The sequence below is a fragment of the Cottoperca gobio genome, chromosome 21 (genome assembly GCF_900634415.1).
Source record: "Cottoperca gobio chromosome 21, fCotGob3.1, whole genome shotgun sequence".
NCBI classification, from domain to species: domain Eukaryota; kingdom Metazoa; phylum Chordata; class Actinopteri; order Perciformes; family Bovichtidae; genus Cottoperca; species Cottoperca gobio.
The window spans coordinates 12,814,362-12,931,548 of record NC_041375.1 but is presented as its reverse complement, the minus strand read 5'-3'; the positions used below and the strand labels follow the sequence as shown (position 1 = coordinate 12,931,548).

Below are 117,187 nucleotides of genomic sequence, written 5' to 3'. Positions count from 1 at the left end.
ATGGTTCAAACTGGTTGTCATTTAAATCGGTGTTTTCTGAAAGTTTCCACACAGCTGTGCTGAATTGGTGAACCCAATACCCCCTGGCATCATTTGCATCTTCCTTTGACGCCTTCCTCTGTCAAGGCTGACATCTACTGGTGGGATTTTGAATTGGGATTTGTATATTTCCATTTTCTCGCAGAGCAAAATTACTGTATTGTTTGATTTCTTATTTTTGGCAACTTTGGAATAAATAATGACCCCTAAATATTTGTGAAATGCCTATAATTGATTCAGTTTGCAGAATCTCAAGTGTAAATTAAATACTTTCCACACTGAATGATTATCAATTAGTTACAACAGGAAATAGTGTACTACCCATCCTAGTAACCCTAGATGTTTGCTTAAACAAGTTGCCAGATGCCCTTTAAAATAAAGATGTTGATGGTTTAGTCATATCAAAAAGTATTGGATATTACACCACACATTTAAGAAATGACTCAAATTCAAAATGTTCTGACTTTTTTATCATTGTTTCGTGCTGTTTGAAAACAACATTCTGAAAAAGGTGCCATACGTGATGAATTTCCTCACTGCGGTAATATCATTTGGTCCCTCTCTCATTGGTCGTAGATGGTTGTGGGCCCAGATGTGAATGAGAGGGATGCGGTATGCCTCAGGCCAGTAAACAGCACAGAAACACGGCCTTTTAGTTCCTGTGGTCACGCTGTTGTGCAGCGTCTAATGTTTAAAGAGAAGGGTGGAGCAGCATTTAGTAAGGAAGCATTTTATATAGATGCCACTGGGCATGGAGTGGGGTGTTGGGGTGTTGTGGGATGTGGGGTGGATGAAAAAGAGATACAAAGAAATACAAACAGAAGAGAAAAATGATTACAATGAGATTAATTAACATAATGCTTAATTGTAAAATTATCAATGACACAGATGCAGCAGGTATGGGCGGATGGATGGAGTGATGGTGGGATGCGGTTTCAGGGTGCAGCGTGTCAGGAAACTCAAAGCTCTGTGCTGTGACCAGCCGTAGTCACAGCAACAGCATAGTTACCATTCTTTCCTGCCACTGACCTCAAACCAGCCACCACCACTTCCTGTCCGCACATACGGGCACGCAGACACGCAGACACACATATATACACACACCTCTTGCCTTATTTGGCTGACTATAAGCGGCCTTTTGACAACTTTTTAGAACCCTCTGACCAACGTTCTTGAACACTTAGCTACAATAAGCTTTGTACAGTGTGTGTGTGTGTGTGTGCGTGTGTGTGTGTGTGTGTGTGTATGTGTATGTGTGTGTGTGTGGGTGTGTGTGTGTGTGTGTGTGTGGGTGTGTGTGTGTGTGGGTTAGGGTTAGGGTTAGGGTTTCTTCCTGTCTTGTGTATATTTGGAATTTCTGACCTAGAAGCTGCTGGGTGACTATAATTCAGATGGGTCATGATATTCATGTCAAACTTCCTGGAAACAAACAACAATATTAACTAATGTTGATAATACTGATCAGCTGAATATTGTACATGCCAAAAGGCAAAACAAATTGTTTTAATTGGAAATGATTGTCAAACATGTGACTGTGACTTGCTATTTTCGTTTTTTCAGGTACGTTGTCTAGAAACATCTTTCAGTTCACTGGTTTATTGGACTATTTTCTGATCAAATGAATCACTTCCTTCCTTTGTCTGTTCAATGGTTAAGAGAAAATTATTAATATGTCTGTTGTAGTTTGACTGTTGAACAACAGAGGGCAGCAAAAATCCAATAATGTCAATGAACAACAACCTGTTCAGAACCAGTAGCAGGACACGGTGAGGTTGGGCATACGTTATAATTCATATGGATAAAGTATAATAGATCTCTTTCACAGCGCACATTTAGTCTTGAAACACACAGGTGTTACTAATAACCTTAATAATGGCCCCGTTCTTTTCCGGTAAGACATGACACCAAGCCAGCATTTACAATACCCTAAAAACTGAAGCGGCTAAATGGAATTCAGCCATCATTAATTTTATTATTTACACCTGTGCTTCTTCTACTTCCTGTCAAAATGCCTTCCATGAAAAAGACCTATTGCTACAATTTGTTATTATATATTATTATATCCTTGATACAAGAGCCATTGCACTAGGTTATCAACTTGTTTAACATGAGTATTACTTATATCCAGTCTATGGTAATACTAGATACAAATTAATATTACTGTGTATAAATATGAATATAGTGTATACATAACCCAAATACTCATCCCATGGCAGGGTTCACTGTTCATATGCTTTGCAGTAAATTGCAGTATCAGTGGGTATTACTGGGTATAACTACCCCTGAAGTGAGTACAGCCTACTGATTGGCACCTTTCTGTGTTTGCATGTCTAAGGGCCAATTTTCGAGGGCCACTATCGAAAGCCAGACGACTTTATTCTAATCCTCCTCCTTCCACATAAAGTTATTTTGGTTGTTTTGTTTTCGGTATTTTAGATCTGAATGTTTTGTACCATTTTAAATCATCATTGCTTTAGAAACATTGATATATGTGTTTTTTTATCTGATGTCTGATTTATAGGAAGCTTTAGAAAGTTGCACTTTATGTGCATGTTTATGTGTGCATACAAGGCTGCTCACGAAGGTCATAAAGAGGAAGTCCTTGCGGTCAGTAGAAAGGAACACATGTTTTGCTTCATGTCATAGTCCGCGTCCTTTATTTTCCTTTCCTTCATCCATCTATTCTTGCCTTTGACCGTGATGGAAAACTCATGCAGTGTGTCCAGTGTTCCTGGATTTGTGTGGGTGAGCCTGTATAGTATATGCATGTGTATGAAATGCCAAAATGAAGTGAAGCCTCGTCCATACTTTTTTTTTTACCACTATCCAGGCTTGCTGTATAGACCTTATGGGACTACCTTCAATTTAAGAAAACATTTGTATCTTTTCCAAAGGTGTTGTTCAAATAAGCTATATTTGAACAGTTCTTATAAAGTTTGTGTCCCTTGTTAATTTTAAGAATTTCCTCATACTAACCTCCACCAACATTAAAATCAATTAGCAAATTATGTTTATGTTTTTAGTATTTCATATTTCTACACTTATGGATCTGTGATATGTACATTAGAAGACTAAGTCAACACTGTGCTCAAAGTTAACCATTTCAAACTGAGACACAAGAAGGCATATCATATATCTTTTTACAAAATGTACTTCTGTTTAAATACTTATAATACTTGTGCCAAATCAACATTGCCTTGAAAAGTATTTTCTTCACTTGTGTCTCTTCTTTCCCATTTCGCCTACACAATGAAAAATGTTCCTCCGGTTTTCTGTCTTCCATCCATCATCAGTGTCTTGACAAATTAAGACATGCAAGTCTCATTGAACGCTTCTCTGCATGAGTGATGTTGCTCTCCAACAAGCTTACACATGCACACTTGCATGTGTACTCATTTACTGTATATGTGCACTAAGTCTCACAGACTCATGCAAACACACATGCAGAGTGTGAGCAATGCAGCATAATAAGCAGCGTGGCACCGATGTGGTCAGCATTGCCCCATGTGCAATCGTTGAGAAGCCACATGAAGGCTTCTGGGTATTAAAGGACAAGCCTTGGTTGGCTGGGAGGGAATCTGTCATGCAACATGAAAACTGTGTTTTTCACCCTTTTTTCCCTCTTTCATTTCTTCTCGATGCCTTTTTTTTCTTTACCCCTCTTCCCAAGTTCTGTCTTTCACCAAATTCCCTCTCTGGCCATTTTTTCCTCCTTCTTCATTTCTTTCATTCTGTGGCATATTAGACTCAGTTGTAATACTCTCCAGCTTAAAATGCTTAGACCACTGGAATGTTCCGTCAAAGAGGTGGGCGGACCCAGGGGGCGGGACAGACCAACATGACCAATTAAGGAGGAGATTGAGGTAAGACGGACAGCTTCTAAATGGTGTAATAACAACCTACTAAAATGTAATTACAATGCAATAGCAATAGACACTTCTAATGACAGGATGTATATGCCAATGTGATTTCCTAATTATGGCCTTGGCATAATGGCTGACTGTTAACATGGCGTGGAGATTATAGAGAGGTGTCTGAATGCAGAAATTCAACCACAGGGACTTGTAACAGTGTCGAATGGTCACTCAGATGTCCTGCCAAGTATTGATCACAACAGGTAGGTTAACGGGTTTGAGAGAGAGCCTGAGAGTGAATGAGTTAGTCAGTGTGAGCTTGAGTGAGTGATTTAATTAGGTATTTTATCCACTGAGCCAACTATCCAGTTGTCCATTCATCTGTCCATCGATTCAATGTTTTTATTTGTCTATCAAGACTCAATCTGGATATTAATTCAGGTTTTTGCTTTTTGTTTGATCTATTGCTCTGTTGGTCCAATTGCCTTCCTCTTAAAGCACTAATATCCGTCCAGTGTCCGTCTGTCTTTCAGTCTGTCCATATGTGATGCTGCCATCCATCTGTCCATCCATCTCCATCCATCCTTCCATCTCTAACAAGAGGAGTGGATGGTGGCGTCCATTATTACAGAGCATCCCAGAATAGAGTCTCGTTTTATTACAAGTCCCTCTGGTCGCCGTGGCTACCCAAATTACAGGCCAGGCTTCTCACACATAAAAAAGGTTGCGCTGCCGAAAACCAGCCACCTCAATAAAGGATGGATTAGAAAATCCTTTGCTTTTTTCCCTTCCCTTCCTTTTTGAAAGGTTTTCTGTACATTTTTTTTCCCTCTGGTGTTTTGTTTTATGTTGGGGTGCAGCGGTCTTCTTCAGTGGTTTTGCTCCCCGACCCTGCGGCGGGAAAATACGCTCACTTGTGGGTTTCTGGGAAGGCAGCGGTGGACGAAACATCTGCTGGGAGCAAGATGTATGTAAGCGCGTGTGTGTGTGTGCGTGTGTGTATGTGTGTGCGTGTGTGTATGTGTGTGTGTGTGTATATGAGTATGTGCATGTAGGGACACTGCCCTGGCATCCTGTTTAAGTTTACAGATCTGTTTGAATGATTGCAAAATAGAAGGAGATAGTAAGAAAAATATCCAATACAAGCATTGCTTTGTAGTTTTGAAAGACAATCTTAAATGTGTAATGTAAAGTGTGGTTCTTTAGTAATCTAGTGAAAAGTATAGAAAAAGGGACAATTTTAAAACCAGGACTTAAATAATATCCATAAATCTTAGTCCACCCAACATTACAAAATTGTATGGTCAGTGTTCACATCTTCAATGAGTAGCGCTCTATTCAGATGAGGTCGCCCCAATGTTTGCGATAGCAGTGAAAGCTAAAGTTAGCATACCTTACCATTAGAGCTTCATCGTTCATATGGTAGATATATGGTTGACAAGAAAAGGTGGAATTTGATTACATTTGTGTTACTTAAATGTTAAAATGTGCTCATGTGGTAATCTGACATTGGTTATGTTGCATCAACAATTACTAGTTGGCATACATCCAATCCAATACATAGACTACTCTGCATCAATATTGAAGTTTTTCATTGTGTAAAGCTTCATCCACAACTTAAATGCTGCACTCAGTTCAGAGCACATGGTGGGTATTTCATAAGATCTGGGAATGTGGGGGGAAGCGTTATCTGTTTAGAAAGCTTCCAAATCTGTGATGAATAAGCCGGTTAAATAGGACTGGTTATTATTTTTGGTCGGAGTACTTATTAAAGTATTGGTAAAATGTGAGAGGATATTATACATTAAAACAAAATACTTGATTTCAACCTCAATTCATCACAAACGCATTATATTCCATTTTACGTGCTCTTCAAGATACCTGAATCTTTAACAATATGAAATTGCTCCAGGACAGGAACAAAGATTATCTGTTAAGTAAGATATTCTTTTGTTTTTTTTACAAAAAGTGACTTCAGACTCAACTGTGTGGGCTACTGACAGGTGTAGTAAGGAATGATTTATGCTGAAATGTATGCCATGTGGATAAGTCTTCCCTTTCTATAAGTGTATACCTATATTAGGATAATTTCTTTTGTTCTCATATTCCTATTTACAAATACAAATCTCACACATTTCACTATGGTGCAGTATTCCATTCAGTTTTTGTTCTGTTTGACTGTATTGTTGGTCTACTGCTGTGTTGAGATCTGTTTCATCTACTTATCAAGTGCGGTTTGTGACGGCCTGAGTCAATTTCCCCCAGTGATTCAGATGCAGTGTTTCTTTGATTGAAAATGTTACCAGCTGAGATATGATTCCTCTTGGTTTACCAAAAAATGTCTGATGACGAATTAAACCTCGAACAAAACTGAAAATTGTGGAGTTCCGTGTACTGTAATAAAACTGTTTATAGTACAGTAACACCCTACCAGGTGTAATGGACATTGATGTAGTCGTCTCCATGGTATCGGGTTGTGGTCATATCTCGGGAGAGACAGATTACAGAGATTCAAAGGCAGAAATTACTGCTGGAGACTAGAACTTTTTGATGGATAGAGGAAAGGAAAGGAAAAGGAGAGATCTATCACCAAAAGAGGATGTTTATGGCAGTTTCTTTCACATCCTCTGCCTTTAAAGCCAAAAGGAGAAATATAGCCTGGGATGCAGCCTCATTAAACAATATGAGTGCTCCTTATCATGTGGCAACCCACCAGAAGTAGGGCTGCGACCCATCTAGGGTTCTGTCCCTTCGTTTAAGAAGCCAGGGTTTTACGGGAAGTGTGAATGTGGTTTGCGATGAAAGGATGGGATGAGGTGTGTGTGTGGATGTGTGGATGTCTGTTTGTGTGTGTGTCTGAAGTGCACGCTATTATTATGTTGCTGCGGTCGTAATGATGTAAGATGCTCGTGAGGGCGTAAACACGAGCAGCACGCTATCTACAAACAACATATGAAAACATCAAGTTTCTGTGGGTCTCAAATAGATGATGAAAATATGCGGATTTTGTCGACCTCATTTGTACCAGAAAAAGTACGCTCAAATTCAATTTACTTTGGGGATTTTGGGGATTTAGGAGACCTAATTGTTATGCTGTAGACATTTAACGGAAGCCTTTAGTCTGTTTCCCTGTTCAATAAAAACGATTTTTAACCTGATTCCAAATTGCAACTCCAAACAAACATGGCAGCTGGTTGGTTAGGAAGCAGAGTTTAAAAACAACTTGCTTTTTATAATGCAGTGGATGGAAAAGTGTTTCATCTCGATGGTCAGAAGAGTCTTTGAGGAATCTGGAAATACCTTCAGAACAGGGGTATGTGTTGTTAAACGACCATACAGATTTATTTCAAAGATTGAGAGGTAATTATATTTCTTAAAAACAGATGGTTAGGGGTGCCCAGGTAGCTCACCTGGTAGAAGGCCCTTTGCTCCATGTCCTCCCCTCTCTCTCCCATTTCTAGTCTACCTGTCTCTCTAATAAAGGAAAATGGCCCAAAGAATCTTCATGAAAACGGATAAAAACACATTCACCTTCACATCTTCGCGGGGTTTATTATTAACAGTTAAAGGTACCCTGAGGTTTTACAAAAAAAAACATTGTGTAACTGTAGGGTTTAGAAGAAATGTTGAATGCGTTCCTATTCCCAAAAATGCTTAAAATATTTTGAAACCTGCATTCCTTTTCTTCTCCACTTTGATTGGAACATTACTCTTTTATGGCACATTGCGCTAGTGGTGTGGCACTAGGGAGGGCACCACTTTGGTCCAGACTGAAATATCTCTACAACTATTTGATCTATTGCCATGACATTTTATACAAACATCCATGGTCCCCAGAGGATGAAGCCTACTGACTTTAGTGATCAATATGAGGTTAACACTTTCAGTAATTGTCATGTCATTTGGTATGTATACCCCCTGTACCCAGAGGATGAATCCTCAGTACTTTGATGATCCCATGACTTTTCATCTTGCGCCACTAGCAGGTATCTCAACATTAGATGGATTGGTACAGATTTGAATAGTTCATTAACAATATCTCCAAATTACTTTTTCTCTAGTGTCACCATGAGGTTGACATGTGTGGTTCTGAGTGAAAGGTCTGAACAACTACTGCAGGATCAGGTCATTAAATGTGGCACAGACATTCAAATTCCCCTTAAGATGAATTGTAATAACGTTGGTGACCTTCTGAATTTTCATCTAACATCCATCAACGCATACATTTTTTATTCGTTTTTGCTAATTTGTAACCAAATACCTGAAAAGAACATGAAATTCCATCAGCCTCAGCTTTACTTTGTGTTTGGTGCTAATTAGCAGATTTGAGCATGCTATGCTAAGATGTTGAACATGATAACACTATATGTGGTAACCACCAGGATGTTCACACGGTCACTGTGAGCATGTTAGCATGCTGAGGTTAGTATGTAGCTCAGCCTCACAGAGCTGCTAGACTCTTAGTCCTGCTTAAATGTTTTGTTTTGTTCAACCTGACAAACTATTTGTCCCTTTATGAACCTGCCAGTCAACTGTCAATAATGTTAACTCAAAAGTTGATTGGTTAATTTTCTAGCTTTTAAAAAATGTTGTCAAGCTTTCAACCACATCTTCATCATATCGTAACAAATAGTAGCATTTGCATGTAATGTATCTCCGAATACCTACACACCACACTGTATATTGCATTATGTCGGTGTACAATTTGAAAAAAGAATTCAACTCAATTCATAACAAAATCTTTGAATTCCTCTCTGGCAGGTTGATCGATCGCATCAAAAAAAATCGAGGAACATTCCCTTTCTGCTAAAATGAAACACTGACGCTGATGCTCTTTCTCTGTTATTGCCGTATTCACCCCCCACCTCCCTCCACCCTTCTGCCTTGTCAATCAGTAGAAGGAGGAAAAAGTCATTAAATCTCTCTGTTGGCCATATATGTAATTACAGTCTGCCTGTATGTTGCTAAATACGCCCCGGCGCTAGTCTGGTCTCCCTGGTCATGTTTTTTCCTCCCACCGGTTGTGTTTAAGAGCCCTTATAATTGGCAGAGGCAGTGTGTCAGGATTAGAAGCTGCTGGTTTGAAATCCCGACCCCCCACCCCCTTTTCCCCTCCCCTCACCTCGCCTCCCCCCATATATAGTATCACATGTGTTGAGATTAAAAAGGCAATATCATTAAAGTCTAATCAATGCAGCATTTTAGTCCTATAGTCTCCATGAGTTTCTTAATAACACATTTTATTATTTACCTTCAATTTTGTTGACTCGTCATCACCAAATTCTCAGAATCTATCAATCATAATTACTTGCCTGTAGAATCGTTGAAATACTCCCCCTCTGTAGTATTACCTAACTTGCTTCAATAACTAGCAGAAAAAACATGTAGCTGTACATAGACCCATGCATCCATACACCTTCCCATGAAGTGTTACATTATATATAAAACCTATCATGCATCACATTGTTAGCCTTGTTAAGGGTTTTCACAAGTGTTAATTAAGTCGGTGTATATTTGACTGGTGCCTGCAGGACGCCTGTGGTCAGTTGTCTACCTCTCTCATCTCACACTACAGTCCTCTTATTCAGAACACCACTTTCCAAGTAGGCAGTCACTGCAAAAAAGAAGAAAAAAAAGACACATTTAGCATTTTATTTGCATCTTTTAGCGATACCAAACTCATCATCTAAGTTGCTCACTATGAATTTTGCAGTGCAGTGAAATTATTTGACTTAAAAACCTTAAATGTGTTTGGATGCAGCATAAACCTGCTTTGGCACTTTTTTTTACAGGGCTACAGGGCTACCCCTGTCTCACTGGCAGTAGTAAAACCCTTGTGGGTTGAGACAAATGAAGGTTGTTTGGGCCATCAAAGCATTTAAAGTTGAAATGATGGAGCTGATGGTCAGTGATGTCAGCAAAGATGTTGACTTTGTCTGAGTCAGAGCAGTTTCTGGTCAGTAGAGCCCCTAATTTCTCGGTCTGTCCGTCGCTGTCTCTCTGTTTCTGTCTCTCTTTTAACCTCTCTTACTCTCACATCATCTCACTCTGTTTCTCTCACACATCTAAAAACTGCTGCCCTCTCAACCAGGTCTTTGTGCTCTCCTGAGCCAAAAGTGTGTGTATTCATAAATCTTAAATGTGAATACATAAATCTATGCACTAAATGATATCCAGTATATTTATATTATTGCATGATTTGTGTCCACTACAGGCTCCATCAGTATCAAGGGGCCACTTTCTTTTTTTTTTTTTTTTCTTTAATCTCTCATAAATTGAAATTTGAATTTGTTGAGATTTGAAAGTAATGGGTTACACTCTTGTTTCTTGACAATCTCAATTATTGTTTTATAGGCTACATCAAGAGGATATTTCTTTTTATATTGAAACTGGGAAATGTAAAAAGTTCATGTGACCGACCATGCACTAGAAGGCATATCGGTTTACTGCAGCAGCTATGCTAATTTCTTTTTCCCTTTTTGGCCACTGCCGTGTTTGGCTGCGCACATTATACTGCTCTAACTGTACTTTGTCTGATCAGACTGGATGTGTTTGCCCAAGGTTTCTTAGAACTATGCTATATTTATGCTGCAATAAAGTCAGTTTTCTTTGCTATTTAAAGTAACACAAAAAACTAGGAAATCTATCATTTTCAGGTGTTAACACGATAGAAATCTAACATGATATAAATGTCTTAATTTATTCCAAGTTAGACATTTTGTTCATTGACAATGTAATCTTAATGCTGGACTGCTTGATGAAAGTGCACATGTTGTTGTTAGGGGAATGGAGGCTGGTTGAGGTATAATTATGTTAAGGTAGAACGAGGCTGTTGATGGTGAATGGAGTCAAATGAAGACGTTGTTGACTTGGGTGTTATTTTCAGTGAGGCCTCTATGAGTGTGTGACACAGACATGTTTTTGAACAGAAGCAGGGGGAGTGGTACATGTATGAACTCTACACGGACATGAGCACACACATTTCACACATTCATTTATAAATGCACATGTACACTGAGACAGAAGATGATGAGTGACCCGGGCAAAATATTTAAAGTTCACGAGGTGTCCTTGCTAAAGCACATGGGACTACGGAAACCAGAGGATAACACTGTACTCTACACATACACATGCATATATGAGGGAAATCCATCAGATGTTTTCAGCACCTCTACACACACACTTGCAAATACACACACACACAGGTCATGTATGTTCCACTGTTTATACCGCTGGCTCACTGAGTAAACATGCAGCATGCGCACAGTTAACAAGCCAACACATCCAGCTAACAATCTCCCATCAGTAAATTCATTCATAAGTCAGCTACAGCTTCCTCTCTAACTGAAGAGTTTGGTTAAAGTGACAGCTTTAGTGGAGCCATCCTTTAAGAAAGTGCCCTGGGTTAGTATAGCAACAACAAGTCATGATCACTTTCCATATGTTAAGTCTGCATAATAAGCTTTGCTTGGATCAGGGACATTTCACACTCAGGTTGTATCCTTCTTACTTCATTTACCTCCTTGTAGTGAAATACTTGCAGTCTGACTTTATGATAAAACTAATCTGTAACGTGTAGAAAATGCTAGTCTGTTGTTGTCAAGTTTTTAGTTGAAGGTGAAATGAGGTAAGCGTGAAGGGAGTTATATATATGTAAATTACATAAAAGCACAAGGGACTTTCTAAGCTTGACTGAAGAAAGAATTCCTTCATTTTTAAAAATACATATATTACCTTGAAATAAAGAGCGTTACCTCTTCGACTCAATCAGTGTCAGGAATTCAGTCCTAACTTACTGTATGGTACTTTTTGCTACTCTGGGCTACTGACACAGTTTAGTAAATCTTAAAAAAAGTACTAATATTTGATAATGAGACCTCCATATGGGATCAACAACCAGAGAGCACTCTGAAGAACTTGAACTGTGGATAAAACCTGGAAGGGTTTTTTGCATATAAAAGTGTATTGTTAGAAAAAAACACCCATGTGTTTACATACTACCCCAACAAGAATCTATGTGGTTATGTAAACAGCACAATAATGTTTAATACGGAGTTCTCCTTTAACAAATGCCCCGTGCCAACACCAGCTCAGTGGGTCTTCATTCACTTATTTTTCAGCTTTATGTGAAGAAGCCTTTCTAATGCCTCTGTGGCCTTTTCACCCTGGTTGCCACGTTCTAGATCTCACGTAGTCTCTCGCTACTGTTTTGAATGGTCTTTATAAAAACCATTGTAACCGTACGAACAATAGCGATGTATCTCAAAGGGCCTCTGAATGGGAAAGTCTTCATTCGATAAACAGCTGAACAATAAAACACCATGTAATTTCCCTAGTTTCTTTTTTCTACAGAATAAATATTTCTGTCTTTGCACAAGTGAGAAGTTTTTTTTCTCCCTGTTTTCACTGTGTTGTAGTAGCGCCAATATGGATTGTTATCAGCTTGTTTTTAATTTTTTGTTATTTAATTTTTCATTGAAATCGCTCACTAATTCTTACTTTCCCATTTACTTGCTGTGTGCCGCCCTTTCTGCTCTCAACCATTTGTTTCTCATCTTTCTCTCAGTGCATCAACTGGATTTCCTCTTCCTTCATCTATACGTCTCTGTTAAATGCCTGTCCCTCAATCTTTCCACTTGTTCTCTGTTACTCTGCATAACCCCCCCCTCCACCCTGCCCAAGGGCCAACGCCCCCCCACCCCCACCCCAGACAGCTGTCTCACCGCAGCACCGTGCTACGATGTGACACCGTGCTATAAATATGAGTACACATACACACACACACACACACACACACACACACACACACACACACACACACACACACACACACACACACACACACACACACACACACACACAAACTATAAATACCATCTCTGTGCAAAACACACTGCTGCAGTATAAATATTTAAGTATAAATGTGTAATGAATTTATTGATATGTTGCCCATGCCAGCAGGCACTGTTTTGAGCCGCAGAGTGGTGAACCAGTGTGGTGGGATTGAAGTGGCGCTGAGGGATTGTGGGAACGCATGTTCCGAGTTAGGCAGCTGACCAATCGGTGGGCTGGAAGCTGGAAGCCGCATCACAGAAAGAGCTACTGATCAGTACCAGTCTTCATAGCCATCCATCTCTCTTTTGCTCCTTCTTGCCCTCTTACTTTTTCACTTTCTTCCTTTCTTTATCTCTTCTTTCTTTCTTGCTCTTTTTTCCACCGGTATCAACTCTGATTCTTCCGGTGTCTTTTGTATCTCCTTCTTTCTTTTCCCTTTCTTCTTTTGATTCCTTCCATTCTGCCACATTGTCTTTTTAGTGCTTCTGTCTTCGTCACAGAGTTGTTCTTTTATTGACAGCCTCTCTTTGTCGTTTTCTTCACACTTCTGCAAGTTTAAATTTAGTAATTGATAGTTGCACACAAGCATCGGTCTGATTTATGAATGAGGATGAGAACATTTTTGCAAAATGAGGGGAAAATCGTCTTCCCCACAGCTCCACCCAGACTTACATAAATAAACAGGTTTTCTGGTAAGTGAGCAACTAATGACTGAAGATTTTAGTCTGTAAAGACATCAAGTGATTCTTATGTAGCTTAATTGATACTGAAAACTTATTTCATAGTTGCACGATAAATGTTATTTTATGCCTTACAGTTCAGGTGAATTTATCAACCAGATGAACTCAAATAACAAAGAAGGGTCTTATGATTGATGAGCATGTAGCCATTTGTTTTGTGTTGTACAGATGTGGATACATTTCTTTGATGAATGAGTGTGTAACAATGCGCTACTGAAAAAAGACAGGTACAAAAAAAACGTACCAAAACCCGCTCTCACTCTAGACACTGCGACTATTGTGGTCTTAGTTTTATTGGGAGTAGCCAGTATCACTTCCTTTTGATAACAATCTCAATTAACTCTGCTGTTTGTTCAATAAAATTGTTCCAATGTCCTAAGTTCCTTCCTCAGTAGTAGCTGTTCCACTCTGGTTACTATTTGCCTCATGGGAAAGAGAATCTCATTTCTATAAATACCTTTCTGTGCAACAAGTGCTGTGGAAAGATTTAGTTTTAGTGCTATTGCGAAATTAGAAAAAGAACCATAGTTCTGAATGTGCTGGATTTAAATAAGACGAGTCTTATTTATTCATAAACCTTGATTTAGCTAAGTAGAGCTTGCAATATCTTTTTCAGTTGCAGACAGAACAAAATGTTATGTCACTTCAAAGGAAACCACGGCAGATGTGTTTTCTCCCCAGAATAACATGTTGATGGCAACAGATGTTAGAATATTCTATCCGGAGGGTTTGTGAGATTGTTATCCATTGGATGGCCTTTGACCATAACATTTAAATCAGCAAAGATACATTTACAGATAGTGTCACTGACAAATCTTAGATTGTATACAGATTGGATGTAAGTGTAAGCTATGGTTGTTGATGGTTGTTATGACCATCAGCACTCTGATTCTGGGTTCTTGATGCAGGTGGATTTGGCACTAGCACCAACAGCTAAAGGCTGTGTGCCACAGGACTCCATACAGAAACATGGTACTTCACCCTGATGGGTGTGGTTTTGCAGGACGTAGCAGTGCATGTTTCGGCATGTTCCGGGATAATTTAGTGCCAGTTTATTTGCTGCATAAAGAGAAACAGAATATACCATTCGTGCTTGTGTACACCTATGTACATTCAAATTGGGCTTCTCCCCCTTCTGAGTAGATTGTTGTTGGACATAATTTAGTCCATCCAAGTGTCAGTGTTTATTTTAGCACTATTTAGTTGTGCATATTTTTTCAGTTCAACGTTATGATAGTCAATTTTAGAATTCATCAGCAGTCAGGTGAAAGCCATTTAAAAATCTGCATGGAAGTCTAGTTGCAGCTGTGCCAGCAGTACAAAGAGCAACGAGTGTATCTTTGTAAATCAATGATTACAAAAAACTCCTCCTTGTGTGAAGTTACAATTAGGCAGGGGGTCTACTGTAGGAAGGTTTAATCTTGGGGTTAAGACAAATATTAGGTTAATAAACACATATAGGTATAGGTTTGATAGCTTATCCAAAAAGGGATGAGACGACTCAATGCGAGCCGACGAGAATGTGCATCAGGCAAACAGCACAACACGTTAGACACGTCCACATACCAAGTTTTTAGGGAGTCCAGTGTGCTACAGGGGCTAATGGGGTTGCTGATTAGTTTCTGGTTCCTATGTGGGTAGATGAGAAGTGTCGGAGCAAAATCTTAATTGATTGTTTTTATTTGGATAAACTCATTCTCTTCTTCTCTTCTGATGACACCCAGCTATTCTTGTCGTTCCACCGTATGAAAAAGGCATGCATTACTTCTTGCTTTGCAAATATGTTAAGACTGAGTATGTGTTTGTTCAAGGGAATACAGAGACCTGTCCATCGCATCACCATAATATCACCATACTAGGGCCAAGCCTCAAAGATTTGTGATTTGTGAAGATGTCTACCAAAGACCATACAATCAACCTTGTCTCCTACACAATTATGTTCCCATACAACTTAACTGGTTTCAAATGGGACACAAATAGCAGTCACTTGAGTGATTGTCCTGTGTTTATTTGACACATCTATCCACCCCAGCCGCCTTCTTCCGCAGACTTTTGTATTTGAGATCCATCCATTTCTTTGTGCTCGAGAAAGTAACTTTTAGGAGACCAGGTTGCTATAGTGCTCATCTAGATCAAGGTTCTTCTTTGTACAGGCCCCAGAGTGTTGAAATACACTTCACACTGTAGTCAGGACAGTCAAGTTACTGCATCATTTCTTATGAAATAAAATTTAAATAAAACCTTATTGCTAGAATTTCTACTGTAGCGCTGAACAAAGTCTTGACTCTTGGTCCTATGGAAGCTAAATGCAATTGTTTAAAGTTGATTTGGACACAAGTATCAGCCACATTAATATAATGTAATGTAATATAGTGAAAACATATAAATGGACAGCATACTGAAGTAGGGGAGAAACAGAAACACATCTCCAATTATATGTACCTTTCTCATTTCCCCTCTTAACTTTGTACTCTCTCTCACTTTCTTCACACCTTCCCGTTGTGTTTACATCTCCTCACTCCACTCAACCAAATCTTCCTGTCATCCCACTTACCCTCCCCTGACCTCCTCTCTCCTCATCCGTGGACTTTCTCCCTTCCTCATCTGTCATCAACTCTCCCTCTCTGTGTCCCTCCCTTTGTTCTTTCAAAGCCACGTCCCTCTGTCCTTTCTCCAGCTCCACTCATCAGAGGTCACTGTTGTTTTTCTCTGATTCCAGTTATCATGTATGCGCGTGCATGTGTGTGCATGTTATTGTGCATGTGTGTAAGAGGAAATTGACTCAACACTGTTTTCATATCCTTCCATCTCTTCGTTAGCCCATTTCTCTGTTTACCTTTGAGCACCCAGGGTAATCATATTGTCACAGCCTATTTCAGGATGCCCACTCAACCTCTCTGTATCCACTTCTCTGCCTCACTTGTGCTTTTCCACCCCTCTCATAAGCACTACTCAACTTTATTTTGTTTCACCCCTTTCTGAATTTACCTGTCTGTCTTTCTCTATCCTCTTTTCAGTTCTGCTTGTTTTCCTCTCTCTCTCTCTCTCTCTCTCTCTCTCTCTCTCTCTCTCTCTCTCTCTCTCTCTCTCTCTCTCTCTCTCTCTCACTTGCCCTCCTCCCTATTCGCTTTCTCTCCCTCTTTCTGCCCAAAGTTCTTCAGCCCAGCTGGCATGGTTTTCTAGTGGTGTAGTAAAATATAAATATAATAAGGACGTTTTTGAGCTGGTGAATCCATTCTGAGCAGAGAAACATCACCACAGAGCCCACAGATGTGGCACATATTCAGGAGAGAGAGAGAGAGAGAGAGAGAGAGAGAGAGAGAGAGAGAGAGAGAGAGAGAGAGAGAGAGAGAGAGAGAGAGAGAGAAAGAGAGAGAGGAGGGAGGAGAAAGGATCCCTCATTTGACATGGAGAGAGTGGAGCAGGAGCACTGACTGCATTATTGTTGGCATTACCCAGCTACTGGACTTGTTATTAGGACACTTCATACAAATTTGACTCAAGTCTTTGTCAACAATCTTCAAGAAAGTCTCCAATCTTTTGAACATGAGTCTCACTCAGCCCTCAAGTCTTATTTTAAGGCTAGTCTTTTAAAGGAACTATCCACATGTAATTAATAAATATGCCAAAAAAGTGCAATTATGAGGAAGTTCAATGACTCTCTGGGATAGAAATTTCAGTTGCAGCTGCATTTCGACTGTGACATTTGTGTCAGTACCCGATCATGGTTAGCAAAATTCATTTATCTTTTTTTCTTTTTCACAATGACCGTACTAGGAAGACAACTAATAGAAACTGTTTCATTATATTGTATTTCATTATTTTCTATTCTAACAGAAATATTAGATACAAAGCACTGTGTCTGCGGAAGTGTGTGTCTAGGCTGTTTGCTTGTAATAATGCAATTTTTAATTTAACTAAATGTTGGATGTGTTACTGTATAGGCCTACTGCATTTGTGTGTGTGTGTTTGACAACTTATGGCTGTTGCTACCTGCGTGCTTGTGTATTTTTATGTGTATGTGCGTCCATTTCTCCATATGTGTTTAGTGTCAGAGCACAGCTTACTTCAGTCCCCAGGGCTGCTCTTTGTTTGCTTTAGCCATGCGGTGGCTAGCCTAGCCCGCTAACTCCGAGACACATTTAGCCTGTGCTCTACTTTTATATCACCCTGCTTTTATTTTCCTTCTGTCTGCTCTCCGACCAAACATGCCGTACTAAACTGGCCTTTAGTAAGACCAGTATCGGTGCCACTCTCAACCATTGATAGACAGTTTTGGTCATTGTGGTTTTCACTGGCTGCCATGTTACCTCCGGCTTAGCTTCTAAACTGCTCTCACTGGCCAAGTGGCATTCCCTGCCAAAAATGTATGTTGAAATGTGTGAAGGCTATAGTTAAGTGCAGCACATCCAGGAAGTTTTATCTCCTTGACTTGGAAGATTAAAGCTTACAAGGTTTCAGACAGAATTACTCTGATGCCTAGAAGCTTAGTGTATAAAAAACATAGTGTTAGGTGTTTATTGTGGTCTGGGGTTGGACACTGGAGTGTGTGGAGGGACAGAATGAGCAGGAGAAGAAGGAAGAGGGATGGTGGTTTAAGCCACCAGCTGTTGTTACCTTGAGTATAACATCCTTTAACCCCCATTGCAGTGAATCACCACAAGCCACAAACACGCTAGCTTCCACTGACTGCAAAACAACCCAAACTTACTTGTTTACCAGCTAATGTGCCATGTACTTACTCTCTCTGACTCATTCAACCCCTCTCCCATATTTCTCTTTCTTTTATCAACTCCTCAATTCACATCTTGCACCCTCATTTCCCAATATGTTCTCCTCAACCCCTTTGTACATTTTTCCCACCCTCTCTCATTATCTCTCTGTCTGTCTGTATCATCCTTTTTCACATGCTTTTTTCTCTTCATCTCCTTCTTAGAATTTCCTTTCATCTGTGCTTCCTCTTTTTGCCCCACTCAGGGCGTTTGTTGGTTAGGGCCCCGGGTATGCGTGGGTAACCCCGATGCCCATGTGAAGTCCCTTAGCTGTGGACTCATAGAGCCCCGGTGCCAGCAGATGAAAGCTGAGAGAGATTCTGGTGCAGGCACCCATCTCCTTCTATCCTACCACCGTGGCCTCTTATTTCACAGAGAAAATTAATAACTTTAACAAACATCAATGAACCCTGATGCTCGGTTGGCTTGTCGGCTGGCCTGGTGTATGTGTGTGTGTATCTGTTAGCATGTGAGTGTGTACTGCACACACATGTGTGAGCTCATACCTTATAGTATGTGAACCAGTGCAGTAGTGCAGAAATGGGCTTAGAGAAATAGACAGAACTTGACAGGTTGATTAATACGAACAGAGAAAGAAGAAGTTATTTGGGGTGTGTGGGGTGTCAGGCTCCACTCTGGTTTGGTCTGACTAGATTGTTGTCTGCTTGAAAGGCCATGGTGTCCTTTCTTGAGGCAAAGAGGAACTGAAAGACGGATGGATGAAGGGAGGGATGGATGGATGGATGGATGGGAGAATGTGACCACTTCTGAAGCATTGTCGACAGCCACGCTGAATAGGCAGTGACCACGCCCGTATTTATGATCTTCAAAGGAAGGATGACACACACACACACACACACACACACACACACACACTCACAAACAGCCACAAAATGTTGATAGTTACAGGAAAACATATGCTTGTGCAAACGTGGGCACAAACATTTGCATATTGATTTCTGCTCACGCATGCACACAGACAGACTTTTGTACACATATAGAAGTATCAGCACGAACATGCTGTACTGTATGTGATGGGTCACATCAGCTCTGCAGTTGGGTCTCTACACTGGATACCATCTGCATGGCGGTAAAATAGAGTTATTGCTCAAATACCTGGACTTAAGCAGCACCTTACAGAAAATCAATGCCACTCTCATGTCTGTACAGTAAATATGAAGCTACCAGTAACTTGTTAGCTTAGCTTAGCACAAAGACTGGAGACAGGGAAACTGCAACACTAGCTCTGTCTGAAGGAAACAAAATCCACCTACAAGCGCCTCTAAAGTTCACTAATTTACAACGATATCAAGTTTGTAAGTGTAAAAAAGTCACTTCATTTTTTTACTGGGGTTTATGTGCTGGACTATTTCTTGGGCAGGTGCAGTGGCTTCCTACAGTCTTGTCATCACCATAAGGTTGGCAGACGATCATCGGAAACTCTGAGAGGTTACTGATCCCGTCTTGGAAAAATCACCCAGCCCCATGAAAAATATTAACTCGGCCTTTATACAAATCAGTGATTGTACGGATTAAACAACCGTGATATAATGCGTTAATTAATAACCTTTAAAGGTGCTGGTAGGCAGATTCTGTTAGCTCTGGACAGAGCCAGGCTAGCTGTTTCCCCCTGCTTCCAGTCTTTGTGCTAAGCTAAGCTAACCAGCTGCTTGCTGTAGCCTTATACTTACTGGTTATATGAGAGATGTACTGATCTTCTCATCTAACTCTCAGCAAGAAACCGAATATGCATACTGTACCACCTGAGGCACTGCCACCCATTGATCTGCTATAATGCAATATTTGAGTTGTAAGATTTTACAAAAGGTGTTTGATGAGCATATCCTCCACACTCTTCCAATATTGAAGTGGGACTTCTGTGACACTTCTCTACAAGAAGTTTCCCTTCTAACAGAAATTCCCCTTCTTCAATGAGGTGATACTTCATTATCAGAGCATTTCCACCTTACAAAGTTGGAAACAAAATGTAGTAAAACACTGCCACCTCTATATCACAAATGTTGATTTCTTTTAACTGCCTCGTATGTTCCATACCAGGAAAGTTCTAATGAATTTACACAAGTCTCAGTTGATGTTCTATTTCAGCTAAAATGCAAACACAGCTATAGATGGCTGTTTACTGTGTGTGAATCCCTCTCTTTGCTTTTCTCTGTTCCATCAGGAGACATGAAAAGCGGTGGTACAGCAGAAATACTTTATGGTGTTTACGCTCACAAATAATAAAACATAAATTGTGGAAACCCTCAGCCTTTCACAGTTCAGTTCATTCAAAGGAGCCTTCCCTGAGAAACAGGGGTGAGACCACTGATTTTCTGCTGGCAAATATTTGAAGAGCTAATTTGGAGGGGTTGGGTTTGCTTGTATGTGTATGTGTTTGTGTGCGTGCGTGTGCGTGTGTGTGTGTGTGTGTGTGTGTGTGTGTGTGTGTGTGTGTGTGTGTGTGTGTGTGTGTGTGTGTGTGTGTGTGTCTCAGTCAGCCACACGCAGCGAGCCGGGGAGTCAGACAGCCAAAAGTGATTACATTAAAGATGTAATTTGACAATTTTCCGAAACTGGCATACAGTTATTAAATCTTATCGATTATTCAGGACAATTGTCTAGAGACTAAAGGCACTGCTGTAAATCAGCAGTCATTCAGCCAGCCAGCAAATCATAGATTCAGTGAGTCAGTCAGTAAGTCAAACAATCTGTGTGAATGTCAGTCAGTCAGTTATTCAGCAAAGCGACAATTCAGCTAGTCCACCTGCCAAACATCCAGGAAATCAGTTTGTCTCACAGCTAGTAAATTATCCCATTAATAGTCAGTCAACCAAACACTAGCCAGCTAGTCAACCAATGACGCTTGATCTTATTTGATATTGGAATGCAGCCGGGGAAAACACACATTGGTGGCTGCATACTCCAGGAAATTGATTGGTTTAATTGATTGTGATTGTCTGTTGTTTACAGTCTAAAACAAAAACAAAAACGAGGTCGTCCACATTCAGAGCTGTCAAGGGCACAGACAGACAAAGACAAAAACTGGAAATGTGAAGTGGCATAAATAAAGGGCTAAACTTATGTTTGCTGCTTGCCTGCCTGCCTGCCTGCCAGCAGAGTGTGGACAGGACTCTTCAGTGCGCCCTGTGCCCAGGAGGGGCGGGGTGGGTGGCAGAGTAGGGACCGAGGGAGAGAGGGAGAGAGGGAGAGGAGAGAGGAGGGCAGGACTGGCAGGGTGCGGTCTGAAGTGGCAACAGATCGTTTTGGATCACTCAAATCCTTTCAATTCAACTGCAAAGCTGCAGCTTGTTGCACGCCGGTCGCATATGCAGAGGAGAAGAGGGCACCAACCAAACAGCTGGCGAAAGTGGCCGATGTTGAGACAGTTTCACAGAGCAAAAGATATAGAGGGAGAGAAACCACAACACTGCAACTTGGATATCAGTAACCGCTCTCTCTCTCTTTAACTCTCTCACCCACCAAATCGACTTTGAACCTGTTTGTTTAAATACACGGACTTTACAGCCTGCACACTTACTGTTGATTCTGTAAGGCGGAGGGAGCGAAGTTTCTCAATTTGGGTCCATTTTTTGGAGCTGCTAAAAACTTTTTGGTGTCCTCATGGTGCCTGGAGCTGCTGAGGTGAGCTTCTCTTATCCGAGTTTTTCGGACGTGATGTTGCGACTGTCACGGACGATGGAGTCGGGAACCGAGCCGGGGAGGTACTGAAGACATCTCTCTCCCCCGGGAGAGTCCTCCCTCCCCCCGGGGCGATGCGGATCTCCTTCCTCCTTCTCACCGCCTCTCTGTGTGCCTTGGTCCTCCTCCTCGCACCTGCCTCGGAGGGCTGCGGGCCGGGGAGGGGGTACGGCAAGAGGCGCCTCCCGAAGAAGCTTATCCCGCTTGCCTACAAGCAATTTAGCCCCAACGTCGCTGAGAAGACCCTGGGAGCCAGCGGAAGACCCGAGGGCAAAATAACGCGCAACTCCGAGCGCTTTAAAGAGCTGACGCCGAATTACAATACAGATATTATCTTCAAAGATGAGGAGGACACGGGCGCCGACAGGCTCATGACCCAGGTAAGGAGGACACATGAATGGGAAAGCATGGGCGCAAAACATCTTGCACAGATGCCCAATTGGGGCCATTGTTCCTAACTGCCACTGCTTTATAGGCTACTTGGCATTGTGCTGTTTAATGGCAAAATTAATTTAAAAAAAACCCCCACTGAATTTACAATATCTTATTTGGTTAATCCTGAACTGACTTCAGCAGACATATGCCATGTAGTGAACGATCGGAATGACTTCAGACTAGATTAGCCACACTGTTGCATCCAATTGTCTCCTGAATGTTTGCTGTCACTTGAATGTTTAAACCAAAATGATTGATTTCATTGACTGACGGCCCTTCGTTTCACCTCTGGATTTTGCTACCTGACATTCTTAGCTACTGATATTGCCTTGAAATATTGCTTTTACTCGCAAACTAAGCCTTATTTTGTTGAATCAACGTAGCATTTGTTATCAGGCTAGACATATGGCGGTGTGTAAAACTCATTGTAGGGTTGAACCAAAGTCTATGCATGACACATTTAACAACATATACAGTAACCTAAATATTAGTTTCATATCATCGTCTTGATGGGTGTTTGGCCCACAAAGAAGTCACCCATATATAATTGTAAGAAATAGAGCAGTGTGGCCCTTTTACACAGCCCAGCCTTTTTTTGTAAATTTGGTGTGATATGCAAAACCAATATCTTAATTAAATAATTCACGAATTACTTCAATGATGGACAATATGTTTCTTCAAATCAGATTAATTACATTTGAGAAAATAGATCTCCAGATCTGCTGAGCGGCATCTTGACCTCAAGACTAGAAAACTGCTAAATCATCCCAAGCAAGCACACATGGATATTTGTATGTACTTTGACCATTCACCGAACAAAATTCACCTCACACAATTGTGATAGGTTTATTGTCTACATTTTTTTGTAGTGTTTGAGTGTGTGATAGTGAAGATATGCCCTCGTCACTTCTGATGGGCATGCCATTTGCTTTTGAGTCACTCTCATGCCCTCCTTCTCTGCTCTTCCTCTTTCTGTCGTCCTTCTCCGGTTCCACCTTCCCTATCCCCGCCTTAATGCGACGACTTTGATGTCTCTGACTATCTGCTCCACCAGACACACACCCAGACACACACCCAGACATACACATACTGTCCACATATGTATATATGTTTTTTCTCTGAACTTGGGCATCTTTTTGTTGACCACATGGCTGTAACCATGCCTCATACTCTTCCCACCCAACTGTTCTCACAACATCTGTCTTTTCTTCTCTTCAGTTGCTCTTCAGCATTTTTAGGACAACTTAATTTTGTATTTGTAGTGTTTGTTTTTAACTCCTGCCTTCCTTTTCTGTCCTTGTACCTCTCTCTTAGCGTTGTAAAGACAAGTTAAACTCTCTGGCCATCTCTGTGATGAACATGTGGCCAGGTGTTAAGCTGAGAGTGACAGAGGGCTGGGATGAGGATGGTCATCATTCAGAGGACTCGCTGCATTATGAGGGACGTTCTGTGGATATCACCACCTCAGACAGGTAGGCATGCAAGATGCTGTGTAAAAAGGCCAGACATACGCCAGACATCCTTTAAACTGCTTATAAATCACTCAGTCAGTCAATTCATCAGTAATGTCAACCAATAAGTCAAATTTGGATTAAAAATGTTCAAATCCAAGTTTGAGTTTGTGGCCAAATTCCTCCTGAAATTACAATAAAATAAATGTATTGATGTCAAGTGAAACATGTTGAAAAAAGGTATGCTGTCAAACTGATTGAATCACATTTGGTGTTTATAATATCTTTTTATTCTTTTTTTTAAAGGGACAGAAATAAGTATGCCATGTTGGCCCGGCTGGCCGTAGAAGCTGGATTTGACTGGGTCTACTACGAGTCCAAAGCTCACATTCACTGTAGCGTCAAGTCAGGTAAGAGATGGATATGAGCTACATTTTGTGTGTGTGTGTGTGTGTGTGTGTGTGTGTGTGTGTGTGTGTGTGTGTGTGTGTGTGTGTGTGTGTATTTGTATTTCTTTTGTGTTTGTGGCCAGCTGTCATTACCGCTAATGAGGTTGATGCTTTTGTTTTGTGATTATCACCAACAAACCACTAATGGTTTACCTTGCCTTTCAGTGCTACTATCATCAGTCGGTGTGGTGTGTAAGTGTGTGAGTGTGTGTGTTTGTGTGTATGGCCTATTGGGAGGCAATCAAAGCAGGGTGGTGCACCTGTGCTCTCTTCTTGATCTCATCATGAAGTGATCATTCTTTGTGATCGTAGAATATTTAGCCGTATGATGTGCAGATAGAGCCAGCGTAAAACTAGCATTTTTGATATGGATGTAGGATATGCTATGTTTAGCGATGGGACAGAGCAATCACTACAATTACATGCAATAAATAACATCTATTTTATATAAAAAAAATATAGCTGGCTCTCTTTTCTGCAATCCTATGATAGAGCGCTTTTATTTTTCCAATTGTATTTCAAATCAGATACAGTACTTACGCAAACAATACATGACCGCATTCCACCTCAAGCCATTCTAACTTTTGAGACATTTTAGAAACCCATTTACCCATGTCTGGTACCACCAGTTATTTGATGCCAAACTACATTCTAGCAGTCCATTGAGGTTAGAAGTTGTGAGATGATTAACTCTCCCTTTGTTTTGCTGTTGCTTTTCCTTCAGTAGGTTTCTCTCAGATCTCTTATCTAAGTCTTATCACCTCCCAGTCACAGCCCTCCTTCTCTGCAACCCTCTGGTTTACAGACACACACACCTTGGACAAATATTTGGCTGCCTTAAGACTGCTTTAACACAACCCTCCTACACACACACACACACACACACACACACACACACACACACACACACACACACACACACACACACACTTATTCTGATTTGGCCTTTAGTCGTCCGAGTAAATACTCTATTCTGTTCTTGTTTCCATTGTTTCCCAGCTTCTTTAAGTCGCACATTTGCTCTTTTCCAAATTAACAAACTTCAATGTTAGAAATCTAGCTCATGACAATGTGCCAATGCTTTGTGAAGAACCATTGAGAGTGGGCATGTGACTCAGTTTGAAACACAAACTCTGCTGTAATCCAAACAATATCTCGACCCAGGTCTGAGTCTGTGTACTTTCCTGTTTCTCTGACCCCAGGCCGTGCTCTTACTGTGGTGATACAATCAGCTGGTTATCCATTAGCTCTTGCTGACTACCTCTTCTTGCCACCTTGTCTCACTGTGTCTTAAAGGGCCACCTTATTCAAAAGTACTCCGACAAGATCACATTTACATACTGTGGTGGCCTTAATGAATGACAATATCCCAACAGAGCAGAAGCAGACATGCTTTTCTAATTATGCATTGTGTTACTCGTGTCCTTCTGATGTCCCTCTGCTGAATTGGATTTGACAAATTGAGTAGCAAAATATACATACATGGCATAGAAAAGTGCAAACTTTACAATAACACCATTATATGAACGATAGCAGGAGGAGGGCTACTCTTTTTTTTTTGACCCCATCTGCCACACAAACCTTGAAAGTGTAAAACAAATCAAACAATCAATTGTGGATGTGGTTTGGAAATCTTCATCTGCTTGAAAAAAAATAAAGGAAATAAGGACAGAGGCAGACAGAAAAGACAAAGTTTGAACATGAGTCACATTATATACATATGTTAACAATCTCCCGCTGATCCACTGAGATAAAGTTGTCCTTGAGTCAGTGTCAAAGTCTCGCCTGTTTTATAGATCACTCAGTGACCTAGAACTGTTAGAACAATCTGCAGATACAGCCACTGTCGAAATGCTGCTGTGCTTCTCCTGAGAGACTTTCAAACTGTATTCTTCTCTCTTTATGTTTTAAATAATCTTATTTCTCTTTCTCTCATCTCTCCAGAACACTCTGTAGCAGCCAAAACCGGTGGCTGTTTCCCTGGCGATGCTCAGGTTATCCTCGAGGGCGGGGCTACTAAACAGATGCGTGACCTTCACCCTGGCGACCGCGTCTTGGCTTCTTCAACGACAGATGGTCACGGCTCCCTTCTCTACAGTCCGGTCTTATCCTTTCTGGATCACCAGCCCAACGTCACAAAGATCTTCTACATCATTGGCACCAACAGAGGACTTAATATTACTCTCACAGCCGCTCACCTGATCTTTGTCACAGACTGCACTGGTGGGCTGAGCGAGCCAAAGTGGAAAGAGACAGCTGAAGAGCCACTTTTGGGCTCGGTAAAGGAGGGCAAGCCTTGCTGGGAAGCAGGTTTGAGGACAGTTTTTGCCAGTGAGGTCCGGCCAGGACAGTGCGTACTAACGTCACAAGGGAAATTCGGCTCACAGGCAACACTTTCAGTCGTGACCATTGTAGAAGAACAGAGGGGCACCGGGCTGTATGCCCCACTAACCCAGCATGGGTCCATAGTGGTGAACGGTGTGCTGGCATCTTGCTATGCTGCTGTGGACAATCACCATTTGGCTCACTGGGTGCTGGCCCCACTGAGGTTCTTCTACAGCCTGATGGGACCCTCAGAACCTCAGACCGACGGCCTGCACTGGTACCCTTGGCTTCTACAGAGGCTGGGGCAAATGCTGTTGGACGCTGGACACTTCCACCCCTGGGGGATCGAGCAAGAACATAGATAGAAGACTCAGAGACATGTTTCACACTGATGACTTCATTCACTTATTCAGGAGCACCAAAGCACAGATTGAGGGACCCCCAAAAACGTGCCTGTATTTGCTGTACTTCAACAAACTCATTTTTGTAGGTCATGCAATTGTGCAAAAGACAAAGAAAAGAGACTGGGAAGATTTGTTTTGGCCATTTCAATTTTCAATTCCAAATATTTAGAGGACTGAGAAACAACCAAAGACAGTTCTGGAAGTGTTTGATAAAAATATAAAAGTTGAATACCAACAGAAATGGAAACATAAGTATCTCCCATGTTCAATTTAAGAGGTGAATATCTGTCAATATATTAAAGTTCCACTCAGAGCACCTCAGAGATGAAGCACAGGGACTTCAGTGAACACATGAAGGAAACATTTTAGGAGGAAACTAATGACTGAACAAGGTGTGATTTGAAGCTCTTTATGTACATAGGTATTTATTCAGTTAAGGATTGTTAAAAAGGAAAGAAAGACAACAAATTAACTTTACTGTCAGAATCATCACTGCAGTAAACCCACTGATTCTGTACTCTTCTTTATAGAGCCTGTATTGTATATTGAAGTTAATTTACGAAATAATATTAAGATAGACACATTGGGCCATGCTGTCAATCTGTTTTTCAAAGTGTGTCAACTACTTTCAGTCAACTTAATTGTCCCAAACTGATTCATATGGTTCATATATACATCTTCATGTTTTGATCAGTTATTTTATTTAAAAGGTGTTTTTTGTTTGTTAACATGTTTTCATTGTTTCAGGTTTTCAATTTTCAGGTCAGTAGTATCTAGTTAAGGTATACACAACACTCAGGCTGTAATCAACTACTGTATTAAGCAACAGCTATGCATCATATTGAATAACAGATAACAAATCTCTTTTATAGTTACTTGATGGCTCTCCTTTGCATTGTCTTTTTTTGTATTCCATCTATCATCCTAGATTTAAGACCTGGATTGGCACGTGCAGCAATTTTGGTTGTTAACACTATGGGAAGCAGATGTGATAGGTGGCTGAATAAATATGGATAAACATGTCGTTCATGTTGCCTAAAGTGTTCTTCCAGTCGTCATTTATTGAGTATGAAAACTTGTCACATATGTATATTAAGCTATTGTTGGAGAGACTATTTAAAGATCTATTTTTAGAAAATAATGTAAACTATTATTATTTTCGGCAACTCTGTGCATACAATTTGTATTTGAAACATAAAGTTGTTGTTTTTAAACCCACTACAAACTACTCTGTGCTTTATTTGGTAGCAACACAGTTATGAAAGATCATATGCCATACATTACAAATCACTAAAGTACTAATATATACTGTTTACTTTACGTAATAAAGTCACTTTTTAATTTATATCATTCTTGTTCTGATAGAGAGGCCCTGGCTTCATTGGTTCAGAAACACCATTGAGGGCTAGCAGCTGGGTTTCGGACATGTGCTGATAATCATCTGTTACATGTTGATACATAATCCGTCATAAAAGCGAGTGATCGCTGTAAATGGTGATAAGCTGGGACAATGTGAATTCAGCATGAATAACTGTGGTTACAGGGTGGGCTGCTGGTTGGTTTCAGTACCACGGACAGCAGCACACAGCAAAGGCTCCTCTTTCCTCCTCATGATGCCTGAATTCTTTTTTTATTCCAGGAGGGAGAGTTAGTCCTTGAACACAGCACACCCTGCTGGGTGCTTCAGTACTTGCGGAGAAGTTGTCAAGAGAGCAAAATCTGCAGATTAACAGAATTCAGCACAGAGAAAAAGACAATAATGAACAGAAGGAGATTCTATGTAATCTTTATTATTATTGGTCAGTTAGGTACAGGAAAAACATTTTTGTCGTATCCCATAGCTCATCACAGGAGACATCTTCATCTTTATATAGACAAATAGAGAACCAGACTCAGGTGGAGCGCTCACCAAGTTACATATGTTTAAAAATAAAAATATGAAAGTGATCAGTTTACCTAAATGTGCAGGTGATGTTCTCACATGTGAGGCTTCTTTAAATACATATGAAAAAATCATGCACATCTCAAGTTGTTAAAATACTGAAAACCATTACAAAAATGTGTCCACCTGAGTCTGGTGGTTTGAAGAATTTCTCTATGCGTCCTGTCTTCATGTAATCATGTTTAAGTCTGTTTGGACCACGATAGCCCGGCAACATTTTGAGGCAAGGCTGATAACCAGCAATTATAATCAGATCTGATTTGAGAGGGAATGGTGGAAAAACACACATTATATAACCGCCATCCCTCTTTCTAAGAATAACAAAATAAAAAAAATTGCCTGTTTCAGCTGCCTCAAAAGTGTCCCAAGTATCATTGTCTTAAATTAAGGGTGTTCACACAACAACACATGGGTAGTCAGCATGCTCACAGTAACTTACATACAGATATGAATGTCTTTATAGAATATGTATCTGTCATCACAGCTTGGCAAAATTACACTTATACACAACAAATGCACAATAACACCTGGAACCATAATACCAGCCTGTGGAAAAAGACCCAAATACGTTTGAGTTGTCTTTGTCCATTCAGAAAAAACTTCCTGTAGAACGAACGACCTCGTCCCTTGTTAGGTGGTGCTGATATTGTCCAATAACAATAGCCTATAGATAAAGAATTTATGTTTCAAACCAACCCGTAAACACACACACACACACACACAATCGCACACAACCGTTTTCTCGCACAGTTATTACGTGTTAATAACATTATGAACAATGTGAATCTCTTCTGAGTCAGTGACTGAATGAATGTGAGATAGTTTTGATTACCTACAGTAAGCGGCTATGTTGAGAGCAGTAAACCTGACAGAAGTACAAAACACTCCATAACATCCTACAGTAAGTTGGCAATTATGTTGACATATACATTAGGCTATATGTAATCATTGCTTGGCAGCATACAAAAATAAAAGAAGTTGCTCTGGTGCATATTCTGAATCATCTGCATTGGAGTCAAGTCGTCTCAATGCAAACGGAAGGATTTGTTTTCGGCACATTTCTCAAAAACGAATGAGGCTGGCTCAGTAATTATATATTTGATTAGTATTTAGGTGAACCATTTCTACCTTACTATTATACTACCAGTAGCAGCTTATTATTGTAGTTTGGTGGCCAGCTTTTTAGCGAGCCAGGCTAATGCATATTTGGAATCCCTTTTGAAAAAAAAGAAATCCTTGAAAATATTATTTTACATGCCCACTCCACACAACTTCACACAAATTTAAACAACAACGAATAAAAAACATGACCGTCAAAGATGAAAACAGTTTTGTTTTTCTAGTCTATAGGACACTGTCAAAAAATGTTCTGTTTGGAATTTTAAAGCATTTATATATTGAATTCCTGCTGTCTTTAAGTAAGTTGGTGCCAGTTAAATGCATTGATTTGGATTTTATCAAGAGGTTTATACTACTCATACCACTATTGAATCTAAACTAATACAACAACCAGGGGCCCATGTTTCAATGTTTCACAAGTAAATAATTAGAGTAGGAGTTAAAGATGGGCTGAAAGTGTCCAACAGGCATTGTGACAGCAGCAGAAGCCCAGGACTAATTAGAGGGATTGTGGATCAGTAAATAGCAAATACTGGCACCAAATCTGCAATGCTTTATTTTTACTAACACGCCCCTTGATATGCTCCACTTATGTATGCTCAGAATTGCAGCCAGCCACCAAATATAAGCAAATGGACAGAGGTGAGGGAAATAAAAAGACAATTGATGGCTACACTTGTGGCTAAAATAGGCTATTGCCAAAAATAGAGATTTGTTTCAACAACCCACTCAAAGTCGTGAGTGGCTAAAGTCAAGCCCTGTGGTTGATGAGATTGCTAATATTGTTTAAAGTCCTCACTGTTTTTAAGTGTATGGGCTGGTTAGGTGCTGAATCTGTACCTCATCTGTTCAAAGGTATTTTCACAATTTGACTTTGGGGAAGTTGCCTGAGCAGGAGTTGTTTCTACTTTTTCCAGTGTGTTACTCTGCTGGGTGAATGTTTCTAAACAGGAATCTACTCAGTTTGTGTTTACCTTCCTGTTAGCATAGCTTTAATAACTACACCCCATTATAAAACAGATGTTGGGGCTTGTGTATAGGGATACTCTGCTACACTTGGCATTGACTTTATCATTTTACACTGTTCCCAATCTTTCAGTATCAGATGAACAAAAGCACCGATCAAAAGACATTTTCTCTGTTATGGTGGTGGAATATGTCTAGGAGAGTTTATGTGGAGACATGACTAAGAATGAAACATTATAATGCAATTGCAGCAGTAGCCATTGCAGAGGCACCCATCCCCGCATCTATCCTGCATGATCAGGATTCTCAAATCAATTCTTCCGGCATGGAGTAGCAGCAATAGTGCAGCGAGAAAATTAAGAGTGGCACCTGTGAAATGGTTACCTCTGTAATTGTAAATGTTGGCAGAAATCCACAGAAATGCCAAGATCCACTTTTAGCACAGTGTAGCAGACCTTAGAAATGCAGGATTTCAGCCCGGGCTGTGACAGCTCTGCTTCTATGGCCAAAGTCCTAGTAAAGATACAGTATCAGAGAGGGAAGGAAGGATTGAGGCAATAGGAAGAGAGACATGAAGAAGAAAGCTGGAATGACGTCCTGTCCTCCTCTTTCACAGCCTCTGGGTGAAGTTTTCAGGGAATACTCCTTTAGCGGCATTTTCTTTGTTTTGCTTCCAGTCGTCCTCTTTCATTCCCATCAGCCAGCCATCATCCTAAAAACACAAATAAATACATATTCACCTCACTGACACGGTTCATTACTGTGTGTGTGTGTGTGTGTGTATGTGTGTGTGTGTGTGTGTGTGTGTGTGTGTGTGTGTGTGTGTGTGTGTGTGTGTGTGTGTGTGTGTGTGTGTGTACCTGCTCGTCCGGGTTGTCAAAGGTGATTACCAGCACCACATCACCAGTCTTCATCTCCAGTTCGTCTGTGTCGTTGGCAGCATAATCATGCATCACCTGGAGCTATATCACATAAATAATAACATGAACGATCTCCATATGTACACACACAAGCTATATTTGGGTTAAGTAGATTCTCTTTTTTAAATACTTTATCCTGTTTTACCTTGAACAAGAAGCCAGGTGGCATTTCTGGAGGCTGTGATGCTACTTTTGTTGATTCTGCCGCTACTTCAGGCGTCTAGGAAAACAGAGGTTCCATTTATTGACTTGTAGTGCACACTGAAAAATGTTTTCATCTTCCAAAAACATGACATAACTCATTTACAGTATGCCAGCAGAATGTTCTATAAGAGTAACTTGAAACAAGACACATTTCTTTACCAACGAAAAAGGTTTCAGAAAATTCTTGAAGTCCAACTGTTCTGGAAACAGCATACATTCATTTATGTTTAAGATTAAATGTAACGTAATGTCAAAACATTTCCATGTAAATAAAATATGTTTTTAAAAAAATATATATTATAGACACAAATGATGTAATGAGATTTGTTTTAGTAAATGAGAAGAGGCATGATGCCATATAGTGACATAGAGGGGTTGTGTATACATTTAAATAACATTGTGAAATATTAAAATATATAATATTACAATATTATATACATACAATATAACATTCTATTCTATTGATATCTGTAATTTTGCAATAAAAACACATTAAAACAGATCCTCTTGCACGTACCTCCTCTGCTGGTGCTTCTTCCTCCAGTGCTGCTTCCTCCGGAGCGGCTTCCTCCGGCGCTGTTTCCTCCCGTGCTGCAGCAGCTGCCGCAGTCTCACCCTGGGAGCGGAGAGACATAGAAGAATAACAGAGAGGTCAAAAATGAGACAGGTGAAAGATTGAAATAAGGAGGAGGAAAAATGAAAGAAAGAAGAACAGACAGACAAGACAAAGACAGACAAAAAGACAAGCCGCACATCCTAAACAGCAAAGTTAATGCTAATAAAAGCAAGTCTGTTGAATAGACAGTAAGCTTGGATACTAATGCACAGTTGCAATATAGTTAAAGTGTTTTGCACAGCATACTATGTGCATGGATTTGTGATAAACATTGACTGGGATTAGTTGTGTGTATTGAGAAGCAGATGTCTATACTCTTCTCTTTACCTCAGCAATTAATTTCCAACGTGCCCTCTGTCACAGTTAATGCATCCATGCAGCTGGTCCAGATGCATTCTAAATATTTCCATTTCAAGATTTCTCCATATCCACCTTTAATTCACAATGTATCATCTATTATCTGTTTCTTTCCAGTACCACATGCTCAAACCACCTCCTCAAAAATCGATGCATCCACCATTTTCGTCCAGATGCATCTTTCCATTTTTTTCTCTCCTCGGTTACCTGACCCTCTTCATCATCCAACGTAGCGGCCGCCGGTGTGGCTTCTTCCTCAACAGCATCAGCTGGAGCCTCAGCTGCAGGTGTTTCATCCTCCGGGGTGGGCACCTCCTCTGTGACTGGCTGGCCCCCGACATCGTCCCAGTCCTCCTGGGCTTCAGCCACAGAATCGTTATTAACCTGCTGGCTCTCATCATCCCCCCCTACCTCGTGAGCCGGAACCACAGCGTCATAGCGAACTGGTATGGTTCCGTCATCCCCCCAGCCGTCTGTGGCAGCTGCTATGGGGTCATAGTGGATAGGCTGCGAACCATCATCCCCCCAGGCATCTGCAGCAGCAGTCACAGCGTCATAGTGCTGCTCGGTGTACTCTTCCTGGGCAGCACTGTCCTCATGCTGAGGGGCAAGGGTCAGGTTTCAAGGAGTTAAAGGTCAAAAGAGATATTTAACCTTATGGGTATTATAAGGAGTTCATAAATCAAATGGTTGAGGAAATCTTAAGGGAAAGAAAGGCAGGGTATACGGGATACTTAAGACCAGATTTAAGGGTAAAGCATTGCAATGGACAAAGGGTTTGTAAATTAGCAGTACCAGGAGGATACATTTTTTTTGTAGGGCTTTTTGGGGTAAAGCGAACAAAACAGTTGGCTAAGGAACAAAGTAAAATATTTTTGATGGACAAGGGATTAGGACATTTCTAGAGATATTAAATGGGCACTAAAAGGGGTGCATAAGCGTGAGTGTCCATAGGGTTCTTTTCTTGGCGTAAGAATCTTTTGTCAATTGTTCCCATTGAGGAGAGAGCGTATGCAGTAACCTAGAGTGCAAGCGTTGCACCAAGCGCACCAATTATTTGTGCAGCCGATCTGAAAGCTTGTAATCCAAAACTTTTTAGAAAGGGTAGGGTGTCATCACTCCTCCTTTTCAGGCAACCAATTATATATTAAATCCGGTTGATGCTCGTGGTGAAAAAACAATGTCAAACAAATCATGTGGGCCAATTAGATAATGCAAAGAAAAGGGGCGATGCAGGTCTATCATTCAACGGCGGTTACAGAGGTGATTTATTGTCAAGTTATTATTGTAGAAACAAAACCAACGTGCAACGCTTCATCGAAAAAGCAATCAAAGCGCTTCTACCAGAGAAAAACGCTATATGGACACGCGCCCTAAGGGTTGTATAATCAGAATGGCGGGTAATAAAGGTAATAAACTATTAAGGGAGTTTAAACTTTAAAGGACCATACAGGTGTTTTTTGTGTAATTGTGTTTGCTATATCTTATTCTAACCATATGACATGATGCCACACTTTATGCTTAGCAAGTGGCACAACTCTAGGGATTGCAATGTCGGTCAGTTGGTTACTTTGGTTGGCGACTAAAGTATCTTAACAACTATTGGATGGATTGCCATGCAATTTTGTAAAGACATTCATCGTGCACAGATAATTATTCCTGATGATTTTGCGGATCCCCTGACTTTTCCTTTAGTGCCACCAGAAGGTTTTGTCCTAAAAGGGAAATGTCCCAACAACTATTTGATTGTCCCGCTTTGTTGTTAATCTGACTCTTCATCTTCTTAAGGTCAAATTTTGTTTTGGTTTATGACTGAAAATCTGCAAAGTTACATTTGCATCAGACTCAAATCTAGTTTGTGTTTAGTGCTAAATTATCAAATGTTATTATGCCAACACGCTAAACCAAGACAGTGATCATGGTAACCATAAATCATAATGCTAATCATCAGCATGTTAGCATTGTCATTATAAGCATGTTAGCATGTCAGCATGGCATTAGCATTTCACTCAGTGGAACAGCTATTTGAAAATGGTTGGCAGTGTTGTAAAAGAAATCCTCATTAAAAAGGCTAAAACCACACAAATGGCCTTTTAAGAGATTGGAACACAGAGGAGGACTGTGGGAGTTGACATTAAGCATTAAACTTCTACATTGAACTTATTTAGAATATTTAGGGGAACATGGCACCGTTTTGCAACATATGAGCAGAAACGGGGCCATGAAAGATGCTATGGACATCAATGGAGGAGTTCAGCAGCAAGTCATCATCATCACCATCATCATAATCATAATCATAAGACCCGAGAAGATTGATGTAGAAGGATAAAGCTTTACAGAGAAGGTTCAGGTTAAATTAAAAGACAGATGGAGATAAGGAAGGGTGGCAGCAGAAGGCAGAAACGCAAAAACTGTCAGCCTTTTCCCATCAGAAAATAGATGTTGGATCTTCTGCGTGTAGTTTGCAGGTTTGTATTCCCACGGCTATGTTCAGATGGAGAAAGAGGAAGGAAGCTTTGTAAGAGTAGAAGTGTCGTTCCTTTCTGAGCTATCACTGCTTTGCCTCAAGCTCTAATACAGCAGAATTGTATGATGGTTGAGACACATCTCTCTTACAGTGATAGGGATGAACAAAAGGTTAGTTAATGGTCGGAATGCCGCAAGGCTTTGTGAAGTTGCCCACTGGCTCTGGTGAGTTCACCAGTCTCATTTCCATGAAACAATCCATTGGAAACATGAGCAACTTCATTCAACTTTCAGAACAAAACTGTTCCCTGTGTGTCACATGGAGCATGGAGCTAACATGTAAAGGCTGTACATGTTCTGTCAGTTCAACATGTGAACATACAGGAATACGAGGGGAAGCAGTAGGAAAGGAGGTTGATTCAGTTACAAATCCTTTCACAGAGATGGGATTTTGAATTTATATTTGCGATTAAATTCATGCTAAAAGAGTGTGTCAGTTTGGTATCTCTTATGGATGTCAGAGGTGTCAATCAATCCTTTATAGCTTTCAGGTCTACAGTATGCTGTATACTGTGCATAACACACCTATACAGTAGAAGAGAGAGAGAGGATTGCACCTCAGACACCATTTGTATTCAATTCATGTATTCAATATATATAACTTTGTAAAATACCAATTTGAAACTGAATTGACCCACGCTCATTCCAAAGTTCTATTTGTGTTGTACGATCTCTTCAGTGTTTAGTGTTATCACATCAAGCACTGCAGACACAAAGACAACGCACAAACAGATTTGGGACAGACAAATGAGAGAGATCCATTTATGCAAAAGCTTGTGTATATAGAGTAATATATAAGAGCCATTATAGAAGTCCCTCCCAAGCGTGTCCTGCATTTGCAGTGTAACAACAGGCACAATGACATGGGGCTTATATAATGGCTACAAATGAATTGATGGTTACTAAGAACACAAATAAGAATATGCTGATGAGGATGATGGTCATAATGATAATGATATATGTTTGCACATTAAAACATTTATTAAGATGAGGATGATATGCTTACCCATGAGTCCCAGTTTGCGGGCTGTTGAAAACAGAGGATGCAACAGAATGAGAAGATAAAACTAAAGTCTTTATCTTGCTTTTGCTCGTTTCATTATATAAGACATTTCTAGTGCAGGTCACATGCTCTAAACCTACAAGGCCATAGCAGAAGATCTCCAGCAGAACAAGAGTACAGGCAACACCAAGTGAAGTGGGACGTTCTAAATGATGTTAGTCTTAAGAGGTGGTCACTGTCATATGTTTATTGCACAGGTCATCCGCTGAGTGGAATATAGGAGAAAGGTGCATTGCAAAACAATTTTTATTTGAATGTCTAATTTAATCTTGAAATGAGCTGTCTCACATGATAATTTCATTTATTTTAAATCAGAATCCACACAATCCCCCCTAATAATGTACAATTTCACTTGCATCAGACACGAATTATGTAGCGAAAAGATTTAACTTTACAGTAGGTTCAAAATCCTTGCATTCAGGCGAGGGATAATTGCTGGTAGATATATAAAAAGCAGGAAAAAATGACTTTGTCACTTAAAGTTTTTTTTTTTTTAAGTTTTCCATCCACCTGGACCCCAGAGCTTCAGATGACATAAGATTGAATCTGTGACAAGACTGCAGTAAATTATCTGCATTTTAGTTAGTGGGTACTAACTCAACTCTTTGATCTTTGTTTCCCCTCTCCTTTCTTTTGCTAGAACTGAATCATACAGTAAATGTGCATTCCTTTAAAACAAGCCAATTATATGTAAGAGGCAAAATAGCTAAATATTGAGCTGCAGAGTGGGGAGTTTATTCTCTACAGGTTTGTCCGTGTGAGCGCACCCTTTCACATGTAGTCATTAAATTAATAGTTTAGAAAAAGAAACAGTATTTTTGTACAATAACAATTGCTGTAACAATAGACACCATTACTTAAAGTGTTGCAATTTTCTAGATCTATGACCATGAACACCTGACATGTATAGTTTATGATTTGACATCCATTAAGGAATTTTGAAGTGTAGTGTTTTTGGCTTACATACCACTAATCCCATAGGCCTCCTGGCTGCTTCTAAGAAAACTTGAAGGCTTGAGGTATACTGTAAGCTACATGCCATTCATCTATCAGTTATAAGAATGCAGTACTGAGTAACAGACTGTAATCAGGCAACAGCTGAATATATTTTGAATGAGTGAAATTACATGAGGTGTACTTATTTTATATCACCTTCAAAGTAATGTGAGGTTACGCAGCTGTACGCTCAGATACAGTAAGTACAACTCATGTTATTCCAGTATCTAAAACTACATTTTGTTGTACAGTTCTGAAGAGAAAGAAGTAAGACCAGAGCAGGGTTTTAGTCTTCATGCCATGAGTGATCTGTGGATAGTGCTGAAGCAGGAAGAAGTGGTCACTAAAAGCAGATTTCTACAGATCATCATGCCATCATCCACCTCTCGTTTGGTAAACTAGAAAGCAGGTAACACTTCAAACTATGCCAACTTTACCAAGTGATTTTAATTTTGTATCTAGACTTATCAAGCTTGTTTCAATGTGTTTAGAGTCAAACAAACTGCACTGGCAACTGGAAATGTTGCTGGCAAAAGAAAACATGAATTTAAAACATTTCTGAATAAAATATAAAATCTCTTGTGAAGCTTGGCATTTCTTGCAGAGGAGCATCTCTACGATATATATGTTCATGCTGTGACTCATCCACCTGTGTGACTGTGGAGGCTTTGGTTGGTGCACTGAAAGAGTCCAGGTCCATGTCCAACAGGTTGCTCACTGTAGGACTGTCAAACTGATAACAACAGGAACAGGGGGGCTCATTGGCTAACTGGGTGCAATAGAGGGTCAAGGAACAGGACAGAAGAGACAGTAAAGCAAGATAGAATAGAATAGAATAGAATAGAATAGAATAGAATAAAATGAAATAAAATAAAATAAAATAAAATAAAATAAAATAAAATAAATAAATAAAATAAAATAAAATAAAATAAATAAAAGAATAGAATAGAAAATAATAATAATAAAATACAATAGAATAGAAAGGGAGAAGTTGGAGGATGGAAAGGCCAGACTGACCTGTGCAGGAGAGCAGGAAGTTAAAGGGCTATGGCAGTTTGTTGTCAGCATCTGCTCACTAACCTCTGTAGGGGAGGTGACGCTGATATCAGGAGTAGCTGCAGCATCAAACAGGCTGATGATGTTCTCTGCTTTCATCTCCTTAGATGGGGTCACCTTGGGTGGAGGAGGCATTGCAGGCCTCAGCTAGAACAAAGAAAGAAACATGGCAATGAGGTTGTGCCACAAGACAAGTGAATATAAAAGTCAAGGTTTAAATTATTATTATAATAATAATTTATTTGCAAAAGCTGGGTTTTTCAAAATTAGATTCAAAGGTTAATAAATGAAAAACTCAAAAGTCAGATAATAAAACAAACTTATATTTCAAGCAGATATTTTGACTTGTCATTGCAGGATGAGCGCAGATGTAATTGATTACATTAACGATGGCTTCTACATGAAAGGCAGCTAGCATTTTTGTTTTTAGTCATACCTCATAATTCAGACAAGACTCAAGAACAAAGAGACAGCCTTAGTGTGTGTGTGTGTGTGTGTGTGTGTGTGTGTGTGTGTGTGTGTGTGTGTGTGTGTGTGTGTGTGTGTGTGTGTGTGTGTGTGTGTGTGCACACGTGTGTACGTGTGTTTACCTTGGATGGAGATTTGGGGATTGGCGGTGGTCCTCCTGGCCTGAGACTGTGGTTAGATGCTTCTCTTCCACTTGTTGCACTGAGTAAATGAGAGAGAGATGGAGGGCAAAGACAGACAGGTTACAGAGAAAGAAACAAGTATGACAAACAATGTGAGAGAAAGTTCAAGCAAAAGTTAAAAAGTGCAGCTAAAAGCTAGAAAGCATGCTCTACAAGAGTCCAAACGGAAGATGTTGTTGCAAGAGCTGTCATGCAAGAAAAGTGAGCCTCCCTTCATCCCATGCAAGTAGGCTTTATCGGTGCCTCCAGTAAATCCTCACAAGCAGTGTTCGAGGCATTCATTGCCATAGAGAAGATATTCTAAAGTGTTGGAAAACCTGAAATGTATTGCTGGACCAGGCAATTCTGTACATTGGTGGTTACAAAAAGCAGGTTAGCAGGTTTTTGTTAATATAAAAATTACATAGAGAAGGGGTCATGTGGTCCACTGGTGGATTCATCCAGCCATGTACATTACCCCACTACGTCCCTTGCGTTTTAGGGTGGTATAGTTATGTAACAGTCTTGCCTGGTGGAGCGTTAAACATGCAGTTTTGCTCAACTCTTATGTATCTGCAGCTCTGGGAGCACAGCTCTCTCATCAGTGTGTCTGTGAATTCACTTGCACAACTAAGCAATACTTCTCCTTCAAATCTCCCAAACCTGCAGACTGACTGACAGACAGACAGCTGGACAGACAGGTCAGCTGGACAGACAGACAAGAGTTGTTTCACTATGGTTACCACAGTTGCTGCCGGTTACCTCCTATTTGTTCCTGACGATGAGGCGCCGCGGGTATCTGTCTTTCTGAAAGGGGGTTCAGGGATGGCTCCAGGTTAATGTCTGTTTGTTTGTCTATTCCTGTAGCCTAACATGTTTTGATGAGTAGTGTTTTAATCCATGAGTTTCATGTTTTTATAAGTTTTTACCTCGTGGCTTACCCCAAACTCACAGGGGGAAAAATGAGTTTGTTGAAAATAACCTCACCACTTAATTTTCTGCGAGCACGATGAATTATGTGCTCTCAAGAAGTTCAAATATTTGCAAACATTTCTGAAAAGACTTATTTTTGCACAAGTCTAGAAGGTGCCATAGATATACAACCTAGCAAATATTTTCTTTGCTGGTTAAGATGCCCTCTTAGCTATGCGTGCCAAGCTCAGTGATTGATTGACGAGGCTCAGCGCGTCACACAAACAGATGTTTTCAGTTAGACTAGAGGATTTTTTAGGATCGTGAAAACCTCAGGTTACTGGGTTTTCATGTGAGTGGAATATTCACAAAATATCTCAGTACTTTTTAGTACTGAATAGTGTCACTGTCACCTGTTGGTGTTTATCTTTATTGATTATATAAACAATATACACATATACTGAAAATATATCTTGGCACTTAATTCTGTGAATCTATTCAGAATAAAAATCTTTGATGTTTAAAGAACTTGCAATGAAACTAACCTGCTTGGTTGCTGCGTGTCTGTTCTCTCCAATTTCTCTAAAGTGTTGTACAAATCCTGATCCAACTGCAGAGGGGGAAATATGGGGGGTTAGATATTATAGTTAGCACCAACTGCATTACATCATCCTACACTTGTGTGGCACAATTGGTTCTCATTCTATGACAAATATCACTACATTGGGTTTTGTGTTTCTTCCTCTCTGTACTATCATCCAAATGCTGCCAAATGTGTCCGTCTGAAACAGCTTGTTTGGATCAAATTTAGATTCAGACATTATTTAATGCTTTGAATTTAAGGCAATAATTCAGAGGATAATCTCTCCGCAGTCAGTTAAAACCCAAGATGCTGAAGTAGTCAAAACTTTTTCTCCATTAATTCTCCATTAACTGTTATCTGGCACACCGTGTCAATTTGCTTGGTCTGGTCTTTATCTAAATTCAGCATTAATGAAGACACAAGACTCACCCGGCCAATTTCCTTGTGAAACTTCTCCTCAAAACCAGACAAACTCTGGAAGGTGCTGACATAAAACCCAACACGACTAGAATGGGGAGAGAGAGAGAGAGAGAGAGAGAGAGAGAGAGAGAGAGAGAGAGAGAGAGAGAGAGAGTATTGACTGCATTACTGGCTTGACTTAGTTTAACATCCTGTAACAGTAAGCAATGCAACACAGATGTAAGTGAAGCGTAATTACAGCGTCCATCCATCCGCAGGAACATCGGTTTTCACAGACACTCACGCACATGTACACACCTGTTCCAGAGTGAAGGTAATTCCTCCTGCAAGTCAATATTAATCTCCTCAAACACCTTCTGGGCTCTGTCCAACTCTTCCTCAGCCTGAAAATCACACACACACACACACACACACACACACACACACACACACACACACACACACACACACACACAGTGTGCGTTTGATGATCTGTTGATAAATGTAACATCCCCTGACACTTTTGATTATGGTTCAACATGGTTCGTCTGCAGTTGTTCTGTCAGTTTCCTTTTGCCTTTTTTTAGATATTCAACAGCAGCAAGAGAAAGGGAACACAGACAGAAAAAGAAAGCGGTGAAATGTAACAAGTTTAAAGTGTGGAAAGATTATTGTGTACCTGGCTCCTGGACAGACTGCTCTGGGCAACATTGTGTGCAGACAAGATACCCTGAGCCCAACCCGGAGTGGCCCTCTCCAACAAAGACGAGGGCTTGAGGAAAGAGCAAGAATACAACATATAAAACATAATGTTTATTTTAATGTAAATGTCATGATATCAGTGTGCCAGGTTTTAATTACCTTGGTAATTTTAATACTCCCGTCTTTTTTCTTGGTCTTGTGTGTGGTGGCATAGCTGTGCCTGGCGCTGTCATAATCAACCAGCTTCCTGTCCCTCTTAGCTATACGTGCCTGAACACAAAAGAGGAGTATTTGTGTTATTCAGTGAAGAACTCAGTTTTCATCTTCCACACGTAACCTTGTTTTTCGGCAGAGTGTGATTATTAAAACTTCAGTAAGCTCACAATATACAATATGATGTGGAGGAAAGCTTGGCTGCCATTGCCTGAAAACTAGATGTTAGTAATTGTGGGTCTCTATGACCACACAGCTTACCTTGATATCAGGGAACTGGCCCAGGTAAGTATCCATGGAGATGAGAGCATGATCGACCAACTTTTGGTGGTAGTCAGTCCACAGTACATCACAGTCCTGCAGCATCGATGAGCAAAACAGTACCATACACAATCACAATCACAATCACAGATTAAAGAAGACACATTGGGTAGCCCTTTCATTTACAGGCTGCTAATGCTTTATTGCAATAGTATGCCACCCATGCAATCACATTTGAGCTCATTCCAGTATCTCTGTTGCTATGTCTTGGCTCGTGGTCTGATAAATTAGGAATACATTGAAACCCCATTAATTGATTGCAGTATATTCTGGCACCTATCTTGTAAGAGTTTTGCCGCATAACAACCATTAATCCAAAAGTAATTTCAAGAGTAATGTACTTAATGGAGTCAGAGAAAAATATAAAGAGCTACTCAACATCTCTCACAATGTATAATTTTTGCCAATTCTGCCAAGAAGACACAATAACACACAGAGGAAAAATAGCTGCTATGATGCTTAAACTAACCAGGATCCAAGCACTCGATCAACTAATACTCTTTAATAAGAAAAGTGGTTCTGACCTCTATATGGAATTCAGCTTGTCCTCACACTCACACACATGCAGGCAATCTCTGTGTAATAAACACATTCATGAAAAGTGTTTCTGACCTCCACAACGGAATCGACTTCGTTCTTGCCGTACCACTCCGGCTCGTACATGTCAGCCAAACACGCCTGCACGTTATTGGAGGACTCGTGCATGGCTGAGGGCAAACACATACATTAGTGGAACATGGGTGGATATTTGCAGGTTTTGGTGTGTATTTGTACATCCACTATTGTGTGTCAACAAGTACAGTGTGAAGTGTGAACCTGTACATGCTTGTGCATGTCACCTTTCACTGCATCCAGGTATGCCCGTAGGTCCCTTTGCAGTTTGCTGCCTTCAGTCTGGGGGTGAAACACAAAACATGGGGCTTAGAACACACAGCAAACCAGAGGGAGGGGATCAAATAAACAGGAAACTCAGATACAATCAGGATATGTTTTCCCATAAAAGTATGTTTTTAGAAGAGACCTAAAAGAAGACACTGACTCGGACAGCCTTGTCTCCTTCTCTGGACAAATTTAAATGATGACTGAAATTACGACCATTCAGTGGACTGTACTCACATATTGTTTGTTAAAGTTGATCACTCCCTCCTCAAAAGCAACATCTTTGGTTTCATCGGCTTTGCCAAGCTTCTGAAGAACCTGTCAGTCAAACACATGATAACATTAATAACGACACTGAGGGTAAGGTTAGCATTTGATTCTGTTCAGTTTTAAGACAGGACATGTTCCCTAAAAGATACGGCACATGTGAACATTCACCTGCTTTCCTATCTTGACCTCTCGCTTTCTTTTGTGTTTAAGATCAAATATCGTGGGTAAAGTAAATGAGTTGCAAAAGCAGTATATGAAACAACATGTATAAGCATTGTTAAAAAGAGCAATGGGAACACATATTCAACAAATACTGTTGAATCAACATGAAAAAACGCACATTGGGTTCAAAGAGGCACCATTATCTGTTTGCTCTCTGCCTGTCTATCTTTAACCCTACAGGACATGATGTTTTATGATGGACAAATAGCGCCCCCTGCCATATATTCAGACCACAACGCGCAGGTGCATGAACGCATAGACTAGGCCTCATATCTGTCACCTACTCTGTACATATTGCAGCATGGGTAATACCCATCATCATAGAGTTAGCAAAATGTAAGATAGTCCTTTTTGCTGTCACCATCTGTGTGACAAGCACTCAATGAGACCCAAATAGGGATTTCAAATGTTAAAAAAACATCAGTCTTGGGCTAAATTCTGAGCAGGCTTACATTATATCTCACTGCTATATGCACGTGCCCGCTGCATGACATTGACTACAGGAACGATGTGTTTGAAGTGGACATCCCCATCCCCAAATACAGCATCCCTGCCCTTATTATAAGGATGTCGTGATGCGACACTGCGCCTTGGTGGAGGATGCGGCACTGCTGCTTCGCGGCTTGTAGGCCTGCATATATTGACATGTTAGTGAGCGCCTCTTACCTTTTCTTGGGCTCTTGTTAGTTTTTTCTGGACGTTGCTGGCCACTTTCCCTGCGGTCAGCCCCTTCCCCAAATTCAACTCAGCCATCTTGTAGCGTAGATCAGTCTTTAGATGCGGGAAGGAAGGAAGGATATAAGAGCAATAACGATCGGATGGACCGCTACGGCGACCGGTCAGGCAAATTCATCAATTTCCAGTGGAGAAAAATGTCGTTAATTGTAATTATGTGATGTTTTGATTGTAGCTTTAGGATGATGTATGTGCAGATAGTTAAGCTCTATTCTCAAATGTTGAGCTGCTGTGTGCGCGTCCGTGACAGAAGAGGATGCTGTCAGAGATGCTCTTAAAGGCACAGATGCTGCTGCGCGTCCACACAGGAATCTCTACATGTATGAGACTACAGGATACATTACGCAATGTGCTGTATTTGAATACAATTATGCACTTATGATCAAAATAAATGCTCTTTGCTGATGTTTGTAATTGCATTTTTTATTTAATCTTAAAATGATCTTAAGACCTTATGATCATGTAGTCAGGTCCTAAAATGATCAATGTTTCAAATATATGGTACACCTGACCAGGCCTGCTTCTCAGCATGCATCTATTAACGCTTGAAAGACCCACCTGTCTTAATCTGACATAATATCGTTGAAGTGACATTAATGAAAGAGTAGGATATCACTGAAGACCAGATCAGAAGTCAAGTGACTCAAATAATAAATGCTTTCTAGTCACTGAAGACACTAGTGAAGATAACACGTATTGATACTTTTCTGCAGTGTTCCTTGGTTTGGAAATATAATAGATCATAATATCCTAAATAAAGGTTCTGTATCAGTAAACGAGCCATCAATTGTAAAATGTGTATATGATGGAGTAGGCTACTTAGATCTGATACACTGATAGTGTGTCTTTCTGGGATGGTCAACATCTCTCAATATACACCGAACCATACTGTATCAGCCACATAGAGTACAACAGGTTTTATCTGGTGCAAAACAATAATGTGTTTAGGTACCACACATCACCACAAACTCTCCATGAGATGGCGCCATATGTCAACATCTTGTCCACATACAAACAGTATAAACAAAGCTCGGAGTAAGTTCTTTCATTTTTGAACATATGTTTACTTTTGCTCAACGGCAGCAGCAGTCTGAGAGAGGGCTGAGGCTCTGCAGATGTATAGAGTATGCCAACACCACACAGGCTCAGGCTGTTTCGAGTAATGTTATAGTGAATTCATAGCGTCCTGGTACATTTGTTAATGTCGTTCTCCTGGTGAACAACAACTCATAAAATATTCTTAAAATAAATCTGTTTTCATATGTTATGATAGAAATAAACTACAGCTCGTTATTGACACAGGTGGCTGGTGTTGGCTGGTAGCTCTCCAGGGTCCTGAACTAACACTCTGCTGGTGCTGAGGGAAGTAACAGACAGCAGAGAAACAGCTATATAAAGACTCGGCCGGTACTTATGTTTTTTCTCCCTAACATTATACTAGATGTAATTATATCTCTGTTGCATAATCTAGCATGAGAGAGTATATGCCAGAAATCCTACTTGCATGTGAGAAACAAAATGGTTTAGTGTGTGGAGGGTGTGATTACACAGTTTTGTCATAATCTGCCAACAAAACAACCTAACTCCTTTCAATACTGAAAATGTCAAATTTGAAATCCTGTTTTGTTAATACCACTTATTTGTTAAAAAAAATAAATATATAATACATTTTCACATTTGCAATATATTTTGATTACAGTATTCGTATCTTTACCCCCCCCCCTTTTTGTCTCGACTACTTTCTCCCTCTCCTCCCTTTCCCTCTTATTTCCTTTCCCTCAGCTCTTCCTCCCCGTCTCTTTATCCCCGACAATAACAACATTTGGCCACGAGTCACCAAGCCCATTCGTTCTCCCTTATCCACATGAATAGCCCCCCACCTCCCCCTCTCGTGCTGCGGGAATGGTTTAACCCGTTACCCACACAGTGAACGAGACAGAGAGCACAAAGGAAGCGCATACACGGGTCGATTTATGAGGGATTTAATAGGAAAGCATGATGTAAACACGGACTAAAAACCGCAAGGCAGCATTTCCATTTCCCGTCGCACCGCTCCATTATCGGTGTTCAATATTACATGAGGTCCCGGCTAACAACAGCGCGTCTGTCTGGACACAGAAAGACAGGCAGTACGCGAGAAACCGAAGCCAAGAGGAGTTGAGCATTGTTTCATCTTCGCTTCGGGCTTGGAGTTGCTCGGTGTGTTTTTTCTTTTGGACTGAGGCTATGATGTTGGGTTTTTCAAGCAGACAAGTGGAGATTCTCTTCTTCTTTCCTTAAAAAGAAAATCTGTTTTTCTCGTTTGAACTCGGGGATGACAAAGGAAACACACGCTAATATGTTGCATTTCTGAGGTGAGTTTTCTTTGTTCACGTCAAAATTACAGTTATGTTATACTAGCATAGCGCGTAGGTGTTGCTTGCATGGAGTCTGTTGCGTGCCACAAATAACAAGACTCAAAGTGTAACGTGTTGTCCTGTTATCTCCACCCAGCAGCCTGGACGAACGAAATGTTCCCATATTAAAACGCTCCCCCATAGCTTATTATGTGTCCCACAGCCTTGTGCCCATCACTGTAATTGCCTTTGTAAATGAGACACATGGAGGACTGACTATCTCCGCTCCTCTATTGTTTCCCCTCTATTGTTTTCAAACCGTTGCTTAACGCAGCATCTGGTGCTCCAACACACGGCACAGGTACTTCCAGACCTCTCAACGGTCGCATATCAATGACAGCCAGATGAATCCTTCATGATGTGTGGGAATTAATAATTGAAAAGACTAAACTCAGAATTTGATAGCAGTGTGCATAATTGGGTTGGACAGCGTGTAAACAGTGGGAGCCAAATTAATTTGCACTAGCAGAAAGTCACTTGCCCCCACATCCCATCCACATCTATCTATCTATCTATCTATCTATCTATCTATCTATCTATCTATCTATCTATCTATCTATCTATCTATCTATCTATCTATCTATCTATCTATCTAGTAATCAACCATTGTCAACTAACACAACATGTACATCTAAATCTAATAGGAGTGTATCCAAAAACAAAACATTGACAGAGAAAGAGGGGAAACATTTCCTTTATCTCTCCACCTCCTCTCTTCTTCAGGGTACAGTAATAGCACATGAAACATCTTCATAGTTAACAGCTTGCTGTAGCAAAAAAAGTAATTATCGGCAGCAAGCCTGCCAAGTGTGCAGGCATTTTCCTTTGTATTTCCTTTGTTAAACATGCAAATGCCTTTGTACCACATACTAGTTCTGTTCTGAAAATGGCACAGCTTGAACTTGTGTGTTCTCTCTCCCATTACTGCAGTTTAAGATCACATTTATCATAAATGGATTAAAACTAAACAACTCACCATACATAGAGTGTATGTGCAGCTCCATATTTTGTTGGTGTTAATAATGTGTGTGTATATGTTTGGTACTGTATGTGAAGGCATTTGTGCTTTAGGTGCTCTCCCCTCTTAGTCAACTAAATTGTCCTTTTGGTCTTAGTCAACAAATATTTCTTTGGCCGATTAGTTATTTTTTATGCTTTTTTCATGCTGAATGACTTATTTCTAAGGAAGTTATGAGCACATCTCTGGTAAACACAATATTTAAAGTGGTGCCTTTGCATGATTCTTTGTGGAGAAACTCAGTTTTACGGATCCGTCAATTCAATTATTAATTGATTAGTCGATTAAATCGTGTGAGTGTTATTCAACGAATCATTTCTTTAGTCGAGCACAGCCCTAGTGTGCAGAGCCGTACATGTGGTGCAATGAGGTGAAATACAAACCAACAAAAGGAAAGATGCGTTACATACTGTACATACCTACTTTGATATTAAAGGATATAAAATGAGTGAAAAATGTAGAAATTAAAGAACGGGGGATGCAAAGAGCATAAAATAGAGAGTATGATTATTGTCTTGGTTGGCTATTATGAGCACCGGGTCTCCTTTAGAATTACAGATTATAAGCGACACTTGGCCTTCATAGTATGAAAAATGATCAGGCACAGTCTGTTAGAAATGAAAAAATGACATCCCTGAGCTGGTGGTCTCTTGAGATATAATGATGGATTTGAAGGTTGTGCTGTATTATATTAAAGGATGCAGATGAAAAGATGCTATGGGGAGAAGCATGAATGAGATGGAGTTCATAATAGTGTTTAGAAACCACTGTGCAGCCAGTTACTGACTGTGCCTTTGTTCCACTAAATGACGCATTGGAGAGTTTCAATGTGTAAAATATGCCAGACTTTAAACCTAAAACATTAAAGCAATGAAGTAACATTATCAACAGAATATGAAGAGTTAACAGTGGTGACGTCATGTCAAAGACGTCTGTGTGTTGTGTTGCAGAGAAATCTACTGAAGTTAGCATGCTAACTGACGAGCTGCGCTCCGTCCAGTCTGTAATACCACTTGTTCCTCTAGAGGCGATAGTGAGACACTGTAGCTCCAGTCTGCCCTCAGTACAGAGGGAGAAGAAGAACAGCTGCGTGACTCTCTTGTTATAATAATAATATTACAGCCATGTTCTGTGTCTGTTTTATAGTTTGTTTATTGGACTACATTCAAAGTGGCAGAAATGAGAAAACGACCCGCACCACCTCGCTTCGTCCTCACAGCTACCAGGACGTTGTTTCTCTGAGTGTATAGCTGTCGGCAGCCCCGGGAAACAGGGTAGCTTCAGTTAGCAGTTAGCTTGAGTTCAGCCACAGCACCAGGGGAACTGCAGACTCCCTGTTGCTGCTGTTACACAGGTCCAGCAGCCCACTTGTTCTGGCTGAGCTCAAGTCTGACCTCTCTCCTCCCCCGGCGGGCTGCTCTCCTGGCTGCACCGCCACCGGGAAGACGAGACGAATATGCAGGTGGTTTTCTGGTTTATGCCACTTTAGATTTAGTCCAACAAACAAACTAGCCTAACGTTACACAGACTACAGCCCCCGTTAACATTAGTGCCCCAGTAAACACAGATGGATAAGTGTGAAGATTATAAGACAGCAGTGTTTTCTGACCGGCTCTCACAGTTTCAGCAGTTTGGTATAGTTTTGGTATTCTTGCCCACTGACTGACTGACAGGCATTACACAGGAGTAAATGCAATACACACTATAAATAATAAATCAGAATACAATAAATATGCCAAACTACTACAACTAAAATATGAACATTAGAAATTGTATGGACCCAGTTTAGAGGTGAAAAACTGCCCTCTATTTCTCTGAAGCCGCTGGCTCGGAATTACACATGGAACCTTTAAATCTTTTAATAAGGCTCTCCCTCAGTTCATTTCCTGGCCTGAACTTGGTTTTGGGAAATTAATAACTCAAAGAAGCTTTTCAGGAAATAACATCGATTTTTTTAAATCATATTTATTAACACCATTTATCAGATAAAACGTGGCTGAGCATGAATGTTGTTTTTTTGGAACATATTTACATTCGACTCAGTGTGCACCAAGCTTTCTACTGCTGGCATCTGTGCTGCTTCACTGGAGCAGTTCTGGGTCACCAAACAGGGAAATGTTACAGAAGGTATTGAGCAAAATGGAAGTGTTTAACATTTACTTTAATTTCAGATGATGTCCAAATTTACACCCCTTCTAACAGACCCAATGTTATGAACACGGTAGTATCTTGCACAGTGCCCTTCCCACACTGATCTCTCCATGTTTGACTAATGACAGCTCTTTATATCACATTTTAATCTCAGTATCATGTAATTATTAGGTGGGTCTGTATTTTAGATAAGATAATGAGGAGATAGTGAGGGGATTGAAATGTGAAAACATACTAGGATTTTGTCCCACGTCTTTTTAAAAGCCAATTAAAAATAGTTTAAATGAGCCCCCCCCCCGTATGGTGCTTTGCTGATAGTTATATAACTATAACTGAGAGCCAAGCAGTCCTCAGCTTTAGGACTTCGGCCAATGTGAGCGGCTCAGAGTTGATGAGAAGTCTTGACAGAAGTCACAAATTCTGTGTCCTTTATAGTATTTTACCTTTCTCCTTAGCTGACAAACATGTGACAAATCTGGTGAGGTTCAGTATGAGAAGTATTCAACAACAATATCTTCATTTTTAACCTCGTCAAAATATCTTTACGCTACACTTAAAGGAGATTTGGTGTGCAGAAGAAAACTTTCAACCTCGCAATTATTATCTCAAGTTATTGAAAAAAAATGGCCTTGCCGCCCGGTATTTTAATCAGTATTAAGATAGATCTCAAATAGAAACAATTTAATAGATCTCAGTGTTGAAGTGAGACTGGGTACCAGAGAGACTACCATTCACACAAGTCATGGATTGCCTGTGTTGCTACGCACTGTGCCGGGCTTTGATGACAAGTTATGTAAGTACAGGGAACATAAGCCAAAAAGACTCAGACTCAAGGCCGAGCACAAAACGTCTACAGGGGCTTCTCTGTCCGACAGAACGAGTCTGCAACAGGCCTCAGTGTTTTTGTTGTAAGTGAAGTTAGGAAGAAAAGGTATAGTGTTATGATGAGAGGAATACAAAAAAAAAAAAAAGAATTACCATACAATGAGAGAAATGGAGGGAAGAATGGTGGTGAAGAAAGGGTGGAGAAAGGGGGGGGTAGAAGAGAAAAGGATGAGGGCGGGAGAAAGGGTAAAGTCGATCCTAATCCCATTAATACACACCAGATCTGTCCTCCCCACTGGCAAATTTACATGCACACACACACATATGCTGGTCCAAATTACAGGTCAGATATCGCTGCTTTTTGTGCAGCTCACCAATATGCTGACTGGACTCCATTTAACGATAAGAACACTTTATACGCAAAATGTGTGTTGGTCAGGATGCGGTCAGTGTAACGAGGACAGCGTCAGGTCGGCAGACGCTAGTTTCAGCCAGATCTGACTCACAGCATGTAAGAGCCCTCCGGCAGTGTGTGTGTGTGTGTGTGTGTGTGTGTGTGTTGTGTGTGTGTGTGTGTGTGTGTGTGTGTGTGTGTTTGTGTGTGTGTGTGTGTGTGTGTGTGTGTGTGTGTGTGTGTGTGTGTGTGTTTGGCTGTCATGTTGGATTGTAGCTGAAAAGTCTCCATACCATCTAAATAGACACATCTGCTGCATCTGCCGCAAACAATATCCGTGTGTGTGTGTGTGGTGGGCTTGTGTGTGCAGATGCAGAACTTTGTGTACAGTATGTATGAACTTTAAGTGTTGACTGCAAAGATTCAGGACAACCCCTTTTTGGAATATGAAAAATATGAAAGTTCATAATCTTCTGGTTGAATGAAAATTGTGGCCGTGAAAGATGGAAGGCAAGGATTTATACAGTGTGTGTGTGTGTGTGTGTGTTTGGCTGTCATGTTGAAAAGTCTCCATACCATCTAAACAGACACATCTGCTGCATCTGCCGCAAACAATATCCGTGTGTGTGTGTGGGCTTGTGTCTTCTGGTTCAATGAAAATTGTGGCTGTGAAAGATGGAAGGCAAGGATTTATACAGTGTGTGTCTGTGCGTGCGTGTGTGTGTGTTTGTGTGAGCCTCTTGTCCTGTTTTTACACCATCACAGACATAATGTACTTTGTGTATGTACACAGACATGTGTGTTTGCCACTGGTGGAAAGGATCCAAGTATTTTTGCTCAAGTCCTTAACGTAGAATTCTTACATACATTAAAAGGCTGTCTACACTTTAATGCCTTATTAATAATAATCCACACTGACTGTAGCCATTGCTAGTACTGGTGTCATTTATTTTGCCTTTGTTTATTCATCTGTGCATCACATTGATTGACCGTAGTTTACCTGAATACCAGTAAAAAGACATTGCTCGGAAAGTTGTTTATTTCATGCACTCCGAGTGTTCACTTTTGATGAGCAGTCATATAGTTCTGAACAGCCCCTATCAACTCATGTGGGACATTTGGAAAGAGACAATTAGATACATGTGGGAATGAAGTAAACTCTAACGCTGTGGCTTAAAAGTAGGTCTAGTGTTCAGCAAGACAAAAGCCGAGAGAGAAAGAGCAGAGTGGTTTGAAGCAGCAGTGAGATAAATGATGCTGCGAAGAGAGACGGTGAAAGACAGCAAATGAGCTGTAATCTGATCAAAGCCTCTTTACTCCCTTGTCACTTCACCTTCAGGCCACAAGCAATGACCAAGGCTTAAAGGGGGATCAATGCTGAGGCCACCAGCATGCAGGAGGAAAAAGACACACACACACTCTTCAGGTCACTTCACTTTAAGTGCTCCAAGGCTGCCCACGGTACACAATACACATTTGAAGACACACCGGTCCTGAGATTACTGTGACAGCTTCTGTTTACACTTTGTTGTTGCACTCTATGAGTAGTTTGCTGAATGAATGGAGAGATGGATGAAAAGGGTTTGGACGAGACAATGGTCAGCGAGAGATGAGGACATTATATCCAGAATAGTCCCTGGAAATACTTTTCTCTCGTTGCTTTAGTTTTGTGTGTGTGTGTGTGTGTGTGTGTGTGTGTGTGTGTGTGTGTGTGTGTGTGTGTGTGTGTGTGTGTGTGTGTGTGAGTGGGCGGGTGCACAAATGGTCTATAGGTTACTCAGACATCTTAACAGGCTTGCAGCTCGAAGGGAGCGAGAGGGAGTGTGAGGAGAAAATTAACAGCTCCCATAAAAATCAGCATCCTGAATTTAAACCTAATGACCCGGGCAACCAAATGATGCAGGGGAAGGCTGTTTCACTGTGAGTATATTATCATGCATTATCTAGTTTACTTTCATTTTACAGATACACAAAAGGCAAACAGAAGGCATGTGTGCATGATGGAGGAGCAGGGAACTCAAAGGAACTAAAGACTTAGCAGTGAAAGGCATTTAAACTGTTTTTGTTTTTGTTAATAGCTTTCCCTTTCAGCATAATTTCACTGAAGTTGGCACTGCAATGGCATCGGATGATACTTGATAACAAAGGTGTGGAAAATAGTGCTAAATAAAACATTTGAATGTGTTTATCTACCAATGTCAATGTTTATGAAACATTGGAATTTGTGTTTATTTTCTAAGCGAGCACCACAGACTGTTCAAATTTAAAAAGAAGTAAATACACAGAAAAGAAATCGATTTGGAAACGGAGAGTAACAAAGCGACTGAGACTTCTCAAGCCTGTAAAGCAAAACGACATTAAGATAAGGATGCTGCTTTTGGATACGGTAGTTTAAGCTAAGCAGTCCAGTTAATCAATTATGCAACACAGGAGGTATTTCCAACAAAACAAGGCTATCTGCACCTTGCTGGTTACTATGCCAACTGACCAGGGATCTAGTTCAATGTAACTCCACAGATTGGCTCAGAAATATGCCTTCAACACACGATTAACTTCATTACCACAAATTTGTTTGTGAAAGAATGAATTATTCTTTACTCTATAAAGCTTCAATACATTTGGCCTAATTACAAGTTCAAGTCCAAGTGCTTGAAAATGCCATTTGTATATGTATGTATATAAAGAAAAGAAAAGCAGCTCACATTCAAGAAAAAGTCAATGTGTTTGGATGTTTTCCTACATAAACAACTTGAATGATTAGCTTCATAGTTTTCTCCCGTTGTTAAACTCTTGTCAACATTTATAAAGCATTTCAAAGCTTTATGTGCATTTGAAACGGCACATATGTTGGTAACTATTGTAGGAAACAGTGGTAAGTGGTACACATGCTGTACACCACAACAGCACGATCGTACCTTTTATCGCAGTAAGGAGCATCTATGTGTGTAAAACAAAAGTTACCTGTACACCTGTACTGTTCTTTTCTTAAGGCGCTGCCCTTATAGAGCTATACGCGTCACATCACGTTACTCATTATTGAAATAAGGACCTTTGTCCTCTTGGATATAATAATAGAACTGAGATAAACTGAGCTTACATCTCAACAGTCTGTCGAATAAGAGTAATTGCACTGCGTATTAATCCCTCAGTGTCTTTATTCTACAGCAGAAGAACAGATGCTAGATAGGACTGCTTTGTTATATTTCATTCATGTCAGATCCGTCTTGAATCTTAAGCAGATTCAAACTCTTTCTGCTTTCTCAACAACAATCCCCCTCTCACACACACACACACACACACACACACACACACACGCACACTGTAGTGGGTAGTCTCCCCAGCGACAGATGGACTAGATGGAAACACAGTCATCCTGTTAGTAACCATGACATCAGCAACACTGTTACTCACTGTCACATGAACATGAATGCTCTCGCTCTCTTTTTCCCCCAATTGGAAACGGAACAGAAGAGCGAAGGTGCCGACGGTTAGCAAACATGACATGACTATCGCTGTCTCTCTGTTCAGAATCAAGACCCTGAATTGTTCTGCTTTACTTATGTTACATTCATTAGCAATGTTCAGTGTAGCTCAAGGTAGCTGAACGTTTCTAAAGCCTCTGGAGGTCGGAGTGTTGATGGCTATGTAACAGTTTGACCTCAACACTGGTGGTGTTCACGTCCTGTTTCATAATCGCATCTGTATTTACAATATTATAGTTGTTGTAATATGCACAAGCTTTACCATTTAGCAGATACATTATGTAGCTATAAGGTATACTTGGTGGTTCTTCGTGGTAAACGCTAATGTCAGCATTCTATCATTCAATGATAATGACGTTTAGCAGGTATAACGTTTACCGTTTAGTTTAGCGTATTAGCATGCCAACATTTGCTAATTAGCAGCTGAGATTGATGAACATTTCATTAAACTTGCAGCTATTTGGTCCTAAACCAAAGTATTGAACAAGTTTGAATTTTGATTTTATAATTAGGAGATGTTAGGGGATTAAAGGTCATTTCACAGGTGTTGAACCAAAAATGTGAACCTCATGGTGGCGCTAGAGGAAAAGTCACAGGATCGCCAAAGTCTTTAGGATTCATCCTCTACGGACCATGAATATCTGTACAACATTAAATTAAAGTGGTGGATCAAACACACAGACTGTGATACCCTTTAAGACAAGCCTCTAAGAAAAATATTTATGCGACCATGTGTTGACCCTAAAAACAAAATATTACAAGGTGGATTCATAGAAAAGATTGTTCTCTCTACAATCCAGTGATCATGTCTGCAGCATCTTGTTAACCCTGCCAGGGGAAACCGCTCGATATCTTACTAATAGCTTTAGCCGTATTAGCAAGCTTTACATCTAAAACATTTCACTTTAGACTAACCCAGGCTAAATCTCCATCCTGCTTTAGCCCACTGAACTACAACCCATTGAACTCCTCTCCCCATAGGTTGTATTGTAATTTATCCTCTAGTTATCTGATACAAAAACAAGTATGACATTAGTTACAGCCATAATCTAATATTTGGTGTAATCTGCTGAGCTAAGTACACTTAGGTACATTCAAAAATCAATATCACTACTTCATCTCAGAGTTAGAAGAGACAATTGTCTATGTTAAAACTCAGATTACAGAGGATATAGATCAATATTGATTGATATCCAAGATGTCTACTTCCAGCACCAATACAATAGTGTTGAACGGATCTGTGAGTGTGTTGCTCATAACATTAAAAAACAACATAAAATAAATTAAGCAACATCGCTTTTCAGAAACGAGCTATTTGTTATTGCGCTCGACAAGCCACGGAACGCGCTGTCAGTTTTCTGCGGTTGATTTCTTCAGTGAAAAGTAATTCCAGGGAAAACTGTTCAGAGTGAGGCTGGTTTATTATCCAGAGTAATGACACCAATGTTTCTTGAAAGGACATGCTGCTGCTGAACATTCAATTCACAGCTATTGTATTGGGGACAAATTAAACTGAAACCATTGGACTGGCTTTCTCATATTGGAGCTTTGTAGGAATCAGAGTCAGGTTTAACAAAATGACAAGTTAGAGAAAACCCAAGAGATGCTCCTGTGTTACAATGTTACAATGCTGATCAAAAATAATGTGATGTAACACTTTCAAAGAGACTGGTTTTGCCCTACACAGTGTACAGTCCCAACAATAGAATGAATATCTTAGCTTCCAGTGCTTTAGCTTAGCATCTTCTTGGCACATGAACTAGAGATAAACGGAGGTCTGTTTTGTTGAGGATAACACTCTGCCTTTGCATATGTTGAAAAGGTAGGAAGCTGACCTGAAGTTGCCCAGAGGACTTTATTATTCTTTTTGTTGTGAAGTGAGACACATTGTTATAACACTTTTGAAAACGAGATTAAGTTTCTAACATGCAGAGACTTTCTTATTATGTGACATTTTGTGAGAGTGTTGACATCACCGCGTCCAAACATTGCTGCTGATCTCTCTCTCTCTCTCTCTCTCTCTCTCTCTCTCTCTCTCTCTGTCCAACCCTTCCAATCCCCACCCTGGAGAGCAGTGTGTCCTCGTTCTGGTGTCGCCGCTCCTCAGTGTGGGGCCTCTGAAATATTCATGCTGACACAAATACACACACACACACACACAAACCTAGAGAAACACACAGACACAAACACTTTCAGACCCTTCAACTCTTTTTTCCTCCCTGTCAGTTTGCTTGTATCATAGAAGATTAGAAAATATAATTTATCTCACAGCAGGTTTGGAGAGGAAAAGCACACACACTTCACAGTGAAGGCAGAGACGACTTCACTCCTCTTCACATTCCTCTGAATTTCTGCAGAATACAGTTTGATATTTGCATTTGAAATGCTAATCTAGTGTTCAAGTACAGAATCAGATGTTTGTACAGAGTGACAGTCACTCAGGGAGAGCAGCACATTTTATTTATAGTATTCATATCAGTTTATAGCTCTGTAAAAGTCAGCACACTTGTGCTGTATGGAGGTGAAGGTGAAGTCACACGGTACTGCACACATTGTATGTCAGAGATACAAGCTGGCATAGAGCAGAATAAATCATAAAACGCTTATTACAGTGCCAGCAGTGTTCACATTTGATCTGTGGCCTCAGACTGTCTACTCATCTGAAGAGATGAGGAACAGAAACTAAACTCCAGCAGAGAGCACATCAACACGCAGAGAGGTTATTACACTGCCAGTGCTTTTGATATGTAACCTAACATTATTGGCCTGTCGGACTGACTGAGGCATACAAGCAAGGATATGGCTGTGTGATTCAGTGCTCCCTATTCATCAGCGGGGTGAAACAGATTTCAGATGTTGGTTTCACTGCAGAGCTCACATAATTAAGCTCTCATGTTGAGCTGATGGAGAATAAAAACCCTGTGCTGTGCAAACCTGTGTTGCAGCAATAGGATTATTTTGATCTTAATTTACCTGAGACAGAAAATACAATGTAAAGTGACAGGAGTGTCATCAGGTGTCCACTTCAATGTACATTTTCATTCTATGAAAGTGCGTGCACTGTAATAATTATATCCATAGTTTGGTCCCTATGGGAACAAAGTGCTACAGTGAAGCAAATCATGTTTTTGCGCTGTAACCTTCAGATGTATTATTACATCACACAGAAAAAGCAACAGTAATACAGAGCTCTTCTTCTGCGTTGATATTCCTTTAACAACTTTTCTATAATCCCATGATGCTTTTGGCTGCTTTTGAATTAGTACGAGTCTAGGCATCAATCACACATGCACAAATAAGAAACATTTCTTATTGGAAATGTGTTCAGTTAAAAAGTGTAGATATTTCAATATGCATATGGCTATAGCTGTTTTACAAACCTAAACCTCATTGTAGACATTTTGAACCATCAAAACTCTGAGGTCTTGGTCAACTGGATACCATTGATAATTAAACATCAAGGGTGGGACTGTTTTTCACCACAATACACTCAGTTCAGTGGATACCCCGTCATGTTGGTGAATTATAAAGAGGCACTAGCTGAATAGGGGCAGAGGTCAGGGCCGTCTGCTGCCAGGAGTCTCAAAGAAACCACCACGGATTGGTTCTTAACATGCACATTCCCATGGAGACGAGCCCCATTTCCCATGCGCAGGGTCCTTGTATCGCCGCTGGTTGTTATAGAAACAGAGAGGACGTGACATTGTTGCATAATACGCTCTTTTTTCCTTCTTCCTTGTCCTGACCTTATTGGTGGTGGGCTATTTTCTAATTATGTCATCTCTTTGTGGATGCGACAGTAAACGAGTTAGTGTTAGGTCAGAATGTGGATGAACAAAATCTTCACACATTATAATTGACATTCAGCTTGAAGAGTCTTGTGGTGTGAACTTAGGATGATTAATATAGTTTATGTGGCAAGACTGTCATTGAAATAAACATTGGTGTAGTGCTCGGGACACAGAAGATGTTCGCAAAACTCACTTTCTGTGTCAACTTATTAAATTACTTTTTACTCCTTGGGACCCACAGTCTCCCTCGTGTGTGGGGGTGTCAACAACTGCAGCGCTAGTTTGCTTGTTAACAAACGTTGTGTAACTAAGCAACCTACCACTTTCTCCAACAATTTATGTGACTTTGTTCAACAAAGAATTTATGTTTTGTTTGCGTCAGTGTTTTTGGATGCAAGGGACGAAACAGGAAGAGGAAATAATGAGAGCTCATAGTTTCATGAAGTTAAAGATATTATAATGCCTGAGGAGTGCAGCAAAGTCCCTTGTGACTTGAGATGTCTCAATTTATTATTTATTGTAAAGAGAAAGAAAAGACGGACCAAAACATTTGCACATTTTTCTTTTCATTATTCTTTTTGGCAGTGCAGTAGCTCCCTTGTCATGCATCTCCGTTCCATCTTTCAAGAGTCAAGGTGCCTGCGGTGGAACTAAGCTGCAGTCTTGTAAATCAGTTTCACTCTTGGAGCCGTCTTTCCAAGACAGACAATTATGAACTGGAATTCCTGCAATTACTTTCCAGGTTTGTGACCCACTCTGCATGGAATGATATTTGTTTGAAACTGCACTTCTTGATGCACGTTCTTTAAAAAAAAAAAAGAAAAGATTTGCAAAATATGGATGTTTTGCCATTTTCCTTTGAACCTTAAAGGTACTTAAGCACTTAACAAAATGAAAAGAAAATCTGACATATGTATCCCATGAGTGTCTATTACATGCATTTTAATATTGATGTAGAATTTCTAAACGTCTCCTATTTTAAATAACACTAATTTAAATGTCGGGGAACCAGATAGCCACGTTTCTCTTGTTAATAAGTACCTATTGAGTTGAAGTTTCCTTCTTGAGGAGTACTACTGGGCACCGGAGAGTGGGGAATTAACTTCAGAAATCAATACTGCACCACATATTATCCTCACAGTTGATATCATTGTACTTGACATGGCGGCATAGTGCACATTGTGTAGCTAACACGGTTGCCACAATGCTGCATTTCAACAACCTGTATCAATGCTAATCAGCTTTCATTTAGCTCTAAGTCATGCACTCCCGATTTCTCTCACCGGGAGTATCGTTGACGCCGTATCATTAAAATGTTTATTAACTATCTTATAGTTCACACTAATCTAGGCTAATGCTTTTAATTCCATATTAGTAGTGACAGGGAAGCCCAGAGGCACAGACTCAGGTGGGTGTTGGCTGACGTAGGAAGGATCTGATAAAAGTTACTGTCGCTCGGGCTTAAAAGCAATTATAGCAGCTGACATTTAGATGTCTTAATGTCCTCTCGATATTTTAAGCAGTTCTTTATTGAGAACCTTTGTTTAATTTTTCCGTATACTGTAGACTTTTTCATTTCACTTGGCCCTCTCCACACTTCCATCATTGTTATACAATGTCTTATTGCAAATGAATGCTTCTAGAGCTTCACTGATGTGTCCAATTAGTGACATTCCCTCTAATGTGAGTGGAAATGTATTTTTCCTGCAGTTCTGATTGGGTGCTTGTTGTGATCAAAACAGCTACAGGTCAAATTGAATTGCATTCTAATTGTGCTGCTCTTTATCTTATCTTGACCACTGCAAAAGCAAATATTTTTGTTTAAGCAAAAGTGCAAAGTAATTTCATTTAAAAAACTAAGCTAGACTTGAACAATATTTCATTTGGAATTCTTCTTGAATCCACTTCTGTGTCATTTTGTTTACTCCAAAGCACACGGCATGTCATACTGAAAATAAATCAATTTAGAGTTTGACAATACAGCGCTCCAGAGGTATTGTATTGCAAAAAATCACTACGGTTGCACGGTGTGTGTGTGTGTGTGTGTGTGTGTGTGTGTGTGTATGTGTGTGTGTGTGTGTGTGTGTGTGTGTGTGTGTGTGTGTGTGTGTGTGTGTGTGTGTGTGCGCCTTCTAAATAAATAAGGATTACCTCCCCTGTGCAATCAGGCAGGTGAGTGTTTGTGTACAGTCTGTATGTTTGTGTATGCGTGTGCAAGATTAAATACAAGAGAGGGAATGTGTGTATGTCATATGTACTGTACTCTGATATGACAAGCGCAGTGACCTGAAGGACAAAACAACTACAACAATAATGGATAATGGTTTGTGATGGTAACAGAACCCAACATCTAAAACACATCCTGTTACAGGCTGTGAAAGAACAGTAGAGTGCATTCTGTACACTTCTACTACAGTAAAAGAAGGTGATAGGAGTTTACTACTGTACTCTACAGTCTACATGCACTGTACAGTACGGCTCACAGATGCTATGCTATGATTGGTCTAAAGTTTCACATCAGTGGAGCCTCACTTTCACAATTGTACATGCAGATAGTAGTAAAGAAGATGATCAAACAAGGTCGATCAGATTTAACGTTAGGTCACACATCCGTAATGCAGAAACAGTGGAATATGAACTAATTGTTTGAAGACTGGAAGTGTGTGTACACAAACACCTTTGCATGAATTACTAAGCCTCAGCAAGAGCTGTCATAGTGGAGAGAGAGGAACCCTCATTACTGCATTAAAAGATGTAGTAAAGTACTTGTTTTGGGAAAAAATGATGATGCAGGCTAAAATGCTCCCTTACGCCACTAAGGGCACACTCCCATTTAAAAGGTATCCACAGCTGAGCGAGTGTGTGTGTGTATATATATATATATATATATATATCATTATTATTCTGTTTTCAGTGCCTGAATGAGTGTGACTGTGTGTGGGTGTGTGGTTTCAAGTAATTGTCTAAGTTTTTGTGCACACTTTACTTAAATGTATGTGCTTTTAAATGTAATGCTATTTTTCTCACTAAAACTACTAAAAGTCTATTTATCATGCCATTATGTTATGGTTGAGTGTGACAGTGATTGACTGAACTTGCACTTGGCTATCTTCACTCAAAATATGCAACACACAGCTGACTTTGATTACTTTTATCAGCTGATGGCACAGATACTCAAAAAAAGCCCCGGGCACATTTCTATCCAACAAAAGTCCTCAACAAATGCCTCTAAGAAAAAGGAAAACATTTGAAATCTCCAGTCTGCAGCTTGACACCACACTCCTTTGTGATCTGCTTGTGTCTTTTGGTGACCCAAAGGACACAAGGAGATCAATTAAGAATGACGTTGTCAATACTGATCTATATTATGTAACAGTACATCTCTACATAACATCTCATTAGATGAAAAGTTGTAATAAATACGTTACGCACTTGGTACAAAAAACTAATCATGAAACCAGTAATTGCTCACGACCGACAAACTGTGTAATCGCAAAAGCTGCCCTTCGGCATCATTTACAGATAAAAGTCAATTACATCTGAGTCTAATTATATACAGTAGGTAATCACACTGAATTACTGGTGCAATATAAGTATGCTTTTACATTACTATTGTATGTTGGATTAGGTTAATGAATACATTACTAAAGGTTACAATCAATCAAATGGATTTCATGTCAAATGTACCCACTGCAGTGCAGAATTAGTTTAGTTCTTCATTTGATGGTGATGTGTCTCTGGAGCCTTTGTCTCATAAGTGATGTCTTTACCATCCCAAAGGAAGAAATGTATTGCACTCATAGACCTATGTCTCAATCGTTTTTGTTCATGACTTGCTATAATATTAAAAGCCAGAATATGCTGTTTGATTGCTCATGTTTTTATCTTGCTTTATACACGACAAGCATACATACAGTGGTATCTCCTTTACATCATTATTGTAATATTGAAATATGATCTTGGAAAATTGTCCACCAAACATGTTGTAAGACCTTAAGCATCATATTTAGTTTTTTTTGCTTGATAACGTTGCAGTTTACCTGATTTTTTAGTCTTTCTGGAAATCTCTCAATAATCTCAGTACAGTACATTATATTACGCATTTGCAGCAGGATCAATCAATACATGTAGTACTCTAGTATTTCCATTCTCGATGAGTGATTCATACTATAGTGAAATACTATACATGGTCAATACTGTGGCGCTACTTTGTACCATGATGTCATGACATAATCCTTGTGTTCCACGGTCCAACAGCAGGGAGTGGGTGTTTGCTGATGTATTATTTCAAGTGGGTGATTAGTACAGCGGCAGATCAGGACTAATTAGAGAGGCAGCTGTTTAAGGGTTTTGTTTGTTTATCCTTTGTAAAGAACAATTTCCTACATCATGCAAATTAATGCAAATCATCCGCAGCAGTAGCAGACATTTATTTTTGTTAAAAAATGTGATGCATGCTTACTGCTCTCTCAGCACTCACCGCTGAGTGCTTGAAATGAGCAATCAATAATCACTCTCTCCTTTTTCTTTCTTTCTCTCATTCATTCTCTCATTCATTCTCACTCTCTCTCTCTCTCTCTCTCTCTCTCTCTCTCTCTCTCTCTCTCTCTCTCTCTCTCTCTCTCTCTCTCTCTCTCTCTCTCCTTCACTTTGTCTCTCTGTGCCTCCCGTTTGCAGGTAGACACATCTCAATGGGCGAGTCCCACTGATCCGCACATCCCTGCACATCCCCTCCACCCCACGTCCCTGCCCTCCTCTGTTCCCCGTAACGCCACCCACTCCTTCACTTCAGTCACCATGACTTCCACCAGCCGACTGCTGGGTTTGACTGAGGTGGGACTGAGATGTGACCAGGACATTGAGAGGAGGTATGAGATCGTTCCCTCAGTGGTCTGCTCCATGTGCTGCCTCTTTGGAATCATCTACTGCTTCTTTGGTAAGTGGTACTCAAATGTATCTAAAAGGTTGTCGTGCAATAAATGGGATCACTGAAAAAAGTGATTTCATAAACATATTTTACTGTATTCTAGTATTATTTCAGAATCTGGTTTTACATGTTAAGAATACAGCTTGCCACTTGTGTCATTGTCAGCTGGAAAAAGAACCATCAGTTAAGTTAAGTTCTGTTTTGTAAACCTACAGAAACAAATGTGTCCTGTTCAGTTGACAATCAAAGGAATAGTTCAGCATTTTCCTATATGTGTTTACTTGCTGAGATTGAGATGAATAGATTGTTACCACTCTCATGTCTGTACTTAAAATATACAGCTGCCATCAGAAGCCAGTTAGCTTAGCACAACGCAGGGGTAAACAGCTAGCCTGACTATGCAAAGGAAGATAAATTAGCACAATCAGTACAGTAAAGTATTCATTAGCATAGTATATCTTGTTTGTTTAATATATGTGTAGCATAAATAGCTTGTAGCAGATTTTATAATTAATACCAAACTATATATTTATAACTAATAACTCATAATTATGTATTCTAAATGCAGGAATTTGTACAAAAGGTGAAGGAGCGTGATGGGACTCAACTTCAACTAACAGAAACAAATAGTTTTATATTGAGCAGCATCATTTAATACCTCGGAGCAGCATCTAATAAAGGAAAGATTGATAGTCATAACTAATGTACTCTCATAATTTGAAGGCTGCTACAGAGTTCTGGCTCGGTGTACACACACAAATCACAGGATCCAGTTCTTTATAAATGAAATGTGTATTGAACTAATAACTACAAAACCTAACTATTAAAACAGAAAGGTAAATAATTAATGAATGATGAATAAATTAATGAATGCAAGAAACAACTAATGAATGAAAGCGGACCAGGTGTGACCAGGTAGAATCAGTGACTGCTATTAGAGGTTAACCCATTCAACTGACTTTTAATCGATTAATGCACCGTTTAAGAAGCGCCAGGGAAGATTGTGAAGCAATTCAAATATTAATTGCTGATTTTAGGGAGATCAATGCTTATTTAATTCCTAATTTCCTCATTAGTTATAGCATCAAGCATCTAATCATTAAGCTAACACCAGCTCATGAAAACAAACGAGCATGTATTGTTTCACCTGCCGGTTCTGATGGACAGATGAAGCTGCGCTGGTGGGAGTGGTAGCCGGTTCTTTGGACCTCGTCCACTTGGCTTAGAGTGATCATCTCCATCTCCATCTCTCTCTCTCTCTCTCAGCATGTCGGGGGCTCATCTCACACACCCCCTTTGGCAGCCGTATCAGGCCTCATTCGATTCGGAGTGTGTTTTCTCAGAGTCTCTTTCTTTCAAGAGTTGCTGATGCCGGCCTTCAGCACCTTTTTTGTGCAGCGGCATTTCAGCATAGCTATTGGCAGCCTCTCGGGTGGCTCAGGGATGCAGCAATTGCGGTTCCTTGCCTCTCCGAAGCACCAGAGGCGAGCAGGAGAATGAATCAGTAGAAGCGTCAGGAGAAGAGCGAGCTGTGGCTGGCTTGTAGTCTTACAGACTTCTGTCCAGGGGTCCAGTGTCACTGGGTGAAGAGCTGACCATTTGTAAACATTTCTGATTTGAATATTTTGTCCTTTTCATAGGATTAGAGTTGATATAGCTTACTTCATATATTTAAATCTTTCAAATTTGAAGGTTGGGCTATCTTAGGTGCAGAACGCTACCAAACACTTGATATCAGCCACTGAATAAAACCTGATCAATTGAAATAAAATTAATTAAACAATCACACAACAAAATAGAAACACTTATACATGTGTGCATATATACGTCTATATATGCCTATGTATACTTTTAAGCCCAAGAAATGAGTGACATAACATCAAATCAATGAGCTTCAGAGGTCCTCGCATGTGGAGGAGAGGAGAAAGTAGGGGGAGGAGACAAACTCTAATTTCCTATATCAAAATCATCATGTTAAAGCAAAACTTCCTATTAAAACATATTAGTCACCAATATCGGCTACATGTACCTTTTGTAAAAATGACATATCCAAGTCACTGCGCCCAGCCAAGAAATAGCCAGATGTCAAAATGTATAGCCTCCATCACCCATCGGAAGTTTTGACATGCTGTGCTTTCATTTCCAGTCGTCTCAAATCTGCTGAGTTTATGTTTAAACATAAAGTACTCTTTTACAAAAGCACAAAACTAGAAATCCCGGGCATTAATTCGTAACATCTGCCAGTAGCATTAATGACAGACACGACAGAAACACTGAATTGTGACATGTGGCTGATAATGATAATAAATAATAATAATAATAATAATAATAATAATAATAATAATAATAATAATAATAAAACATGTAGCCAAATAGCCATGAAATCACATTTCTAGTTCTACTGCTCTGCTGGTTTTGGATTATTGATTTAGAAGCAGTACGGTTGTAAGAGAGCTTGTCTTGTTTCTGGTTATGTGAATCAATATTGAAATCGTATTGAGTGACTGAGTTAGTGTGGCATTGCTTTATGTTTATATGTTTTCTTAGAATTGCATCCTATCAAATTCTTGAATATCTATTACCTCTACACCCTATTCCAAATTGCTGTCATCAGCAGACATGCTGAAGAGATTGGACTGCCTGCTGTCTTTAAAAAAACAAATAAAAGCATCTTCTGCTGCCTATTCAAAGGCATGTTCCAGTTTCTTTCAACTAAATGTTGCAGCAGCACTGCTAAAATAAAAAAGAAGCACAGAGTTTGCAGTTAATCAAAAAATACCAGGCTGGCAGTGGACCCCTGTAGTATTTTGTTTTTGTATTCCTATGTGCCATCAAACATCTGGGCTCATACTTTCTGCATGGGTCCATTCTGAGGTTAAGACTCAAAGTCCTAACTTGAGGCTTCCTTTGGTGCCCAGTGAGTGACGGCGTTTGATTAAAAGTATTAAGGGCTCATATAAAGGATTTTGGATGTAAAGTCATTACAGGAATGTGTAATCAATAAATAATTAAAGAGAGACATATCAGCTGTAATGGATACATGCTTTTGACATTACAGTTGCTTTTGTTGCAACACAAAATGATGGATTAAAAATTGTAATTCCATTTGAATAGGGACATAAAAGTGCTCAAATAAAGACATTGCATTCAGAGTGTCTCGTGTATTTTTGTACAAAGGTGCAATTAATTTTAATAAATTGCCTCGGGTTGGCTTACGGGTCTGTGTAATCATATTCCTGCAGCTCGTTAAAGAGGCAGCGGCAGAGATTTCCATCTTGCTGTGGCTGTGTGAATTAATGACGGTTTGGCAAGGACTGTAAGAATGCAGGCACAAATAGTTTTTAATGTTCTTTTTGCCTTTACTAAATCAACGTGAACTCTCTTCTAGTGACATGGTATGCATCAGCTAATATACTAAGTCCTCTATGTAAACTAAAATGCATCCCATAATATCACATCCTTCACAGCTCAGTTACCTGCAGACCCGTACATGGATGTTATACTGCTGCAAACACAAACAAGAAATTACATCAAAACGTCCAAGAAAGTTAACATGGTAATGTTTAATGTACTAAAAATACAGAATTGTGTTGTGTAGAACATATACGGACTTATAACTTTGGGAAATCAACCTCTACGCTGTTTCTGAATGAATATTGATGTATGTTGAAGCTCTAAGCATATGTGTTGCATGCAAATAGAAAAGGGAAAGATTCTCTGAAGCGTAGAGAAGGCATTAACATTCACTGTATACATCTTGGTAAAGCATCAGCAGCGTCGGTCCCTGCATTACAAACAGGTTGGACCAACAAAAAGCTACTAAGCTGACAGCATTCAACAACACCATAGTGGCTTGTGGTCCGCAAATAAAATTGTCCGATGGATAAGAAATGTAGGGGACATTGCTATTTGTAGATCCTCGCCACTAGTAGGACAGCACATGTCAGGTTTGCCATGTTGTATCCGCTTCAGCTGTACTTTGAGCATATGTGAAACAAGCTAAATGTTATCATGTCAATGCTTTCTGTATCTGCTCAATCAACACCAGCTTTGAAAGTCTTGAGTTGACAAAAACTTCAATCTATAGAATCACACTGATCAAAAAGATTGTTTCAGACATGCTTCCAGAAAGTGAACAGCAAAGCGTCCTCACTACAGAATGAATGGCCTCATTTTACTTCAATTACTTAATCGCAACAGTCCTTCAACATCTGTTGTCTATTTGTTTCTCAGTTATTTTTGACGCATGCTGTGAGAAAAAGAGAAGATAAAGAGGTGCATTTTCAGCCTCAGTGCTAGATCTGGCTCTATAAACCAAACAATCTCACTGTTCTGCAAATGAGACATAATGCATATTGTTGACATTTCTCAGAAACCCCACAGTCATACTTGAAATGACATTCCTGCAGTCTAAAAAATGTTTTCTCCCTGCTGATGCCTCTTGCAACTGTAGAATTGTGTTTAGTTCCAAGGTCTTGAGAAGAAATAATTTATTTTCAAAAAAAACAACTGAAATGATGAGTGATATCATAGGAACAAGATGGATGAGGCAAAGGAAAAGAGAGAGGAAGGGAGGCAGACATGAGCTGAATAAGCCTGAGTGAACAGATGGGATGGGGGTGGGGGGGTTTGATGGCTGGAGGAGAAGCAAGGAAAGTAACGAGGAACAAAAAAGAGGAATAGGAGGGGTGGAACAGTGGGGGAGATAAAGGACTGAGGAAAGGAGATGAGAGGAAAGGATGGGTCAGAGTAAAGTAGACCAGAAGACAAGGCGCCGTCAAAGAGAGGCATGTGTGATATTTCTAAATGTATTCGTTGATTGAAGTAGACTATCTGAGACTATCTGATATGGAAGAACAATGTGTGATGGCTGCTGACAAAACAAATGTTCATCCGGCTGTAGATACTTTGAAAATGCGGACTATTCATTCAGGAAGTCTGTTAGAGAAGACGGTAAGCAGCTGTGTAAAATACAATGGATTTCACCACACGTTTTATTTAAGGGCCTGGTGGCTGAAAGATACCAAGGAGAACACACAGGATCGAATAGAAGGAAGTAAAGAAAGCTAGAAGAGCTGCATCAAATAAATGAGATAGGGTCACGAGGGAGGAGCATGGACGGTGGGTTGGATGAGAGGAAGAGTATTGTTCGGCTCAGCTGTGCAATGCCTGATTACACACAGATAACAATCTGATGTCGGTTCCCCTCGAGACAGAGTCCAGTCAGACAGAGAAAGAAGGTTATATAGAGCAAATAGAAAGGGAGACGCAAACATTAATAAACACGGGGAGATTGAAACGAATGATAGTTTGAGCTTTAAATGATTTGCTGTCTTTTTCCGTTGCAATAAAGCAAAATGGAAACTGGTGCGAGATAAACGAGGAGAAAGATAAGTACAGGAGGGACCACACGGTGGGAAAAGAAAAAAAAAGGTAGACGGCGAGCAGCTGTTCTATTCAGCAGGCCTGTTGACTAATGAATGTGGATGACCTTTTGTAATACGATGATTATCATATTTTAAAGCACTCATTGTTACCTGCTCATAATGAAGAAATGCCTCCCTCCCACAGGAAAAGCGACTGTTTAATTTCCATTTTTGCTTTTCATTATGCATCATCCCTGAAGTATTTTAAAATCTCTGTTTAGATTAGTTTCAAGAACTGTTGGCTTTGTTATTGTTGTTGATCTTAGTATGCTTTTGGATCATGCTGTTGATCGATTAAGCTTGAGCATCAGGCTAAGTCGACCCTAATGCATCATTAAAAAATACTGCTTGCTGTGTGCATGATAGTTTAATGAGAAACCGAGTCATACACACACACACACACACACACACACACACACACACACACACACACACACACAGTTACAGCATGTACCAGTGTTTGTATGCTTGCGATAACCTCACAGTGGTCTGTCTCCCGTGTCTCCTCCAGGCTATCGATGCTTCAAGGCCGTATTGTTCCTCACAGGCCTAATGTTTGGCTCTGTGGTCATCTTCATGCTGTGCTACAAGGAGAGGGTGATGGACACTCAACTGAGCGTGGAGGCATCAGTGGGCATCGGCCTGGGCATCGGGACCCTGTGTGGCCTGGTGACCATGTTGGTTCGCAGTGTGGGACTGTTTATGGTGGGCCTGCTGCTCGGCTTGATGCTTGGAGTCGCTTCACTGGTGGTGAGGAGACACATTTTATTGTGCACTATTTTTTGATTTATGTGCATTACCAGACAGAACCTCAAGGAAAATAACATAGATACAATCGGCACCTTAGGATAAGTGATAAAACTCATGTTCATGCAAATTTATGAATACGTTTTTGCTTTACAAATAAAGCCATGTACTAATATCCCATGAAAACCTTTTTGTGCCATGAAAACCTTTTTGTGCCCAGTCACACCAGAGAGTGGCTTGTGTGGTGGCCGTTATCAACCATCGTTATCTTACCTGAATAAGAAAAAGATGTCGAGGAGATCCTGTAAAACGCTTGTTGAAATGCCATTAAAAATGACTTTCAGTAATGGCAGAGTCTTGAGAGATGACAACACATAACTCAGCCAGCAGATTAATGCATAGGCAAGTACCACAAGCTAGCTAGCTTTCTATTTAGCTTGTTATAATAGGGAGCTAGCAAAAAAGGTTTTCAAGTCACAACAAGGCAATCCTTCAGGTCTTCCATTTTGGAAGATGGAGACTATAAGCCATGGTGCCAATTTGGGAGTTGAAGTTCATCAAAACTCAACTTGATGCTAACTCTGCTTCATTAACAAATCCATTGAAATTGATTAGATTTTTGTACACATTTTTGCTATGTTGTTGTTGTGACCGGGCCGTATTCTGCTCAATAAAATATTAAAAACTACCATAAAGAAATACCAACTGCCAAAGTCAAACTAACCCATCCTTTCTCTCTCCAAGACTATGGAGGAGTTCTACCACCCCAGAACAGTGTGGGTTCCTCTGGGTATTCTCCTGGGTTCTGGGACGCTTTTTGCCGTCCTCACTCTTCAATGGCAGCGCTGCTTCGTCACCCTTTCAACCGCCACATTTGGCTCCGCAATCATCACTGTCACTGTGGATTACTTTATAGAGCTGTTCGCCTTGGTACACTACGTCTACGAGAGACTCAGGGTAGGCTCGTCTGTGTGTTTCAGTGTAAACTGTTAGTGGCAGAGAGAAAGAAATTCCATTCACGTATTTAAAGTCACCTTGACACATGTTTTTTCTGTGTGTGAGTAATCTATATGTTTGAGGATGGTCTTGTGTATTCAACATTACTGTGTCCATGGACTTTATTATTGGATTGTTTGCCTTGGTCAGCGATTTGTATGTCTGTTTGTGTGTGAGAGAAACAGACAGACAGTTGAGCAGACTGACTGATACAATCTTTCTGGGGAGCTCTGTGCATTTAATATGTGTGCAGATGATGAACAGACTGAGTTAAGCATGGAAAATATGGATAAAATATTCAAGTAAGGTTTATGTAACTTTATGTTGTCTTAGTGGTGTATTAAAATGCAGTCAGCTTGGTTCCTACAAATTCAATTGAAAACCCATTTGTAGATAAAATGCCCAAATGGAAATGTCTGTCAGTAAATGAAAAAGCTGACAACACTAATGCAAAGTATCCTGTAAATCCAATATTGCCACAAAACAGTCCTACATACTACAAAATTGCCTGCAAAGCCTTCACTAAAAATCTATTCCCTCATTGTTTTTGCTGAAGCAATTGTGGTTTATGTTTCTTTTTCAAGACCTTTTTAAAAGTTATCAAAACATTAAACATTTAGATATTATTATTCTGCCACAAAGCTATAAGATGTTGAGATGGTTTGTCTTTTTTGTGAAAGAATTACTCTTGGAACTCTAAAAAGGTTTTGAGAAACTGCCAAAAATGTCATTTAGTTAGAAATGTGTTGTTTTGCACGAATGAATGGTTTTGTGGAAGATTTGTTCAAATGAAATCCCTCATCTAAAGCTATAAGTGTAATGTTTGCAGGTGGCGCCAAAGAAGCCAGTGTGCTGGTTTACTTGGGTCATCTTGGGGGTGTGGCCGGTCCTGGCTCTCCTCGGAGTGCTGATCCAATGGAAAGTCACTGCAGAGGGATTTTCTCACACAGAGGGTGAGTGATGCTGCCTTACACACACAACCAGACTCCTTTAACCAGGTTCAAAAGCTACCTGAGTACACTGATATTGTTGCAGTTGCCGTATTTTAGAATCACTATTTTGCAGTATTTGTTGATTTAGCTTTTTGGCAGCAAGAGGTCAAATGTGAACGACTTAAATAAATTGTGTCACATTATGTCAGTATGTTGAACACTTCAAGACATTTTTTTGTTGGTAGAAACTGTGGAAAATAAGAAAACAATTTCAAGAATTGTTTAAGGTATATTGAACTAGTATGGGATGTTTTTGGGGTTCATGGTGTACAAAACAGTGTTTCTACAGCCAGAAAAGCTCATGAGCTATTTGTATACACTATAGCCCATGAAATCAAACGTTTGATGGCTTCTTTTGCATTGTTAATTGGATATATGTAAACATATGTAGTTGTCACAGTACTGACAACAACTAAGGACTTAAATGTAGCCTCTTGCTGGCAAAGCAGTTTGAATAGAGTCAAAAACGCAAAGCAATTTAGAGTCAGTCCAAACAAGCTAACAAAGTCAACAGGGGTTAAAGGCAGGTAAGAATCAGACACCAGGTCCGAACACAGGTAGCAGATCACAGGCAGATTTAAAGAAACGGGCAGAGACAGGATACAGCCACATGCTGGGGGAAATGGATAAAGGGCCACTGAGGAGCTGCTGAGGGAATTGGGAGCAGGTTTGCCGTTGGTGTGCTTTTGAGGTCAGGTGATATGGTAAGGAGGGAATACACCAGGGAATTTTCTGGACAAAAGGGAATGGCAGGTTTGGAAGATCCAGGGACTCTGGGGAAATGAGAATGTCAGAGGCTGAGGGGATGCGTCATCATGACATGACAGTAGCAAAGACTTTGATCTTTTGCATAGAAGATATAAAAAACACACGTAGAAGCTAATGAATTCATGAAACAAACAAACACACATCTTATGAATATAGAGTAAATTGCTTTTACCTCAATTCAACTTCAGTCTATTATTTTACTGCTGAATTGAAGCGACCGTCTGACACAGCTTCTGCTGCATCCTGGAGGATGTGATTCCAGAGAGGTGCTGGTGCTCCCCTCACTGTGTCCGCTCCAGCTGTATGGCAATGTAGGCCATAGCCACAAGCTTCAGGCAAGGCTGGTGCAGACCTCTTGAAACATATGTCTCTCGTATAGTGCAGCTTGAAATTCATATTCTTATGCACAGCATTTACCAACAATATCATCCATGACAGCGACTTTGTAAATGAAGGAGTGCTGCTGCTATGCCCAAGCTGTGGGAACTGTGTACGTGTGCACATGTAGAAAAATGCAAGAATCATTTATGATTTTGATTTTAACTTTAATCTTAGATGCTCATTAATTATGTCAAGTACACAGAATGATGATTGGGCTTGTTTCAGTATCGACCTCACAAAGGCCACTACAAGCTGATGCCATTTTATCAAGACTAATAAATCACAAGCACTGTGAGAGAGAGGGAGAGTTTGAATACACCAACATTAGTGTTGTCAGCAGAATGGGCTATTGAGGGAGACAACCCTTAATCTGTTCTGAAAGCAACCACCCCTGATGCAAGATCACTCTCACACACGCAGTTTATATGCAGCACACAAACACATACATACAAATAAACACTCATACAAATAAACAGCCTCAGACAGAGACAGAAATATACTGGGGCATAGACTCACTCATACACTAACTACAGGAACATTGAAAAACACACATCTCATTCATTCATGTACACACGCACCCACACAGTAACTCTTACATTTGATCTTCGCTGGCGTATGACATGCTGAGTTAAACAGTGTCTTAGAAGAAGTCACACATGGCCTCAAATAATGGGATTAAACAGCAGGCTGTCGTGGCCTCCAGTCAGAGGGAGTGGGCAAAGAGATAGAAGAAGCTTTTTAGTGTTATTTTGAAAAATGTGCAATTGAGTGTGTGGGAAAGAGACCTAGAAAGGAGAAAAGACATGAAGGAAGCACATATAAGCCAACAACTGTCTATAAGAAAGGGGATTTATTCTCCAAAACTTCAGGACACACAGTTTTGTTAGATTACAAAAAGTTGCTAAAAAAGTCTTTATTTCTTATCATGTGGCTGTATGATTAAAAACTAGACCAACATGCATTGTGCGCGCTCCGATCTTTCACACTGTAAAACAATCCCACGCAGAGAATTGAATTCTATAACTGTAGATCTCAGTCAAAATTGTGAGAATGAAAAATGTTTGGCAAGAAAAAGGGCATCCACAGAAGTAGGAATAAAAAGAAAGACACATTTGAAAAAATACAATACTGAAATAACAAAAGATTATACTGAAAAAGGACAAAAATAATAATAAAAATAACATTGTCGCATTTCTGTAGTCTATAAACTGCATGTGTTGCCATATACAGCCTGTGATTGGGAAGAAGAATGAGGGCGAGGCTCTAGCAAGAGAACTGTGAATGTTACTGCAGTTTCTGCTGCTTTGTGATAAGAGCCAGATCGCTAAGGGTCAATGTTGAGTTACCACTTTAAATGTACCTATGCAGTGATCTTTTAAATGTCGTTTAAAAAAACAGATTTGCAGCTTTCAGAGTTTGTCTGTCTTTTATGATGACAAGCACTGTATTGAGAGGGAAAGAAGGATAGGGGGAAAGAGGGAGCAGGTGTACTGGGGGAAGGGCAGGGGAGGGTAATAATCTGGGGCACAATGGGTAAACAGGGTACCCAAGTGGATCAGCAGGGAAAATCATCTGTCTGTCAGCTGATTGAATAGCATGCAGGACACACACACGCATGAATGAGCTTGCTAATGCGCGCACATTTTCCTTTTTTGTGTCTGTATGTGTGGACATTGATGGGACACACACACATTTGTTCTTATATACATACTATATATATACTAACCCTAACCTGAACCATCACGACTAAATTGTTAGTGCAAAGCCTGCCTTGAGCCTAAACTCTCGAACAGCCTTATAAAGAAGTGGGGACTTGCCAAAATGTACTCCTCGCAAGGTCTAAAGCTCATATTGGTCCTCACAAAGATAGATGTACAAGAGCACACACACACACACACACACACACACACACACACACACACACACACACACACACACACACACACACACAGTAGCATGTAGCCAGAGGGGCCTGAGGTGGGGTGAGCTGAGGAAAAGAAAAGGGGGGTATCATTAAGCAGTTTCCCTGGCAGATGGTGCCTCGTTAGCTGTCCACCCGCACAAAGAAACAACAATAGAACACATAACACTTCCACACCCACCCACACACACGTTGACTGTGACGCGTACACTACATCTTATCTTCATGAAGTTCAGCAGGGCAACATTTTTGACCTTACATAATGAACAAGACACTTCTGCATTTCAACCGCTGAATCAAAATGCTTAAATACGCATACCCAAAAATAATTATATGGGTAATCACTGAACAGCGAGACAGGATGGATTTTGGAGGGATAACACAAACACACTCACCCACTCACAATATGTCAGGAGACTTAGCGGCTCAGTATGAGTACTTGCAGCGAGGGAAACTATCTGTCTGCCAACGGACTGAACAGAATGAAGGAAACGGACATCAGTGGGTTTTTTCTTCCTTTATCTTTTTGTAGTCTGTACTTACAATAACCCGTCTAGGGAAAGTTCAGCATCAGCATTTCAAAGATAATTTAAATATTCAGAAACATCTGATTGAAGGTTTCTCCTGTTGTCAGTCTGACTGATTATGAATGGGTTCTTTCCTCTAGACTAAATAAGTTACTCTTGTTTGTCTATAAAAGCTGCATTGTTCTGTATTCATCATTCTCTTTCTCCCTCATAATTATCTATCGTTCCTTCTCTCTGGACACATTATCACATCGCTGGTCTCTTTGTCTCCAGTGGTTTTAAGTCGACAGCAACGGAGGGTCCAGCTCATGCGGATCCGACAGCGGGAAGAGAGGCTGAAAAAGGAGAAAGACACCAAGAAGAAGAAGAAACGAGAGAACCAGAAGACCAACCACAAGCAGAAAGCCCACACCCATCACCACCACCACCAGCAGTACCATCACCCAGCGGCATCCCACCCTCATCACCAAGCCCAGAGCTCTCAGCCACCTAAAGTCCCCCCTCCTCAGACTGAACCCGGCTACCACCGCAAGGTCAACCCTAAAAGGCGCTTTGATGGAGATGTGCTATCACCGGTAAGCCTCCTTATTCCTAAAATAAATGTTATGCTTTTAAAAAATATTTCAAGAAATAATAAAATAAGCCAGTAATATTTTCAGTGTTCTATTTCATGAACTTAAAACAAAGAAATATACAAAGTATGTGACTTTCCACTGAAACATCTTTTGAAATAATGGATTTAGAGACCAAAACTTTGGGGATTGACTCGCTTTTGGAGCCCGCCTCAAGGGGCCCTTTCATGTTGGCTATATTTTACAGCACCGGAGGTTGCTGCTTGATGTAACCAGGGGTTGGGGTGTGGGACTATTTCCGAAATAATCCTGCAAAGAAGTTTTTGTATTTGGCTCAGTCATTAGCTACTTCCATCATTAGCTCCAGAGAAAACGATGTGTTCAGGGGTCTTCAATGTTTTCAGGCCAAGGACCCCCAAACTGGTGTAGCGTGGAGCAGGGACCCCCTACTGTATATATTGAATGAAAGTGGCTTCAAGAGGTCCGTGCAAAAAAAAATAAAAAAAATAAAAATTCTGCTTTATCTACAAACAATTTTGCGACACCCAGGGGGTCCGCAGAGGTACTGCAGGGGGGTCGCAATTTTCTGTTTGTAGATAAAGCAAAACTAATTATTTTATCTTTTTATTTTTTTATATTTATTTTTTTTAATCTTTTTTTTTTAGCTTTGCTTTGCGCATTCACATTCCCTCCTCCGCTGTGTTTCGCGAAGGGCGGGTATTCCCTTCCGACATACACACCTACAGTCAGAGACAGAAAACAAAGTTGCACGGACTTCCTATTGAAGACCTATGGTTTAGGCCATGAGGGTATTTGAGACCTTTCTGACAAGAACGTATGATTGTTATTGGGTGAAAAAAAGATATATCTCCCACAATTAATTAGTAGTCAATCACTGCTATCACATGCTGTATCATCTATCTGTCTACAGAGCTACATCAAGAGCTTCAGGGACAGACAAACAGACAGACGAGCGTACTCCCAAAGTCGAATGATGAGCCGCTCCCGGATGGCTGAACTCGACTACGACTGCGGCTCTCGAGTGCCCCTCACGGCTCCCAGTGGACCCCCAGTTCACATCTGAGACAGGGAAATGCACACAAGTACACCCAACCACACACACAATCATACAAGACAAGACTTCAAAAGTCTTTGTCAGTTAGGGATAGAAAACGTAACCCTACTGTGCCAACCTAATCAACTGCCTATTAACCCAACAGGAACTAAATATGTCCCAATAAGGTGGCGTGTCCCACACTGGTTTTTGTCCTCGCAGACCTGTAAGAAGTTGTAATTATTTGACCAGTTTGGTCCTATTTTGTTCTCTATGTATATCAAGATGCAAGGTCCGCACCTCTTCTTTTGGATGATGCAAGAACTGATTGATTTGTCAAATCTTAAACATGAGTCATCACATACTGTATTTGACTTCAAACCTCTTATCTGGTTCTTAACCTGTCTGGTGGGGAGTTGATTGAAATATCTCCATTGAACATTTGATTTAAAGAATCTTCTGGTTGCTTTCAGTCATTTGCAGTGGGATTGCAGAGTGGGAAACAATAAAAAACAGTCCTTTCTCCACTGGAGGGCTGCACCATTTCAGATCAAATGCATCACGTGGCTTCTATGGAGTCAAGGTAGCACAACCTTCAACAAACCTTCCATTGTATCTTTAATTCAACGGTATTCAAGGAGGAAACGATTCGCTTCAAGGATTCCATTGAGAGCACTCGGAGGAAAATGACAGGAAAACGTCAAAAACTACAGCTAACACTGAAACAGAAAGGCAGCTCTTCTTCATCATTTTTTCTCCACCGAAAGGTCACTGTAGGAAGTGAGGTGTACATGAAGTCAGCCTGATATCTCCACTGACATCTTGTGAATCCAGACATGGCAGCCAGCACAAGTTTTCTGCTGCTTGAAAATGCAGAACAGGTACTGCTTTTAGGTGTGCATGGATCAAAGAGTTCACACCAAAGACAACTTTCATGTTATATCTCCCACGAACACTCAGTGTGTCATTGCCTGCATTTATGTCAGTTTCCAGGGGTTATGTGCTTACATGTCATCTCCTCCCTTTGGCACTCGATCGCCAGCTGTTTTAACCACGGACCTCCCCTCTTCCTTCCTCTTTCCACTGAAATTAAAACATTTTGTAACGTACTGTATCTAATTATATTCGTCGACATGTTTCTAAGTGCTCTCATGTCCCTTTTCCTTCTTATCCTAAAAACGATCCACTTGTATTGAATTTGTCAGCCGTGTGCTGTTGAGGCACAAAGACAAGAAACTGCTTTCTAAATCTGGTCATCTAGGAATTTGACAGTTGACAATACATGGCAGTGAAAATGTTAAATATAGTGTGTTTGTGTGTGTGAGTGGACGCAGGAGCCCTGTGGCAAGTGATGGATTGCACCAAATGTTGGCTGAGAGGGGGGGATTCATTGTAATGTCTGTAAAACATGTTGTATTGTTTTTCCTCTTTGTGCTAATATACTGGTGCGATTAATAATGTGAATCTTATAGTTCGGATGAAATGCTAAATGATGAAAAGCAGGAGGAGGAACATTATCTCCTGTAGATGATGAGACATGGGGAAAAGATGAAATCATTTGCAAATGGCGCCCTCTAATGTTTACTACTGGACCTTTTCTTTCTAGACTTACTGTGTATGTGCGTATATGTTTGTGTGTTAAATGCATTTGCGTGTGAGTTGCTTTTAAATTCTGATGTGCTCCAAACATTAATAGTGTTGTATTGAACCGCCAGAGAGGTGAAGGAAGTTAGATTTGCACAGGAAGTATTTACAGTACCAAGGAACACTTTTTGTTTTATTTGAACCTCTTTGGATTTGAGATACTGTAGTCCCCCCACAATAAACACCAACACTACCAATGTTACAATTCCCACGGAGACTAAATGGTACTGTCAACGTAGTTCTCTTCTTGAGGTTTAGATAAACAAAACGATTCCACAGTACTGTACTTAAATACTAAATACCTAAAGAGATGTGACAGACTTGGCACTGGAGGACCAATCATTCTCACCATAACCCATTACTGCATGAGAATCCTTGTGTAACTGTTTCCAATGTGTCGGTGTTTCAGTGTGTCACTGTTGTCATGTGAAAACCTCAGATTTCCATTTTGAGTTTGTTGGTCCCAAAGTGCACAAAACACAATCCACATTGACAGAATGAAGTAAAAGTTGTGGGAGGACGTCAACTGAAGAGTTTTCAGTGACCTCAGTGAAGTTATAATAGTTAATAAGAAACACATTTATAGAACAACATTAGTGAATCTTGAAAGGACCAACAGCTGTCCAGGTAAAGGGCTTTGAAAACGCATTAAAAAAATGATCTCCCTTTGACATGCGTTATGCTAAGTCACCTTCGTTTCTACTGTATCATTGTTTCGCCAATAATGTTTAGCAGTAGTGGCTGTTCAAGTGTTATTTGGGGCTTTGCTTACACTTCAGTCCTGTTCCTCTGTAGGGGTTTTACTGTAGTGCGCTTGTAACCTCATCACTGTCTTTGCATTTTAGAAAGACAAACATTTACAAAATGGTCATTTAAAACAGCAGCCCCATTTCTAATGTGGGGAGGAAATTAATTACTATAGTTAAATCTTCAGACTTTCTTTTCAGCTTTTTTTTCTTTCTATTATTTTCTGTGATTGTCCATCACTGCTGAATATATGTTGGGGAAACACTTGTTGTAGATATTGAACTGTAAATAATTTTTAGATGTACAAATGTTTTATTTTATTTTCATGTTTACACCATGATCGCTTATTTCATTCATCCAGCAGATTGCATTAGACCTTTTTTATATTGCGTTACTACTGTATGTCCATATGGTTTGATTTTGTTTTGGCTGGGTGGTGGATGCACTTGTATAATTCTGCTGTTTCAACGTGTGATGTTGAAAATCAGCAAACAAACTGAGCCTTGACTCTGATTATCACAACCATCAATTAACTTTCCTACCACCTTGTTTAAATGTGTACAAATCACCTGATGATGATGACGATGATGATGATTATTATTATTATTATTATTATTATTATTATTAATGATAGCATGAATTTATATGGACCTAAACTATGATAAACATTGTGATTCTACAATCTAATTGTCTTGTTTGTCTCTATTGTTTCTACATTGTGATTGCAGAGGTGCATCCATGAGTAGTCACACATGCACACACCGATACACACACATTTCAAATTAACAGTCAGAGTTCAGAGAACAAATTAAGGTGTGTTTGGCAGTGATACCAAAACCAGCTAGATACTACAGTAAAACACAATATTAGACATAATCAACAAAAAAGAAAAAGAAATACTGTATATATATTATTAGTTGATGTAAAATTGTCAGATTTTTTAAAACTTTCAAAAAATATATATCTGTATTAGTCGGGATATACAGCATATCAGGTCTCAGCCACGATAAAGAGCGACGCAAGAGTTGCGTAACGCATGGAAGAAACTAAGCATCTGGTTGGCTCGTTGAGTCCATCTTCATGACTTCCACTATTACTTCACAAATGCAGTGAATTGGTCTGACAGTAGGTTTAATGCTACATTTGCATTGCAGCTTGTACACTGAGTTTAATAAAAATTATCAGGAAAACAGCACAAAAAGGGAGGCAACTTTACTCCTGAATGCCTCAACAGGTAATTTTAGCAGTCGATCGAGGAGAGGTCACTGAGGTCAGCTAACTTCATTGGTAGGAAATTGAAGAGAAACTCGCAGCTCTTTTTATTGACATATAATGATTGGGAAGCTGTTGTCTGTGGCAGCAGTCGCAAAGAAACAGAGACAGAAAGATCTCAAAGTTCTGAACATTGCTACTGTAATAGCTACCGGGTCTCACTTTCTTTCCGTCTGTGCTTCTTCCTTTGTTCTGCCTAATTATCTCTCTCTAAATCTTTCTCGTCTCTTCTTCTCTGTGTCTCTGAATAACCTTTTCATTACATCCGTACGCTCTCTCTTTCTCCCTCTACCACACTCATGGTCTTGCCTTGAATGCTGCCTTCACTGAATCTATCTTTTCTCCCTCCTTCTCGACCCCCACTTTTTTTTATCTCTGCTGACATTTTCAGTCCAGTGACTTCAGACACAAACCGCACAGACTATATAATTCTTGATGCTATGCTAATCTGCGTTCCGCTGGAAACAAAGCCAACAGAGGGCAGCTCATTAACAAGCCATTGTTCACTTCCCCCTGCACCGAGATCAGTCCTGTTTTCTCTTATTTTCTTTAGAAAAGTGAATTAAAAGTTAACAGAAAATGGTAACGCTTGGCTGGGAAAGCCAGTATCATTTCAGAAAGCTAACAAAGCCCACATTGGATGATGAATGCAGTGGGTAGAAAAAGTTCATAAAGGAGTCAATGCAAAGGCATGTGCGCTATCTGAGGAATGCTTATGAGCAGAGTTAAAAAAGGATTCTGTCTTATGTGTTATGTAACCGGCTCTGATTCAAGAGACAAACGATGGTAACAAATGTCTTTATTTGAGTTTTTGGCCACAGTTAAGCAGCATCACATGGTCACCCTCGTACAATCAAACACCCAGCACGTGCTATTGAGCTCAAACTTCAAACATGACTGAGCTCCTCTTTCATTATGTGTTTGTGTTTCTGTGACACAACATCTCACGTTCCTTACATCAGTTACACAAATAAAAGCCCTTCTTAATCAAGTCATATACTTATACATTTGCACAGAAAAGGCTTGGAATATGTGCAGTGAAAAGTACAGTTACAATATTACTTGTGACCATGGTGTTTCAGGCCCATTGATCCACCTCCCTGTGCATACTGGTCCAATACAGCTACACCAAGCCTAGTTGTTCATTTGAAACCCTATTCTTGCCAATACATTATTTTTGTAGACATGATACGACAAATGTTTTAGATAAAGGAAATGAACACAAATAAAGCGTAATTCTTTGAATGACCTTTTCTTATAACCCAGCTAAAGGTCGTGCATTGTGCCTTAATACTGCATCTATCCTGTTCATGATGTAAACAGTACATTGTGTAAAGACCAGTCGCATTCACTTATATTATGTTGTGTTTACATAAATCAGCTGAACTGGTCAGCATTCTGTCTCTAACAGGCTCATCTTATAAATTGTGGTAGGAAAATGTCCATATTTTAACTATTTCCTTATTTTTTAATTATATATAATGTTTCTAATATTGCTTTTTCCGGTTTACATGATGTCTTGCTGGTGCTGTGTGGACTCACTGACAACCTGAGGAGGAGAGAAGAGGTAGTGTAAATTGCTATGAAGGAAGAAAAACACATTTATTATCTATGCTAAGGACCGCAAAGTGTTGTAGATAATAACGGTGAAGCAGGTAGTGTTTGAGTGAAGTGCTGTGCAGGGGGGGACAGAGGCCACTGACAGTGAAGCCAGTGTGGAGTCATGACGTTCACTTATAAGTGTCTATACAGGGTTGGTGCAAACTATAAGATTTACTACAGGAAACATAACTGGAAATGTTTTTGCAGCTATGATTTCAATTAGGGTGGGACAATATAGGCGATCTATTTGGTGATATGAGACTATCATCTTATATTTTGGATATCGTAACATAGCATAAGTTTAGTCTTTTCCTGGTTTTAAAGTCTGCATTACAGTAAAGTGATGTACTTCTCTGATCCTACCAGAGTGTTCTAGCTCTTCTATGAGTGCCTTTTAGTCAGTATATCCACATTACTGATCAACAATCTCAATGTGTAAATATTTTGAGAAAGCACCAATAGACAACCCTACAATACCGTTGCAATAACAATATCGAGGTATTTGCTCAAACATATTGTGAAATTGGATTTTCTCATAGAATATTTCATCTGTACGGGAATATAACAAATGAAAATAACTCATTTGGGAGAATTATTCATGTAAATAGTTGCAAAAATGATATCACAGTATAGAGGGCTTTTAGGGTTCTGGGGGTGAAAAGTGTAGCCTACTGTACGTCATGTAAGTGTACCATATGTTATATATATACACACATAAATATATATGTGTGTGAGTGTGTGTGTGCGTGTGTGTTTGTGCTCACACCTCTCCATCGCGGGTTTCAATGGTCTTGATGAGAACAGTCTTCTTGGAGTGAACCTCTGAGGAGCGCTGGTTCTGGGATTCAGGACTGGTCTCTGAAACAAAACATTCCCACAGCTCTTACACTACTTCATGGACTCACACAATAAGCTTTGCTACAGTTACACAAAGTCCATTCAGTCAGAAGACATTTTAAACAACATGATGCCATGCCTTGCACATGAAAGGGCCAGCCAGTCTGACTAGCGAGTATGACTGGCTGCACCTAATACCTCATATTTAATTACTGCTCACTGTTTTTTTATTTAAACAGCCGAAAAGTGGTGAAAGTGGAGGTAGTTGTCAAAGATTAATTGCACGTTTGGACTGTTAATACATCAATTGAATGGGCTGCGTCATGTGATTATTGATGTGTGGCTTTGTTGATATTTGCTGCTGTGCATCAAAAAGCCATGAAGGTTTTTTGACATGTCATATATTGCCACACAGTGGTAAGAATGTGTCACTGCAGCAGGTACGCAACATGTAGTGCCCTCAAAATAACAACTGCCATATACAGTCAAAGGCTATAATTAGTCTTTATTTACCCCCTTATTGACTCATCTGAAATGTCAAATGGATTGTATGGGTCTTTATGTGTGAAGGGAAAAATGTGTACTGTTTCTCCTACCTCTGAATCCAATAGAGGAATAAGCAGACTGGGAAGGCTTACTGGTAGTGATCCTGAAAAAAGTAGAATAAACAAAATTCAGCCGGTGATAGGAGGGAAATACTGAAATACAAATTACACATCTCAATGAAAAAAGTCAAATTATTAACAGCTCTGGGACGGATGACTTGAATCTAAAGTCGTCTAACTTTCAAGCCACATCCAAATGTGAACGGGGCAGGCACACACACCTGCTCTCCTCTCCCTCCAGCAGTTTGCGGTAAGTGGCAATTTCAATATCCAGGGCCATCTTCACATTGAGGAGGTCCTGGTACTCTCTGAGGTGACGAGCCATATCGTCCTTTAAATAAACATATAAAACGGTTTATTGTCTTCTCAAATAAACTTCACACCAAGGACAATCTCAACAGGGGAAACTGCAATAAAGGGACCAAAGCCAGAAGAAGAAGAAAATAAAACCTGTAGTATATTTGTTACAGCAGTAAAATCTCAAAACACAGGCAGTGTAAGCATTGGAGGTTTCTGTGACACTCGAGTTCGCTAAATCTATGAGCTATAGTCAATGATTATCAAAATATCCTGATTACTGCAACTGGATTTTGCTACTTTTGAAAATCTGGTGGAATTAAAGGGTTGAAGAGTCAGTGTAAAATCACTGAGCTGATTACCTTCATTTTAGAAATGTCTTCCTCCAGTTGTGTGATGGTATTCTGGTAACCAGAAGCCTCGCGGCCCATGCGGTCCTCCATCTCTCTCATCTGGCGCAGCAGAGACTCGTTCTACAGGGGGAACAGAGATGTGAAGTTAGAAGTAGAACAGAGAGGTGTGGCAATAGAACGACAGAGATCAGAGCCGTGTGTAGAGACGGAGAGTGTAGTGAAAAAGAGATGCTGCCTTCAATACTTACGGTGCCCTTGAGTGAGTCGATCTCACAGGTGTAGGACTGGATCTGGTGCCTGTACTCCATGGTCTCCTGCTTGGCATTACGCAGTGAATCATTGTTCTTATTCACAGCCTGGTTCAGATCAGTCACCTGAAGAGAGTGGGGGGTGAGGTTTAAGCAGTGCAACAGCTGAAGGGGAGACCTGTGTGAGGTGTATGTATGTGTGTGTGTGTGTGTGTGTGTGTGTGTGTGTGTGTGTGTGTGTGTGTGTGTGTGTGTGTGTGTGCTCTGCCACCCTACCTTAGACTTGTACCAGTCTTCAGCCTCTGAGATATTCTTGGCGGCGATGCCCTCGTACTGCGCGCGGATGTCCCTCAGAGCGGCAGTCAGGTCGGGTTTTGACATGTCCATCTGGACCTGCACCTGAGTGTCCTGCATCTGGCTCTGCAGCTCACGGATCTCCTGCAAGGTGATGGGAGGATAACGATATATATTTTAAACAAAGTAAGATCAAGTGAAGTGACAGGAAGGTAATAAAGAAGAAATGACTTTGTGGGGAGCAGAAAATCAAACAGAGCAGAGTTATTATTTATTCATCACTAATGTCACTCTAAAACTTTTACTTTTACTAACTTGACATTGGATATCATTAAAGGGAAGGGTTCAAACATAAATCAATCAATACAATCAAGGTATTGCATTCTACATCAATGACATTTACATATTAATATAGAAGAAATATAAAATCAGAAATTTGCCCAGTGGCGCATTAGTCAATTCTTTTTAGAAAATGAACAATAGCACAAGAGTTTAACTTTGTGAACTAGTAAGAGTTCACTCCACTCAGCTGTCTCCTAGTCTACCCAAAAGATATAAAAAGCCTTGCATCTGTTCACATGCACACATTCTTCCGCCCTCTCTCTTTCTCTCTCACACACACACACACACACACACACACACACACACACACACACACACACACACACGCAGACACGCACAGCAGCTGACATGATCTCTTATACTAATCGGCAGTTCAGCATTTTTGAGAGGTCAAAGTTGAGCCACAGAAGACAAAATGACAGGAAGGGACCTCAACTGTGTTGGCATGTGTTTAAATGTGGAGCTCGGTATGTCCTTTGATGTCTGTGGGTAAAAGTGCAAAAATGTGTCTATTGTACTTATTGCATTTGCTTTGCTTACAAGAGAGCCTAATGCCCAAATTGTTACCTTTATGTACAGTGAGAGAGAGTGTATGTGTAAATGTGCACAATAAATATGTTTTAACATCAGTGGGTGTGGTTAAGTGTGAAATATTTGCTCTCTTTGAAGAGCTGAAGGCCTACAGAGGCTCAGATATGTCTAGTGTTACAATATCCTCCCACAGAGTTGTTATACGATACAGTACACACCATCCTGCTGACATACATAGTACATACACATGCAGTAGGTGTGGTAGCCTGTTTGCACGCAACCATACTGACTGAATTTAAAGACAAATCAACAGACCTCTTCATGGATCTTCTTGAGGAAGGCAATCTCCTCTTGCAGGCTCTCAATGCGTCTCTCCAGGTCCAGCCTGGCCAGAGTGGCATTGTCAACATCCTGGATACAAACATAGAACAAATTAAAATGACAGAAAACAGAAAAGGTAAAAAGGTGCAGGGAGAACAAGAAATTGAAAGGAAGAAAGTGTTGAGAATAAATAGGGAACGTTGTGCTAGGCTGGAGTGTTTCAGTTTTTACTTCAGGCTTAAAGGATTAAATTAAATATTTAAATAGATGTGTAATTTAATAAAGTAGAAAACATACGGCTCTGAAGGCAGAAAGGCTGTTCTCAGCTTCTTCCTTCTGGTGGATCTCCTCCTGCAGTCTGGAGAGAATGAGAGCAAAAGTTGAATACAAACGCAACAAGAGAGCATGTGTTATTTCCCAGAGACCGATTACTAGACATGATAAACTAGTAACCTCTTATTCCTCCAGCCTTGGGCTCTCCGCTCGTTTTGACTTTGTACTTCATATTATTTTTATTCTATTTAATTATTGTGTGTCATATGTTATTTTGCTGTAACAAGGTACATTTCCCCATTGTGGGACTAATAAAGGATTTTTGATTCTGATTCTGATTACAAGAATAGAACTGACTAGACAATGGCACATCATATTACTTTTATTTGTATCCATATCCACACATACACACACATACACATACACACACACACGCACACTTTTGCACTTGCTCTTTGAGTTCTAAGTGCAGCTGCTGTCACACTGTCAGTGTCAGAGGGGTAAAGGAACAGAGGTCTACCCCTGGCTGTTTCCAGAATTAGCATTTCACTTTGCACACCGAACAACTGGGAAGTGTGGAAAAAATGCTTGTAATGTATGCATGTACTACAAAGGCGTCTCTAAAGGTGTCTCAAGTGACTGGTAATACAAGGTCTGTTAAATGTTAAGTCAATGCTGTATCTTGTTGCTAGTGTGCGTGTGGCAAATACATTTTATTGAAATATTTTTGTAAGATAAACATGTTTTTACATAATTTAGCTGCTGAAGCTATACCTAAATTCTGCAGACTTTATGTGTGTGTGTGTGTGCATGTGTGTGTGTGTGCATGTGTGTGTGTGTGTGTGTGTGTGTGTGTGTGTGTGTGTGTGTGTGTGTGTATGTTTGTGTGGCTGCACACAGGCATTGTAACTATTGTAGGCAGGAGGTCTCTGTGAGTATTTTGAGCTCAGTGGGAGCAGCAGGTGCTTTGGCAAGTTTCACTCAGTACTGCAGGCAACACTTTAAAAATGGCTGCCGTAAAGAAAGTGAAAAGTGAATCTTTGTGTATGTGATGTGTGTGAATTGGAAGTTCTGTATGTGTGTGTTGGTGTGTGTCTGTGTGTTTGTGTGTTTCTATATACACTTAAATTTAAGTGTTGCTTGCTGTTGCAGTGACAGAAAAAAAAATATCTCCCTCTGTCACACACACACACACACACACACACACACACACACACACACACACACACACACACACACACACACACACACACACACACTCACACACACACCCACACCCACACACACACAGTTTTGTGTATTTGGAGGACTGTCTTCTGGATGTTTATTCTTTAATCTTATCATACATAATAAGCTGTAAGCTTATTATATCAGTTCATTTTTGTCCGTCTGCTTCTATTTCTGTCTGTCTGTCTGTCTGTCTGTCTGTCTGTCTTTCTGTCTGTCTGCACTTTATTCCTATGAGCCTATATGTCTCTCTCTCTCTTCATTTTTGTGCTGTCTCTTGTGAACAAATTAAAAAAACCTTTTTGTAAAAAGCTGGTGGACCGTAATACTACAAACACTCAACACTCACATCTCTCCTTTGTTACTTTGTTGTTTCCCTTTTCTCTAAAAGAGAATAGAAACCCTCTGGAATTGAGCAACTTTAGTTTGAAGCCACATTTGACTTTTTTCACTGTATTTATCATTTTCTCCCTTGTCCTGCTTTCCATTCTCCCTCCACTTTCTCATTCTATAAACATCCAGCAACGATTCAATTCAGTTTTCAGATGTAGACAAGCAGTTGCCAACCTAGGGGTTGAGACCCCTCAAGTGGTCGTAAGAAAAAATTAAAGGGTCATTAGATGATTAACATGAAAAAATAGTACTTCCATTACATTGCTTGAAGACTATTCTCCATTATTAGATTTGTATTATGAGATACATGGAGAGTTTTGCCAGGAGCAGACATCTCTTTGGTTAAACTGCTCACAACTCAAAGACATAATAAACCCATGATGAGGGTTCGCAAATAGAAATTGCTTTGCTTAAAAGGGTCACAAGCCAAAAGGGTTGGAAACCCCTGTTGAAGACAGTTGTATTACCCAATAATAGAAGTGACATGTGACAAAGAACCTGTTTAAACTCAGTTGATGTTCTTGCTCACTTAGTTTTCTGGGAACTTACCATTAAAACAATAAGCCACATCAGCGTCATGTGTCATGACTGTCATTCCATCCCTTTTCATCATTCTTTGACACTCTTTAATGGTGCATCCATTGGTACACATCAATCCATCCACTCATTCAACCTTCCTCTAACCTACCTGAGTTTCAGTTTCTGCAGGTCATCAGCCAGGTTGTCTCTATCCACCTCCACGCGGGCGCTCTGGTTGGAGATGGCCTCTATTTGCCTCCTCAGCTCCCTCATTTCCTCCTCATACATCTCAGCCACGCGGCCGGGCCCCTCGCGGCCCTTCAGCTGATCAATCTCCACCGTCAGCGCTGCATTCTGCTGCTCCAGGAAACGCACCTTCTCGATGTAGCTGGCGAAGCGATCATTAAGGTGCTGAAGCTCGGCCTTCTCATTGGTCCTTGTGTTGAGGAAGTCCTGGTTCATGGCATCAGCCAGGTTGAAGTCCAGTTTCTCGCCAGCATAGGTGCGCATGGCTGAAGAGGAGCCGTACCCTGCTCCCCCTGCACCAGACGATACCCGGAAGTTGGAATAGGAGGGAGCACCGGTGCTCTTGACCTCATAGACTCGGGAAGACATGTGGCTTGCAGCGGAGCGGCGACCACTTCCTCCAGAGGAGAAATTGGAGGTCATTGGGGATGACCCGACGCCTGAGCCGAAGGTGCGACGGTAGGATGAGGCCGTCTGGGCCGAGGAGGAATAAGACTTGCTCATGGCTGGTTCACTGTTGGGTTGTCTTGTGGTTTTGATGGAGCCGCTTGAGGTGCTGATACTGTCCCACTGGGCAACTGTGAGAGAAACGAAGTGAAGAAATGCTAGACACTGAGCACAGCTATTTGTAGCTTTACCACACCCACTCCTATCCCAACCCCGCCTCTCCGTCCTCCCTCTGTCTCACGTCACCCTGTCTGTATTCCCACTTCCTCCCACTCCCCCATTCCACTGTACCTCAACCCTATTTTGCTTTAATTGATCAATTTGGCGAAATGTCAGATGCAGGCCCCAACCTGAAGAAAGTTCACCATGGACCTGTTATGGGTTAAGATTGGAATAACCCAATGGAGATACCGAATAAATGACGGCAGATCAAGTTATTCCATTCCTACCCCAGGTTACTTTCATCTAATTATTTAGAAACATTTACCTTTTTTTTTGTAGAGATTGTATGGGCACTTTTGAAAAATAGTAAAAGTGTATATAGTTGCTGCTTATCATTGCAACAAGAAAGCACTTTTAGTGATGTAACAATTATTTTGCCTAAATAATCCATAGCAAAATAAGTTTACCAAATCTATTTTTGTTGACTTGACAAATTAAATTTGAACTAAATTGTATCAATAACGTTTTGTATAAATGACTTCTAACAAAAAGTAACCAGTTTATTGCACCTTGATGTGTCATCCATTACAGGCTATTCCTCAATATCTCCTTCCCCTATACAGCCCCTCTCCTGATCAACCCCACCCCCCCTTCCCCCCCCCCCCCCCACGGGCCTGTTGCGAGCCCTAGATTCAGCTGTCGAAGGGATCTGTTGGAAAGGGCGGTGGCCCTGTGTGTGTGTGTGTGTGTGTGTGTGTGTGTGTATGTGTGTGTGTTTGTGTGTGTGTGTGTGTGTGTGTGTGTGTGTGTGTGTGTGTGTGTGTGTGTGTGTGTGTGTGTGTGTGTAATCCACTGGGGAGCCACAGTCTATATGTCAAAAAACTTAAATAGATCACATCCTATTTTAAGTCAGTTTTAAATAGCTTAACATATTTGAAATAGCCAAATCATACTTTCTGTAATTCAGTATATGCAAGTGTAATGGTACTAAAAAAGCTCAATGATAAAAGCACATCACCTCTTTTTGTTGAGATATACAACTTAATTTTGATTGATATATGACACATAAATGACTGTCACTTTTCAAAACCTTAAACTCTATTAATGTAATCCCTTCAATCCCGAAAAAACGGATCATTTCAGCAGTGTCCTAATGCTGCGCAATAGGATTTATCTTTTATCCTTTTTTAATTATCTACGATAGAGTTATGTGTTTACCCTTGGTTACTTGAGGAGCAGTATGGTTTGTCTGATAGCGCTGCTGCTGGGAAGGTCACTCATGTTCTCCATTTTGTCATAAGTGCTCTCCACTGGACTCACATACACTCCCTGTGGGTGAACAACAGAGATCTGGTTAAATGCATTCTTTGAACATTTTGTTATACCGTATTTGAATTAGCAGTATATGTCTATTTTCACCATGTTGACGACAAAAGTTATTCTCCCACCTAAAAGCAAACATTAACTCCCCACAACTTTAGCAATATTTTTTTTGGTTAAGGTTAGAATTATGACTAGATCAAAGCTGAATTCATAGCATATTATCGCCCTATACAATTGGTATGGTTAGCATGTTGCAACTGCCTAATTATAAATCGAGCAGACACTTCGCAACATCAGCATGTGTTTCGTCTAATATTTTGTCTAGATGTTTGACTTGATTCATTAGTTAAATGTTGTTTGGTGCTGGGCAGCTAGCATACTGTGGCTTAAAGGAAAATCAAATCAAATCAACTCATGTACACACATGCACAGCACACACAGTGACATTGCTCAAGGGCATGTCGGCAGTGCCCAGGAGGCGAACTGGCACCTCTCCAGGTACCAGTGCACACTCTGTACTAGGTCAGTTTGATTTGTTCAGAAGATGTAGAAATGAATTAACAGAGACAACAGGAGTGTGTATGAGTGTCCCATGTGTCTATGTGTTCTGTGTGGGTGTGTTTGTGGGTGTGGAGCGGGGGGGAGTTTCTGTGTGGTCGTGTGTGTATGTGCGTTCCACAGAGCACTGCCAGCTGCAGGTGGTGTCAGCGCTATGTTTAGCTTTCCCAAACTCTGTTGTTCAGCCACTTTCCCAAAGGATCATGGGTCAGAGTTTGGTGATAATTCTCTGAGGGTTTTTCACTACATGCAACTCTTTCAGATTATGTATTTGATTCCATGTTAATATATATCAAAAAGAAAAACATTGATTGGATTAATAATGGTTAGGCAAATGGTTCGGGTGAATCAGACGGTAAGGTAAAGTCTAAGTTGTGTGCATGTTTGTGTGTGTGTATGTGTATGAGTGAAAGTATTTAGATGAATGCTGTTGATCTATAACAGACCGACATTGCTCGTGTCAGACACCCACAAGGCTGCACAGCTGAACGCAGACCCAGTCTCGCAAGGCATCTCTGCCCTGCCCTGTGTCTTAGTGCTTACTGAGTGTGAACGTGTTGGTGTTAATGGTGACGATAATGATGATGTTGATGATGACGACTGTAGTTCTGTAAGATGCCAAACAAATATAAAGCTAAATCGAGGCTTAACGTTTGTTTGACTTCCTACACAAGTTATACATTTAAAGGTCCGGCACACCCATGCAGGTGTTTTCAATTAATCTTGCTGCATGTGCCACAAGTCATAGTAAACCCTGCTGATGTCAGAACAGTCTATGGACCAATAGAAATTAAAGAAGGATATATTGTCCCGCCCTAACAGGTCCATCAAAACTAACAGGAGAGTAAGGGAGATGTTAATCAAGCCTAACTTGTACACGCCCACACAGCCCTGAAGAGGTCTAATTAAACATAAGTGAAATCACCTGTTTGGTTCGACCGTTGGTGTATGGAGGCTTTGATGAGGTGTTTTCATACTTCTGTCTTTTCTAGTCTCACACTACTTAATACAAAAGATTTATGGCCTATGACATATCAATCATCAATCATCATTTCAGCAGAATCTGCCGTTCTCTCCCAGTCCATTTTAATGTGTAAACCTAGAATGACTAGTCACTTCCAGTTTAGGAGAAGATTTTCTTTCTGTCATGCATGTCACACACCCCCCTCGGCACCCCCCCTCCCCACACACACACACACACACACACACACACACACACACACACACACACACACACACACACTAAACTGAACAAAAAAATGGAATTCAGAAGGGGAGGCACTGCATTTGCATGCAAAGTTAACGAAAAGACGAGAGTGGGCATGGAATGATGCCAGTTCGCTCTCTAGGTGGTGCCAATTGTACATTTCTGTGAGCTGGAAATGTTTTGCAGTAACTTAAGCAAATGATTTGTGTTCACTCTGAAGATGTAGAAATGAATTAACAGAGACAACACGAGTGTGTGTGAGTGTACCATGTGTTCTGTGTGGGTGTAGAGTTCGCGGGGGTGGGGGCGGGGGCGGGGGCGGGAGTTTATGTGTGGTCTTGCGTGTATTTGCGTTTCACAGAGCAGTGTCAGCTGCTGGTGGTGTCAGCTCTATTTTTAGATTTCCTGAACTCTGTTGTCCAGCCACTTTCCCAAAGAATCATGGGACTGAAGACAGAGCCAGACGCCGTCAACGAAAAATAAGAAAACTGCTTTTACTGACATTTCCTAGGATAAATATAACTGCTGACAATCAAACTCTGATATCAAATATCAAATGAAAAGAAATTGTTCAAATCCATAATCAAAAAAACCTGGGACTCCAGAACCCAGGACTCGCCAGGCCCGTGACTTTGCTTATTTCACCACCAAAGGCACATTTGTTCCAGGGAGGACCCCTGAATAGACAATGGCTCAGTTTTGGACTTTAAATAAGTGGGATGCAGACACTCCACAGACAAATAAATTAACTTCTAAATGTTTCAGTTATGAGTTTCAGAGTCATATTGTAAAACTGTTTCCCATTCCACTGTGCTCATATACCAGAAATGATGTGGGGGCTTTTCACAATCACAGATTATATAAAATAACCTGATATGATCATGATGTGACTTGAATGTATTATACTCTGATATAACTGGAGCAGTCATCCTGGATTTTCCCAGTTGAAGACCACATCATCAGCACAGCACAGAATATGAGCTACCTACGAGTTGCCTGACAACCCCAGAAACAAATGCAATACCTGACCTGTAGCCTAGAAAAACGCTCTTAAATTAGCAGCCAGATCCCGGCACGGCTGGAAAAACAGTTATCACACAGATACACAAAGTCTGAGAATATCATCAGTACATAGCAGCCACACTCAGCCATGAACATTATACTATTTTGGGAATAATGCAATTTTGTAATATATAAATATCAGCAGTTATTACCCCAACTGAAATAGAAAAAGCTAATTTATTCATTCCATTGTACACTGCAGATGTCTATGTGATTGTTTTGTCTAGATTCTTAAAATGATGACAGAAATTCCTTCCACAAATTAATTTGATTCCATTCCTCCCTCTCCTATTCCCAATGCTAATCATCCTGCGTGGATTTACATTTCAGTACATTTCTCTCGTACTAAAATGACATTTATAGAGACATAATTGTGAAAGGTCAATCTATCCTGTCACTTTACTCATTCACCACGTCCTATGGGTGGGTTAGTTAGAGTAAGGGTGCGGAGCTCTCGGGTCTGTGAAATGCTCAAGCAGTCAGGAGCCAAGCAGTGTGGATGACATGATGGGAATGTGGCATGATGGGAAATTGTTGGAGGATCCTTTTTTTAACCACCGGACACGAGAAACTAAGATATATATAAAGACAATTTGTGTTTGTAATTACACAGTCGACATTACAAAGACACCTCTTTATGAATGTGTCATGGTGAATAAGCAGTAAGTTATACAGTCTTACTGTATCTTAGATCTGGCAGCTTCAGAATGTGATAATATTATAGTGATAGTGAGAGAAAGCAGAGTGAAAATCCTATGATGATTTAATGTGATTTAAATAGTGTATATACTAGGTTAAGGGTGTTCAGCTGGTTTCATCCATCATAAACACTGAATACAAGTTGCCCGGCAACCAACCAAACACGCATACACACATGCCAATGAGTTGAGCTGTCACACAAGAGTGACACAAGGACGAACAGATGAGAGTAAAGGAGAGAGGAAGACAGAGAACTAGACATAGTGTGTGTGTGCGTGTGTGTGTGTGTGTGTCTGTGTGTGTGTGTGTGTGTCTGTGTGTCTGTGTGTGTGTGTGTGTGTGTGTGTCTGTGTCTGTGTCTGTGTGTCTGTGTCTGTGTCTGTGTGTGTGTGTGTGTGTGTGTGTGTGTGTGTGTGTGTTTGCACATTGGTGATTGCATGCAAGTATGTAACATGGAAACCAGAACATCTTTTTTATAGAAATTTGTTCCAGATCTATTTTAGATTTATCTAAGGAGAGATATGATATCTAAAGCCAGTGACAACGCAATGTGCCTGAAGAGAGCAGCGGGCATCAAATCAAACCATGTGATTTATGACTCATACTAGATAGAAAGACTGTTTTATCGCAGTCCAGTCGACCCAGACTTATGTCAGTCAAATGAGCAGTTTCATGAGAGGACATTGCACAACTTAACATTCAGTACAAGTAAACTCATAGAAGCTTAAGCGATGCTGATCAAATGACATTGTCAGACATTTATTGCTGCCTATAGTATGCCAAGAATAGGATCACTTTGAGAATAGCAGGACCAAAGCCAAGAATCTGGTCTTTCTGCCAGGAAATTGGGCAGTCTTTAGTTTGCTAAAAATCAAAAAATCAAAAATCAAAGTAGGTCTCATTTTTAGTACATTTGGGAAAGCTCCGGAGCTGACACAGAGCTGTTTTTTGACGTTATCAGGCGATACAGGAGCCTGGCTGCACGCACCACCAGACTCAAGGACAGTTTCTACCACCAAGCCATCAGGCTTCTCAACCTCTAGACCCACAGACACACCCACTCACCTGCTGTCTGCACTACATACATATAAATATTATTATGTATTGTATTGTAGAGCACAACCCCCTTTTCTCATATACAGTATATCTCAAAAGTGAGTACACCCTTTAGATTTTTGCAAATATTCTGTTATATCCTTTCAGGGGATAACATTATCCTACTGAAACTTTGATATAACTTAAAGTAGTCAGTGTGCTGCTTGAATAACAGTATAGATTTATTGTCCTTTGAAAATTACTCAGTACGCAGCTGTTAATGTCTAAACAGCTGGCAACAAAAGTGAGTACACCCCATAGTGAACATGTCTAAATTGTGCCCAAAGTGTCAATATTTTGTGTGACCACCATTGTTATCTAGCACTGCTTTAACCCTCCTGGGCATGGAATTCACCAGAGCTGCACAGGTTGCTTCTGGAATCTTCTTCCACTCCTCCACGACGACATCACGGAGCGCACGGATGTTGGACACCTTGCACTCCTCCACCTTCCTCTTGAGGATGCCCCACATGTGCTCAATTGGGTTTAGGTCTGGAGACATACTTGGCCAGTCCATCACCTTAACCTTCAGCTTCTTCAGCAAGGCCGTTGTCATCTTGGAGGTGTGTTTAGGGTCATTATCATGTTGGAAAACTGCCCTACGGCCCAGTTTCCGAAGAGAGGGGATCATGCTCTGCTGCAGGATGTCACAGTGTATATTGGAATTCATGTGTCCCTCAATGAAATGCAGCTCCCCAGTGCCGGCAGCACTCATGCAGCCCCAGACCATGATGCTGCCACCACCATGCTTGACTGTAGGCAAAACACATTTGTCTTGGTACTCCTCACCAGGGTGCCGCCACACACGCCGGACACCATCTGACCCAAACAGGTTTATTTTGGTCTCATCAGACCACAGGACATGGTTCCAGTAACTCATGTTCTTGGATTCATTGTCTTCAGCAAACTGTTTGCGGGCTTTCTTATGCATCGGTTTCAGAAGGGGCTTCTGTCTGGGGCGACGGCCATACAAACCGATTTGATGCAGTGTGCGGCGTATGGTCTGGGCACTGACAGGCTGACATCCCACTTCTGCAACCTCTGCAGCAATGCTGGAAGCACTCGCACGTCTATTTTTGGAAACCAACCTCTGGATATGACGCTGAGCACGTGGACTCAACTTCTTTGGTCGACCCTGGCGAGGCCTGTTCCGAGTGGAACCTGTCCTGGAAAACCGCTGTATGATCTTAGCCACTGTGCTGCAACTCATTTTCATGGTGTTGGCAATCTTCTTATAGCCAAGGCCATCTTTGTGAAGCGCAATAATCCTTTTTTTCAGCCGCTCAGAGAGTTCCTTGCCATGAGGTGCCATGTTGTCCAGCATTCAGAGAGAATTGTGCCCAAAACACCAAATTTAACAGCCCTGCTTATCATTTACACCTGAATCCTTGTAACACTAACGAGTCACATGACACCAGGGCGGGAAAACAACATCATTGGGCACAATTAGGACATGTTCACTATGGGGTGTACTCACTTTTGTTGCCAGCTGTTTAGACATTAACAGCTGTGTACTGAGTAATTTTCAAAGGACAATAAATCTATACTGTTATTCAAGCAGCACACTGACTACTTTAAGTTATATCAAAGTTTCAGTAGGATAATGTTATCCCCTGAAAGGATATAACAGAATATTTGCAAAAATCTAAAGGGTGTACTCACTTTTGAGATATACTGTATGTACATACGCTATATTGTTTTTTACTATTGTTTTAACCTAATTGTATATAGTACTCTTTTTTATATTTATAAATGTATATTTCTTATTTGACTGCTCAGCTGACATGCTGTCTCTCTCAAACACATTATATTGTACTGTTGACCCTGTGTTAACCTACATATGACAAATAAAACTTGAAACTTGACACTTTTTCACCTGTAACATCATACAGCTCTGCCCATGACAGAAATGCTGAAGGTTTAGAATGAACGCAGACTAAAAACTAATGGGCAAGACCCCTGGCTTCAATTTATATTAACATTTCACAAAGACTTTTATCATGTAAATACAATTTGGTATTATTATTGTTATTTATTATTATTGTTATTATTATTAGTATTATTATTATTATAAGTAAGAATGTGTATCTAGGCTACCTTAAAATCCAATTGCATGAATAGAACATAGATCACCTTAAATATGCAAAACTAGACAATTATAGGCCGGTGCAACCTGAAATAGTTTAGGACATAAAAAGTTTAGATGTAGCTCATTCCACTATTCTCATTCATGCATTGTAATGTCACTATATGGCGTAGGCTTTAAGGCTTCAACCTCAACATGTAAGAACTGTATTCACTGCACACCACACATTATTATTCATTATTCACTATGTTATGTGTGGATAAACAGTAAGTTGTAGCGTGGTAGTTCAGTTTGATTTCTGTTTGTGTTTTAATGACCACAAGAGGGAGCAAGAGGACAGCATGAACTGCTGTGACACCACTTCCTCAGTGGAAGTGTGGCTCTCAGTGCAGTTCCAATCAGAATGGATCAAATAGGATAAATAATAAAGTAATGCACCTTTAGTCAGGTCATTCCTTAAGTGCAAGGTTGAGAGACACATATGTACAAAGACAATAGCAATGATGTCAAGACTATGTAGGGTTCATCCAAGTCATCACATTCGTCAGGACACTGGGAATATTTTATAAATATGATTATACACAGCAAATGTTCTTCTTGAGTAAATTATGTGGTTTAGTTCATCATATATTAGATCTTGTTTCACTGTGTTCTTACATGGGCTGAAGAGACTGATTTGCATGTGCAGGGCCTTTAAGATTGGTCCTTTGAGATAGATTTGAGATTATTCTTATTTTATAGGGTGGAGCTCATGTTGGACTGTGTAGCACACCGCATAAAACACAAAGTTAACACTGTTCATGTTCAGATATAGAAAACTACACATCTGAGACAAATCCTTAAGATTTCAGAACAGCTGTCAAAGGTTTAATTTTATATATAGGCCTATGCTTGAAACAAACATGCATTACTTTAAGATACGGGACTTGGGGTTGTATAGGCCTACCTGTGCTCAACTGCAAGCTGCATTGCCCACGTTGTGTGTGCATGTGCACCTTTATGAATAATACATGCATGACGTTTGTGAATAGGTGAACTATAAAACTTAACACCTCTCTGTGCCAAAGCCGTGATGACGCATCTGTAAGTCGATTTCCTCCATCTCCCAGAGCTTCTTCAGATTCTACGTTATTTCCGCTGTCGTGCAGTCGATAGGCTACTACGTTGTGTGTCCTCCTCCCCACCCTCACGCCCCGCCTTTTCCCTAGGAATAATTTGGTTTTTTTCAGCCATTCGTTTATAGTTTCCCGTCACATTGGCTCTTTTGGGTGCAATGTGAGCTGTCGACACTGGCTGCGGCTCGTTTAAAAATGATGGGGATTTAAAAGTGGGGACCAAAGCAAAGGGACTCGGCATCTTTCTCTCTGCATCCCCTCCGCTGCCTATAGGCTTCAGAGGATCATGCAACACCTTAAACCATGGCAAGCTCTGCTCCTTTTAAGCGTGTTGTGTCGACCAGCAATCTCAGATAAATACGGTAAGTTGATGGTGATGGTGATGATACTAATGATGGCACGGGGCTTATCTGAAAATCACGGTCATATTCCTGTAATATTCCCACAGGTACATAGTGTTTCTAAGTATCTAATGACTTCACGGTGATCTCATCCTACTCTACTTTATATCATGTGACATCGCTATCATGGTCTTGTATTATTCCTGTGTAGAGACTACATTTAGAGATATTTTTATGTCTGTGTCATCCTCACACAATAAAGTGATTTGAACTGTAAATGATTTGTCATAGAGTGATGAGCTATGTGGATACATTTAGAGGCTGGTAATAAGATTAAACTGATGCGGATGAGAGATGGAGGCTGCAAAGAGTGACAGGTTATGAAAAAAAACTGAGTAGTGAGTGTTTTATTTATTTTTCTTGTGAAGCCAGGGACCATTTTAGAGAATTATGATCCATGTTATGCCACCAACACGCCTCATGCTTAAATTGGAATTATGTTGTTTTTTGTTGGAAAGCCACCAAATGCAGTTGTTGGGATACATAAAAAATGCCCAGACTAAAGTAAATGATACAAATCAGAATTATGTTTTAAACGCAAAATAAGAGACAGAAAGTTATGTTTCACTAAATTGTTTATTAGTAAATATAATATAGTAAAGACAGAACATATTGCTTTTAATGGGAGATATACGGTAGCTTGCATATATTCTATATTGAATAAAAACAATATTAATATAAAAAAACAAGTGAAATTGTTTGCTACATGTTAAATATGTGTTGTTCTCATTGTACTCTCAGCAGTAGAAATGGCAGGGGCAGCAGCAGGTGAAGCTGTTAGTGTTATTAGTCCTGACAATGGCAGCAAGAGCCGTTTCAGTTTGACCAATACATATTGATTATAGCTAAAGATAGAGTGATTTCATTATTTATTTATGTTGTAGCGTGATGCAGTGAACTGGCATAATGTGTTATTGATACATTGATGCAACAAGTGAATCATTATACCTCCTATACAGTACTTTTCCCAAAGATAGATTTTATTGCTATTTTCGCTACATTTGTTTTTGCAGACAAAGAACCCCTGTCCGTCTGACACATGTAGGTGGAGATTTGTGAAGTATGGAGTGAATTCAATGAGTAATTCTGACTTTGAGAAAGGCCAAATGTTATTTTCTCCTTCAGGCTTTCTCTGGCAAAAGAAAATGAGCATGATTTTGTTCTAACAGAAGGATTGCCTCCCCCATCATTTCCCCTCCACCCTGTACTGTATATATTAGGTCATTTGAATTATTTGAGGCATATTTTACACATTTTATTACTTCAGTTTTATCGTTTTAGTGCAATCAACCAAATGTGATACATTTACAGCAAGAGAATCATAATATACTTACAATTTATCAAAACATCTATAAAAACAAGAACAATTGAACATAAAATGCTGGTAAAATACTGGTCTGTCTGTGCCGTTTGCCGTTAAAACATTTGAACTAACAATGAACGACTGCTCATTGGGAAGCCATTCTGCAAGTGTTTGCCATTTCAGCACCATGGAGAGAAACCAGTAACCACTGTTGCTTCCCTTTGTCCATTCATGCATTAACGCCTCTTTGCTTCCATCTCTGTTCTTTCCCTCATCCATCCATCTGTTCATTGGATAAGCCATCCATCCATACGACGTGCTGTCCGTCCTCACACACGCAGTTTGATGTTTGTGTTAGAGCTAACATCTCTGCAGCCGTCCAGCTCTTTAAGGGCAGATGTCCTGTTGCTATGACAAACACTGTATAATCGGTAGGTCAGGTTTCCCCTAAAATCTCCCCACAAATTTATGAGATTCATTGCAACCTGTTTGATATTTTACCATGCTGCCTGGGTGCATATCTTTCTATTTAAAATGTATATAATTTGGTTTTTTAAATGTTATTGTTGTTGCTTGGGAGGATGCTTGTAATGTTTACTTCTTCATCAAAGTTGCATGTACAAAATGTATGTAAATGAGTGTAGAGGAAATTAAAACGAGACCCAGAAATGGATACAAGTTTAAAAAATAATAATAATAATCCATGACTATAAATAAACAGTTGAAGTATTTTTGCCATTTGTTTCTTTGTTTAAGCTCAACACTGTTGGCCCAACACGACCAGATGTCCTTTCCTGGACAACCACTTAGTGTTTGATGACTCAGATTGGCATTTGCACGCAATGTGTTGTCAACATTGTGGTGATTTGTGTCAGTCCCTCTGCAAGCCCCTGTGTGCTACAATAACTCAGATATCTCATTATTTCAGCTTCACATAACCTTCCACAGATTGTAAAGCCCAGGTCTCTGCGACAATGGGCAAGTTGTTTTGAAAAACGGCTCCTGTGTTGTTGTTTTTAGGAAGTTGTCAAATGTGTGTAAGAGTGAGAGTAACATTCTGTCCAAATAATTCCACATGAAGTGAAATTAGAAATTCCAGAAAACAGAAATGAGTAAAAATGACATTATAAATATAGCCTCAGATTTGAAAATTAAAAGTCTGTGAAGGCATCAACGAAACGCAAAACTCTGCACTGTGTGTGTGTGTGTGTGTGTGTGTGTGTGTGTGTGTGTGTGTGTGTGTGTGTGTGTGTGTGTGTGTGTGTTTATCTTCAAAGAAAGTAAGCTTCTCACCTGTCATCTTTTGTATTTAATTTGGGAGATAATACTTTGGGATAAATCTCAATCATCATCAATTTCCTTACATACACACAGATCCCATACTATATATTCATTTATTTGTGTCTTGTACATGCAAACTGAGACAAAAAACTAATTTCCCCCTAAAAAGTAGGGGCAAAAATTGAGACGAGAAAAACCAAGAGACAGAATAACCCATGCATGTTGTGCTGTATTACACTCCTATCTATCTTCAGCCACCTGCTCCTTCCCACACTACCATACCCTCCAAGGTCTTACTCACCACCCTAAAATAAGAATTAGTGGAACAGCTAAAAATAAAATGCAAAGGAAGTACCAGAAATACTAGTGACAACACTGTGCAATCACAAACCAGTTAATACATCAGCATAACAATGTAGCTCAAAAATAATCTCGTCGCTCTCACAAATAAGTATTTCACAAAGATCTAGGTTAACATCATATCTTCAGTCATGCTTATGAAATATATTGTAGGTAGCCTGTCCAACAAAAGCGAAAATAAAGTGAAAATAAGATACATTTGTATTTGAAGGTTTTCAGATATTACAGGCTTATACTAATGAATGACAGCACTTGAGGATTGAGGGGGCTTTTAAATTGTCCTTGTGCAATTATATGCGTCTTATAAATGATAAGTGAAGTGTAGGTTGGCTTTGACAATGGTAGCATATGAATAGGAAAGACAGGGTGTGTGTGTGTGTGTGTGTGTGTGTGTGTGTGTGTGTGTGTTTTAGTAACCACTGTGCAGTACATTTGAAGCTGATTATAATGAGTAAGCCAGGGTTAAACTCACTTTGTTGTGGTCTCATTTCAACCCTCTGAAAAAATGAGGTAAAGCAGTTGTTGCCATGGGAATTGTTGTGAAAGATTTTTACTCTGAGTACCTATTAGCCCTATCTTTGTCTTTCTACCTCAGGTTGTCTGTTTGAGAGAAAACTGTGCTCAAGGGACCAGTTCTGCTCTGATGGTGAGTACAGCACACACACAAACGCACACAAACAAAACCTTTTCTTGAACTTTAACATTAAACTTTTAAAACAGTGTACTTTCTTAATCCTTTCTGAACCTCTTCAGCATTTTAAATTATTAACCACCCAGCTGGACACACACACACACACACACACACACACACACACACACACACACACACACACACACACACACACGCACTGTGAGCCCGCAAACACAAAGACTGTTAGTGAAAATATACAAACACAAATCAAGGATTTTTTTCTCTCTCAGCCCCATGTGTCTATCTCTCACCGTCACCTTCCCCTCTCCCTTTCTTCATCTTTATCTAAGCCCCTCCCCCGCTGCATTGTCTCCATGGCAACACTGACATCATTGTGAGGTCGACACCCCCACAGTTGTTGTGGCAATACAGCGATGAGTCACTGACGCACACTTACGCACTTCTCTGTGGAAATTGCACTTACGCACACGAACAGCCATAGGACAGAATACTAAATGGTTTAGTGTACTTGCAGCTCAGGCAGACACAGGGCTGTATTTATGGACATCTGTGGGTCTGAGAGAAAAGTAAGGACTACTCAAAGGTTTTTCGTCTGACGAGCCGTTTGTCTCTCTGTCTGTCCCTCTGACTGTCTCTTCAAGAGTCTACAATGCAAGATAAGCTGTAAACAATCTGTTAGACACCAACAAATACTAATTGACCTAATTCTTTAGCTTGTGGGAGGAACATATCAAAGTCCACAGACAGCGTAACCATCACTGTCTCCATAGATACATACAGGTCTCCTTCGGACTAACTCAGGAAGAATAAGTTGCTACCATATTTAGTTTAGATAGAGAGGTGAGACAGTTAGGAGCAACATTAATAGAAAACATTAATACTCTTAAAGCAGTGACAGCATCCAAATGATTTATACCTTTTGTCGGTGTTCGGAATAGACAGTATAGTCCCCTTGAACAAGTATTGTACTGCACAATCCAGCAGTTTAAACTGTCTGTAAATTAATTGTTTTATTTGTTTGATGACAAGTTTCACGATTCGAGGGCTCAAAGATGTAATAATAGCTGAAATTGCTGCTTCTTTCCCGACATTATTACAGATAATACAGACGTGCTACATTGAAATACAGCTGGTAAGAAGGTTTGCAGTTCACCTGGAGTTCAGGCTCAGCAGACTTCATTGAAGCAGGCTGGTTTACTGACAAGTTGAATTGGAATATCAATATCAATTGTGTCCGTTTGTATTAAGTGATGGAGAGACTGATCACGTTCACAAGGCAGCTAGCCCCTGCCAAAAAAAAGAAGTATGCCTTCTAGTTTAGCTAATGGCAGAGATGCAAGCTTATTTTATAGCGTCCTCTGAGGATTTGTCAAGGCAGTGGTGCATCCGCAAACGGCCTTTGAAGAATAATAAGTCTAAAATGTCAAAGGTATCTTGTAGTTAAAGTCCTTCGCTGGCCTGTTGCCTGCCACTAGTGATAGGTAAGATAGATTGTGTCCTGTGTGCTGTATGCAATGGACAGCATTTATTAGGTGTTTATTTCTGTCTGTGACAGGATGTGTAGCTGGCCCTTGTCTTGGCTGTATGACTAGAAGCTTTTCAAGTTCTTACAGTTTCTATACATTTGGTAGAAATAGTGGAGTTTGCAGTGTTGGACAGTCGGAAGTGTTTGTTGTTGGCCTGTGTGTGGTGCTGTGTAGGGTCATTTATACATGCACCGAGGTTATGTTTATGTGGTTGTTAAAGTGTGAGGCGTGTTGCCTGTGGTAAACCGATTAAGGTCATAAATTGTCACCTGAGTTTTATGTGCACAGGTAGCACCCTGACCTTGTCAACCAGCTGCTCCTTGAGGCAGGCCCTAACCCTGAAAAGGTCTGCTGTGATTGGCCATAGCAGCTCATGCAACCTTTAGTGTGGTGCTCCACACAAGAAAATGGCCAAGCCTTTCAGATCCTCAGAGGGTTGGTGTCATGTAGGTATCAATGGAAATCAAGACTTTCCTGTGAATACACACACTTTTCTTCCTAGGGCTTACACAACCTTCACCTTCTGTATAATTTAGCACCAGTGCTTGTCATCACAGTACATGTGACAATAATGATTTTTTAACCATATCATTGCATTTATGTCACATGTAACAGAGATCCCCTGTCCAACGCTGAATACTACTGTAACCTCCCTGCACTAGAGTGATCTACAGAAATAACCCAATCTCCAGAAATAGTCCCAATCCAATCAAACCGTGCAGTTTGCTCCATTCATTTTCTATTCCTCCTCCTCAAGTTCCTCTTCTCTCTGCCAGTTCACCATCGAGAATAACAGCTATTTCTAACCTACCAGTGCAATTCATTGCCAGTATACAATATCAACAATATTAACATCGACTATTTGTTTCACTATGAAAGATAGAAGTTTGTATCTGCATATCTTGGGATCAACTTGGTTTAAAGCACTAACACAAGGCTAAAACATTTACCATTGTATAACCACCGTGGAACGAGTTAACCTTCGCACAACAGAAATACAGTAAAACATGTTCGTCTACTTAGTCTTCAATAAATCAAGTAGCAAAAAATGAGCTGTTCTGTTTCCTATAGCATTTTCTGCTGTATAAACACATTGATCCTCACTAATCTGTTCATTATAACAATTCACTGTGGCAGGTTGGGTTGTGTGAGATTTAGCCAGTGTGGTGACTCATCATTGCGCCAGATAATACATATTCTGCTCTGCTTTGTCTTTATTCCCATCACATCGCAGTCTGACCATCTTTTTCTTTAGAAATATTTTCATTTTTACTCACTGAGATTTCAGAGTTGAAAGACAGACATAACTGATGATAGCTCTCAATGAAGTTAGTCTTTTATAGTGGATGCATGTAATTGTGTGGCCTAAGGTCTACATAATGTAGCGAACTTGCAACGCAGACGTTCACAACACGGATTCATTTATGATCATGATATGAGAAATGTTCAGAGAAAATAATGCAAAGCAAATGCTATCATGATTGCAGTTGCCATGAGGCTGCCTGCAGGTTAACGACTATTTCAAAGGACTTCTTTTTAAAGCACACACACTGACACCGAGGCAGAACCTTGTCAAAAGCCCTGACAAGCAGTGTAAGTGTGTGGGCTGTACTTCAAAAGTATGAGTCACTGCTGTGGGCTACTGTGGTGTGGGCATAACAATGACAGAAGTATTGTTCTGAACTGCAAGGGCAGCTTCACTGAAGTATTTCTGAGAAACTGTGCACAGTTTAAGCTAAAAGAAATCATGGTAAATTAAAAACTTTAACTAATGCCATGTTACATTTGTTTTTAGAGAATGTATTTCCCATAGGCATTTGTCATAGTAGGAAAAGCACAGTTGTTACTAAAACATTAACGATGTCTTTGATCCAGTGGCCCAGTCAGCCATGCACAACACCTGGACCCTGACACTACATTATTAATATTATTATTTACACAGAAAATAAATCTCAAAAGACTATACTGGCAAAATGAGGGCTAAAAATGTTTTTGTGTGTGTTCATTCCAGACGGGCTGTTTGGTCAGTGTCACAGCACTAAGCAGGACATGGTCCAGTACCAGGTGTCAGTTCCTGTTCTGAAGAGGATGCAGGAAGTCCTCAAACAACTCATGCTACAAGGTGAGATGACACTTTCTCTGACAAAGCTAAAACTGTAAGAGTGAAAACGCCATGGCTTTTGGGTGTCATTTAAACTATTTGTTATAAGAATAAGGCTACATTCTATATTCTATCTGCATAATTTTGCCTATAATTAATCATCAAATCAAATGATATATTTTTAAGCAAGACTAAGAGTCTACATTCATGCTACCGGCTCTGTGGGGCTATACTTAGACACTGCTGTGCTTTGACGTCAGCATGCTATCATGCTTAAAATTACAATGCTAACATGCTGATGTTTAGAACGTTTAGCGTGGTAGCATGCTAGCACTAAACGTGAGGTCATACAGTACGGTTATAGGCCTACAATTTCACAGGAAGACTTCTATTCATTACACAAGCACTTCAACACAAGTCCTAGGAAACAGTTTGATTTCAGAGAATCGTTATTTTCCTCTCTCCTCCACACACACCTTAGTCTTTGTACTCTCACTCTTCTTTAATTGCTCTCTCTGTGTGTGTGTGTGTGTGTGTGTGTGTGTGTGTGTGTGTGTGTGTGTGTGTGTGTGTGTGTGTGTGTGTGTGTGTGTGTGTGTGTGTGTGTAGGTCTCTCCTGGCAAGACGACATCACACAGTATATCTTATCAAAGGAGCTGAAGAGAGTTCCCCATACCACCCACCCCTCTAAGCCAAGCTCCTCTTCTCATCCGTCTCAGTAAGTACTCTCCAGTTACAGTGATACTCAGTGAGGAATGTACATTTTACACAAAACAAAAGAGTCAAAGGACGGAGTCAGAGCCATCATATTACCCTGAGTCCCCATTTATTTCCCTCTGGACCTAACCTTTATCCTACACTCCTTTCAACCCATCCTAATCCTCTCTTTATTTCTCTCTGGGTTGCCAGGTCCAAACAGAACACCCCCCACCACCACAGTGCTAAGTCAGGGTCCGCACCTTCTGGTGGAAACTATGTGGACTACATGATTGTCGAGCCTCCTCAAACCCCGCTACGCATGCAGACGGCCTCCATGGACCCATACACATACCAGCAGGTACACGTACACATACACATCATTAGCGTCCAAAAGCAGGTGAGCCTCAACTAAGTGTGGTTACAACAGACACATACAGTATATATAGATGTAATCCCAATTCATATAACAAAAGTACATAACAAACTAGATTGAAACGCAAAAACCTGTATTAAAAAAATATTGCAGTATCATCAAAGAAGATAAAACACAAATAAATATAAGGAATATGAAAAATAATAATCTTAGATATCACACACATGCATGCACACAGTACTAAATCGGCATTTTCCGTCTCTTGATTCCAGCATAGATATCAAGATGATGTAGAGAGATCACTCATCGGAGCGGGAGCCGGTTATGCCCGCCCCTCTTCAAGGTCCCAGCCCAATCATAGAGAGCGAGAGCGTGACAGGCAGCTGCTACAGGAAGCCTTGTCTCTCTACCTGGCGTCTGCACAGCCCTCTTATCGCCACCGAGGGGCTGCTGCCATGGCTCCTGCAGGTAAACAGGATTGTTTATTTTCCAAATAAAAACACACAAGAAAAAAGCTGTTCAAGAAAGATGAAAACATCAAGCTACATTTGTGACTGGCCAAAAAAACATACATGTCATGTAGAGGCTTTTTGTAAGCTACTTATTAAACAGTTATAGAAACATTATAACTATATTATTATCTTTACCATCATCACATATAATGCTATAAGCAGGTCTGCCCTATTATGAGGACTTGGAAATGGAGATGCCAGTGGAATATATGGAAGACTACACCCTAGAGGAGAGACTTGGTCCTGCTGGCAGACAACAAGCGCTGCAGAATAAAAAAGTTCCCCAGGACATCAGCACTCTCTCTGGAAACAATGGTAAGGAAAAAGGAAACTTTTTTTTCGCATATATTTAATTTACATGATGTATTACAACAAATGTAATTAAATACTTTAACAGTTTTAAGCTATCGGCGTACTAACAACATGTATATACAGAAAATCCATCAAATTTCTAGATTGGACAGTGCAAAAATAATGCGAACTTTGCTATCCTGTGTTAGATGGCCTTCTGCAGAGGATGTCAGGAGTGTTGCAGAGGTACGGAGTTGACCCAAGAGAGCTCAGTCAAGAGCAGCTATACAAGCTAGCCCTCATTCTGCAGCTGATGCAGAATGAGAAAGACAAAGACAAAACAGGTAGAAAACTAGATAGAAATACTGATTGTCCTTTCCCTTCTTATAGATATAATTGTGGGATTATGAAGCTACAATATTGAGTTTCAACATGTGTAACTGTATATATGAAGGATGTGAGGTTATGAATAACATTATTCTGAAATTGAATTGTTCTGTATTGTAGTGTTTGTTTAAAAACACCAGTTTGTCTCTCTTATCACAGATCCAATTGAGAAAAACCTCATAACCCTCAAGGAGGTATGTTAGCATCCATTGTCAGCAGTGTTCACAAGAAGTAATCATAGACATTTTTCACTGACAGGTTCTCTATTATTTCCCCTTAGATGCAGCTTGTAAAAACCGACGGTGTGTCCCATAAGCCGGAGAAGCCTGCCCCTGTTCCCGGTCCCCCTAATGCCCCTCCTGCCCCCTCCTCTGCCTCAACCCCAGTAACTACTCCAGTCAAAAGCGTCAGTCTGCCCCCTGCTGCTTCCCAGCCGCCGCAGGCCGCTCCTGCTGAAGCTGGTAAAGGCTTGAAAGAGCAGGGGGTGCCACTGGTTGAGGGTACAGGAGCCAAGGAGCAGTATGGGTACATTGTCACCAACCAGAGGTCAGCGCTCGGTCAGATTCAGCTTTCAGCTCTACTGTTTATTACGAATAAACTGCTAAAACATGAAGCATGCCTCTCCTTGTGGAGCCAATAATTATTATCCGGAAAGACCTACTTCACTCTTGAGTGTGTAGAACAAATGGCGTCATCCAAAGGCTGCCATGAAGTGGCAATAGCTGAATTCACCAAATGTCATATCAATTGCCAATAGGACATTTATTAAACATGATGTTTACAAGTAGGATAATTATGTTTCTCATTCATAGTCCTCTGAGTTTATATGATGGAGTGAAGTTGTTGGAGCTACTGGCTGATAAGATCCACCTGACAACCAGCAGCTTCATCAACATCAGGTAACGCCATAGTTACTGTATGTTTGTGTGGGTGTGTGAGAGAGTTGTACATTTTTACTATTTTACTCCAAACCATAACAATAGTCTTCCCAGTTGTGAAGCATCTAACATGTGTGTCTCTGTTGTTTTGTATTGCCAGTGTGGTGGGCCCTGCGCTGACGTTCCGTATCTGGCAGAATGATCACAACATGACGGCTGCGGAGGTGGCTGCTAAAGCCGGTGAGGCTCGAAAACGCAGACACACTAACGCCTACCTACTCACACATGCACACAAGCATGAAAGGGAAAATATGTGGGCTCATTGTACTGTTGCTCTCACAGTTTTTTCCTCAAATACCATTTCACACAACTTTAATTTTTCTCACACAACTAATAAAATGTTTTTTTGTTTTTTTTCACCTAAACAGTATCTGAAAAGAACTTCCTGGAGTCTGAGACGGGCCTGAAGATTGTGCAGGCTGGTGTGGGAGAGGTACTTGATACGGACATACACACACTCCCTTAGCCTCTGAGGAACATTTCCTTTATAATGCCTGCTATTAGTATCATATGGAGCAACATAGATATATATATAACATAGATATATTCACTCCTCTGCAGTCTTGCCATTTCACTTGAATGTAATAATTTGTGGACCCTATCTTGACAAATGATCAGACTTGCAAGTGTCAAATTAGACTCCCGACAGACCACCAGCTAATGGATCTACCTTACTTCATATGTGGCTCTCTTTAGTAGACACAGAGAGGTTGAATCTGTATTTTAACCCAGGCATGTTAAGTGATTTGCATCAGGCCATATTACTGGACTGAATATGGTGTGTTTCCTAACGTAGAGGACTCATTACTCATATTATTTTGATTAACTTAATTTTACAGTAGTATTTCATACATACTGTAACCCTACTATGCTAAAGATTTGGACAGGTCTGAAATGCAATCCTGAATAAGAGGTTATAGAAATAGCTGCTACACAAGGACTAGCTTTAGCTTGCTCGATCATCAAATACCATCAAAATAATTTTAAAATGTAACAAAAGAAATTGTAAGAAAAATGACTTTATGAGCTCCAGCACTGTGATGCCGCAGTCACAGGCAGTACATTCAGTTTTCCATGCACCACTACACTTGCTGAGCTGTAATATTGTGTGTGGGTGTTTGTCTGCGTGCGTAAACCCCTGTGAGCTTGTGCCACCTGGAGGGAAAGTGGCCAGAACAAATCAGCAAGTCTACACCTCATAACAACCTCTTATTTCACTTGTTGCCATGGCTTCATCTCCCCCACCTCCACCCCCTACTGTGGCGCCCAGATCCCAAGTGCTATGGCAAGAGTCACAAGTGTCATTAACCTCCTTATTCGCTGCCCACAAAAAACAGCCTGATTCCAGACTAAGGACACCACACACACACCCACACACACACACACACACCCACACACACACACACACACACACACACGCACACACACACACATACAGACACAGTGAAAAATATTGTAATTGGTTTATGTACTTTATTTGTGCATTTTCTTCTTTGGAGTGAAGTTTTGGAGTGTGGTGATTCAGTGAAACATTGTGTGCGTATGGATAAAACGACTTATACCTCAACATATAACTTAAGGCTGTAATGTTGAATTGTGCTGTATAGGGCAGCATATTAAAAACAGTTTTAAAGATGGAAGAGAAGCTGAAGAAGAGGTGAAATGCTCTGCTGTGAAATGCTCTGCTATCTTTTTAACGGGTCCCTGGTTCATACTACCTTGACTTCTCTTCTACCTCTGTCTTTAAAACTCAACATCAACCTCTCACTGAGCACACCATGATGTCATGTGCAGTTACATAGAAACAGATTGTTAAAATGAAATGAGTGACCTTTGCATTCTAGCGGTGAGGTCATATTCCCTGGTTGACTACTCTTGAAAGGCGAGATGTGTGTGTCAACAAGTGACACAACTTTGATGAGCCGATATTTCACTCACCGCTATTTATGATGTTGTTTTTCCAGAGGACAAATGCACGGGGTCTCCCTCAGGTAACCAAGGTTTCCCAGGGCTCCAGTGGTACAGTCATCACCCTTGTTTCCATGGCAGTCGTAGGAGGCGTGCTGGTATTGGCCATGGCCGTAGCTTGTCTCCGCCACTATGCTCAGCAAGTGGCCAATGGCAAGCTTGGACTGGGGCCAGAGGGAGGAGCAGAAACACACTTTGACTACCAGGTAAGAAGATTCAGGACTGAGGAAAAGGCCAATTTATATAAATTACAAGCGTTTAACGTTCCCTTGGTGTCAATGTCTTGATGGTATAATGGCTTGGAAAAGTGTAAGAAACTACATTATGTATGGTCAAAAGGGCAATAAATGCACAAATGCACATTGTTTTTTAGAGCATTTAGTTCATCTCTTATGCAGAAGAATGACTATAGGTTTATAATTGTTTATTATTATTTTATAATATATTAATCTGCTATTTATTACTATTTTAATTCTGCTATTTTTATACTATTTGTAATGCTACTTCAAACTCATTTACATCAACACTGTGATTATTGTTCTGTAAATGCTCTGTCTAATCTTGTACTATGTTTATGCTGTGAAGCACTTTGGGCTGCAATTCTTGTATTGGTGCTATACAAATAAAGCTTATTATTATTATAGGTAATACATATTATACATGTTAATGACATGCAATAAGCATAATATGACCATATTTATGCTGAAACAATCAGTTAATAAATCCAATCATCAGAAAGTAGTCATCATTATTAAACGTCAGTGGATACAGTTACATAAAAGACAAAAACTAAGATTTTTTAAGCATTTGTCATAGTTTTTCATATTAAGTACACAAACTTATACAGTAACTCAGTATTCAATTACAAAATATTGATAATAATGCATAGTTGTAGCCCTTGTATCTATTAATAACCTTTTTTTAAAACCGTTCTAACACTCCCTCTCCCTACTTTCCACTCAGGAGCTATGTCGGCAGCACATGGCGTCCAAATCCTCCCTGTCCCGCCAGGAATGTATGGCCGGGGTTAGCAGCAGCATGGCGGGGTCTGCCATAGGCACGGGTGCTGGCGGCCGTAGGGGTACGGACACTTCCCGCGTCAGCAGCGTTTCCTCCCAGTTCAGTGACGGCCCTCAGCACAGCCCGTCCTCCACCCACAGCTCCACCCCGTCCTGGAGCGAAGAGCCAGCCCAGACTAACATGGACATCTCCACTGGTCACATGATACTGGTGAGTCAATCAGAGTGGAGATAAAATATACTTCCTGTGTAGCTAAGGAACCTCCTGCTGTAAAAGTCAACCTTTTCATTGTTTAACAGTTATTAACCTCCTACACCTTATGTGCATGTCATCTCTCCGTCAGGCTTATATGGAGGATCACCTGCGTAATAAGGACCGCCTTCAGAGGGAGTGGGAGGCTTTGTGCTCGTACCAGGCTGAACCCAGTTCAGTAGCTGTGGCTCAAGCACCGAGCAACATGGACAAAAGCAGACATCCTGAATCAATCCCCTGTTAGTTCATCAATGTGTCACTCTGTTCCTGTCTCTCTCTGTGATGGGGTCTTGTATGGCAATCATAGATCACCTTGCTGGGTCATTCATCCAGTGACTCATTCTCGACACCTGTTTTCTTTTACAGATGATCACTCTCGGGTGAAGCTGAAGACTGAAGTAAACTCCAATAAACAAGACTACATCAACGCCAGCCTCATTGTAAGAATCTTTCAAACAATCTAGAACATGTGATGATATTTATAATTAGTGGTTTATTAAATGTCATTTATACCCTAATACAATTATAAACAGCCCGTCTTTAATTATCATGTCTGATGCGCTATAAATGAGTTTGACCTAGGTATATATTGGAGCTAAGTATATATTACATACTGTATTGCTTATAGATTTTCATTGTAGATTAGTTCAGCAATAAATTAATAATTGTTTACAACAGAAAGAAAATGTGTGAATATTGTAGCTATTTGCATGTGTATTACAGTTACATTCGTTTTTCTCTCAATCTGCAATGCCAAAGCCTGTCTCTACGAATCCTCTGCAGGAAACACCTAAAAAACCTCCGCCCCTTTCTTTTTTAACCCATAGTGTGATCATGACCCTCGCCAGCCATCTTATATCGCCACACAGGGACCAATGGCTCACACTGTCGCTGATTTCTGGCAGGTCAGTACAATCCTGGCTCCTTCTTTTTCTGTCTTACTCCCAATTTAGAGGAATAACTTGCTGTTAAGTGACAAATTAAATCATTGTAGGCCATTGGACATCTGCAGGAAATCTGCCTTGATATGGCTTTGTATTTATTTTTATGTGACAATCAGATATGTGTGTATGTATACATCCGTGTGTGTTTTCTCCAACCCACAGATGGTGTGGGAGAACGGCTGCACAGTGATAGTGATGATGACAGCGCTGGTGGAAGATGGAGAGAAGCAGTGCGAGCGATACTGGCCAGACGAGGGCTCATCACTCTACCACATCTATGAGGTGAGTTTCCTGTCGTAGTTTACAAACTTTAATTTCATATTTAGCACAGTGTCTTTTTATAATGCTCTTTAAGTGACAAGCATTCAGCGGTATAGCTTCCCTGCATTAGTCCTGTTGTCATAACAGGTTGTCATAACAGTTTTGTTCAAAACAAATAGGTTTATGTTAAAGTTATATATTTAAGATGAATCCAAGATTGATCTCAGATTTTAGAGATTAAAGTCAGATCTCTGAAATTAAAAACAGAATTGTACTGAAATGTAAAATGTATTAATTTTTACGGCGTTACTTACAGATGTGTATAATTACATATTTATTCACAACATTAAGGCCTTTTTCTTTAAAAATTAAAAGAAAGAAAAAAGAGCATATTACATATTTCAGTATATGCTACATATATTGTTTTAGTTGTGTTTTATATGTGTATAATAAATCATTTTGGCAAAATGGGTTTTATGTTGTGGCAATGTTTGTCTACAGTATATATACCGCCATCTTTAGGTTCACATGGATGTTTTCCTGACAAAGATTTTGCAGGTTGAAATGCTGCATCCATCAGGTCACATTTGTTTTTACCCTCTTGTCCATATCTCTTTTGTGTCTACCATTCCTCCCTCTCTTTCTTTCCCTGTCCGTCTCTTTGTGTTTATCAGGTGAATCTGGTGTCAGAGCACATCTGGTGTAAGGACTTCCTGGTGCGAAGCTTCTACCTGAAGAACGTCCAGACGCAGGAGACCAGAACCTTGACGCAGTTTCACCTGCTGAGCTGGCCGGCTGACGGCATCCCCACCTCCACGCGGCCGCTGCTCGACTTCCGCAGGTATGAAATTTACACACAGACCCTCCCCACACAAGCCCTTGATTTCAACAGGTGCCTCAAGACTCGTAAGTAAACTCGATAAGTAAACACAAAATGGAGCAATCAGGTGGTCACGATGAAGTGTGAGTAATGATGCGATGACTCACTGGTACCCTAACACATCAGCGAGTTTGAATCCTCCTGATTGCCTTCAACACATCTGTCTCCAATCTTCCCTTTCATTCTGCATGGCTTGTTTCATAGCCTATCCATCATCTCATATCTCTCTCTCTCTCTCTCTCTCCCAGTGTGCAGGTTCATAGGTTTGTATTTTAACATCTCCCAGTGTCATTTTTGTGGTTTGCAGCTAGTACTCTGGCTCCAGTTGCATAGTCACAAAAATGAGCATTGGAGGGTGTGACTGGCTACTGCAAGAGGGACAGTGAATCTCTGGCTTCCTCTTCACCTATTCTTTCCTGTTTTACCATGTCACTGTCGTCCACAACCACATGCAGTTTGTATGTATTCCTGTCTTTACATGCTTTACCTCATTCTTGTTCTTACTATTTTCGTCTGTCATATATATTTCCATTTGGTCATTCTGCTTTCCTCTCATTGCCTTTAATTGAATCACAACCCAGAAGTACCTGAAGCTGCAAAAGAGACATTAATGGGTTTTTTATGCATGTTGTGATTACTGACAAGTCATTTGTGCATATTCATTGAATAGGTGAACAAGGTTTGTTGCGATTACAAAGTTTATAATAAATCATTTATAATAAAGCCTTTTTTTCTGTTATTTGTTCTCCTTTCTTTCTCTGCTGTACCTTGTTCATACTTTTCAGGAAGGTGAATAAATGCTACAGAGGTCGCTCCTGCCCTATCATCGTTCACTGCGGGTAAAAAGAACAAATGATTGTCAGATTTCTGTGAAACACCAGAATTTGCATAATCATACAATATGACCAACATGAACAATATGTGTTTGGAAAGCACTGCGGAGAATTACATGTGCATTTCCTTTGTATCTGTCACTCTCACAGTGATGGCACGAGCCGGACTGGCGCATACATCCTCATTGACATGGTGCTGAACCGCATGGCTAAGGGTGAGGCGCTCAAACACACACACACACACACACACACACACACACACACACACACACACACAGAGATGCATGCACAGGGTATAATTCTGCACCTAAGAATTTTGACGTGCAAGGTCATAAGGTCAATTTGGAGTAAGTGTGGAATTATGTCAAGGTTTGCTCAGAGGACCTCAGTGTGTACACTGACCTATTGTGGACAGAGAAGGGGGCTATAGTCACAGTGTAGTTAAACAATTCTGCTTATGTGACACTTAATTTGTGGCGGTTGTTCCATAACGTTGCCTAAAAGGGTTCGCTGGAAAAAAAGATTTTCTTTGTTGTTTAATTTGGTTTGTTTCATGAAATGTTAACTTACATAATCAAATCCTTTCTATAATCTTCACCACACTAAAGGTTCATTTTAGTGTGTCAGACTAATATCATTAGAATAGCTTAATAATTGTTTTTCTTAGTTAGCAGTATAACTTTGTAATCCTATTTTCCTTTTTTTATATAAGGCTTAGAGAGAAAGCTTGTATGTTCTGTAGCACCAAAATAGTGAATATACCTCAAACTGTGGTAGTGAGGCTTTTACTCTTCCTGTCGCTGTTGTTAGGAGTGAAGGAGATCGACATTGCAGCCGCACTGGAGCACATCAGAGACCAGCGACCTGGCTTGGTCCGCACCAAGGTACAATAAATCTGTGTGTGTGTTTGCACTATTTGTATTATCTCCCTCTGTCTCTCTAACCAGCCTCCTCACACCTTTCATTCACATCTCGCTATTTCTTTCCCCTACCTCCCCTCCTGATCAGGACCAGTTTGAGTTTGCGCTGACAGCAGTAGCCGAGGAGGTGAATGCAATCTTGAAAGCCCTGCCACAGTGAGCTGAGGACGCAGTGAGGACATCCACAGGCAAACAAAAGAAATACTCATGAGGACACACTCGTACGATCCAGTCACGTTTGTCTGGCCATCATTGTAAATAGGAATTTGCTCTACCACACTTGGAGCAGTTACTGCTCTTGATTTCAGCATGCAGTATTTTACCATCTACTCATTTTCTGGGTTTTTTAAACTTTTGGGAACTTATGATTTCTGGCAGGATTTAAAATATGGACAGTAGATCAAATTTGTTCACCGATATGGCACAAATGGTATCTTTGCTCAGTGACGTTTTTACCTAATCAGACAACAATAAAGCCATCGGATGTGAATTACAAAGAGTAAAAACCTGCATATACTGTGCCCTTAACGTCTGACAGGATAGAGTTAATGACATAATATTGAAGTGTAACGTTGTTTACCTATCTGACTCCATCTTTGCCTCACCTACCCTTTTATTGGACATGATTACCTCAATGATCAATCAACTCAACAGATGATTTACCACCAAATCTGAGGGTTTGTTTGGCTGTTGAACATTACAATGTTCTTGAACTAATGTTAAAATAATATTAGATCCCTTCACAAACGTATCTATCTGGTTGTTAAACAGTAAGGTTT

At 40.3% G+C, this 117,187-nt stretch overlaps 5 protein-coding genes across 11 annotated transcripts in view; 3 read left to right on the top strand and 2 right to left on the bottom strand.

Moving 5' to 3' along the window:
* Positions 1-21,512: 21,512 nt before the first annotated feature.
* On the top strand, positions 21,513-28,181 carry ihha (Indian hedgehog signaling molecule a). Its single transcript, XM_029458931.1, has 4 exons — positions 21,513-22,319; positions 23,689-23,846; positions 24,132-24,235; positions 26,219-28,181. The coding sequence occupies exons 1-4, from the start codon at positions 22,014-22,016 to the stop codon at positions 26,962-26,964; spliced, it is 1,314 nt and encodes a 437-aa protein (XP_029314791.1). The 5' UTR covers positions 21,513-22,013; the 3' UTR covers positions 26,965-28,181.
* Positions 28,182-28,773: 592 nt separating this feature from the next.
* bin1a (bridging integrator 1a) lies at positions 28,774-44,884 on the bottom strand. 3 transcript variants are annotated; one of them, XM_029459184.1, is made up of 19 exons: positions 44,565-44,884; positions 43,644-43,724; positions 43,367-43,421; positions 43,140-43,234; positions 42,468-42,563; positions 42,153-42,263; positions 41,971-42,063; positions 41,610-41,695; positions 41,322-41,397; positions 40,855-40,919; positions 40,160-40,204; positions 39,359-39,437; positions 38,793-38,915; positions 38,362-38,445; positions 36,660-36,680; positions 32,672-32,770; positions 32,096-32,170; positions 31,891-31,992; positions 28,774-31,742 (listed from the first exon to the last, which is right to left on the bottom strand). In XM_029459184.1, exons 1-19 carry the CDS (start codon positions 44,649-44,651, stop codon positions 31,641-31,643), a joined length of 1,575 nt encoding a protein of 524 aa, XP_029315044.1. In that variant the 5' UTR covers positions 44,652-44,884; the 3' UTR covers positions 28,774-31,640. The 3 variants fall into 3 exon arrangements, with proteins under 3 accessions (XP_029315044.1, XP_029315043.1, XP_029315045.1); XM_029459183.1 differs by lacking the exon at positions 38,362-38,445 and adding an exon at positions 33,335-33,727; XM_029459185.1 differs by lacking the exon at positions 38,362-38,445.
* A 1,641-nt stretch (positions 44,885-46,525) lies between these two features.
* tmem198aa (transmembrane protein 198aa) lies at positions 46,526-80,074 on the top strand. 2 transcript variants are annotated; one of them, XM_029458517.1, is made up of 7 exons: positions 46,526-46,987; positions 63,368-63,626; positions 69,555-69,793; positions 70,535-70,747; positions 71,616-71,739; positions 75,649-75,950; positions 76,879-80,074. In XM_029458517.1, the coding sequence occupies exons 2-7, from the start codon at positions 63,488-63,490 to the stop codon at positions 77,029-77,031; spliced, it is 1,170 nt and encodes a 389-aa protein (XP_029314377.1). In that variant the 5' UTR covers positions 46,526-46,987; positions 63,368-63,487; the 3' UTR covers positions 77,032-80,074. The 2 variants fall into 2 exon arrangements, with proteins under 2 accessions (XP_029314377.1, XP_029314378.1); XM_029458518.1 differs by lacking the exon at positions 46,526-46,987 and adding an exon at positions 53,147-53,337.
* A 1,372-nt stretch (positions 80,075-81,446) lies between these two features.
* desma (desmin a) lies at positions 81,447-89,347 on the bottom strand. Its single transcript, XM_029458516.1, has 10 exons — positions 88,676-89,347; positions 86,392-86,452; positions 86,089-86,184; positions 84,883-85,044; positions 84,607-84,732; positions 84,368-84,478; positions 83,930-84,039; positions 83,700-83,752; positions 83,033-83,124; positions 81,447-82,213 (listed from the first exon to the last, which is right to left on the bottom strand). Exons 1-10 carry the CDS (start codon positions 89,254-89,256, stop codon positions 82,172-82,174), a joined length of 1,434 nt encoding a protein of 477 aa, XP_029314376.1. The 5' UTR covers positions 89,257-89,347; the 3' UTR covers positions 81,447-82,171.
* A 9,288-nt stretch (positions 89,348-98,635) lies between these two features.
* ptprna (protein tyrosine phosphatase receptor type Na) overlaps positions 98,636-117,187 on the top strand; it is an 18,937-nt gene continuing 385 nt past the window's right edge. Inside the window, exons 1-24 of one of the 4 annotated variants that reach the window (XR_003834326.1) lie at positions 98,636-98,868; positions 102,447-102,497; positions 106,041-106,151; positions 106,740-106,848; positions 107,040-107,187; positions 107,475-107,670; positions 107,874-108,029; positions 108,215-108,349; positions 108,552-108,586; positions 108,673-108,938; positions 109,205-109,291; positions 109,431-109,510; positions 109,699-109,763; positions 111,295-111,504; positions 112,262-112,528; positions 112,662-112,809; positions 112,937-113,010; positions 113,398-113,475; positions 113,677-113,796; positions 114,450-114,616; positions 115,441-115,494; positions 115,639-115,703; positions 116,299-116,372; positions 116,497-116,629. Coding sequence is in view for 2 of the 4 variants with exons in the window: in XM_029459723.1 (XP_029315583.1) it covers positions 98,793-98,868; positions 102,447-102,497; positions 106,041-106,151; positions 106,740-106,848; positions 107,040-107,187; positions 107,475-107,670; positions 107,874-108,029; positions 108,215-108,349; positions 108,552-108,586; positions 108,673-108,938; positions 109,205-109,291; positions 109,431-109,510; positions 109,699-109,763; positions 111,295-111,504; positions 112,262-112,528; positions 112,662-112,809; positions 112,937-113,010; positions 113,398-113,475; positions 113,677-113,796; positions 114,450-114,616; positions 115,441-115,494; positions 115,639-115,703; positions 116,299-116,372; positions 116,497-116,568 (2,844 nt within the window). In the remaining 2 variants the exon portion in view is untranslated. Of the gene's footprint in view, positions 98,869-102,446; positions 102,498-106,040; positions 106,152-106,739; positions 106,849-107,039; positions 107,188-107,474; positions 107,671-107,873; positions 108,030-108,214; positions 108,350-108,551; positions 108,587-108,672; positions 108,939-109,204; positions 109,292-109,430; positions 109,511-109,698; positions 109,764-111,294; positions 111,505-112,261; positions 112,529-112,661; positions 112,810-112,936; positions 113,011-113,397; positions 113,476-113,676; positions 113,797-114,449; positions 114,617-115,440; positions 115,495-115,638; positions 115,704-116,298; positions 116,373-116,496 lie in introns of all 4 variants that reach the window. The other 3 variants (XR_003834325.1, XM_029459724.1, XM_029459723.1) reach the window with 3 other exon arrangements.

Excerpts from the sequence above, each read along its gene's own strand:
- ihha (XM_029458931.1), top strand. The coding sequence starts at position 22,014 with ATGCGGATCTCCTTCCTCCTTCTCACCGCCTCTCTGTGTGCCTTGGTC. Across the intron at positions 23,847-24,131 it reads GATATCACCACCTCAGACAG|GGACAGAAATAAGTATGCCA; the intron begins GTAGGCATGCAA and ends TTTTTTTTAAAG. Across the intron at positions 24,236-26,218 it reads TCACTGTAGCGTCAAGTCAG|AACACTCTGTAGCAGCCAAA; the intron begins GTAAGAGATGGA and ends TCATCTCTCCAG.
- bin1a (XM_029459183.1), bottom strand. The coding sequence starts at position 44,651 with ATGGCTGAGTTGAATTTGGGGAAGGGGCTGACCGCAGGGAAAGTGGCC. Across the intron at positions 32,771-33,334 it reads TGGATGATGAAGAGGGTCAG|GGTGAGACTGCGGCAGCTGC; the intron begins GTAACCGAGGAG and ends CTCCGCTCCCAG. Across the intron at positions 31,993-32,095 it reads CACCTGGCTTCTTGTTCAAG|CTCCAGGTGATGCATGATTA; the intron begins GTAAAACAGGAT and ends TATGTGATATAG.
- tmem198aa (XM_029458517.1), top strand. The coding sequence starts at position 63,488 with ATGACTTCCACCAGCCGACTGCTGGGTTTGACTGAGGTGGGACTGAGA. Across the intron at positions 69,794-70,534 it reads TTGGAGTCGCTTCACTGGTG|ACTATGGAGGAGTTCTACCA; the intron begins GTGAGGAGACAC and ends TCTCTCTCCAAG. Across the intron at positions 75,951-76,878 it reads ATGGAGATGTGCTATCACCG|AGCTACATCAAGAGCTTCAG; the intron begins GTAAGCCTCCTT and ends ATCTGTCTACAG.
- desma (XM_029458516.1), bottom strand. The coding sequence starts at position 89,256 with ATGAGCAAGTCTTATTCCTCCTCGGCCCAGACGGCCTCATCCTACCGT. Across the intron at positions 86,453-88,675 it reads CTGCAGAAACTGAAACTCAG|ACTGCAGGAGGAGATCCACC; the intron begins GTAGGTTAGAGG and ends CATTCTCTCCAG. Across the intron at positions 86,185-86,391 it reads GCCTTTCTGCCTTCAGAGCC|GATGTTGACAATGCCACTCT; the intron begins GTATGTTTTCTA and ends GTTTGTATCCAG.